A 139617-nucleotide genomic window follows, 5' to 3' on the forward strand; every position below is an offset into this window, starting at 1 on the left:
CCTGGTGGTACAGGGGTTAAGTCTCAGCGTTATCAAGCTATCATAGCCACTGAAGTACAGTTCAATCCCCGGCCAGGGAGCTACCCACACGGCGTGGCAGACCTCTCCTGCCTCCCCTCTGCTCCCCTCAGCAGTGCATTTCAGTAGATCCGCCTGATCCGCCTGCTCGGCTCCCCACCATCTCTGGTGAGTCCTCTCAACCCCATACCTCTGGCCTACACCCCAGTTCTTGTATGCATAATAAATAAAATCAATTTTTTAAAGATTTATTTATTTATTTATACAAGCACTGGGTACAGTCAGAAGCGCAGGTTGGGAGAGTGAGAGAATTCACCAAAGCCAGAGCAGAGAGCAGAGCAGGCAGAGTGACAAAATACACTGCTGAGGGGAGCAGCGGGTGGCAGGAGAGGTCTGCGCGCCATGTGGGACCCTTGCCCAGCAGCCGGGGATCAAACCGGCGCTGCAGAGCTTCACAGCCCAGTGCTCAACCGCTGCGCCACCGGGGAGGCCCTCTTTCTTTTCTTTTCTTTTCTTTTTTTTTTTTTTTTAAGAATTAGATGAACCAGTCCCGAGTAAATCTGGCACCCGAGAAGGCTGAATGAGGAGAAAGAAGGGAGATCTGCCATCAAAACCATGGCCTCAGGCCCAGCCCCAGAAACCTTCTGTCCTAGAAATGTTGATCAACTTATAACCTATGTGAAGTGTGCTGAGGGCCACCATGGGCTCCTCCTGCCACCAAAAATAATACCTCATGAGGTTGCCACAGACGGCTGACCCTGACTCATAGGTCAGACAGACCATTATTCTCTGGGGTGAGCCAGAGAGGTTAAGGCAGGACCTCTAAGAAAGCCACTGCTTAACTGCACATGTTCCTGAGGATACTAGAAGAACCCTGGGTGTCTAAAGAATCAATCAGTTTTGATTTCTACCATTAGATCTTAAGCTAACCAATTATCAGCTTAGGATTGATTTAAGGGGAAGGAGGCACAGGATGAGTTTATAGCGCCTAGAAGAGGCAACTCTTAGGCGTCTGTGAAGGGGTGATATACACACCAACATACCTTCTCATTTAATCCTCACAACATACAAGTAAGGTAGATCATTTTATAACAAACTATTTTTATAACAATAGTTACTATTTACTGAGTCCTTATTCTATGCTCAGGTTACTTGAATCATCTCATCTGGTCCTTCACATCACAGTAAGTGTAAAGACAAGAAAGCCAAGACTTAGGACTTGCCCAAGGCCACACAGCTAATACATTGCAGACCTGAGATTTCAGTCAGGCCTGTATGCTTCCCAAACGACACATTTCCCACTCCTTGTCACTTAAATAGGTGAGGATTGCAGGAGGCTAGACTATATAACCTGTGGGGGCAACAGAGAAATACTTCAAACACTTCTCACCTTTTGCCTTCCAGAGACTCAGCTGTATAAGGTCTCAGGTGAACCAAGAATCCACCCCTCACCACCCCTTACCAGCTCATATCCTAGGGAACTCACACAGAGCCAGAAGTCATTTGACACTGAACTTTATTTGCTCTGACCACCTGATATGCTGTCCACCCTGCTGGACAGCAGAGACAATGCCTTCTGCAAAAGGCCAGAAACACCCAAAGCAAACACTGTGGCTAGGCCTCAAGTGCAACAGCCTGGTGGTGGTGGGGGGGGGGGTGTTCCATGGCCTCAGAAACCTGCCCCTTCTGCTGTCCTCTCCTCTCAGCCCTGACTCCTCCAACAGCTGTCAAAGCTGCATGCTAGAGATCAACAAATGCCTTTGGCATCCAGAGTCTTGAATACAAGGAAACAAAAGCCATCCACTTGTACATGAGAACCTAATTCTCTTACTGGCCGTGACCAAAAATCAGGCGGGGGGTGAGAGTGGTGATCCAGAGGTGGAAATCAACTTGGGAATTTCCAGTAAACATCAGGTAAAGGCGGGCAAGCCGATTCTGCTGGGGAAGTCCTGCAAGGTGTGTCTGGGGGTGCCCCAGAAACATCCCCTAGAAACCGGAATGCTGCACAACATTGCTGAGCAATTAAGGACTTGATCCTCAGAGACTGCCTGTCACTCCATGGGCTTCCTCCTTAATGCAGACCCCACTAGCTCCCCCCACTAGTTCTTACCCCACAGGCCGCGTGCGCAAAGCTAGTCAGGTGAAAAGGCTCCCCACCCACGAGCACAACCCTCTCCTTTCACTCTCGTTTTCTCTAAGGCGGCCCCAGGGAGGGCTCAAGAGTGGACGACACCAGACAGGAGAAAGCACTCTGGGGGAGCCAGGGTCCTCTGCTATCCCAGCCCCAGCCACCTGGGGGCCCCTGGCTCCAGAGAATCGGGCCCACGCCAGGCAGGTCTGGGGCGGCTGCTTCACCAGCACCTGAGGGCGGCGAGCGCCCGCGAGGCTCAGGTTTCAGCGGCCGGCAGCTCCCCGTCTAAAGGCTCCTCTGTTCCTTGGAATTGTACAGAATGTCTCTTGTGGCTTTTCCCCTCCCTCCTTTTTTCCTGTTGACTCTCCCCATCCGGGCTCTGAATCACCAGACTCCACAGGAAAGCAGCAGATGTTGACTTTACTTCTTTCAAGCCAACATCGGCTGCCTCCTGTGGAGCTGGGCGCAGGCAGGAGGTGAGAGACAGAGACAGAGAGGAAGGCAATCCTCAGCTGGTCCCCATGGTGAGGGAGGATGTGCATGGCGTCTGGAAGGCCTCAGGGACCTTGGTCCTGGTTTCTGGAGCTAGGGGACAGGGTGCCCAGGCCGGCTGGGGTACCAGGACCCCGAGGAGGGACCTGCAGGGTGGGGGTACTCCTCCTGTTGGTGCCCGCCCTTCTTGTCTGAGGTAAGGCCTCACTCCAGCCAGCAGCATCCTCCAGACTCAAAGACTGCAGGTCTGGGGAGACAGTCCAGAGGCTTCTTCTGGTTCCATCTGAGCCCCCAAACCTCCATTCTTGTGCAAGTTGTTTGGAGAAGTTGCCAGGGAAGACTTTCCAGCTCTTTATTCTACATTCATTGCTCCAAATTCTCTTCTCTTTTTTCTTCCTCGGGGATTTTTTTACGGGCAAAGAAGCCAAGCTGGAAAGGAAGAGATAAGGTCATCACCACAGCCCGGTGCGAGGACCTTGCCAACAGCCCTCAGATGAATCTGAAGTCTTCGCCTTTGTTCTGCTTCCAAAAAGGAGATTCACATTTATTTTATTTGGCTTAATTTAATTCAACCCACATGTGTGGAGCAGAGTGAAGGAGAGCTGGCATAACACCGCAGCCTGCAGCTGCCCAGTGCAAACCCTGGTCCCCCTGCTGGGATGAAGGAATCCTCAATTCCAGGGCACCGTGTCCGTACACCCCACTGAAGCCGCGCTTACCCTCCAAAGGCAGAAGACAAGGAAAGCGAGCAGGAGCAGCCCTCCCAGGACGCTGCCAATGAGGACCCACAGCGAGATGAGGACGGGGCGGGTCTGAATCACCTCCAGCAGGCTCTGTTGGGAAGAGAATCCGTGTTCACTTACCCCCCCAACCCAGCCAGCTTCACCCCACATCATAGCGAAGTCAGCCTCAAAATAGCAGCATAGGCCCTCCCCTGGTGGCGCAGGCGGTTGAGCGCCGCGCTGTGAAGCTGTCCGCAGCCTCTGCAGCACTGGTTCAATTCCGGCCGGCCGGCAAGAATCCCACATGGCGCAGCAGACCTCTCCTGTCTCGCCCGCTGCTCCCCTCAGCAGTGTATTTCAGTCAGTCTGCCTGTTCTGTTCCCCACTCTGTCTCTGGTGAATCCTCTCTCCATCCCATGCATCTGGCCTGTACCCCAGTTCTTGTATAAATAAATAAATAAATCATTAAAAAAATAGCAGCACAAAAGGAAAGAAACTGAGGCAGAAATGGAGGCAGGAGGACCCCAGCATCCTGAGCCATCACTGGAGAATCACCAATTGCTGCTGAAAGAAGTCGCTGTCCTGCAAAAGCCCACAGGCTCCCGTCCCCACGGCCACCATCACTGTTCACAGCTCCCAAACGCCAGCCCCACCTCACTCCGACGAGAGGCTTCAGTCAACCGTAGGACGCTGCCCTCCTCGGTCCCCAGTTCGAAGGTGCTGACCACTGTCAGAGACTTGAATTTGGCCTGTGGGACAAGTAGTTGGGAAGGTATTTAAATGAGCCATCACCAAGTGGTGTGGCCCTCGGAACCCCAGTAAGACAGAAGAAGCTCAGAGGCACAACTTCCATGACCCTCAAGTCCGAAGAGAGGTTAGGACCAGTGGGGGCAGAGGGGAAGGGCAGTGGGTGGGAAGCCTCAGCCTTGTACACACTGTTTGCATGGCTTGAAACTCATCGCAGGCCTTTTTTCTTAGGCTAACCCCTCTGGGTCAAAGTTTAGATGTCATCCCCTCTGGGAAGAGGGAAGCATTTCCTCCTACCTCCACCATCCTGGTCAGGTTATAATATTGTGTTTACTCCTCTCTTGCCCTAAACTATAAAATCCTTAAGGTCAAGGCCTGTGTGTCTGTCCTTAGTGCCCCGGGCCTAGCACAGCGCCACATCCATAGTGGCTTCTCAACAAATCTTTGTTGAGGGCCTCCCTGCTGGCACAGGGGTTAAAGTCTCAGTGCTATCAAGCTCTCACCAGCCATTGGGACAGGGCACGAGTTCGATTCCCAACCAGGGAGCTGACCCACAGGGCGCAGCAGACCTCTCCTGTCTCCCCGCTGCTCCCCTCAGCAGTGTATTTCAGTAGATCTGCCTGTTCTGCTCCCCATTCTGTCTCTGGTGTATCCTCTCTCTCTCTCTCTCTCTCTCTCTCTCTCTCTCTCTCTCTCTCTCTCATACACACACACACACACACACACACACACATCAGAACTACACAGCAGTTCTTGCCTGCATAAAATAAATAAATAAATAAATAAATCTTTATTGAAGGAATAAAGAAATGAAGGACATGGAAGATAGAACCAGACTTCGAGAAGGGTGGTTTGTTGGAGTTAACGTCCCTAAAACATATGCCTACATATACCAGGGATCTTGTTTCGCTCAAAGCACATGGTATAAGGGAAGGACAGTATGACCCCCAGTACTGAGCTACTGTTCTACAGGCGCCATTTACTTAGGCGCTCACGCTGACTCCTGACTGCCATCTCAGCAAATTCAGTTTTATCTCCCTCATTTTAGAGAACATCCTTCTTAACTATACATTCTTTTTTAAAAAAAAATTTTATTTATTTTTGTGTAGAAGAACTGGGGTGTAGGCCGACAGGGTGGGGATCAAATTCACCTGTAGAGGTGACAGTGCTGAGACTTAACCCCTAAGCCCCCAGGGAGGCCCTCACTTCTACTACTGTCTAATACAGCTAGGTGATTCTCTGACTCTGCCCACGCTCTTTCTTGAATGTGTACTTTACCTACAATAAAGCTTCTTTTCTAACTCACACAGACACACGCACATAATAATACATCTCCTGTATGTAATATCAGCTATTTTTTTATATAATATCAACCATTCATTTAACAAAAATGTATGAAGTCACTACGACGAGTTAGGCATGGCATTACCAGGGGAGTAAATGCTGGAAAATTCTCCTCGGTGGCTACCTAGTACAGGGCATTTTATGTGGTAGACATTTGATAGGTCATAAATTGATTGAATTAATTGATTATTGATATTGCACTAAGGGTTGAAAAATGGAGGGAAATACAAGGATAATAACTAGCTTTTAATGAATCTATTTCATTGTTCACTTATTCTTCACAACTCCATGAAGAGATATTATCTTCCCTGTATCAGAGATGAGGAGAAAGAAGCTTAAAGAGTCGAAATAACTTGCTCAGGGTCTGAAACCAGTGAGACGCGAAGTTGGAAAGTGAACCCGGAACCATCGGCCTCTAAAACCCGCGGCGAAGGCCCAGAGAGAAGCAGGAGAGAAGAGTAGAAAAGGAAACGTTTACCCTCCGGAAAAATTCATTGTGAACCAGCCTCAGCAGTCCCACGGAGACCTCGGTCCCCTTGGCCAGCCGCCCGAGGGGGCACCGCACCACCTGACACCGAGTGTTGCTCCCATTCTGCCAGCAGAGAGCCGGGTTGGCACCTTGGACTGCGAAGGGCCCCTCCTCCCGCCTCCTGCTCCCCTCTGCATTTCCCACCCGGACCTTCCCCCTTGGTCTCCTACCAGCCGGCTAGTGTGCTGGAGCTCCTCGGGGTGCACAGCGGGCCCTGGGGGCTCGGTCAGGTTCTGCACCATGCAGCTGGCCTAGAGGAGGAGCCAACTTGAGGGGCCTCCTGATGGCGAGACCAGCTTCTCCGGCTGAGCAGGAATCAGGACCCCGATGTTCTTCCCCAGGGAATCCCTCTCTTTTTTTCTCAGAGAAGCCGGGTGTGTGAAAGAAGGGTCCCCGGGGTGGAGGAGGAGAGCAGTGACCCAGCCGATGGAGGCGGGCGGGGGAGAGGGCAGAGGAGAGGGGAGGTGGGTCCGCCTTTACTGAGCACACCCATGAGGTGGGGGTCCCCCCAGCCCAGCTGCACTCACATTGCTGCCGATGACCTGGGACAGCGACAGGAAGTAACTGCCCCCGTGGGCCACAGCTGGAAGGAGAGCGGAGATGATGAGGCCGCTAACCCCGTAGCAGCCAAGGTTCTGGACCTGCGGGAGGGTTGGGAGTGGGCAGAGGAGGGGCACAGACGTCTCTCCTCATCGGTCCCCCTTGATCCTAAATCCCAATGAAACCTGAGAGACTCTTCCCACCCTTTGCCCAGGACTCCTCCCCCCTCCCTCTGCTCATGCTGAGCCCCCTCCACCCCCACCAAGCCCCACCGCCCCCCTCCCAGTGTCTCACCCTGAGAGTGGTTTTGAATTCAGGGCCAGGACCCGCGGGGAGGCCCCCATACGGGTGCACCTCATAGCGGTGCAGCGTGGACTCACTGGCGGACGCCGAGCCCGGAAGCAGGTGGTCACAGGCGGACACGAGGGCGGGGAGGCAGGGCCAGCACAGGGGTGAAGAGAGGGGGACACACCATGGAGAAGGAAATGGGGTACCACACGGACTTGGCACAAGCGTATGTCACACCCCATAACCCTCCCCTCGGCGCCAGCCCCGAGGACCCAAGAGCTGAAGCCCCTGAAGGGGCTTAGAGAGAGGGTTAGCGTGAGGGCGTGTGAGCAAAATGGTGGCGCAGTCCCCAAGGATTTGGGGGAACACAAGAAGACATAGAGGGAGGGGAGGAAACATGACTGTATAAGTCTGGGATTAGAATGGGGTTCCAGGGGGAGCCGAGCCGTACCTAGAGAACAGGAGCTGGGGCTCATACTGGACGTAGGCTGAGGTCTGCACGGCGTTGTCGTGAAGGGTCCCGTTCCTCTCCAGGCTATTGCTGTGGGGCAGGGGAGAGCCTCACATCCCAGCCCCCTCTCAGACACCCCGCTCTGGAGTAGACAAGTCAGAGCTGTTTCCACCCCCCACACCCCAATCCCAAGACCCAACAGGAGGCACCACAGGAAGTGAGGTTGTTCTCACCTGGCGGCCGTGAGCCGCACGAGCACCTGGCTCAGGAGGGCGGAACAGCTGAACTCAAACTCCAGCAGGAAGGTCACCTGGAGCAGGGGGCGCGGCGTGTCAGGGCTTCCCAGAGCAGCTAGGAGGAGCAGGACTCCTGGGGCCTCCTTCCCTGAACCCCCTCTGTGCTCCTTTCTCTCCTGGGCCCCAACTCACCTTGGCTCCAGTCTGGAAGACAGGATGCCCCACCCTGCAGAGCCGGGCGTGAGGGGAAGGGGCTGTGCACTCCGCCTTCACCGGGCTGTCCCTCTGAAAGCAGAGGGTGGGGCGCAGCCAAACGCTGAGCCTTTCTCTAGAGCCCCTCACAGCGCAGGCAACACCCCAATCTCCTTCCTCCTTCCCCCCCTCAAAGCCCCTTCTCCCAAGGGCACCTGAGGCGTGAAACTGGCCAAGTGGAGGTTTCTGGAGAAGCTGAGGCTCAGGCTGGTGTTGTAGGCGTTCTCCTTCCTGTTCTCGAGAGTCGCTGACACCAGCACCTTCTGCCGCCCACCTCGAACCACAAACGGGGTCTTCCTAGGTGTGTCGATAAGGGACAGCCCAGCAGTTGAAGGGGAACCCGAGTCTCCCTCCTGTTTTCCTGGGTAAACACCCTCCCCCATCTCCCTTCAAGCCCCTTCCGATGTGTCTCTGGTGACCCCCGTTTGGCGAGCTCCTGTCTGTCCCACCTGGAGCCTCTGACGTCCATGTTAGCGCGCAGCACTAGGTCTGTGACGCACTCGTTGTCCGGGCCGCAGTCCTTGGAGAAGTGCACCTGCGGGAGAGAGAAGGGGCCGAGGGCTGACCGGAGGGGAAGGAGAGGAATGAATGGCACTGGGGGAGGTGGGAAGGAGAATGGGCCCCCAGATTGCACCGTGACTTCCTGCCCCCCTTCTCTCAGGTTCACTGGGGAGGGCAGTGTGGGGGCCAGAGCGGGGCTTGGCCGCTGACCAGCTTGCGAATGGAGGTGGGGGAGCCTGCGTCCAGCACAGGCCCTGGCTTCGTGGTGTTGTCCAAGGCAAAGGTCACAGTCAAGGCCACGGGCCGGAGGTAATCTGATGTGTCCTGAGGAAACGAGTCGAGAGTCATGGGAAGCCCGGGTGGGGGACAGCCCAGGCCCCCAGCAGAATGTATCATTGCGGTGATCGTTTATCAAGCACTTGCTGGGGGCCAGGCCAGGCTCATCAATCCCACTAACGCATGTATTATCATCATCATCATCATCGTCGTCGTCACCATCATCCTTCCTTTGCAGGTAATGAAGCTGAGGTTCGGGATGCGCCGCCAGTGACGGCAAATGGTGGAGCTGGGGTCAGCCCCGCTCCAGAGTGAACTTGCTGGCTCCCCCGTCTTCAGCAGAAACCCCCGACCCAGGCCTCCCAGAGCAGCTCCTGCCCTCGCTTACCAGCACATGGAAGAGCAGCCGCTCACAGCTCACGTTCCCCACACTGAGCCCCAGCCTCCGGGGCGACAGCCTCTGGCCGGAGCCGTCGAACGCCGCCCGCGCCCCGGCCGTCCACTCGTCCAGGGAAGCCGTGAACCGTGCATCTGAGGAGGCGGGAGAGTGAGTGGACTGGGGTCCGAGGCCGCAGCAGGGTGGCCAGCCGCCCGGTCAGCCTGGCACTCACAGAATCGGCGGTCCCAGCGGCCAGGAGTGCGCGAGGTCACTCGGAAGCAAAGGGCCGCAGAAAGGCAGGCGGCCTCTTGGCCGCGACGCCTGCAGTCCCTCTGAACCACACTGATGGCCGGCGGGGTCACAGTCAGTGAAGGGACTATGTGGACAATGGGCCGGGAGCTGGGGACAGGGTGGGAAAGACATTCTAGCAGTGGGGCGTGTGCCATGGAGGAAGGCGTCATGCCCACCCCGGCCTCCCTGGGGTCAAAGGGAAGAAAGAGGGGTGAGGAGCACGCGGGCCACCCACCGCTGAACCGCCAGCCAGAAGCAAGAGAAAGACTGAGGTTTAAGGAGCCCCTGCCCTGCGCCAGGTGCCGTGTTAAGCTCTGTGCATGGATCGTCGCATTCAGTCCTCACAGCGAGCTGCTGGAAGACGAGACTAAGGTAGGGCCTATTGCTAGGCCCCTTTCATAATTAGGAGATGAACACAGAGGAAGTCGACGGAGATGTCCACATCTGGGTCTCACACTGCAGAGTCCCGGCTTAACAGCTGCGCTGCGCTGCCCACTGCTTCAAGAGCCAGGACCCCTCACCTGGCTCACCTGAGCAGGACGGCTGCGCCCTGGGCACCCACAGCCACATCCACCAGCTCGTCCCCGTCCAGATCTAGCCGGCCATCCACGCTCCGGCCGAAGTAGCTGAGGGCCTGCGGCATGGAGACCGCAGCAATCCGCTGACAGGAAGACGGGAGACTGAGCAGGGACTCCCACGCCTGCTTTGCCAGGCCTCCGCCTGGCTCTCTCTAGTTCTCCCATCAAGAGTGGGAAGGAGGGCCTCCCTGGTGGCGCAGGGCTTAAAGCCTCAGCTATCTGCAGCCACTGAGGCCTCGGTTCAATCCCTGGCCAGGGAGCTACCCACATGGCGCAGCAGACCTCTCCTGTCTCCCCGCTGCTCCCCTCAGCAGTGGATTTCAGTAGATCTGCCTGTTTTGCTCCCCGCTCTGTCTCTGGGGAATCCTCTCACCTCCACCTCTGGCCTTGAATGCATAAATAAATAAAAATAAATCTTTTTTTAAAAAAGAGTGGGAAGGAATAAGAGAAATTTGCTGTGTCTGGGGGCCCTAGTACAGCCTCAGCAGCTACCCCACACCACCACCTTTGTGACTACTGATAAAAAAGCACCTGCTCAGTTTGGGCTTCAAGCCCAGGGGCCATGGATAAGTAAAAAACACCCCTCTCTTGCCCTTCCCTCTGCGATGCCCCTGGGCATCTGGGCACCTCTCACCTGGGCAGCCCGGGGTCTGACTCCACTCTGGGCCCCATGGTAGAGGTACAGCGCTCCCCGGTGCCCATCCTCCAGCGGCGCCCCCACAGCCACATCAGCAAAACCATCTTGGTTCAGGTCAGGAAGGGCACCCATGGCGAAGCCAAACCGAGCATCCTGGGGGGGCTCTGGCTGCAGTGTTCTCTGGAGTGTCAGCAAGGATTGCTGGTGCAGTGAGGAGAGACAAAAGATGCTGATATGCATCTACCTTCCCTGCCACCCCTTCCAAACAAGTTCTTGGGGTTCCCGCACGTCTTACCTGGCCCACTACATACACATAAACACGTCCTGTCTCCTTGTTCTGGGGTCCCAGGAACATGGGGGCAGCCACAAGCAAGACGTCAGTGGTTCCGTCCGCATCCGTATCCAGCGGGCAGAGCTCACTGCCAAAGTAGGAGCCAATCTGGACAGTGAAGGCCCAGGAGAAAGCGGGTGGTGAGTGGACAAGTGGGGAGCACCAACAACCTGCAGGCCGGTCCTCACACTCCTGACGGACTGTGTCAGCCAAGATGCAGCATGGATTTTCCGGACCCTTCTCTTGTCCCTCCACTCTCTTCCCCCACAGCCTGGAGGCCCCTACCTGCCCTACCAAGAGTCTAATGCCCTACCTGCTCCCCCTGGAGGCTCTGGGCAACCCTCACAGACCCGTCTTTCTTAAGCTGGAAGGCGATGACTTTCCCGCGATGCCTAAAACGAGGCGCCCCTGAGAGAAAGAGGCGGCGTCCACCCCGCAAAAGCATGGAAGAAACAGAGTAACCTAGAAATGGGTGGGAATCAGGAATCAAGGTGGAGGGCCGCAGAGGCACAAGAGGAGCCCCAGGGCTACTAGCAGATCAGAAATGGCCTGAGTTAAGAGGGTGGAGCGTACAGCCTGCGCTGGGCCCCCACCCACTCCTCTGCAGCTCTCTCCACTCACCCAAGTAGGCTGCGTGATTCTGCAAGGCAGGGGGGAACTCGTCTTCCAGAGCCGCCCGCGGGGGGAAAAGGCGGTGACCTTCCTCGAGCCACAACACGGAGCCCCCCCAGTCATAGGCCCCCACCATCCCGAAGAGAATCCCATCCTGTAGGGCAGAGCCAGACAGGGTCACTGGAAAGACAGGGAGGAACAGGAGCACGACAGGAGCGAGAGGGTCACGGAGGGCTAGCTGGGTCAGCCGGAAAGGCCTGGAAAGGTTTGCATGGACACTGGTTAAAGGAGGAATCTAGAAGAGCCTTAGGGTTAAAGTTTTCTCAGTCAGAGGTTAGAAGGAGTCAGAGGTTGAAAGGGGTCATGGAGGGGCCAGAGTCTGTCCTACCTTTAACCGATGAGTCGAGAAACCAATCTGAGACATTTCCAGTCCAAAGGAGCTTTCATTTTCTTCATGGGACCCTCAAGCCAAGGAAAAATGGAGACAATATCAGGGAAGAGAGTTTCCCCTTTGACTTACTGAACTCACTCCAGAACCCTCCTCCACTTCTGGAATACCCCTCCCCGTCCTCTTATTTCTCCAGGGTAATCATTACCCTCGAGGCCAAAAATCCGGTCTCCTAGTGCGTCCACAATGTCCGTCAGAGCAGCTTCGTCTGTGACGTTGAAGAAGAACCTCTCATCTGGATCACTAGCAATGGCTCGAATTTCCCGCAGGAAAGAGCTGGGGTCTCGCTGGCGCCGGAGGTAGTGACCGAGGACCTAGAGTGAGGACACCCAGGAGGGGCGTGTGGCGGCCTGGGGTGAGGTGCCGCTCAGCCAGCCAAAGCGAGGGAAGGGACACAGGGCTGGCCCCCGGGCTGTAGTCAGCACTCTCATTTCCTCAAGTTCCCAGCCCACAGTCTCCACCCCTCCCCGCCCTCCCAGGCCCAGAGTAGGTCCTCACTGCAATCCCATAGCGTGTCACTCTTCCCGCCTCACAGGCCTCGAGCGCTGCTGGAAGCTCCTCTCCATCATGGGATTCTCCGTCCGTGACAACCACCAGCAGCCTGGCGGCCTCTGGCCGGCCTCCTCGGGACTGACTAAACCCTTCTGTGCTGAGAAGAGAGAAAGGAGTGAGGTGTGATCAGCAGTTCACCAAGACCAGGCACTTTGTCTCTCAGCGGGTCTCCTCCATAGCATCTGGCGTGGAGGTTGCCACACATGCCACACATGTTTGAATGCCACACCCTTGATGGACACAAGCACAAAACCCACCCATTCACAGGTTCATTCCGCAAATATTGCTTTGGGGAGGGCGGATATTAAAGAGGATGTGGAATAAAGGAGACCGGTCAGGTGAAAGGAATATGCCCAGGGATGAGTTCAGAATCACGATTGGAGAGTTAGCTAGCACATGACTGCTGGGGAGTGTGAGGGCCCAGAGCCCCGAGGGCATGGAGGGGTGGAACGTCCTGTCTGCAGAGACAAACAAAGCAGGGACGCGCCTGGTGGAAATGTGTGCGAGGGAGAGCAATAATGGCCAACTCGGCCCTCCCGCACCTGCCAGCAGTGTGCAGAGACAAGCCACAGAGACTCCTGGGAACACACACACCGCACTTAAATCCTCCCCGGTCTTTCCAGGCCTCCTTACTCTGCCTCCCACGTGCCCCTGCGCGATGCCTCACCAGGCCTCCAGGATTGCTTGGGCAGTCTTCGTTTCTCTTCCCTCCTGTCGACTCAGGTTCCTTGCTGCTCTCACCACTTCTTCCTTGGTTCGAAAGTCTCCCAGGGACCACTCGTGGACAGGGCTCTCCCCATACTGCAGCAGCCCCACCTGAGAATAAGGTGTGCACACAGTCCACATGGAACATGGGGGCCCGGGGGCCTGTCAGGGCGGGGTGATGAGCATCTGGACACCACCAGAGTCACTCCCTGTATCTACCTCCTCTCTGTCTCCGCCCCACCCCGAGCATCCACGGGCCCGCTCTCACCTGTATCTGCTCCGGGTCAATAAACAGTCTCCCTACCAGTCTTCGCAGGAAGGTCTGGACTTCAGACCAGGGGTAGATGCTGTTGGAACCGTCCAAGACGATGACAACGTCCATGTATGTGGGGCAGCCTAGAAGGAGGGGCGTGGTGACGGGGCACAGAGGGGTAGAAGGACACTAGGTATGGGGGCGACAAGGGGAGAGGTCACACTAGGGCACCTTTTCCAGGCAAGGACGGTAAGGCCCTGGGGAAATGTAGAAATGGGCTGCAGAGGAGATGGGCCCGCATACAATTTTCTAAAAAGACAAAGAAGGAATGAAGCCCAGGAGGAAACAAAGCCCGACTCTGTGCTGTGGCCAGCAAAGGAGGGTCTGTCCGATGGCGGGGCGCCAAGCAGCCCCTGAGAACACACTGAAGGCTGAAGATGCCCGAGGAGGGAAGGATATAAGAAGAGTCATCTGGGCAGAGACATTTCAAACAAAAGGAGATGGAGGCCAAAAGGCAGGCAACGCAGAAAGCATGGGTAGAAGTGAGAGTTGAGGTTTAGAAGTTGGATCGAGCAGGTCGTGGTGTCCTGATGCCTGGGTAGAGTCTGACTCTACTCCGTCAGGAAACACGGACCTTTCGCAGGCACACTGGGTGGCATCAGCTGTGAAGGCCCCTGCCAGGCATCATACCCTGTGGCCTCCTCTTTTTCCCCACCCTGCACCCCGCTCTGGGAATGAGCCCTCGGGCCCCTCTTTGGCTCACGTTGTGCCGTAGGTGCCAGGCTTCCCTGGGGCCGGAATGAAGCATCTACACGGGTACATATTCCAGAGCTGAAGACAGAAGAGCCGCAGGCACGGGACCAGAGCGGGGCACAGGCCTGGGGAGGAGAGAGTCACCCCGAGCCTGGGAGGGCCCCTGCAGCATGCACCCCTCCTCCAGGAGCACGGGACTGCTCCCTGAGGTGCTTCCCTTTTCTTCCTAGGGTTTCACGCTTGGCCCCTCCACGCAGACGGTCCCCCTTGCTCTTTTCTGGGCCACAATTCTTCAGAGACCCCACTACCCCCTTTCTTGAACTCACCATGAACCCCCCATCACCACCTGTCTCTAGGAGAGACATCCCCAAGTGCATATTCACAGCAGGGCGAGAAGAATTTCCCAGGGGATGATCACCTGGTTGGAGGGAAGTAAAAGAGAATGAGATTATGGGGTAACTGTGGGGTGCCTGAGTGTAGGCTGATTTGGGAAGAGGATGAAGAGAGATTGGGATCATGTAGGGATGGGGGTAGTGGGTTATAGGGGTGAAGACGGTGGGGTGCGAGGGGGTCAAAGCTACTAGTCTAGAAAGGTCAGGAGTTGGGTGTGGCGGAGTACGGCATCTTCTTACCCAAGTGGCCCTTGGCACATGGGGCACTCTGCGAGCCCCCGACAGGGCAGCGATAGACATCCCCCCTCCGGTCACCCGAAGGCCCATCCCACGGGGCGCCCACCAGCATCCTGGGAGAAGGATGTGAATATAAGCATAGCATGAACGTGCCCCTCGAGGTGGGCCAGAAGGAAAGCACATGGGAATGGCAAGTCTAGCGCCCAGACACTTGCCAACCCCCAGATGGCTTTAGATTCCTCTCTGCCCTGCCTCCCCCTTCGGAAGTCAAGCACAGCCCTCCCGGGGCCCTCTGGCGTCTTCCTCACCATCGCTGCCCACCCTCGACATGCTGTAAGACGCTGTATCCGAATTCAGCCTCGGGTGGCCCTGGGAATAGGCGTGGGTGATGCACGTCCAGGTTAAAGGGGGAGCTGAGACCTGGGGGCAGGAGCGTAAGGTTAACAGGAAGCAGAAGGGCTAAGGGGTGTCCAGAAAGGCACCCCCAGAGAGAAACCAACAAAGTTTGACCTCAATCTGTCTCCCTGGGCCTTGCTCGTGCGCTCCCCCGGCCTCAGTCAACGTCCTACAGCAGAGCGCCGAGCAGCATGACCTCTTCCCTGGGTCGGGGCCTGATGTCTAGCTGGTGGCGCTTTGCCACGCTGGTGCATAACTGTCTTTCCATTTCCACCCTGAAATCTCATTTACAGACGCATCTGGAAGGGTCAAGTTCCTCTTTCCTACATCATTCCTCCTACACATCCTTGTCCCCGAGCTGTAAGGGTCCAAAGAGGGAGCGGGCCTTCCTGAAGGCCCAGAGCAGCTATTCCTTCCAAATTCCCCCCACCAAGAGCAAGGCAGGGAACGAAAGGAGGCTCGCGGGCTCTGCGTGCTGGGGTCTCTCCTTCTCTCTTCTTGACTCTCAGCGTCATGGTTACACGCTCACTCTCTGTCCAGTGTCAAGGGCTCTGCTTGGCTCCAGCCCTGGAAACCTCAGTGGTAATTAACTGGGTGGAGCCACTTGCCTGCCCACACACAGGGCTTGAAATCCACCCGTACCAAGGGTCTCGTTGCCCCAAGTTTCTCACAACCCGCTTCCGTTCTAAGTCATCCACCGCCCCAAGTGTGCCCTGCCTACCTGCATGTCTTCCTCAAGCCTCCGCCCACCCTAAAGACAACCCCCCACCAACACATCCAGGCTGATTCTTCCCTTGCAATCCCATCCTTTTACAAGCAGAGTTGATATTTTAGGAAACAAAGATTACAGGGCACTGAAGTAGAAAAATTCCAGGCCTCTGTCCCTCCCATAGTTTTCTCCCCAACTGTGTCTTTTTTCCTTTCAGGCAACCCCCTTCAGGTGAACCGCCCCCCCCCACACACCCCACCGCAGCTACTACCCATGACTATAACTCTTTCTTAAGTCATGCTCGTTTTCAGAAAGGTGTTTTGTATGTGAGGCTGTTTGCATCCCGGGAACCGGCAGGGCTGTGTGAGCAAGAGCTGTAGCTCGGAGCTCATTGGTTAGATAAACCCAGACTTCTGGCCACACAGTTAGGCAGTTACAGCTCAGGCCAGGGGAACACCAAGGGTAGGGCGCAGTAGGGAGCAGGATAATGGGAGTCAGAGGAGCCATGTGGAAGCTCACATTGTTTCTTTTTGGCCACCTCACTCCTCCAGGGCTCAGGACAAAGGCTTTAGATCATTGGCCACAAATCTCACACAAGGCTCCGCCAGCCTCAATATGGAAGCAGTCGAATGCGGGCATTAAGAACACAAGCATTCAAACACGCACTTCCACACACGCGGCGTGAAATGTAGACTCTCACCGTAACTTCTCAAGAACCTTTAACCCTAAAAGTCCAATGTCCGGCCTCCCTGGTGGCGCAAGGGGTTAAGCACCGAGCTATGAAGCTGTCCACAGCCTCTGCAGCACGAGTTCGATCCCCGGCCGGCCAGGGAGCAGCAAACCTCTCCTGACTCTTCCACTGCTCCCCTCAGCTGTGTATTTCGGTCAGTCTGCCTGTTCTGCTCCCCGCTCTGTCTCTGGTGAATCCTCTCACCACCCACCCCCGCACCTCTGGCCTGTACCCCAGCTCTTGTATGCATAAATAACTAAATGTTTAAAAAAAAAAGTCCCAATGTCAAACAGGTTAGAGCGCGCCCATTCCCACCAGAAACAAGAAGCTAACCTCCCTCACCTGTCAGGAAAAGCAGGGGCAAGAACAGGTGAGGGATGAGGGGGTGCTCCATGCCCGGTGGTTCTGCCCGTGTGAGAAGTCCTCCAAGCCTCTGTCCCTCTCCTTTTCTGTTTTCTTTACTTTCCCTCCCATCCTGCCCCCTCCCACTGGCAGCTAAAAATAAAGTTGGAAGGAATGGGAGGAGTGATGATGGGGAACTGTGGGGAGCCCCAGACCAAGGCAAGGACGCTGAGCAAACTCACTCTTTCTCTGCCTTGATGCTGCCCCCTGGAGGCGTCATCTACACCCAGCTCGTGACCCTTTCTGCTGTCTTTGTCCTGCATGTGGCCAGTCAGGCCCTCCCCGCCTTGGAACAAGAAGGGAGACATAGGAGAAAGACTCCTTGTACTTCCATAGCCTGTCTTTTTTTTTTTTTTTTACCGATTTATTTATTTATGCACACAAGAGCTGGGGTACAGGCCAGAGATGCGGGAGGGGATTCATCAGTGACAGAGCAGGGAACAGAACAGGCTGACTGAATTACACTGCTGAGGGGAGCAGCGGGTGAGGCAGGAGAGGTCTGCTGCGCCACGTCGGTTGCTCCCTGGCTGGGGATCGAACTCGTGCTGCAGAGGCTGTGGATTGCTTCATAGTGCGGTGCTTAACCCCTTGCGCCACCAGGGAGGTCCTCCCTCCATAGCCTTTTCTAGCTCAACCTGGGGCCTGGGAAGAGTTGCTAAGAGAAATATCTCCTCACCTACCCAGGGGAGCCCTGACATGTAAAGACAGCCCACACGCGAAGTCTGACCTGGCCCGCTCCATGTAGTTCTGTTTGTGATTTTCGCCTATGCTTCCTTGTGGCCTTACAGTGTTTGGAGGGACTATGAACTATAAACTGGTATGGGATAGGTTTTGTACAGCCAGGATAGTTACTTTCACATTAGAACCTGTCTCCTTAACAAAGCTATAAGCTTCTGAAATTGGGCACACAGGGCTTCCTGGCTTTCTGTGACTCCTGCACACTACAGGTACTCAATAGGGGAGTCTAGGTGATGATGCCAGTGGCTAATCCCATGGAAAACCCAAACCACAAGCGGAGAAGAGGCCTCAGATGACCAGAACACACAGGACCAGACAAAACATCAGTGAGCAAACTGATCTTTAATTTGCTGACCCGGAGGTTTCTCTACATTTTGGGCATGTGCCACAGCTATTTACACAGAATCATTGTACAATATTTACAGCAAGATGCTAGACACAGCATCACTCTGGATAGGCAAAGAGGGGGTAAGAAGAGACTAGGGAACGGAGTCCTGAAATCGAAGTGTAAGCAGAAATCTGCAGGGATGAGTGGAGGGAGGTTAGGGGCCAAGTCAGGAGGGAGGGGTTGGTGAGGTAGACACGAGGAGGGAAGAGGAAGCATCAAACCGCCTTTGGTGCATGAGGGAAGAGTCCACTGGACACAAAGTCTTTAAAATTATGATATGGAGTTTGAAGGGGGTCATGTTTGCCACACGTCACCTTTGTGAGGAAAAGAAGGCGTTTAGAGGCTACAGCTCACAGCTTCTATCTCCCTTACTAAAAAGTAATTCTGCTGATTAAATTCCTCAGACAGAGAACGAAGTAGGGGGAGAGATGCAGAAACAGAATCTTAAATAGATGTAGGAGAGACGATGAAAAAGAGTTAGTGAGACACAGACAATGTAATGAAGGAAGAAGAGGACAAAAGCTCTGGCAGATCTGAACATTAGAATCAACTTCACAAGTCACCTTTCCTCACCTCATCCACCCGTAACCCTTCATCTCTGGACTGTAACTTTGACCAAGGAGTAGAAGCAGAATGAGGGTGATATGATGGGGATGATCTAAGAGTCCATCTCACCAATTCAGGTTCCCTCCTTATCCTGTGCCAGAATATCAGGGCTTGAGTCGTAGCCAAGGGCAGATTAAAGTGAGAATAGACAGGATAGAGGACACGAGGCCGCAGAGCCCCACGATCCCAGGACCACAGCGCCAGAGGCCTAGTTTGTCCAGTGGAATACAGAGATCGCAGGCATTTCTGACCACATCCAGGAGAAGAGGGGGGTGGCTTCGAAGGACCCGAGCCAGGAGCAGGAGTCGGAGTCGAAGCTTCAGAGCCAGCTGAGGCAGGCCTCCTCCTGGAGTTCCTGGGCCCCCAGGCTCCCCATTTTCAATTCCTGGGATTCCTCCTCCAGAACCCTTCAGTCGCCTGCTACAAGCTGAAGACTCTTGCTCCATCAGTAGGCGAATCTCGTAAGCGTCACGGCTCAAATTCATAATGAGGGAGAACAGGTAGTACCTGGGATAGACAGGGTAGAAGGGTCAGCCAGAGCTCGTATTCCCTGCAGCTTAGCCAACAGAATGCTTAAACCTTTCTCCCCATGGCACAAAGGGATCATACAGATCATAACACCAGAAGTGAACGCTATTTTACCCACAATTAGAAATGTCCTCCATCCCTCTATAACTAATGTGTTTATGTACACCTTAGGGTCCCGGCTTAAAATTCATGAGCATCATGAAGTCTTCCAAGATCAACCTCAAGTTTCACTTTTACATTTGGCAACTCACTGGCATACACACATTGAAACTTGATCTATAATGGCCTCCCTGGTGGCACAAGGGGTTAAGTACCGCACTATGAAACAATCTGCAGCCTCTGCAGCACGAGTTCGATCCCCAGCCAGCCAGGGAGAAATCACATGGCACAGCAGACCTCTCCTGTCTCCCCCGCTGCTCCCCTCAGCAGTGTATTTCAGTCAGTCTGCCTGTTCTGTTCCCCACAATGTCTCTGGTGAATCCTCTCACCCTCCACATCTCTGGCCTGTACCCCAGCTCCTGTATGCATAAATAAATAAATCTTTTTTAAAAATAAAAGTAATTTGATCTATAATAATTTAATTTTTGGGGAAAGAACAAGTTTCAGTTGTTTCAGAGACTCAGACATATTACTGATCATCTAAATCCAATCCTTGGGCCTTCCCGGTGGCGCAGCGGTTGAGCGCTGGGTTGCGAAGCTGCCGGCGACCTCTGCGGCGCCGGTTCGATCCCCAGCTGCTCCCCGGCCACCGGAGGAGGGTCCCACATGGCGCGCAGACCTCTCCTGCCGCCCGCTGCTCCCCTCAGCCGTGTACTTCGGTCCTTCTGCCTGCTCTGCTCCCCGCTCTGGCTCTGGTGAATTCTCTCACCCTCCCGCGCTTCTGACTGTACCCAGTGCATGTATAAACAAACAAACAAATAAATAAATAAATAAATAAAAAGATTTATTTTAAAAAAAAATAAATAAATAAATCCAATCCTTAACAAAAAACGAGGCAGAGAGGTATTAAGCATGTTAGCTTATAAATTCCTTAAGAACAGCCTATGGGGCCTCCCCGGTGGCGCAGCGGTTGAGCGCTGGGTTGCGAAGCTGCCCGCAGCCTCTGCGGCGCCGGTTCGATCCCCGGCTGCTCCCCGGCCAACAGAGGAGGGTCCCACATGGCGCGCAGACCTCTCCTGCCGCCTGCTGCTCCCCTTAGCAGTGTACCTCGGTCCTTCTGCCTGCTCTGCTCCCCGCTCTGGCTCTGGTGAATTCTCTCACTCTCCTGTGCTTCTGACTGTACCCAGTGCTTGTATAAATAAATAAATAAATCTTAAAAAAAAAAAAAAAAGAACAGCCTATGGTTCTGATTTTTAATGTTCTCTGACAACTGTGGTCTGTAGTGAATATACTTGTCTTACCTCCAGAACATGTCCTGAACCCAACCACATCTCTCTGACACTCCACCACCATCGTCTGTGCCACCATCACCTCTTGCCTAAACTACTGCCTTAGTCCTTCAACTGACATCTCCATGGTCACCCTTGCCCCCAACCCCACCGATCTAATCTCAAAAAGTAGCTGTCATAAACATTAACTCCTTCCTATCACATTTAGAATAAAATTTGGGTAACTCAGGCAGGTTTACAGAACCCAGCACCTGGTGCTGCCTCTATGACTCCATCTCACACCTTCTTCCTCCCAATCACTGTGCTCCAATCACATTAGCTTCTTTCTATATCTTTTTTTTTTAATGATTTATTTATTTATACAAGCACTGGGTACAGTCAGAAGCGCGGGAGGGTGAGAGAATTCACCAGAGCCAGAGCGGGGAGCAGAACAGGCAGAAGGACCGAAGGACACTGCTGAGGGGAGCAGCAGGCGGCAGGAGAGGTCTGCTCACCATGTGGGACCCTCGCTCAGTGGCCGGGGATCGAACCGGCGCTGCAGAGGCTGCGGGCAGCTTCTCAGCCCAGCACTCAACCACTGCACCACCAGGGGAGGCCCTCTTTCCATATCTTGATCCCATCAAGTTTATTCTTGCTTAGGGACTTTAAACCACCTCGTCCCTCTACCTAGAATATTCCCCCTTCCAAAATCTTCACATGGTTGGCTCTTTCTTGCTCTTTGGAACTGAGCTTACATGTCACCTGTTCAAGAGAGTCCTTCTCTAACTCCCCATTCTGAGTAGCAAGCCAATTACTTTGTATCGCATGATCTTTTAATTTCCTGCTCAGCACTAACTACTACCTGATATTTCTCATACATACTTTCTTCATGTCTGTCTCTTCCTATTACAATGTAAGCTCCATAACAGCAGGGACCTTGCTGGTTTTTCTCACTGTATCCCTGCATCTAGCCCAGTGCCTACACCATAGTAAGAGCTCGATTAATTTGTTGAATGAAATGCATGAACATAGGAGATAAACTCTTCCAGGAAGCTGCTTTTCTCTAGACCTGCGTGGCTCACCCATCATATATATAAGCTATTATGTACTATAAATCACTGAGAAAGAAGAAAAGAATGGATGCTAATATAAAAGCACAAAGACAATCACAGGGAAACAAAAAGTAGTACAGATGATATGTACACAGATAATTTCATTCCCAAATCATATTTCTCTCCACCTTCATTACCAGGCAGTGCCTCAGTTCAAGCCAATACCATCTCTTGGCCATATCAGGCCACTCCTCTTCTCTTGCCCCACACAATCCATCCTCCACACTGCAGCAGCAGAGACCTTCTTTAGACACACTTTGAGGGCCTCCCCGGTGGCGCAGCGGTTGAGCGCTGGGTTGCGAGGCTGCCCGCGGCCCCTGCGGCGCCGGTTCGATCCCCAGCTGCTCCCCGGCCACCGGAGGAGGGTCCCACATGGCGCGCAGACCTCTCCTGCCGCCCGCTGCTCCCCTCAGCAGTGTACTTCGGTCCTTCTGCCTGCTCTGCTCCCCACTCTGGCTCTGGTGAATTCTCTCACCCTCCCGCGCTTCTGACTGTACCCAGTGCATGTATAAACAAAACAAACAAACAAGCAGACAAATAAATAAATGGAACATGCCTCTATTAAAAAAAAAAATTAAAAAAAAAAAATAAAAAAAATAAATAAATAAATAGACACACTTTGAATAGTCACATCCCTGCTCAGAATCCACTGTGCTTAGGGTAAAATTTAACCAAACTAAACAAAAACCAAACTAAACAATAAACCTTACCATTGCTTAAAATGTCTGGTAGCTCTCCAGTGTGAAGTTATTTATTAATTTTTTTAAAAAAGATTTTTTTTATTATTTATTTATACAAGCACTGGGTACAGTCAGAAGCGCAGGAGGGTGAGAGAATTCACCAGAGCCAGAGCGGGGAACAGAGCAGGCAGACCGACCAAGTACACTGCTGAGGGGAGCAGCGGGCGTGGCAAGAGAGGTCTGCGCACCATGTGGGACCCTCGCTGGTGGCCGGGGATTGAACTGGCGCTGCAGAGGCTGCAGAGGCTGCAGAGGCTGCGGGCAGCTTCGCAGCCCAGCACTCAACAGCTGCGCCGCCAGGGGAGGCCCTACAGTGTGAATTTATTGCCCATACTCAATACTGCTCATCACACTGGGTTTCTTTTTCTCTATTTCCTAAAGTCTTTCAAGAGAGAAAGGCCTTAGAACATACTATTTTCTGGTTGGAAATGTCTTCTTTTCTTTAGACTTCAAGTCTGAATGAAATCATTGCTTTTTCAAAGAGTTCTTCTCTTGCCTTTCAATCTAAATTAACTTCCCTTGTTATATATCTCATAATATTCTGTATGTCGTTTTCCACCAGTAGTTGGTTTGGTGGTTATTTACTATATGGCTTCACCATTACACTAGAACCTTCGTGAGAGCAAAAACCATATGTGTTTGATGTTTTGCTTGAATTCCTAAACCACAAAAGCTCCTACTTAGTATTTCTAGAGTGAATGAATCAGCAGGAAGTCAAAGGCATAACATGTAGTATAGACAGAAGCAGAATTAAAGCAATGTATTATTTTATCTTGCCCAATCTTCATCATTCATCACAGGGGAGCATCTGTCTTCCATCTGCTCCCATTCATTATTCTCTGATAGTTAAGATCTAAATGAAAATTGAAAGCTAAGGCATTGGTTAAGAGGTATATATATATATTTTTTTTAAATATATTTTTAAAAAATATATATATATTTTCTTTTTTTTTAATTCTTTTTTTTTTGGTTAAGATTTATTTATTTATACAAGCGCTGGGATACAAGCCAGAGGTGCAGGAGGGTGAGAGAATTCACCACAGACAGAACAGGGAGCAGAACAGGCAGATCTACTGAAACACACTGCTGAGAGGAGCAGCGGGCAAGACAGGAGAGGTCTGCCGCGCCATGTGGGAATCTCCCTGGCCGGCCGGGAATTGAACCCGTGCTGCAGAGGCTGTGGACAGCTTCACAGCGCTGCGCTCAACCCGCTACGCCACCAGGGAGGCCCAAGATGTATATATTTTAGGAAGAACTTGAGAGTTCCTTCTCTCAAAAAAGGCAAGCTATGCAATATGGAGAAAAAGGTCTTATAGGATAAAAAGATATCAAACCTGAATGAACGCTGAGCCCACTTCTCCTGATCCACACGAGGCGCTAATCCAGACTTCCCAGCCCACAGAACATTGTCACAGGCGAAGTACAAGGCTCGGTTGAGGTGACTAACAGTGATGCAGAATCTCAGGACAACGTCTGACAGGTGCACCGCTCGCTTGGCTGACTCAAGGGCATCTGCTGAATTACCCAGGCGCAGAACTGGTGGAATTGGCAAGGAAAAGTAAGGATTTGGAAGTAGAGCGGCAAACAGAGAACAAATCACACAGAGAGAAGGCAAGAGGGTAAAAGTCCAGCAAGTGACAGAAACAACAGCAAAACTTAAAAAAAATTAAAGAGCAGAAACCCTTCTTTCAACTTCAAATTTTAATTAGTGTCACAGTTCAGTTTCCCTCAATTTGCCCCATACTCTTCAATCCCTCAGGGCTCTCCTACCCTGTTCTCATATCCCAACTGGGAGGCACCGAGGGGTAAACGTGAAGGCAGGGAAGGAGGGTAAAGAAGGGAGCAGAGGGGCCTCCCTGGTGGCACAAGGGATTAAGCACAGCACTATGAAGCAAACCGCAGCCTCTGCAGCAGAGTTTGATCCCCCTGCCAGCCAAGGAGCAACCCACATGGTGAGGCAGACCTCTCCTCACTGGCTGCTGCTCCCCTCAGCAGTGTACTTCAGTCAGTCTGCCTGTTCTGTTCCCTGCTCTGTCTGGTGAATCCTCTCACACCCGCATCTCTGGCCTGTACCCCAGCTCTTAGTAAGAAAGGCACGGCTACTTACGCTTTCTCCCTAGGCTCAGATGACCCTCCAGTTGACGAATCTGCTTCTGCAACTCAGGACTGGCCCCGTGTTTCTGCAGCGCGTGGCCAAGAAGGCAGCAGGCATACTGCGCGGCCCTGGAGGAGAGAGCAGGCAGGTAAGACGCAGACCTCCCCGGGCTCCCCAAAAATGTCCTCCAGCACGGCCTTTCCCCTTCCCCAGCTGAGATCATCTCCTGGCCTCCTCGCCAAGCCCATATCTCACCGTTTCTCCTCCCGGCCAGAGGAAGGGAAAAGCTTAGGGATGGAAGAGAGCGCAAAGGTAGCCGGGGGCACTGCTCGGAGCTGAGAAAACGGGAGGTTTGGCAACGAGGGGGCCTGAAAGGGACCGGGAAGCGGCGCGGGGGCCGTCGCGCGCGTGAGGCAGGAGGGCGGGGGCCGCGGGCGGCGGGCTACTCTCCGGACCGGGAGGCGGGCGGTCCCGGGGCCTGCGCGGGGGCGGGGCGGGGCGTCCCGGGGGCGCGGGCGGGCGCGGAAACTCGGCGTCCCGGAGCCTGGGCCGCTCCCGCGGCGGGCGGACGCGCGTTTGTTTCCCCACCGCCCCGCGAGGGAAGTGCCGGCCTCGCGCGGACGCGGCCTCCCCGCCGGCCCGCGCGTGCCTCAGCGCCCCCATCTTCCCCGCGGGCGCGAACGCGCATCTCCTCAGGGCCGCCCGGGTCGCGCCCCGAGGGCCGTGCGGGCCCCCGTAGCCCGGGCTGACCCGCGCTCGCCCCGGAGCGCCGTGACCGCGCCCGCGAGGGTCCCCCGCCGCCCGCGCCCGCGCCCGCCGCCCGCGCCCGCCGGGCCGCACCTGCACAGCCGCTCGCGGGCCTGGCTCTGCGCGCTGAAGCGGACCCAGGAGTCCATGACAGCGGCGGGCCCGGCTCCGCAGCGCCGCCCCGCCCCTGGGCACGCCTCCCGGGCCGCCTGACGGGGCCGCGCGAGGGACAAACGTCATCGGAACAGAAAGCGAGCGGCGCGGCCACTTGAACGGGGCTCCAGGGCGAAGGCGCCGTCTCTGGGCGGGCACTGCGGGGCGTCCCCGCCGGGGCGCTGCCCTCCCCGCGGGCCTCCCGGGCCTCAGCGCGCCGCCGCGGGCCTTCTCCTTTAAATCCCTGCCGGGGGCGGGGCCTGCTGCGGGACGGGGGCGGGGCCTGCTGCGGACGGGGCGGGGCCTGCTGCGGGGCGGGGGCGGGGCCTGCTGCGGGGCGGGGGCGGGGCGGAAGGCTGCAGTGTCCCGCCACCCGCGCGGACCGTGCCCCCGGGTGCATCCCGGGATCCCCCCAGCACACGCACACGCACACGCACACGCACACCCCAGCACGCCCGCACGCTCGGGCGCGTGCAGGACTCGGGGCTAGAGTTAGATGGACGCAGAAGCCAGCAGCGGACCCGTTCCCTGAACGACCCTGACCGTAGGACAGGTGCCCTCCAGAATACTGATGGAGAGTCTGCAGAGACAGAGCCTTAGTGGACGAAGTGCGCAGTAACCAGCTCCAGATTCCACATAGGAGGGCGACGAATCAGGGGTCGAAGCTGGCCTCTTCATCCCCCACCGCCCCTTCCTGCTCCAGGGCAACATGTCTGCTGCCAACAGCACCCCTTGGGGATCAGCAGCGGGGGAGGAGGCCTGGGCGGGTTCAGGAGTAGAGGTGGAGGGCTCAGAGCTGCCCACCTTTTCAACTGCAGCCAAGGTCCGAGTAGGAGTGACCATTGTACTGTTTGTTTCTTCGGCCGCAGGGAACCTGGCCGTGCTGTGGTCAGTAACGAGGCCGCAACCCACCCAGCTCCGCCCCTCTCCAGTCCGGCGACTCTTTGCCCATTTAGCAGCTGCCGATTTACTGGTCACTTTTGTGGTTATGCCCCTAGATGCCACCTGGAATGTCACCGTTCAATGGCTGGCCGGGGACATCGCATGTCGGACACTCATGTTCCTGAAACTAATGGCCATGTACGCCGCAGCTTTCCTGCCTGTGGTCATTGGGCTCGACCGCCAGGCGGCAGTACTGCACCCGCTTGGACCCCGCTCAACTGGAAGGAAACTTCTGGGGGCAGCCTGGGGACTTAGTTTCCTGCTTGCCTTGCCCCAGGTGAGTGGTTTGTTGGAACTCAAGGCTAGACAAGAATTTGGGTACATAGCATGGTCCTTTGAAATTTAGGTGTGCTTGGCAGTGGTCAGCCACTAATCCTCACCGGTTACCTGTGCTCTCACTTTTGCAAGATAAGATCATGGCATTTTAATTTGTTTGCTAAGAGTCTATCTCTTAAAAGCAGTACCCAGTACCTTCGGCTTTGCTTTACACTTGGTTTCCACTTCATTGCATCTCCCCTCGCACCTGCTTCAAGGGATTGTTGCAGAGTAACTCTGGGGCAGGAAGGAAACCTATGTGGGGGGCTATTAATAGGACAGCTAAGTCAAGGCCTTTGGATAACTCTTTATGGTACATTCATTCATAGACTCAAAAAATAATATGCATCATTCCCAGACAAATTCAAATGCTAAAGATAGAGCAACAAAGTCATACCTTCAAGGAATTTAGACTAGGGTAGGAGGCAATCTAGTACAAAATTACGAATCGGTGTGTGGTCAAGTTATGTTCAAGGTAAGCAGAAGGAGCTAAAGAGCAACAGGGAGTCCAGGGAAAGGCTCCCTGAGATGTTAAAATTTGATTCTTGCCAGACAGATGTTAGGTAAGTTAAAGTAGAAGGAATGCTGGGGAAGGAGATTGAGAATCTCAGTCTCAAAGTGGTTGCAGCTAAAGTTGAGGGCTAGAAAACGGTGAATAATGAGCCTGGAGGGGGGCAGGAAGGGCTTGATTACAAATATCATTTGTACTTTTTCCTGAAGGCAGTGAACAGACATGAAAGTAAAAGGCAGAGTGACATCATCAGATCTGTATTCTTTATTCTGATTGTGGTGGAATGGGGGTAAGAACTGGAGAAAGCATCTGAACTTAATATCAATTAATCAAGATTCAATAATGAAACTAACTAGAAATCTAGAAAAGGGCAAAATGTAAAGCAGTCCCTTAAAAATAAAACCACTACTGCCCTCTGGGGGAGTTGAGTGTATCTTGGGGACAAGGATTAACATCACATCTGGTAGGAGCCGTGATTTCAATGTCTGGAATGACAGTGCATTATAGAGACAGATTTAAGATAGGATACTAGATCTAAAAAGGTAGTCTGACTATAGTTCTAGGACTATATATAGTCTTCCAACAATATGTTGGAAACAAGATTTCTGCCACCCCAGGCTTTTAAAATCCTGGGGTATTGCAATGCAAAAGCAATTAGTTGGGTTTATATAAAGCAAATTTTAGATATGGACTGGGAGTCAGAAGCCTGTTTTTCTTGCATCGAATGCTTGTTTTGTTTTTTTTAAGTCTAGGTTCTACCAATAACTATATGGTTGGGTGAAATCACGTGAAACCCATGGGCCACAAGATGGTGAAACAGATTAAATTCATCACGAAAACTGATAATCTGGTAGTAATTGCAATCTCCATTTGCTTCAAGGGCAAACTGGTGATGATTCTATGATTCCTGTGCAAAAGGTGACATTTTGGTTCCAAATGAGAGTCCTCTTGCATAGGGTCTGCATTGTCCATAGACTATTTAAAATATTAACATTAATAGGGCCTCCCCTGGTGGCGCAGGCGGTTAAGCGCAGCACTGCGAAGCTGTCTGTAGCCTCTGCAGCACAGGTTCAATCCCGGACAACCGTGGAGATCCCCACATGGAACGGCAGACCTCCTCTGTCTTGCCTGCTGCTCCCCTCAGCGGTGTATTTCAGCCAGTCTGCCTGTTCAGGTCCCTGCTCTGTCTCTGGTAAATCCTCTCACCCTCCTGAAATCTGGCCTGAACTTGTATGCATGAATAAATCTTTAAATATATATATTAAGGTTAATAAAAGGTTCTTTTGTTTAAGCATGGTGTTAGTGCTATGAGGGAGTTTGAACTATTTTTGTAGGCTTAATTTTCCAAGTATCAGAAATAGTTGAAAGGAAGGTTTCTTGAGTCAAAAGTGGTAAATTGTATACAAGGCAAAGAAAAAAAAACAAAACAAAATAGGGTAAGAAGAGGCAGAAGAAAGATTCTGAACTAAAACTATAATTCCAGGAGCCATGCCTTTTTTTAACACTCCTCACAATGTTTCAGTGCCTCCCCCAAAACCCCAGACATAGATGAACTCAAGAAAGGGAGAAAGACCACTCCCCAACCATTTTAGAGTAGGCTGGTCAGAACCCCAAGCAGCTCATGAAATAATATGTCTATGGCCAATGCTATTCATCTTTCCTATGTCCCTCATGCCTGCTGAAATCATTTTCCAAATACCTTATATCTAGGAATCTGATACCTACTGAGCTTGCCTTTTATCAAATAGTGATTTAATATATACTACCTTGTCCCAAATACCCTGAAGTTCTCAGCAGAAAAATACTGTACTAATGCAAACCCAAATCCAAAAGGGGAGGGGGCAGTTAGCAGCATTTGGAAAATGGAAAATTTTATTTAGCTTAAATGGTGAACATTGTTTCACCATTATACTGTCTACGACTATTATAGTCACTTCACAGAATGGCTGCAAAATGGCCTGAAATTTTAGCAACATCCACTTTATACTTTTTTCCACAGTATTAATCAGAAACATTAGGAAAATCATTTCAGCTAAAAATGTTGGTAAGGTGATAGATATTCCTTTATAAAGTACAAGGTCAGAATAGAATTTGAGAAGGCAGGATTAAGTTTCAGGATTTAACAAACTAATCAGCTCCATCACCTAAGGGGAAAACAGGGGTTTTCAAGTTACATTTCCAACCTTTTAAAAATGAACCACAGATGAACCACTACTCAGCACTGCATTGCGCTGCATAGATTTAAGGATGAAATGAGCAGAGACCATGTGACTGATGGGTAGTTTATGGAGGGAAGAAGAGGGGAACCGGTCCTAATAATCCTCAACTCCACTCCAGCTGTTCCTGTTTCATACTGTCCACCGAGATGGGCCAGTCCCTTTCACTCAGTGTGTCACCAAAGGCAGCTTCAAGGCTCACTGGCAAGAGACCACCTATAACCTTTTCACCTTCTGCTGCCTCTTTCTGCTCCCACTGACTGCCATGACCATCTGCTATAGCCGCATTGTCCTCAGTGTATCCAGTCCCGGGACAAGGAAAGGGAACCATGGTGAGACTTCAATCCCCAAGCCCTATACATGCCCTAAACCATTGCCTGTAGTCCCGTTTATTTCTCTGATAGCTATCAGTCAAACCAAAAGCAAGAGCCTAACCATAGCTCTAATACCCGATGCTGCACGTAATTCTGAATGTCTTCAGGTCTAACCAGCCTCTGAACTCTTGGATGCCATCAAGTTTTAAAGTAGACTTAGCAGCTTCCTATGACATAGCACCTCAATCAAAACCTTGTCTCCAGCTTATCCATCATAATCCCTGGGGGAAGGGAGGCTACGGTTCCAGCATCAGTTTACAGCATCACCTCCTGTTTGCAGTATTCTCATCCACACAGGGGGCAGCTCCATCCCACTCTCTGTCCATCCATCAATCACCGTATTTTAAGTCAGAAAATGAGTGGTTCTGAATAAGTATATTTTCTAAATTTTCAGCCCATGCCGGTGAGTTTGCCCTACGCCGCTCCTTAGACAACCGCCCCCGTGTTCGTCTGCGGGCCCTGCGACTGGCCCTGCTTGTTTTGCTGACCTTCGTCCTCTGCTGGACACCCTATTACCTGCTGGGTCTGTGGTACTGGTTTTCTCCCACCATGTTAACTGAAGTTCCTCCCAGCCTCAGCCACATCCTTTTCCTCTTTGGCCTTCTCAATGCTCCTCTGGATCCTCTCCTCTATGGGGTCTTCACTCTGGGCTGCCAAAGAGGGCACCATGAACTGAGCATAGACTCCTCCAGGGAAGGAGGCTCTGGAAGAATGACCCAACAGGAGATTCAAGACCTTAGACAGCTGGAAGTACAAGGAAATGTGCCAGCAGGAGAAACAACAGAGACATCCCTATAACATCCATTTGCTCTGGACAGAGTATAAAAGAACAGAGCAATTCTTTAAAACCATGAACTATCTCACTTCTATCCCCACTCTCTTAGCTTCCAAGAAAAAGAAATACCAGACAGTATCTCTACTTCATCCCTACCTTAGACTTGAGACTCTATATAATATAGAAACTTCATAGGGGAAAGTATTTTCACAGTGACCCATATTGCCTTGCTATAAATAGTGCTTCTGAGCTAGCAGTGTTAGAAAAGGTAATTTTAAATGTAGAAAACAAAAATGGGACAAAATTTATTCATAATTCCAAAGATACACTCAGCAAGTAGGGTAAGAGATTAAATATAAACACAAGAGTTCCACCCCAGCCCTTTCTCCAAGGCAGCATGGGCAACTGGAATCTCTGGAGAGAACACCTGGACAAGTGAGAACCAGTCAGCGACGTCTCCGGTCTGGACTCCTGCTGCGCCTTCGGCCACCTCTAGGGAAAAGGTGGGAGGAAAGGTTTGTTAGAGGGATGAAATACAATGTTCTTATCATTCCACTCACATTCTTTCACTAAAATAGTGTTTGCCCTCTCCACTTTACCTCCTCTTGCCCTTGGGTGGACCCCGAACAAAACACCAATCCACACTGATGGGCTGTCCCATCAAATCTTGGCCATTGAGTCCCTCCATAGCAGCCTGGGCCTCTTTGTATGTTTCATACTCAACTAGAGTATATCCCTGGGGCAAATGAAAAGACAGATATCAAAACCTTCCTGTTCCACCAAGCATCAATGATCTTCTTCCTCAAATGTAAATCTCAAACACAAAAACCTATAAACTTTAAAGAATGAATGTACATCACATATCCCTACTGTACATTTTGTGTCTCTGTCTGTCTTTGTTATGTCTAACAAATTCAACTTCCACTATCATTTTATTTCAGTTGTGTGCTTACACAGAGCAAACATGAGAGCACTACGAACGCTGTCTAAAGGGCTGTGGGTGAAGAAAAACAACAGTGTCACTTAGGATACCTTCAAGTATCCCGTGCGCCTGTCCAAGTTGAGGTGGATGTTTTTTATTTCCCCGTACTCTGCAAATTTGTCATGGATGTCTTCTTCGGTTGCTTCCTCATGGACTCCAGTGACAAAGAGAATCCAGCCTTCAACAGCTATTGGGGAAGGGAGGAAGTTGTTTGAACACATGAGAGAAAAATTCCAAGATCACAAGAGTGGAGGGAGTGTAGACTACAGAGAAAGCTTAAGTTATCTCTGATCTCATCCCTACTAAGTTTTATATTATTGGCCCCTAATTCTCTACAAAGATCACTATGGGATTCATTTTACTTACAGCGTTGTGGTCCAGGTTCATCACCATCCTGCTCCACGCTGTCATAATCTTCACGCATCCGCGCTCGGGAACCCTCTTCTAGAAGAGAGACACAAGCGATCACCAGAAATCCCTTCTCCCAATATCCCTCAAGAGTCTGAATGGGGACTCCAAAACGCTTAGCGCTGGCCAATCTAAACCACTCTACCTTGTTTTCCCTACAAATACTCACCAGAGCCAAAGCCGCGACCCTTCCGTTTCTTCGCTTTTTCTTTCAGCTTATGGATGCTCTCTAGAGCCCCAAAAGTGAAAAAAAAGTTAATAACATAGTTATTTTTTTAAGATGTATTTATTTATACAAGAACTGGGGTACAGGCCAGAGGCACGGGAGGGTGAGAGAATGCACCAGAGGCAGAGTGGGGAGCAACAGGTAAATTGACTGAGATACACTGCTGAGGGGAGCGGCGGCGGAGGAGAGGTCTGCCGCGCCATGTGGATATCTCCCTGGCCGGCCGGGAATCGAACCCGTGCTGCAGAGGCTGCGGACAGCTTCACTCGCCGCGCCACCGGGGCGGCCCAATAGTAGTTATTTTTTAAGTCTCTTTCCCAAAACACTGGAGAGCGGACCCCACCGCCTCCAGCCTCGTCCCGCCCCATTCGTCCCAAAGGGGGCGGAGTCTCTTATTCATCAGGGACGCGCTACCCCGTGGGCACGGTCCTCCCTGCCGCGCGAAGGGGGGACATGCTTTCCCATCACGCCCTTCTCTCGCACCTTCCCCGCTTCCCGCAGCCGCCTCCACTGCCCTCACCGTCCCCATCCTCGTCCATGGCGAAATCCTCGCCCCCGGCCTCATGAAGATCCAGCACGTCCGCCATCTTGCCTCCGCTCAAACTCGGCCGTACCGCTCGGCTCTAGGTACCTCGGGAAACTGTCGCGGAGGGGAAGGGTCGCGGGTTAAGCTGACCAATCAAAAGCTAGCGTCAGGCCACGCCCTCGGCGCGGTGAAAACACGCAATGGGGCGGGCCTGGTCCGCGAAGGTGCCGGAAATGGCCTCGGAGCCATCTTGGTCCGCTGGCGAGCCGAGTGTTCCCGCGCGGTGACGAGCTGGCGGGCGTAGGCGGGGCCCGTGGCTCCCCCTTAGCGGGCGGCTGACGAGAAACTACTGACACAAGCTCAGCCTCCCTTATTAATCAGAAGGTCGCTGTCTGTTTCTTTTCACCCCCAAACTAGGAGTTGGAAGTTGAAGATTTTTTTTTTTCTCTCACAACCTCCAGTCTTGTACCCTATTTGGAGAAGCAGCGGGATCTGCCATCTACACGCTAAAAAAACAAAGTTTATTCAGCAGCGCTGACTCAAAGAATTTGCCTCTGGAACTTACTGCATCACCAAATACCTCTCTTAGGGAAACTAACAGACTTGATTGTCGGTAAAATACAATTGATAAGACATATAGGAACTTTTTTTGGAATGTGAAAGGGGGAAAAAGCGACTTAAGCTAATTCAGAACTTAAGCTTTGAGGATGGTTGCAAATATTTCACGTTTAAAAACCTGAGTTAAGGCAAAATTCATTGCCCCCGAATTCTGGGATCCCAAGTAGACCGTCAACAATAGTGGACTGTGGGTTCATTGGTTTATTAATTTTTTAATCAAACAGTTAAGAATGTTTTATGTGCGTCCAGTCTTAGGGACGTGCTGGCAATACAAGAAAAAATAATTGCTTTATTAACAGTCACTTTATAGTTATTTTATGAAAGTGATATTGCTGTCACAGAGCTTCGGTAGTACAAAAGAAGTTTCTAAAGGGACTGGAATAAGGAGAGGTGATGTGAAAGAGGGCTCCCTTTGAATGGGCCCTTAAGGCTCTGTAGCTTTCCAGCAAAGTGGTTATATTGAGACTAGGAGACACTAATCCATTTTCCACAATGGATAATGTGATTTTTTTTAAAAATTCATTTTTGTCCTAACCCTACTAAAAAGGCTTCCTTAACTTATTTTTGCACTTAGAATAAAATTTAGACTCACTGTCTGTCTGCCTATGTCTCCAGCTTCTTCCACCACCATTGTTTCTTCTCACTTAGGAGCTCTCCCTACACTTTCCCTCAACATATCATATGCTCTTTCCCATCAGGATTTTTGCAACTTTCTATTCCTGATGCTCTTACTTCTTCACATACCCAGTTCAACCACATCTTTTAGGTCTCCCTAAAAGTCACCTCAAGGGAACTTCTGTACTCTAAAATCCTTCCTTGTTTATTTCTTTCACAGATCTTAAATTCAGAACTTTAATGACCTTTACTTTCTAACTTGTTTATTATCTGCTTTTCCCATTAGGATGTAATCCTAATGGCAGAGACACTTATTTACAACTATATCCCCAAAGTTCAGACCAGTGCCTGGTTTATAGTAACATTTGCAAAATACTTATTGAATGAGTATTAGAACTGCAAGAAATTCTGTATGCCTGACTATATAACTAGGAAATAAAACTAGAAGTATAGATTAGGGTTAAATTTTATGTCATGCTAAGGATTTTGGAATTTATCTGATAGGCAAGAAATTTCTCTGCTCAGAGTATTTGTGATTTTTAACATTTGCAAATAACCCCATGCTACTTTTTGATTAGTATTTTTCCTTAGGTAGAACGAGTTTTAAAATTAATTTACACTAAATATCATGGCCATAAATAGAAGTCTGTATTTTTCTACCATTCAGATAAAACCATAACCTAGTAAAAATAAAAAATGCTTGCCCATCTGCCACCTAAAATCATCTCAGATAATAACAAGGGTTCATATACAAAACTTTGGGAGATGCTGCTAAGGTAAGATTAGCTAAGTGATGGTTTCAGCAAGGGATTGTTATGTCATAAATATTTTTGAAAGAAATCTGACTGGAGAATATTAAGAGTGAAGACAGACTAGTGAGGATGCTACTGCAGTGTTTCAGTTTTGAGACCATAAAGAACTGAATCACAGCAGTAGATATGGACAAAACAATTAGGAAGTTTTATAGGAGCTAAACTCCACAGTAAATGATTGATTAGATGACATTAGGGAATAGTTGATAGATCTGAGTTTTTGGTTAGATGATTGGGTCGTAAATAATTCTAACAACAGGATTTGGGAGTCAAACAGGAGCACCTATGGATGAAAGGGTTTTATTTTGGACATGTGAGCAAAGAGCTTGTGTCATATTTGGGTGGTGATGTCCAATATGTGGCAATATAGACGAAAAATTCAAAACAGATTGGGGTGAAAAAACAGATTTGAGAATTGTGTGTCTGGGAAGAGTTTGATCCACCATAGTGCGTGGGATTGCCGGGAGAAATGGATAGAGCTTAAGGAGAAAGGGCAAAGGACAAAATCCAGGCTCCTCAAATGCCCAGGGAAAAGAAGGCAGAATGCCTTACTCCAGCAGTACAATCTTATTTCTGTCATCCAAAAAATTCTAATAAAAGTTCTTTTCCAGAATATATGTACAAGAAAGGATCATTTTCAAGCTCCTCTGATACACTGGCCTCAAGAAAGAGTCAATCTTGCTTTCCAGACAAAAGTCTATTTTTAATTGTATAAAATTTACAATATAAAATACATAGAAAGTACTAAAAAGATGTGTAAAATCTTTAGCACCAAAAGTGGACAGATCAGGAAACAATTTTTCTCAAGTTCTTTGGGATCTTACTTGTTGGTATTTGAGAAAACATAATAAATCCAGAAGGTGCAAGGAAAAGTTCTTCCCACAACTCACACCCCTTAACATGTCCCAGAGAAAGGAATACAGGAAAAATGAGGATTTGTGACTTCCGAATTATAAACATCAATAAAAACTGAATAGACACACACACACCTACTATTTAACGGAGGAGCCTCTACTTCAACTCTACGTGTGCTTCGGAATATAGAGTGGGGGCTTGGAGAATTCATGAAAGCCCTTACAAGCATTAACACAATTGTTATTAGATTCCTTACCTCTCACATGTGCTGGTCACCAAGATCATTTCAAAATCAAGAATGCTGAGTTTCATCTTGTCCCTATCTGATCCAAAAGCAAATTGTGGCCTGTTTCCTAACCTAGTTCTAGAAGCAAAGTATATAAGTAAACAAAGTCTCCTAGCAGGAGCATTAAACTTCCCAAAATCAGTTTAGAAAGTGCACTGAGCACTATATACTATAAAGGAGATTTCAGAAAAAAGGGGGAAAATAAATTTTTTGTAGAAACCTACAAAACATTCTCCCAAGGAGGAATGCTTTAGCTATATTTCACATGATTTCCTCCTATTTCACCCAGGAGAGAGGCTGGGGAAGACAACTGTATTAAAAACATAAATAGCTGATCATTGGTTTTCTTTCCTCTCCTGCAGTTTTCCCAGATTGCAATTAGGAAGTGGCAGATGCCAAAGTCTCATCTAATTTTCCTGATCAACTCATCCTCTTAATAATCAATGTGAAGGAAGAGGAAAAACAGAGAAAACAAATGGACTCTAAGGTATGTACATCTAAGGTAGTAAACAGCAGCAGCTTCTTGGGAGTGAGAGAAACTTGGCTCTCACCAAATAGGAACAGATCTTGTTTACAAAGAGTAAAATGATGGGAGGGGTGAAGGTGAAAAATATGTTCCACCTTCCACCAACCTCTGCAGGCAGGCGGGTCTAAATACAGGGCTTACCACGCTGCTTTAGCAGGGGAGGAGGCGTGAAAAGGGAATATTGAAAGATAAGCAACTTCAACCCTGACCCCTTCTGTGGTGTAGGGTACAGCTGGTATCTATGCCCCAGAAGCAACTTAGGTGATAAACCCCCAGGAATTTGGTTTACAGTGCTTCCCTGTTCCTGGGCAGTTTCTCAGCAATGATTTTTTAAAACAAGAAACTGGATCTCCACTTCCAAATAATAAAGTAAGGGAATCTTAAAATGAAGTACCACTTGGAGGCAAAGAAGGAGAAAGTAGTGGTGGGCAGGGCGTGGTGTAGGTGAGGACATACTTAGATACTGGAGGAACAACCGTGTACTGAGCAGGCCCAGATCAAGAAAATCCAAAGCCAAAGGCTTATTTTTACCCTGTTTGAGCTGAGAAAGCAGGAGTAAGAGTGGGGCATTCTCACATTGTCCCCATTCAAGCATCCTATTATTTTTAAAGAAGAACCATGAACCCTTAGTCAGTCGTTTTGTGCTACTGAAATGCCTATACAGAGTTACTGGGAGTATAAGAGCCAACAAAACCCCAAAGATAATCTGCTCTCCTGGTACAGTGCAGTGGAGATGTTTCAAATAAAGCTATGTTCAAAAACTAGAAGTAAGAAACGGGATCTCTTAACAAATAGGAATCCAGGTATAGAATTTATACATATATATGGTTTTTTAAAGTATAAAATTGAGAAAGTATGTACAGAAATCATACTAAGTCTTAGAAAGGATGTATAAAAAAGGATTTGGAGAGGAGCGGGAGTGTGTGGTGTGTGCTTAGCAGTTGGATGGATGCATATTGCCCAACTGCCCAGCAGCCAGCACGAGAATATCTTTCTTCTCCTTATGGAAGCGCAGCTCCTTGCCTGCCAGCCGGGCTTCGTCTAGCTCCTGCTCAGTCGAGGCCAGCTCTCGAGACAGTGCCCCTGGCACGCTCTGCTCCCGGCTCACCCAGTCCAGTGCCATTTGGTGGCGAATATCATCGTCCAAGGCGCGGTGGGAGTAATGGGCCAGCACTTCCTAGAGTGGAAGGGCAACGCGTCAGTCACTGATGAGGTAAGGTTCATACCACACTGACCCGGCTGGGACCAGGAACTTTTGGCTTTGGAGTCCTAACTCAAGTCAGCCCTGAGGTCCCTGTTTTCCCTGATTATCAGGGAAAACTTACTCGTGTATCAGGCAAAAGAATCACAGTTATGATTTAAAGAGGAGTGAAAAGGGCACTTTCCGGTGAAAAGGGTTTTCAACATTCACAACCTGATAACCATCTCCTGCTTATTTGTAACATAGCAGCTACCACCAGACTCCCCTCGCCCATAGGATCTCTTACCTGCCGAGAGCACTGTCTTTCCCTCATGGCCTTAAGGCTGCCATTCCAGTGCAGCAGTTGAAAAACTGTCATTAGCTCCTGGAAGAAGATTGGACATGCCAGGACAGTGATTTTGTACGGGGAGGCTACATCAGATTACAGGGGAACAAGCCTTGTACAAAATATGTTTGTGGAAGCATCTCATATACCAATTCTGACATGCCATTCAGGGAAGAAAGGAATTTATAGTTTGAAAAATATTCTGACAACCTTCTTCCTTCCTTTCCAATGCAGTGCCAATGAGTTAGGGATTTATAGGAGGCATATGTAGGTATCAGCAGGCTGACCCATGGCACAAGGAGCTGCGGACAGAGGTGGAATAGTACCTGGAACTCCAACATTGACTTGCCCTTATTGGATTCCAGCATGAATCGGAAGGCACCAATCCCAGTATTTGGGTTATCAGCTTCCTCCCTGTTTCCCTAGTAACAGAGAGAAGGAAAAGACAAATAGATTTTCAATAAGGATTATCACTTCAGAAAGCACTATCCAGTAGAAATATAACACAAGCCATGTGTTTAATTTTAAATTTTCTAGTTGCCACATTAAACTAAAAATAAATAGTAAAATTAATTAATAGCATATTTTAACCTAATATATTCAAAATATTCTTTCAGCTGTAATTAGTATGAAAAGTAATAATGAACAACTTTGCATTCTTTTTCTTACACTAAGTTGTTGAAAGCTGGTATCTCTTTCACACTTATGGCACATTTCATTTCACACTAACCACATTTCAAGTGCTCAACAGCTGTGTATGGCTGTTCTGCTGGTCAGCAGAGACCTGTGAACTCCAAGATCATCAGGCATTTTAACTTGGAGCATAGAGAAAGGTGAATCTGATTTTCCGTGTCTTACACAGGGGGAGCACTGAGTCATAGAAGAGTCCTGGTTTGGCTACAACAGAAGAGCGAATTCAGTATGCAGAACTGGGTTAGCATAGAGGACAACCAGGCAAATGTATTTTAAAGGCAGAATATGGGAGCCATAAGCATGGCAAATTCTGGGTAGCAGTTTGGTTTCCGATACATTTGCCAATTTTGTCTTCTATTAGTCACACAACCTTGCAGGGGTAGAACTAAAATACACTGTCCTACCTGATACACTGCCCCATCTACAAGCCCAAGGTGTGCGAAAATCATACAGAGGAGAAGTTAAGAGCATGGAAGGGAGCGCCTGTTAGTTTTGTGAGGCTTCACCTCAGTTCCTCAATTTCATCTGTAAAATGGGAATAATCATACATCTACTTTATAGCATTATTTTGAGAATTAAATAAATAGTTTAGCAATTAGAAAGGCATAAATGTAGTCTAAAATTTTCAATCATATAAATTGTGGGTGCATTATTATACTGAATCTGGTATCCAGCTACACAATTCAAATCCACTCTGGTACTGGCTTCAGTCTGGTGCTATTTGGTGGTTATTTAACATTATTGGGGATAGTTCCAGATCCTGGGGCCAGATGAGACTTCTAGTTTATTCTGACCTTTATCTCAAGATGATCTATGGAAATAAGGCCAGAAGGCCACTAGGAACAGAGGGACTCGAATTTCTTCTCCTCCTCCTCCCCCCAGCCTCTTAAAATAAGAACTTTATTCTGTTCTTTTTGAGAAAGGGATAGAGGTCAGAAACACATAAAGTTATGTCTAAATTCAGGTTCACATGGGCACTTTCATGGGGCTATACTGTGTGTGTATCACCTCATATAAAGTCAAGAAATTAGTAAGTATACCATTAGTGCTAGCTTACTATTACTTGTTTTCACTGTGCTAGAATTAACAAGAAATCAGAACTACTCAAGATCAAGGCCTCCCTGGTGGCCTAAGGGTTAAAGTCTCAGCACTATCACTGCTATGGACTGAGTTCAGTCCCGGGCCAGAGAGCTGACCCACATGGTGCAGCAGAGTCTTGTCTGCTGCTCCCCTTAGCAGTGTGCTCGAGAAAATCTGCCTGTTCCCACTCTGTCTCTGGTGAATCGTCTCACCCCCACCCCAACCCCACACCTCTGGCCTACACCCCAGTTCTTCTACACAAAAAAAAAAGAAAAAAAAACTGCTCAAGATCAATCCATATTGTTTTGTGGCTCATGAGAACAACTATGACACACAAAATTAATCTTTGTGGTGAAGCAAAGATGGCAAAATTTGGATTTAGAAGTGAAAAGCGAGAGGGGGTAAGGAGGGAAGGAGTCTTCACTATTAGGATTTAGGGCTCTGAAGCAAGCAATCTTTTCATTTTGTCTATAGTTATTCAATATCACACCTTATTCTGCACCTGCAAATGTTTCCATGATATGACACATAGAAAATAATGATCATATCTATACCGGCAATTCGGTATACAGAGGCGGCTTCTGGCAGCCGGCATACTATGGGGCAAAGGAATACATCTGCCCCAAACCTTGCTCAGTCCCGAGGCTGAAGGCATCAGTATGCAGCATGTCTGTAACCTGCTGGAGTACACCAGGGGGGCATGACCCATCATTTGGGAGTCCCACTCATATGACACAGCCACACCTAACAGAAACAAGCTCCATTTATTCAATAAACTTTTAATCACAGAGTACTTTATAAGTGGTAGGAACGTTTGACTATAATTAGAAAGGAATTAGAGTTCATTTAATTCAACCTACTTATTTAACAAATGAGGAAACTCAGACCCACAGAAACTAGGTGATTTGTCAAAAGACATAGCATAATATGTCAGATTCAGAACTTTTAAAGAGCAAATGCAAAGAATGTAGACATCACTCTTTACCAATGGCTATGACCAAAATGAGTTATTCTGGAAAGTGGATATTACACTGGGAATTTAAAGAGGAATACATTAAATTCACAATTTTCTAGGTTAAAGAGGAACAGTGGCATGAGAATAATAGTTTGTTTCTTCAACATTTAACCCCTGGTGGCGCAGGGGTTAAGTCGCAGCGCTATCAAGCTATTTACCAGCCACTGGAGCATGAGTTCGATCCCTGGCCAGGGAGCTGACCCACATGGCACAGCAGACCTCTCCTGTCTCCCCACTGCTCTCATCAGCAGTGGATTTCAGTAGACCCACCTGTTCTGCTCCCTACTCTGCCTCTGGTAAATCCTGGCGTATACCCCAGTTCTTCTATGCATAAATAAATAAAAATAAATCTTAAAAAAAAAATTTTGGAGTAGACACTGCCAGTGACCTACTCAACATCTGTCCTCTTCTTTCTAGTATATAGAATCCTTATCTTGTTCTAGTGATCATCCCATGTGCTCAGGGAAGAGTGATTTTATCCCAACTCCAGTTGGTAAATCCTAATCTTTGATTTTAAGGTTGGAATTCTGGGCACTAGGAGGTTGAAGCAAGGTCTGCTGGAGGGCGTCTGAGAAGACTCCTTACTCTCGAAAAGATGGTCCCTGCCTGTCTCTGGGTGTACTTACATCTGTATTTAATGTCTGGAATTCTGTGGTCATCTGGTACCCTAAGGGGAGCATATCAGGACAAAGCCAGTATCTAGAGGCTACTGAGTCTGGAGAGAATTTGGGCCAGTAGATGATGACATCGTTGATCCGCAGTCAAACAGCCCTGAAATCTGTTCTACTTCTGGGCTTCCTGACACGTGAGATAGTAAATTTCCTTCCTTTACTTATTCCCTGAAGTTAATTTGAAGTGAGATTCTCTACTACTTGCATCCAAAGGGATCTAAACAGATGGCATGTGCTAAGCGCTTGAATATACTTTTATCTAGTAATTCTGTGTGATAGATATAATTGTATCCTACTTTACAGACAAGAAAATGAGACTTAGATTAAGTAATTTGCTCAGTTACATAGCCAGTAGAACCATATTTTCAAAACAATGAAATCAGAGCCCATGTCCATAACCACTGCTTTCTATAATCCAATGAATGTTTCATTTTATAATATGTTAGGTGACTTAGGAGTGACAAGTGTACTTTCTTAGTTTTAATTGATTTTCACAAATATGAAATTGCTTTTATTCCTCGAAGATACTGTTGGCTGAGACTAAGAATAATAGGAGTAAAACAGATGGGTCCTAGGTAGTAGAAAGTAGTCAATTTATGGTTTAAGGTGTTCAACACTAATGCACAAAAGTGGTAACTGAAGCAGTTTAGTATTTGTAATTACATGATAACTAAATGCAAAGTTATCAGAAAAAGAAAATTGTTCTGACTTTATCACCCTAACAATGAATTTGTGGCGAGGGAGGAAGAAAGCAGTGTTAAGGTCTAAGATGTACCTCTGAGCTAGAAAAGCCCATAAATTGGCTTGGGTTCTAGTCTTGGCTCTACTTACTAGCTATCTCACTTTAGATAAAACTTCCAGTTTAGCTTCCTCATCTGTAAAAATCGGGATAACAACAGTACTTAACCTCATAAACTTGTGAGGTTGTGAGGATGAAATTAAATACATATAAATCCCTAAAACAATCCCTGGCACAGGGTAATCATGCAGTTAGGGTTAGCTGTGGTCGTCATCATCGTCATAATCATCATTTGAAAGAACATATGTTCTTTTTAGAGAGTAAATAAGAAGGCTGCAAAAGTCAGCAGATAATCACTGAATATGAGAAACAGTCCCCCCTTTCTAGAAAGGAAAAAGGCAAGACATTGTATTATAAAAGTGTTCTTTATTCATAAGATGAAGTCAATGGGGCAGGAGACAAGTGACAATACAAACAATTACAAAAAAAAAAGAAGAAGATGAAGGAAGGAGGGACAGAGTCTTAAGCCAAATTTGAAAACTGCAAAATTCAAGCTCACTTTTTATTTTGGACTATCTCTAAAGTTGGATAAATCTTGAATTAAAGAGAGACAATGAGAGAGACAAAATATCAACAAACATATAACACACATACGTAATTAGAGACTGAGACAGAGCATGTAACACAAAAGAATGACAGGGAGTAAACAGAACAGAGATATAGTCTGGAAAGAACACAAGAATGTGCTCTGTCTCCAGTAAGTTACAAGACTGCCCAGCCAGCCAGCTCCCCCATCCCCCTCTCCTTCCTTCCAACTCCAACTTACATTGAAAGATGCCAGGGCCTCAGAGACACTCTTCTCAATGAACTCATCAGTGATTCTTCGGGAAGGATGTTCATTAAACACAGAGTTCATTAGTGCAATCTTTGCAGCGCTCCGCCGGGCTTCAGCTTTTGTGGGGCAAAACTAGTCAGGGGAGAGAGAGAGAGAATGTGTGTGTATGTTTGAGTACAGGAAGGAACAGTGGGAGGGAAACACTTGGGATAGAAAACACTTGGACACTCTTTGGATACATCAGTTTGTTCAACACGCTCTCCAAAATTTTTATTGTAAAATAGTTGAGGCATTTGGAAACCTAATTTTGATCCAACATCCTGAAGTCATTAAGGAACTGGAAATGGCTGTACTTCATACCAGCTTGAATGCAGAATGGGGAAGGCTGCTGAAGTCAGCATATAATCAGTGGATGTGGAAAATACCCCTGTTTAAACTGTCAACAGAATTAATTACTCAAAGCCAGATTCCGGCCAGCCTGTAAAGATTTATATCTTGTTTTCTTGTTCTGTAGACAGACAAGGTTTTTTTCATCCCTCTTGAAAATGTAAGATTAAAACAAAGCTGTGTCTAAAATGCTTCTGCAGAGGGGGCCTATCGTCTCTATCAGAAGCATCCTTCTGAGATTCTTGGACTTCACTTTTAGTTATGACAAGGCAATCTCTCCAATAATGTAGTGAGTCAAGGAGCTGACCCTGAACAGTCCAAGGTCTGAAGAAGGAATTTATAGTCTCTTCCCCACACCCACCCCCCAGTGGAATGCAAGGGAAAAAGGAAAACTGACATAAGGAAAGTAAGAAAAAAATTAAAAATTAATTCATGTTTTGTTTTTACATTGTACCCAACATAGGTAACAGAACAAGCCTGATTTTCATAAGTCTTAAGTCACCCCACTTCAGAGCCCTAGGCACCCCGGTATTCCTTTATAAACCATCTTCACTGGCTGGCTCCGAGGCCCCTGCGCCTTTATAGTTAGGATTAGGATTAGAGGAAGGAAAGTGATGTTGCAGTTTATAGGAGTAAACCAAGAAGTATCTGCTACCTAGCCTTCCTTAATATCAATAATTCTCAGTTTCCTTTGCTGACAGGGCTGAGTAAGCATGTGGAGCTTGGTACACTGACTCAGTCTTGCTTCTTCAATTTTTCCGTTTCTACCTTGCTCTCTATTTTTTAGCCTGCTGCCCACTCTACTGTAGATGCTATGTCTGAAAAGTCATCTATGAAGAAAAGTACCAGGAGAATTTCATCTGCCAAAGTGGATATAAAAAATACAAGCTATTTTACTGAATAGATAAAACAGATAATTTCACTGAAACATTCTGTTTAAGGAAATAACAGAATGATCTAGTTATGAATATCATCAAACAATCATCAAATCCTTAGTAAACAATATAATGAAACAGGAGAAGGAAAGAAAGATCTTATTCTCTAGAAAAGAAAACATAAACATTAGTCATCCCGGGCATACATATTTACTTCTTTGAAATGACTGGAGTTCTCAGGGAAAAAAAATACAGTCATCTGTTTTGAAGTGAAGCTTCTTCCTTAGGGTTATTTCTGTTTGAGTCAAGAGCAGAGCTGCAGTGGCTCATTAATGTGGTACGTTTATTAGGTGCCTGCTCTGTGCTGGGCACTGAGTTGGGGGTAGGGATTTAAAACTGAACAAGACGCAGCAGACCTCTCCTGTCTCCCGGCTGCTCCCCTCAGCAGTGGATTTCAGTAGATCCACTTGTTCTGCTCCCCACTCTGTCTTTGGTGAATCCTCTCACCATGCCCCCTGCACCTCTGGCCTACACCTCAGCTCTTGTATGTATAAATAAATAAATAAATCTTAAAAAAAATAAAACTGAGTGAGAAATTTTTTTTAAAAAAACTGAACAAGGACCTCCCCGGTGGCACAGCGGTTGAGCGCTGGGTTGCGAAGCTGCCCGCAGCCTCTGCAGCGCCAGTTCGATCCCCGGCTGCTCCCTGGCCACCGGAGGAGGGTCCCACATGGCGTGCAGACCTCTCCTGCCGCCCGCTGCTCCCCTCAGCAGTGTCCTTCGGTCCTTCTGCCTGCTCAGCTCCCCGCTCTGGCTCTGGTGAATTCTCTCACCCTCCCGCGCTTCTGACTGTACCCAGTGCTTGTATAAATAAATAAATAAATAAATCTTAAAAAAAAAAAAAAACTGAACAAGAAAGAAGACAGACACCATCTCATCTCTGCCTCCGTGGAGCACCTAGGAGAATGAAAATCAATGACCATGTGTTGTGGTGAGAGAAGTGATTAGGGAAGTTCAAGGTGCTACAGAAGCATTTAAGTGGAGGTTGTGACTTTAAGGGTTATACAAACCATCTATATGTAAAACAAAATGACAGTGTCTATTCTCTAAATTCCTATTTAAAGTCTAAGTTGACATTTCAGAAGGCAGAAGGCTGCCTTCCTATTTGCAATGTAAAATATCCACCTTTGATGATACTATTCACACTAGTCAAATTTCTCATCACTCTATAATAGCAACCACTCTTTTCATCATCATTTATTATGACAGGAATTTCATATAAATGTAGAATGCTAATACTAAAAAAGACTTTGGAGATAATTTAACCTATCACCTTCATATTATAGGAGAAACTGAGGCCCAGAGAAGTTTTCTGAATTGCCCTTCAGGCAGGCAGTGAAATGAGGATTTGAATCTTCTAACTCTTAGATCTGAGTATGATTTCTACCAGTCATAGCACCTCCCCTTTGATCTCTCAGAAAATCTAAACATTGCTTTCTTCAGTAACTGCTGAGGAAAAAGAACTGAGATGAGGAATATTACCTCTGTAACCTCCACATGAGATGGTAGAAAGTTGGAAAGCCAGATCAGAGTGTGGATTAGGAGCTGGTAGTCTGATGTGCTAGGTACAGACATATTCATAACTGCTCAAATTCAAAATGGGTGTGTTTTTGCAGGCTGAAAGAAAAGTATGCTATGTTTGTGTGTGTATGTGTGTGTGTGGGGGGGAGGCAGGGTCTATTGCGCCTCAGATGCTTATCAGAATGATTTTCCTAGAATAGGGTTAGGTCCTCAAATACGTGATTTCAGAGAGAGACTAAACGGGCAAAATGACGGAGAAAGTCTTTATTACCACACTATAAAGTATTTCTCTTTGCTCCTGCCGACTCACAATGCTTACCTGGAAGCTCCCAAAGCAACTTCCCCCCGGCAGGGTGACATAGCAGACGTAGGGAGGGCTGTTGGAGGGAACCATTTCATAAACTACTAGGGCCCCATTCTTCAAGTCAGCCCCACGGGACTGTTTCATCTGCCAGAATTCCTGAAGTGCCTCCACCACATTCACTACAAAGAGAGAAGTAGTTCAGTTTAGCAGTGAGAACATCTCCACGTTGTGCTGCATTCAATATATATCTGTACTGAAGATACAGCACCTGCACCCACATTAGGAGTCCACCGTCCTCGGCGCCTGTCACCATTTGAAAGTGTTTAAATGAATGAACCTAGAGTGTGATTAAGGCCACTGGCCTAGGAAGACCATAGTGTGGTCCCCCCACCTCTCTGGTTCATATTTTGATTAGTTCTAGACACCAAAGGAGAATACCTTAAATACCAGAGGCCAAGTTTCCAACGCCAGCAGCCCATTATCACTGCCTGATGTAGTGAAGGTAGAGAGTCCATGACTCGTCAGCTTGGCTCGGCTATAACCACCACAGGAAAATAAGCTCTGACGTTTACTGAGCGCTCACTGGATGTCGGGCATTCTCTAAACTCTTTACCCACTTAATCACAACAAGCCTATGAGAAGTACTTGTAAAAAATCCCCATTTTACAGGTGAGAGAAATGAGGTACGTATGGGTTAAACACCTTGCCCAAGGATGTAACAGATAGAAAGCAGCAGAGCAAGAATTCAAACCCAGGCAGTCAATGCTCTTAACTATGATGCAATATTGCTATTCAAGGCAATATGGCCCTAATCACCATTCTCAAGCCTGTGCTTCTGGTGTGCAAACCTATAGCCAAATTCCCTTTTCATCCTACAATACTATGTGTAAAATACAAGAAAAAAAGGGACAGCGGGGAGTGCACATCTCTCTTCCGAGGCTTTTCCGAGGCATAAATGATTTTGGAGGAATATATATTGAGAGATACTCCTCCACACATCTCTTATATTTCTTTCTATCTTGCTGGATTCCTCAAGATTTCAAGGCCCTGACTGCTCTTTACTTGAGCCATTTCTCAGGGTTGTGTTTGCAGCAAGAAACCTGAGAGATGACGTGATGTCTGGGACAAAGACTGAGCTTGTTATTGCTTGCTGTAAAATGGAAGTTTCCCAAGATCAGTTTCTCTCCTGCAGTGCAGCCAGTGGCCTGCGTCCTCCACTTCAGGCTTGGGAGGCCCTGGGAACCCATGCAAACAAGCACGCTACGTGCTGTGCTGTGAGTAATACAGTCCTTTGTCTCTGACCCAGAAGTCTCTTGACTTCTGCCAGCATCCATGAATCAGGAACCAACTAATTTATTAGTTAAAAGGTAAAACCAAACTCCAGAGCCAATATTGTACTCCAGAACAATTTTCCTTAATCCCAATGTTGGGCTCATACATTCCACAAATATATATCAAGTACCTACTCTGTAGGGTACTGGTGGGTGCCAGGCTACAGCAGTGGGCAAAATCATGTTCCCTTTCCTTGTGTAGCTTACAGTCTCCTGAAGGGGAAAGGTAATTTAACCAAATAATCTCATACTAATAAAAAATTGCAACTGTGTAAGTATTATAAAGGAGTAGTACATGGTGGGAAATGTAGGAGCATCTGAACTAGTTAAGATGGTCAAAGAAAACTATCCTGACAAGCGATGTTTAAGCTGAAATAAGTAGGAATTCATTGGGCAAAAAGATGAGAGGAGACTGCTCTGCGCACAAGGAGGGTGTGTGCCAGGGCCCTACCGCTGCGGGAACTTGCAAATAGACTAGTGTGACTAGAAAAGACGGGGGGAAAGCGTAACGTGGGGTGACTGGAACCAGAGGTCAGACCAAGCCCGTCTTACAGGCCATGGTAGAGTATTTATTGTCCTTACTCCATGAACAATGAGAAACCACTGAAGGGTTTTAAACAGAAGGAGAAATAAGATCAGTTTACCTTTAGAAAGAATAACTCTGGGGCCTCCCCTGGTGGTGCAGCTCTGGGCTGCGAGGCAACCCGCAGCCTCTGCAGCTACAGAGCTACGATCCCCGGCCACCAGCGAGGGTCCCACATGGCGCAACAGACCTCTCCTGCTGCGCCTGCTGCTCCCCTCAGCAGTGTATTTCGTCAGTCTGCCTGTTCTGTTCCCCGCTCTGGCTCTGGTGAATTCTCTCACCCTCCCGCGCTTCTGACTGTACCCAGTGCTTGTACAAATAAATAAATAAATCTTTAAAAAAAAATAATTCTGACTCTAGAGTTGCAAGCATTTCAAATGTATTTAGCTAAAGACATTTAACTCATAATAATAAATTATCACACACATTCTCCTGTGCCTTCCAACATGACTACAACAAGGACTCATGCATCCTTCTATGTCGTGTTAGTTCAGGTCGGCCAAGGAGAAGCCCCTGAGATGGGACAAATAAGCAAAGCGTCACTGAGGACAAAGTAGGAGAAGGGAGAGTGTGTTGGAGATCTGACACTGGTGGAAGGAGAGGGGGAAGGAAGGAGGTTTGGACAGGAGAGCCTGCAGTTCTCCAGCCAGAGGAAGCCCACATCTCCCTCGGATGGTTCCTCAGTTAGTAGCTCTGCTATGCCCAGTCACTGGCTAGGAGCAGCCTGAAGGATGTGTGGCCTCAGTGCCTACATGGACCAAAGGGGAGAGCTGCCAGTTATGCTCCCTGCAGCAGGAGGTAGCACATTTTCATGGCTGCCACACACATGTTAACAAAAAACTGAGCATTTAATTGGTGCAGAGCTCAAGTGTAGGCATTGAAATGCAGAGGTAAATAACACACATTGCCTACACAGCAAGGTGTTCAAAACCAAGTGGCCAGCACTAACAGTTTCTCACCTGCCTGTAACTGAAGCATGCAGTCCTTGTACCAGGCAGAGTCTGAGAAGCAGTGTAAGTTCTTATCTAGTCCCCTATATTTAACTGACTTTTTAGAACATCATTTCTCCATTAAAAGACAGCAGAAGAAGAAACTCTCTCTTTCCCACCCTTAATTTTGGCAGGGGCTTTTCAAAGGTCACTGCTGCCTAGAAAGCTTAGCCATCTTTGTTCTTTCCACTGAGGTTTTCTCAACCCAATTTCCCTCTTTGAGACAATTTGGCACAATGGGCTGGGTGACAGCTCTCCTGGCATGCAAACAACAGGGAGAATATTGAAATAAAGGGAAGGGGAGGAGCCCACTAGAATGGGGAAGGTCCTATTGAAGCACGTAAGTCCATTCTTGAGCCAGTTAAATTCCTCTTGGCACAGAGTGCAGGGCTACTTTTCAATGATGACTCAAAGCCGAAGGAAATAGGGAGTCTTATTTCAGAAATGTGGGTATGAAATGGGAAAATGGACAGTGTGGTCGGGAAAACAGCAATGAGCTGTGATCTGCATTTGAAAATTCTCATACACTGATTCAGTTTTAGAGCCAAAAGGGATTTTTAAGAGCCAAAAGGGAGTTCAGAGATCATCTAGTTCAGCTCAGGTGAAGAGTTGGGGCTTGAAGGTAGAGATCCTGATGCCAATGTTTTTTCCAATTTGGAAATCTTAACCCAGGTTCAAGGTCCAGTTCATGGTTGAGTGTAAAACCTAGGGAAATTGTATGTGCACTTGATTATTCATATGTGTAACCATGGATATAATGGTTTACACCAGCATGGTTAAAGAACAGTGAGGTGGGAAGTAGCAATGACTGAGACCTACACATCCGACAGTGGGGATTGCCATTTGAAAGTCGCTGACAGAATACTGGGTTAAAAGGGACAACAAAGACTAAGATAATGAGGAACATTCAAGCACTTATACCACGATGTCGAATAACTACAAAAAAAGAATGTTTTTATTTTTGCCCTTGGAGATAAAATATTAGATAAATATCTAAGTGGGATGACAGTAATAACATTAAAACAAAACATGAAACTAGAGTAAATGTTTTATATCATAAGAGTAAATATAATTTTGTGGAGGGAGCATGGATAAATAGATAATAAATATATACTGAAACTGGGAGGGGAGGAGGCGCTCCCTGACCATACAGGATGGCTAGAACAGGCTGGCTTCACTTAATTTACATTATTATGGAAGAAGGGAAGCTGATTAAAAATTTTTCATCTGGGGCCTCCCCGGTGGCGCAGCGGTTGAGCGCTGGGTTGCGAAGCTGCCCGCGGCCTCTGCGGCGCCGGTTCGATCCCCGGCTGCTCCCCGGCCACCGGAGGAGGGTCCCACATGGCGCGCAGACCTCTCCTGCCGCCCGCTGCTCCCCTCAGCAGTGTCCTTCGGTCCTTCTGCCTGCTCTGCTCCCCGCTCTGGCTCTGGTGAATTCTCTCACCCTCCCGCGCTTCTGACTGTACCCAGTGCATGTATAAACAAACAAACAAACAAACCAGCAAACAAATAAATAAAAGCATGCCTCTATTAAAAAAAAAAATTTTTTTCATCTGACATTTCCTATTTCAATTTGTAGAAAATACCCCTGAATAACCCAGAGTGCACAGACTCCTGGAAAAGAGGCATTGCAAAGGGATAGTGGCTTTGGGAGAGGCCTAGAATAGGCTAATTAATGGCCCCTGCCAAGATATCATGTCCTCTTCCCTGGAACCTGTGAATGTTACCTTATATGGTAAAAACTGCAGAAGTGATTAAGACAAAGATCTTGAGATGGAGAGGTTAGCCCGGTGGGCCCTAACTGCATTCACAAGCGTCCTCAGGGATGCAGAGGGAGATGCGGTGAAACACAGAAGAGGAGGCCCTGTGACCAGGACAGGCTGGTGTGATGCAGTCGGGCCAGGATGCTGGCCCACCTGGAAGAGGCAAGCCAAGTGGAGGGAGCACACACCTGTCAACGCCTGCTCTGGCCACTGATACTGACTTTGAACTCTGGCCTCCAGAACAAAGAAAGAATAAATTTCTATTGTCTTAAGCCACCAAGTTTGTGATAACTGTTAGAGCAGTCACAGGAAATGAATACCGGGGTCTAATCCAACATTCCTAAAAAATGAAGATACTGCAGCCAATCCTTTTAACTCCATAGCCACGGGCAAAGACGCTGTCTGTTATTCTGAGGGAAAGGAACAACTAAGCAGAAAATACTGCACAAGATTCATTTGCTCAATCTAGCAGAGTAACCAGGCAAATTTTCTAATCATGTGACAGTATTGTGATACAAAGGGAAAAAAATCATCAAAAAAAAAAAAAAGAAGAAAAAATAGGTTTGAAGAGGGCAAAGCAGAAGCTGCAGAGCAAGGAAAATGACTTCGTCATTCCATCCATCATGGCAATTTAAAGGCTGCTAAGGTCCAACATTAGAAAAAGGGGTTTATATGCCAGGGGGGAGCGGGGCAAAGGAGATGGTGCCGCTAACAATACCTATCCTGGGCATTTCAAAGCATAACAATAGTAACCACTTGAGTCCTATGTTCTATGTGCTTTACATTCATTAACTCATTTAATTCACATAAAACCATCAGGATAGGTATTATAATACCTGTTTTACAAAAAAGTGAACAAGTTGGGGCCTCCCTGGTGGTGCAAGGGGTTCAGATGCAATCTATGAAGCAATCCGCAGCCTCTGCAGCACAGGTTTGATCCCCAGCCAGGGAGCTACCCACATGGCACAGCAGACCTCTCCTGTCTCACCTGCTGCTCCCCTCAGCTGTGTATTTCTGTCAATCTGCCTGTTCTGTTCCCCACTCTGTCTCTGGTGAATCCTCTCACACACACACCACACCTCTGGCCTGTACCCCAGTTCTTATATGCATAAATAAATATTTAAAAAAAAGTGAACAGGGCCTCCCTGGTGGCAGAGCAGTTGAGCGCTGGGTTGCAAAGCTGCCCACAGCCTCTGCAGTGCTGGTTTGATCCCTGGCTGCCAGGCGAGGGTCCCACATGGTGCGCAGACCTCTCCTGCTGCCCGCTGCTCCCCTCAGCAGCGTACTTCGTCAGTCTGCCTGCTCTGCTCTCCGCTCTAGATCTGGTGAATTCTCTCACCCTCCTGCGCTTCTGACTGTACCCAGTGATTGCATAAATAAATAAATAAATCTTAAAAAAAAAAAAAAAGTTAACATGCTAAGGTACAGGCCACAGTGGCAGAGCCAGCCTCCAAAGCCAACCCTCTTCCTATTTCACTGTCCTGCCGTATTGCACCATGAATCCTCATACATGCTCTGAAAAGTGGGCTGTGAGCTCCATGAAGGCAGGGACTGTGTATCTGTCTTGTTCACCACTGACTGCATCTGGTGATCAGTAAGTATCTGATAAATGAAGGAATGAAACAGGTGAAGCCTAGAAAGATTAAGCAATTTATCCAAGATCATAGAGCCAGGATTTGATAGGACCAAGTTCTCTGATTGCAAATCCTATGTGCTATGAACTGATTAAGATCCTACAGGCTACTGAGTTCTATGTGTCTCTCGGGGAGGGGAGGGAGAAGAAATGGGACAAACAGGTGAAATATGTTATTTTGTATAAATGTTTAAATTCTACAGGAATGAAGGTAAATCTAAGGACTATGACTGGAAAAGATGAATCCGGAATAGTCAGGAAGGATGTGAACTCAAGATGATTCAGTAAAACGCTGCTGAATCTGGGAATGGTCCCGGCAAAGACCACAGTAAATTATATTCAGGGGAATAGAGCCAGCCCCCAAGTACTATGCCATCAGTCACAAGGATGTGTGGGTACATGCCAATGGCAGCTTTGCCTATTAATCGAAGCAGAATAAGTGATTCCATGTGGCGAAGGACTTCTGAGCCAAATCAGCAGAGACTCTGCTTGCCTGAAGCTGAACTACCTGCCAAACTTTCCCAAAGCACTGGCTGAACACCCAGACTGGAAATGAGAAACTCAAGAATAAAAAGGACTGTGGTGGGAGGTAGGGAGGTTGGAGGAGAAAATCACTGCAGAATCTGAAGCCTTTCTAAATTTGTCAGTACAATACCCTTGCTCCTACGTCCTTCTTACAGAAATGATAAAGTTTTTATAGGATGCTCAGTTTAGAAGGCAACCCAGAGACTCTCCAGGTAGCACAGACAAGAAAAAGGATTCATTCTGCTACGCTTTTAATAAATGCCTGTAAGTTTCTCAGGTGTAGGGTTCAGATTTAGGATGATCACTCCTGGCTACTCCTACAGCTTACGGCAAAGACCTTCCCTTGGTCTCAGCATAAAGAAACCTGTGGCATTGGGACAACAGACGGTGGCATTTCCATCATGTACTTTGCTAAGTCTAGGAATTGAGCTAGAAAAACAACTATATTTCTTCATGATCTGAACCATATGCATTTGTATTTCTAACACCTAGCAGTGTACCTGTCCCATGGTAGGGGTTCAAAGTGTTGAAGAACAGGGCCTCCCTGGCGGCACAAAGGGTTAAGATGAAACCTATGAGGCTGTCCGCAGCCACTGCAGCACCAATTCCATCCCAGACCAGGGAGCAACCCACATGGTGCAGCAGACCTCTCCTGACTCGCCCGCTGCTCCCCTGAGCAGTGTACTTCGATCAGTCTGCCTGTTCTGTGCCCTACTCTGTCTCTGGTAAATCCTCTCAACCCCCCCCCCACATCTCTGGCTTGTGCCCCAGTTCTTGCATGCATAAATAAATAAATCTTAAAAAAAAACAACAACAAAGTATTGAAGAACAAAGGGAAACTGGTGGTAAACGTATCACTGGGCACATATAGCAAAGGGATATCAAAAAATCTGTACTCATAGGAATCTTTGGGTTAACACCATAGTATTAAACGGTGGAGACTATGTATGAAGTATGTTTTCCCCAAGGAAATATGAGCCAAAAAGTTTGAGGTTAACACTCATCGTTTTCAAGTACATATGATGTGTCAGGCGCAGTGTCTCATAACCTTTAAGGAAACTGAAGCTCAGCCAGGTTGAGTCCCTGCCCCAGATACATCAATGGCAAGTGACAGAGATTTACTATGGAATTTAATCCAGATTCTAACGCCAAAGCTGGTGTGTAGTCTTCACTACATTTTTATCAGGAAGGGGAAAAAAAATCATTACTGTGTATAGAGAAAGCTCTACCAATTTCTATTACTGTTAAACCAGAAAGACACTGTAACCTCCAAATCAAGCAGCTCCTGACCAAGCAGAGAGAACTGGTGTCTCAGAAATTCTGGATCGTGAGTGGGATGTGGGGACGCACATCTGAGGAGGCGTGAACCTGTTCCTCCTCACGTACAGTGCCGTGAACCAGTGTTCCTCAAGTTAACTAATTTAAAAAGGAAATTCTGCACCTAAACTCTGTACCCCACACGCCTTGCTATATATTATATATTCCTTCTTACACTAAAAACCTGGAGCTCAAGCTCAGTGCGCTGGCCCAACAAAACAACAAAGAAAGTCCTCACCTCCCCCTTCTCAGAAACCCTAGAAATGGGGCATTTTTAAGATAAGGATTTCAAATGGAAGTTGGGCTTCTGCCTGGCTGGTGTCCACATAATTTAACACTGAGAGCCCAGCCTGGGATTTATCCTCAGTTCCTGGCAAGGGCCAGGAAAACAGAGCCCGCCAGCCTGAGAGGCCTGCGCTGCGAGGCTCCCCACTGGAAAGGACCCCAGAGTGAGGGGCTCAGCCTCGGGGAGCCGGTGCGGGCTCAGTGGCAGGGGCCCAGGTTTAGAGGCCCAAGAACTCCCAGTGACTGGTGGAGGCGCCCCCACCCCCCGGCGCAGCTGAGGCTGCACTGAACACCTCCAGCTTTAAATTAAGAAAATAACTGAGGCGCCCACGTCCAGGGGCCAGTGCTCTGGGGCCCGGGGTGCCACCGAGGAAAGGCTGCTGGGAGGGGGGGAGAGGAGTCGGGGATCCGCGAGGACGGGGGGCGCCACACAATGGGGCCGCGCCCCCGACAGCCGCGCGGCGCCGGGCGGGGGCTGCGGATGGGGCCCCCGCCCGGGAGGGGGCCGGGCCGGGCCGGGCCGGGCCGGAGCGCGCCGGGCTCCGCGGGGGGCTCGCGGGGGCAGCTCCCCAAAAGGAAATGCAGCGGGCGCGGGCGGCGCAGGCCGGGCCCGGCGCGCACTCACCTCGGCCGTAGCCCTGCGTGTGCTTGGCGAAGCTCCGCACCACCGCCTCCACCGCCTCCCGCAGCACCGCGGGGCTGCCGGCCGCGCCGGGGGGCAGCGCCAGCCCGGGGGCCCCCGACAGCAGCAGGGGCGGCGGCGGCGCGGGGGGCGGGGGGGCCGGCGGGGGCGCCCCCGGGGGTGTGGCGGGGGCCGCCGCGGCTCCGGTCACCCCGGGCCGCAGCGCCCGCAGCGTGCCCCTCCCGCCGGCGCCCACGCCCGGCTGCAGCCGCTGCGCCCGCACCGTCTCCATGCCCGCCGCCCCGGAGCCGCGCCCCGCGCCCGCCCCCCGCGAGCCCGCGGCCCCGCGCCCCGCCCGCCGCCCGGGACTGAGGGCGGCGCCGGCCCGGCCGCCGGCGGGGGCGGGGCGCCGGGCTGCCAATCACCGGGGGGCGGGAGCTGGCCCGCTCCGGCGCCGCCATTGGCCGGCCGCGGGGAGGGGCGGGTCCGGGCCGCCAATGGCGCGGGGAGAGCGCGGCCGGCGGCCCGCGGAGCAGCCCGGGCTCCCGGCCCCGCGGGCGCTGCGGAGCCGGCCCGGCCCCCGGGAGGCGGCTGCGGGCGCGTCTGGGGGGACTGGCAGACAGTGAGGGAATTCGTGGAGACCGTTCGTTCCACCGCCTCTTGTTCTAGCTGTCGATGAGGAAACCGGCTCAGTGATGCGAGTGTCCGAGGCTGTTGGCGGCGGGCGAAGGCCCCCGGGGAGGGACATTTCAGGAGCATGGACTCAGCGGGTGTGCAACACCGTGCAGCGTGCAACACCGTGCAGCGTGCAACACCGTGCAGCGTGCAACACCGTGCAGTGTGCCTGTTTAATAATCACAGCCACTCTAGGTTTTATTGTAATATATAAGGACCAGATAGATCGCCCAAAAGAAATAGCTGGGGGGTGGGGGGTCAGACATATTTTGGTCTTTCATTTTACCTCATTATTGAGTAATTTTCTGATTTCACCTACTCTAAATTGGGGGAGGGAGTAAGAGTGGAGGGCTGCATCCTCTCCCTCCCGTTAGAGGAAGGGTTAGAATATAAGCAGAAAATCAGGAAACTTCGAGTTTGAGGGGCCAGATTAAGATAGGTACCCTTGTTCATGGATCAGTTAGGTTGGGTTCCTCTGGTTACTCTTACACGCACACACACACACACACACACACACACACACACACTTGTCAGTTGACCCCTATACCATTTTTACCTAGGTGAAGTTATGTACTGACTTTTTCCTCTCTCCCTCTCCTTCCCTCCCCCAATCTTTTTTAAAGATTTATTTATTTATACAAGCACTGGGTACAGTCAGAGGTGCGGGAAGGTGAGAGAATTCACCAGAGCAGGGAACAGAACAGGCAGACTGACGAAATACACTGCTGAGGGGAGCGGCGGGCGCAGCAGGAGAGGTCTGCACGCCATGTGGGACCTGCGCCCCGTGGCCACCGGGGATCGAACCAGCGCTGCAGAGGCTGCGGGCAGCTTCGCAACCCAACGCTCCACTGCTGCGCCACCGGGGAGGCCCTCCTCCCCCAATCTTTCTGTCCAACCTACAGTGGCTCAGAAATCAAAGGTGATGAAATAGCCAAAAATGGAAGAAAATGAAATTCACCTGAGGAGATGAAAGTTAGAACCCCCCCCCAAGGAAAAGCTGTGAGTGGTCACAAAATAGGAAGCTTGAAGGAGGGACAGTTAATCTGCTGGGTTATATCTGTGGGTGATGGAGGGAATCTGTGTAGGAATCTTAAAGAATTGAGGATGAAAGTAGGGGAGCCTAGGGGATATGAAGCCTGTCAAATACCTTATAAAATCTTCAGGACACTTGCTTTTTCAGTCTCCTGGGAAGAAGGTGGCTGGTACCCCTAAGTATCCCCTAGATCATTATAGCTGTAGTTAGCATGACCCCCTCCCCATTCCTCATTTCCCCACCCTCCCAGGCAGAAGTGAAAAAAAAAACAGAGATTTCTGAACACATTTATTTGATGTCAAGTGGAGAGAGGAGTGATTTAGGGTCAATCCCCACTTCTACCTGTGGGGGTGTTCATAAGCTCAGACAGACAGAATAGCAGCTTTAGAGCCCATGACCCACCCACTGGGAAAATGAGACAACCTGGTGTATTGAGGGAACAGGGTGGGAATAAGAAGCAGGACGTTGAGAAGTAAAGCTGAGAGCAGGAAGGGTAGCAGCAGAACTGAGGCTGGGGTTTGCTGCAAGAAACCCCCATGAAGAGTGAAGATATCCTGAAAAGTGGTGAGGGCTGGAAGCAGGGTGTGAACACGGAGCCAGGCCTGGAGAGAAAAGCAGGACCTGCAGAACTGCGTGGAATACTCATGAAAAGGGTAGAGTGTGCAAAATCATGACAGGGCTGTGTCGCAGGGCATACATGGAAAGCAAGGAGTTTGGTCTGCAGGACTGAGATTGGAGACTACCCATAAGTAGGGCTCCCCACTGCTTCTGAACAAATGCAAGTGATTTTGGAACCCGTTGGGGCCCTAGCACAAGTGGCCCTGTGTGTGCCCTGCCTGTGGGCACACAGGGAGTTCCCGTGTGCAAGTGAAGTGACCAGGGCATGCCTGCGTGGACCTCCGTGCCCAGTGAGTACTTACCCTTCCCTGCGAATGAGAGGACTGTGCTTGTGGACACGTTTCCCCACGTGTGCGCAGCGTGCCCAGGAGCACATGCAAGAGACCGCGGTGTCCGTGGTGTGTGTGTGTGAACTGCTTCTCCCACCTGATCCCCTCTCCTTGGCTCCTCTCGCGCCTCTCAGCGCCCTGGCTCCCCCGGCCCCCCTAGACTCTGGAAGCCCCCCAGCAGGCGGATCTGCTCAGTCTGCATGGAGTGGCGCCTCACCAACTTGCGCTTGGTCCTGGGGGAGCCCGGGGCCCCCGCCTGCGGAGGGGCGGGCAGCGAGGGCGCCCGACCTCCGGCCTGGGGGCGAATGTCGGGGATCGGGGGGTGGGGGCTGACGTTGAGCGGCGGCAGGAAACCAGGCCGCGTCTGCGAGATGTGGTCCAGGAGCAGCGTCCCCGAGCCCCTGCGCTCCAGCAGCCCCGGACTCCGCCTCCGCCCGCTCAGCGGAGACACGGCCCCGGGCAGGCTCTCCTGGGACTGGCGCGGCGAGGACACCGAGCCGGCGGGGGGCAGGGTCAGCGGGGAGGCGCTGTAGCGGCGGCGCTCCAGGGCCAGGCGGCTGCACTCCGGCGAGTCGGGGCAGAGGTTGCCGGGGCCATCGAGCTCCACCGGCTCCATGCGGCTCAGTTTCTGCCTCAGCCCCGAGGGCGGGCCCGGCTCCTGCGCCTCGGGCGCGGTGTTCCGGCGCGAGAGAGGACCCCCGCCCGCCACTCTCTCCGCCCACGGGGGTGGGTCCTCCGGGCCCTCGGTGCTGTGACGGCGGGAGAGGCGCGGTCTGCCGGCCAGGGTCAGCCCGTTGAGCTCGGCGGTCAGGCGCTCCATCCCCAGCCGCCCCTCCGCGGGCGGGAGCGGCTGGGGGGGCGCCACGAGGCCCCAGGGTTCGGAGTTGAGCCGCTTGAGTGGTTTCGGAGGGTGGCGCGGGGGCTTGGGGAGCGGCTCAGAAGGGGAAGGGTCATCGGGGGGCTTAGGAAGAGGGAATTCAAACACGTCCCTCTTCTCCTCCTCCTCCTGGGCGCGAGGGGACAGCAACCCCTTCCCGCCGCCCCCCGCAGTCTGCAGCTGGATTTCCGAAGGCGACGTGCAGACCCCCGGGCTAGGGGGCGCGGGAGCGGGGTCCTCCACCCCCGGGGACGGCGGGGAGTTGAGATACTGCCGGGTCTTCTTGGTGCCCGAGGGCGAGGTGTCGGTGGTGATGATGATGACCTCCGTGCCCTTGGCCTTGCAGGCGTCCAGCAGGGTGGCGAGGGTCTCGCGGTCCCCGCGGTCCAGGGCGTGCACCAGTGCCGAGGCGCCCGCGTGATCGCGAACCGAGGGGTCCGCGCCGTGGGCCAGGAGCAGCGAGGCCACGGCGGCGCCCCCACCCCCGGCGCAAGCGTGCATGAGTGCGGTGCGCCCCAGGCGGTCTGCGATGTTGGGGTCTGCGCCTTGCTCCAGGAGGTAGCGGACCATGCGCGCCTTGTTCTGGGGGTCGTCGTAGCGGGCCCGGCAGGCTGCCATTAGTGCAGTCTCCCCCTGGGCATCCCCCTCATTCACGTAGGCACCCCCCTCCAGAAGCAGACGGGCCAAGCGCAGCTTACCCTGCCCCACGGCCCGGAGGAGAGCGTGGCCCTCTGTGTGCAGCATAGCTGCGGCTGGGGCGAGGGCGCCGACGAAGCCGGGACCGAGACCTGCCGAGGATGGCTAAGGGCGTGGGGTTGGTGGCTGGCGGAGACCTGGGGGCTCAGTGGCGAAGCCAATCCCTGCGAGAAAAGGAGAGATCTTATTGACAGATTCGGGTGGCGACGCTGAGCCACGGATGGAAGGACCCGGCGAGGGGCAGGGGCGGGCTCCACTCCACGGCGCGCAGCCCTTCCTCTCACTCATGCCTGAGAGCCGCCCCCTCCCCCAGCGCATGCCTGAGGAGGTGGGAAGGGTGCACCCGCATTGAAGGATGAGCGCGCGTGCAAATGCGTACGTGCACGCGCAGGGATATCCGCACCCCCACCCTCACCCCACGGCTTATCAGACCTTTCCAGCACCCCCCTTTTCTTATCCGCACTTGGAATCCCCCTTTCTAGGATGCTGAACGCCACCCAACCACACACATGCACCCACACAGTCACTCACATCCCCATTCCTAACCTCTTTTAGGTTGCCACAGCCCCATAAATTGAGTGGGGGGAGGGAAGCAGCTTGCGTTTGGGACCTAAAACGGGTGAGGGGAGAATGGGGGGTTTCTTTTGCCCCACTCTATTCCCCATCACTCCTTGCTCCTTCCCCTCCCAGGCTGTAAAATCGAATAGATACCTGAATGTTCGCAGAATCTCCACCGGGCCAGGGCTGAGGCCGGGGCCACCGAGCAGTCGGGGTGGCGGAGCCGGGTTTCCGGGGGCCCACATGGCGGATGGGGGGGGGCGCACCAGGATTCCCTTGGTGTCAGTATCTGCGCCCGGGCACCGGATCCTGGTCCCTCCTCCCGGTGCGCCCCGGGCACAGCGCCGGCTCGGGAGGAGAGAAGCTAGGAGGTGGGGGGGGGGGGGGGGCGGAGCTCTGCCTTGCTATTTATAGCCTAGTCTCTGCGGGTGGGGGCGTCAGGCACCAAACCGTTACCCCACCCATGCACACAAACCCTCAAAACCTAGAGGCTCCAATCCTGACTTCCCTTGCTAAGCGGATCTCCCCTGAGCCCCAACAAACCTAAGGGTTCCTGAGGAGCCTCCTGCGAGACCCAGACTGGGACCATCCCAGTTCTTGGTGGAGCGCCGGCAGATGCCCATTCTTCGAGCTGGGTGCTCTAAGGCGCGCCTGTGCGCCAGACCTGACCTGCCACAGAGGGCACATGGCACACTGCAGAGGGGTGGAGAGAAATGATTGGGTTCCTCACCCGGAGTCCATACTGTGCAGAGAGAGGCGAGAAATCTGGCTGCCTTCTCATAGTTTAAATGTCAGGAAGAGCTGCAGTCAGACACAGCGTGCATCCTCACTCCACCTGCCCCCACGGGGCCCACAGCTTGAGCAACCCGGACCTCAGCCCCTTGCACAGACCTCTTAGATAAGTATAGGGAGGGTGGATACCTGGGGTCATTTTTATATACAGCAGGGGGGCACTCCCAGATACCTTCTCTCCAAATTCTTGGGGGGTATAGGGAGGTAGAAAAGGGGACAGAGAGACAATAGCAAACATTACACATCCTTGCTCAGTGCACCTCTTTACTCTCAATATTGTTTAGACTCATTATTTTTCCATCTTGCTGGAAGGTGTCTGATCGCCCCTATGTCTTCTTTCTCCCTGTCTGTTGCAATTGGTCTCTCTCACTGTCTGTCTCTGCTTATCCTTGCCACCTGCCCTGTCTCCATGGTTACCATAGCTTCCATGTGCATATTTTAGGAATGAGTTTGTGTCCAGCTGGAAGGCATCAGAGGAAGTGGGGGGATGAGGAAAAAATCCCAAGGTTTTGGACAACTCACCTGGAATTCTGAGATAATTCAGAGACTGGAGGCCACCAGACACAAAATATAAAAAATAATGTTCCTGGAGAAGGGGGAGAGAGATTTTCAGGGAAGATACCTATTTTTACCAGTGACCATTTATTTACTGGACACCTACTATATTAGGTACTCTTTATACATTATCACCAATGACACTACATGTACATTACATATATACACATTATACACTTTGCATACACTATCCCCAATGACACTGTAAAACAGGAATTATTATCTTCCTTGTTGCAGATAAGGACACGGAGACTTAGTAAGGTTAAGCAAGTGCTCCAAAGCCTCCCAGTTCTGTTTCTGCCCTGCCCTGAGGCCTGGGCACTGCAGCTCCACCTGGGGGGGGGGGTTTTCACTCCCAGGATGTCCTCTTGGATATCTGGGACATTCTTTTTTTTAAAAAAAAAAAAAAAAGGTTAATTTATTTATGCACACAAGAGCTGGGGTACAGCCCAGATGTGCAGGAGGGTGAGAGGATTCACCAGAGACAGAGTGGGGAACAGAACAGGCAGACTGACTGAAACACACTGCTAAGGGAAGAAGTGGGCAAGACAGAGAGGTCGGCTGCGCCATGTGGGTAGCTCCCTGGCCGGCCGGGGATCAAACTCGTGCTGCAGAGGCTGCGGACCTCTTCATAGTGCGGTGCTTAACTCCTTGCGCCACTAGAGAGGCCCTGGACATTCTTCTTAACTGACTCCTAGATTTTATCTCAGTTCTTCCCGGATATTTCTGTTCTCTGTGAAAGCAGGCCTTCTCTTCCCTTCCCCCTTAGCCCAGGGCCACGGGGAGCCCGAAATCCCCGGGCTCCTGGCCTGCCTCCCAACTCTGGTTCTGATTCCTAATCCTCCCATCTTTCATACACACGGTAGCAAAGGGGGGGGGGGATAGAAAAGAAACATCCTTTGGTTGCTGGAGGGAAGCAGGGGACACTGCAGGAGGGCCTGGGGGTGATGGGAGAGAGAGCCAACTGTGCATGCCAGTCCCCAGAAGTCCGACCCCTAAAGAGCCGCTGGAAGGGGTATATTTCTTTGTGGGAGCTCCCTCAACAGAGCCCCTGGGTGAAATTAAGCCTCCTTCTGTGAACTCTCGCCAGCCAGGGGTTCCTCTATCTGAGACTCGAAAATAACCGAGCCCGGGTTCATCCTGCAACCCCATCCATCCCTCGGTGCCGGACTTCTGCAGCCCGGGTTCCGGTGGGCGCGCTCGCTCCCTCCCGCTCCCGTCCCCAGCTTCGAGGGGGCGGACCCCTCTTCGGCTTCCCCTAGATTGGCCCGGGGAACCCACCAATCGGGAGCTCCGGGAGGCGGACCCAGAACGCCACCATCTTGAGGAAGACAAGCGAATTTCCAGGTGGCTGCGGCGTGGGCTCTGCTGGGGCAGCAGGTAAGGCTTGATCGGGGGCGCGGGCCCAGCTGCGTCCCGCACTCCCCAGACCAGGCCCCCGGGGCCAACTGCGAGGTCGGCCGACCGCGCCTCCCGGCAGCCGGTTGGGTCAGCCCCGGTCCGCCCCTCCAGCCCCCCTGGCTTCCCAGCGCCGCGCCGAGGTGAGCGGGACTTTCTGGAACCGGCTTTCTGGAACCGGGTCGAGATATTAAAGCCGAAAGTAAGACTCACTCGTGTACCTCTGACTACTGCTGTGGCATCCACTTCTTCCGAATCTGTTAGTATGATTCCCCTAAGAGCCGGACAAACTTCTGTTACCTGTCAGGAGTCAGGGGAAATGAATACTCCTCCCTACCTGTGGCTCTCTGGCCTCCCTTCCTTGCCGAGTTGTTTCCCAGCCTGAGCGATAGCATTTTCTGCATCCTCTCTTGGACCACCGATCGCTCACTCCTCACTGTTTCTATTCTTAGAATATAAGACTGTGTAGGGCACTAGATTCTAGTACTTAATACATAGTGCCCACTGAAAGTTAATTGAATGGAATTGATTGGGGAGGCACAATTTAAACCAATGTAATTAGGGGACAATGAATAAAATACAATCCAGTATATAATTAAGATCTCTTAAATTAGCAGTTCATCATATAATTGCCGCCACGGTCCAGAGAAGGGTGGAAGCCAGGACTGGGATGGTGAGGAGAGGAAGCTTTAAGAATCACAAGGTCTCAAGTTTGGAAGCGCCCTTAGAAATTATGCATTCATCCAACATATTTATTGATCACCTACTATAAGCCAGACACGATCCTAGTAAAAGGGAGTCAGCGAATCCTCTACTCCAGATGTCCATCCTTCCTCTGATAAACCAGATTTAGTATCTTACATTTAAACATCTTTTGTAAGAGAATTCTTTACTTTGCAGATCATTCCATTTTTTGTTATATATTCTGCAGTCAATAGCCGGAAAATATTCTAAAGAAGAAATGCATTCTATACTTCCATTGCAAAAGAGGGAAGGCTGTTCTGGTGGTAGCATTCTTAAAAACAAAGCCATCTCTTTTGTTCTCTGAGTATAGAAGTAATATACATTTATTCTAGAATATTTGGAAACACATAAATGTACACATTAAAGTAGCCATTATTTCATGGTCACAATTTAGTGATAACCATTACTATTATTTTTAGTTTACTATGTATCCTGTCAGTTTTTTTCTTCGCGTATACACATATACACACATATGTGTGCATATATTTTTAATAATCTACATGGAGAGGGTCATACAGTATATACAATGTTTTATCATCTCTCTCCACTTTACATTATATTGTGGATTTTTTTGCCTTTAAATATCACTTGAAGAAGTTTACTCTTATTCCAGACGTCTCAGCCCTTATGTGAGATATGTGGAACCAGACACTCTGTGGAGGCCACTAAGCTTTCCCATTTGTGCCTAGGCCCAAATATGTCCAGTGCCTAAGGACAAAGGCACTAGCTTGCTTTGTTAAGAGAGCCTTGGAGAAAACTGGGGAAGACACCTGATCCACAGGCCCCAGGAAGCCACCAGCTGGGTAGATTTCTTCAGGTGCAACCGAAGATCCTCAGCTCAAGACCCAGACTTTCGCCATAACCCCTGTCGAGGACAGAGATGAGGCCAGGCTGAAGTTCCTCACAAGCCAGGTGACAGGGCTGGTGCCTTACTGGCCGGCCAGACCCATAATGGATAGTGGCCACCGAGGCCCTAGCGCTGCTGGCCCCAGGACAAGGCAAGATGCCCAGGTTAGGGCTGCCAGCACCAGTGCCTATCTGCCGAGGTCCAGTCCTAATCCGAGCAGGCTTTTGAACACCAATGTGATTGTAGGTGCTCCAAGACAGAAATCAAGAGTGGCAGAAACTTGAAGAAGTTTACTCTTATTCCATCACTGAGGTGGGCCCCAGCGATGCCTTCCCTGGCACGGTGGGTGTCGGAGACTCTAAAAGCCTGCAGCAATTCCCAGGTGGTGGGCCAGCATCTCAGGGGTTTCCGCTTGGAGATCGCAGGGGCAGCCCCGCCCCACCTGCTGCCCCTAAAGAGACTGGGGTCCAGGATGCAAGATGGGGCAGGCGGAATCCTCCACTACCAGGAAGGTGTCAAAGTGGTGGCCTCAGGAAAAAGACACATGTGACTTAGGAAGCAGAAATGACTCACTGCAGGTTCCTGAACTGAGTGGGTAGAGATGGATGGCTTATATTTTCTCAGTTTATTGCCTGGATTAAATAAAAATCTTGTGTTCCTTTCACCCCTGGTCCTTGAGGGTCACCTGGAATTCTGAATGCAATAGGGACCTTAAATAGTTAGAATGTATTAACATTGGATCATTTGTTGTAACATGGGGATGTGTGGAAGTGGAGTTAGGTTCATCTAACCTCCAAGCTGATGGTCTTTTCCCGATTCCTTGCTGCTTTGTAACAATTCCCACCACTACTGCTGGAACTGTATCAAATGGAAAGATACCTGAGCCAGCTCATTCTTGCCCATGAGACATCTTCTGTATTCTGCCATTTTTCTACCTTTCTTTCCTGCTATCCATTATTAATCTCACCTATTACTGTATATTTTTAAGTTTTAAATTAATATTTTCCCTTATTACAACAGCAGTGTAGAAAAGATACACATAACCAGATAACAACTTTTTTATTCTTTCATAAGTGTGTATGACCAAATAAATAGATTACTTTATACATATATTTAAATCTTTTCACCATTAATGTTTTGTGGAATGCCTATATCTCTTAGAGTATCTGCTGGATATTGGTTGAAGAATAAATAACCAAAATGAAATGAACTGCAAAGTGAAATAGGGAGGCCTCTTACTAAAGGTGTTTAAATAGAAGCTGAACAGCAATTTACTAAATCTGGTTTATTGAAGGACATTTCCAGAGTAGAAGATTCACTGTGATTCCCATTTTCTGTCATTGTGCCTGGCATATATGTAGTGGGTGCGCAATAAATATTTGCTGAATGAATGAATGAATGAATGAATACATGATTTCTAAAGACTTTTCCAAACTTGAGACCTTGTGATTCATCAAACCTTCCCTCACATTCCAGTCCTCCTAGCCTCCTCCCTTCCCTGAATTGTGGGAGCAATTATATGATAAATGACTGACTTTAGAGATCTTAATTATATTGTCTGTTATTGTTCCCTAACCAGCATGTTAGTATTACCCTTAATGTCATGTGAAGAAAATGGCGCTTTATCTCTGACCCTCCTCCCTGAACCTGTATAACCCCAGTCTAATCCGGAGAAAAATATCAGACAGATTCCAGCAGAGAAGCATCCTACCATGCACCTGGCTAGGATTCTTCTGAACTCCAAGGTCATCAAAACCAAGGTCTGAGAAACTGAAGCTGAATTGCTGCTCATTTTTTTTTTTCACGAATAGATTTTTTTCCCCCACAGAAAAGCAGCCATCATTTTGGTAATGTTTGATGACCAAAATGGATATATAAGTAAAATATACATTGAAGACAAAAATTGTCTATTGTCATAATTATCTAAACTAAAAGTTCAGTGGATGCTGGTAAGGGAAAACGAGGAACTTGCTTTACTTTTCATGGGGATTTAAGTGTTTGATTTAAAAAAAGGCTTCATGACCTAAGGTGTATATTTAGGATGATAAAGCATATTATGCAATCCCAACTAAAAATCCTAGAAATTTCAATTCATTACAAAAAGTGTTTTTTGAATTAATGATTCAGGAAACAAGCTCAGGTCACCAACTATGAAGGTAAAGGAAACCTTTACAGGCTGGGGAGTGGATCAGACCCCACCCCCACCCCCACCCCCACCATGATGGAGTGTACAAGTGTGGGGGGCAGCTACATCTGCAACATCTCTCTAGTCTTTTTATAAAAGCTTTGTTTTTGTCTTGATCAGGTTTTTCTCACTGGAACGCTGAATACCCAGGCCCCCCCCACCATGGCCAACAGGGGTGGGGGCCGGGGGCGTGGCCGGGGCCAGCTGACCTTCAACATGGAGGCTGTGGGCATTGGGAAGGGGGATGCTCTGCCCCCACCCACCCTGCAGCCTTCTCCTCTCTTCCCTGTGAGTATTTACCCTGTGGGCCCAAGAGCCTGGTACTCCTGGGGCTCTTCGTGACCCCAGACTCCCCGGGGCCATCATAACACCACCCTGACCTTGCCTTTCCCTGTCTCTATGCTCTGGTCACCTGGGAAGTCTTCCAAGCCAGGAAGTATCCACCCTTACTTCTCATGCACCTGGCTCCCCAACTTTCAAAATGCTGTGTTCCTCCCAGTGGGGGCATTGGATTAAATTGGGGGGAGTGGCACTCCCAGATTGGTCCTCCACCATTTTCTCCCTGAACTGACCACTGTCCCTGCCTCCTTAGCCCCTGGAGTTCCGCCCAGTGCCTCTGCCCTCTGGAGAAGAGGGGGAATATGTCCTGGCACTGAAGCAGGAGCTGCGAGGGGCCATGAGGCAGCTCCCCTACTTCATCCGGCCAGCTGTCCCCAAGAGAGGTCAGTGACGTGCTCGCATCATGCCTCCCCTGAGTGGCGCCCTGGGTGCAGGCCCATGGGCTAGCTGGAAGCCAGAGGGGGCACAGGAAGCTCACAGGCTCACTGGGAGGTCATAATAATAATCACAGCAGCCTTCGTTTGCATTGCATCACATAATAGTCTTGGTCAGTAGAAGATCAAGACATGGGGGATAGATTAAAATTTTTAACTGTGAATTACAGGCACCGGCCGATCAGAAACAGGGCTGATGCTGGGCCCCTGAGAAGCCCCTCCAAGTAAAGCACTATCCCTTTGGTCAGTAGGTCAAGGGAAGTCAGGGAGACCAGGAGGCATGGAGAAGGGGGTACTCTGAGAAGGCATGGGGAGTAGATATTTACCTCCTGGCATGGGATGCAGTTTTTCAGTTCATTGCCAACTGGTGTTTTCCTCCTGAAGCTCAGCGAGGTGACAGACTTCCAGAGTTAGTCCCCTTCCCCGTGAGCAAAGGCAAGAGTGAAATCCGGGTTCCTTGCTCTCAAGGACGCTCTCCACTGCTCTCTCTCAGTATCACCGTGGCATTGGGCTAAGGGAGCTTTAAAAACATTTGAATTTGGCGTAGTAAAGGGATAGTTTAGAAGAGTATTGAAAGTCTTCCCTGCAGCAAACCCCCTGGGCTCTGGGTTTGGGGTGAGGGAGCATAAGTCCTATGTACAGAGAGGGCTGCACCCTTAGGAACAACCTCCTTGTAGGGCTCTCAAAGGATAAAATTTGACCCTCGACTTCTGACCCCCAGATGTGGAGCGTTACTCAGACAAATACCAGATGTCAGGGCCGATTGACAACGCCATTGACTGGAACCCTGGTAGGTGATGGCTGCCCTTCATTGACTGCCCTTCCCGCAGATGGTCTAGATGCTTCAAGTCACAGCCACCACCCCATGCACCCTTCTCTTACCCCCTCCGCCCCCCATCTTCTGCTCCACCTTACCTTTGTTCAATACCTTTACGAGCCTTAGATGTTCGCTAAAACACTTCGGAGACTACCTGAAAAGCAGGAGCCCCTACTGCCCTGAGGCATCTAAGCCACAGATTTGTTTTAAGCAACTTTGATGCAGCCTTTTCCCTTCTCACCCTCACTCAGCCTTACTCATACCCCCCTTTAAAACTGTCCTTCGGACCTCCCTGGTGGCGCAGCGGTTGAGCGCTGGGTTGCGAAGCTCCCTGCGGCCTCTGCGGCGCCAGTTCGATCCCCGGCTGCTCCCCGCCCACCGGAGGAGGGTCCCACATGGCGCGCAGACCTCTCCTGCCGCCCGCTGCTCCCCCCAGCAGTGTACTTCGGTCCTTCTGCCTGTTCTGCTCCCCGCTCTGGCTCTGGTGAATTCTCTCACCCTCCCACGCTTCTGACTGTACCCAGTGCATGTATAAACAAATAAATAAATAAATAAAATACGTGCCTCTTTAAAAAAAAAACAAAAACAAAAAAAAACTGCCTGGGCCTCCTGGTGGCAGAGGGGTTAAGTCTCAGTGCTATCAAGCTATTGGCAGCCATTGCAACATGAGTTCCATCCCCTGTGAGGGAGCTACCCACAGGCCTCAGCAGACCTCTCCTGTCTCGCCCGCTGCTCCCCTCTGGATCTGCCTGAAATCACACCATACCTCTGGCCTGCACCTCAGCTCTTGTATGCATGCATGAATAAAAATAAAATGAATAAATAAAAACAGCCCTTCCGGAGAGACCCCGAGTGATGTCATTGACTTACATTTCCACTCTGCCCAGACTGGCGCCGTCTGCCGCGGGAGCTGAAGATCCGAGTGCGGAAGTTACAGAAGGAGCGTGAGTGTATTTGGGAAAAAAAGAGGGAGAAGAGAAATTTCCTTCATCAGTGGGAGGGTCAGGGTCAGGCAGGGGCCACCCCAGTCCTGACCAGTCCACCAGTGCTTGCTGGATGCCTTGGCGGCCACAAGGGGGCGGCAGAGTACACGGCCTGCGCCAGAGGGCGGGCGGGTGGGGCTTCGGGCCTCCCTCCCTGTTCACCTTTTGATCCCATCCCCAGGAACCACCATTCTGCTCCCGAAGAGGCCCCCTAAGACGACAGGAGAGAAAGAAGAAACCATCCAGAAACTAGAGGTGAGGACGGGGCTGTCACCTGCCCCCCAGCTCCATTACCTCCCCTGTCTCTCACGTGCCTCAGTTTCCCTGCTCTGTTTGCTGACCACCCCCTTCATCCTCATGGCAGAGCCTGGAGAAGAAGGAGGAAGAAGTGACCTCAGAGGAAGACGAGGGGAGAGAGGAAGAGGAAGAGGAAGACAAGGAAGAGGACGAGGAGGAGTATGATGAGGAAGAGCATGAGGAGGTGGGGGTCCCCCTCCCTGGGCCCCGGGCCCAGCCCCGCCCCCGTGCTCTCTGTGCCAGGGCTGCAGCCCCCAAAGGGTAGGGCCTCCCCTCTGTCTCATCTGCCCTGGCTCTTCTCAAGAGCCAACTGCAGCCTGGAATCGTGCAATTGGGAGGAAAGGGCCTGGGACACAGGACGGAAGGAAAATGCCAGAACCGAGCCTGACTGTTATTTATGTACTTTCTGTTTCAGGAAACCGATTATATCATGTCATATTTTGATAACGGAGAGGACTTCGGAGGTGACAGTGATGACAACATGGATGAGGCTATATACTAAAGCAGGACCCTGAGCAGCACCCAGGAGTTCGCTGTCTTTCTGGATTTAAGACGCAGCATGACTGTGCCTACCCGGGGCTAGTGGACCAGCGAGTGGTGCCCAGAGTTGGGGAACCTGCCTGGCCCCCGGAGTGGGCTGCGGAGACGGATGACCAATGGATGACTGTGCTCTTTCTGCCCCCCCACCCCCCCGCCCCCACCCCTGTCCCCTTGGTCACCTCTGATATCTTGAGAAAAGGGCAAAGGACCGACGTCTAATTACGTGAGCGGGAGAGAGGAAGGTGAGAAGGAGCTGGAGTGTCAGACCTGAACCAGCGGCACACAGCCCCCTCCCCACGCTCACAGCTCTCTGCGAGATAATTGGGGTGAGCACAGTGAGGAGGAGTAAAACCAGTTTTATTTTTTTAATAAAATGTTTTTATCTGTCTCTCTGTCCAGGGTAAGGCCTGGCGGGAGAGGGCTGGAGCGTGAAGGGGACAGCCTGCGGGCCAGTCCCTGCTCCTCCATCAGAGTCCAACGTGTGGACGGGGTCTGTGGCCCTCCCCTTCCTCTACGGGGCGATGCCCACATCCCCAGTCTAGCCCTGCCAGGGAGCATTGGGGAGCTCATCTGGCGGCTGCACAGAGTGAATAGTGAGAACAGCCCACACCCTGAGACCAGCTGGCTCTGAGCCTCTGGTCCTCAGCCATGGGACACCATTATCTTAGCTCACAGCCCTGCCTTTCCCACACTTGACCTTGATCTTGTTTACAAGGAATGATTGCAGCTATTTTGTGGGGAGACTCTAAAAGCCAGGTGCTAGGGTAGAGAGGAGGTACTGACTCCTTCAGGCACCCACCCACTTCCAGGCCTTGGACTCCCCACTTTGAAAGGCAAGTCTTTGCAGAGTCCCCTCAATGTCCTGTTTTGCACGTCCAGAGCTGCTGTGTGTCTGAGTTGCAGTTTCTCTTTTGTAGAATTTAATTAGCCTTTCTTACTCCCTTCTGGGGGGGTAGGGGACCTGGTGGTGGGTGCTGCTTTATCGGAGATAAGGGGAGGAGGGAGTGACTTAGGGACACTCACAGCTCCGGGAGATGCTCGCCCACACAGGCTGCCTGGGTGAGGTCACTTCCCTGGGCTCTGATTGGCATCTGAAGAAGCCCCAAATGAGCTGATTGGTTCCAGCCACTTGACATGCAGCAGACACGGGGCAGCCTCGTGTCCAGGACGGGCTGAATCACAGGCAGGCAGATAGCAGGAGTGCTGACATGGCGACCCCGCCAAACATTTGAAAACCGAAGAGATGAGAGGCAGGAGAACCTTCGGCAAATTCCCCAACCATATCCAGGCAGCCCTCTGGGCTTCTTCAGCACCAGGTGACAGAGACCAGCAATATAGTGCCAGGCACTTCTGACCCTTTTGTAAAGAATGAATAGGGGCCATGACGCCATTGAGGGAAATCACCTTCAAAGCTGGCTACTGGTAGTCACTGTGAAGGTAAAGTAGCCAAGAGAACAGAAAAGGAAACAGAAATAGAAACGGAATATTCCAGAGTTATTGAGCAATTCACAGTGACTGATGTGTTTCCTTCTCTGAGGCCGAGGCCCCATCCCTGGGGTTCCCCACAGTCACGCTGTAGCCTGTGATTGAGCTAGGAAGAAATCAGCAAGAAATAAAAGTAAAAGGCACGAAACACTCTGCTTTTGCCTTTCTTCCCGTGGACACACATACCAGTCCCCACCTGCGCAGCTGTATCTGTCTATGCTGGGGGCACAGCAAACTCCCTAAATCCCACATAATGCCACCAAATTTAAAAGTGGGAATAAAGAAGATTCTAGACAAAAGACAACAGCGGAGGACCGGAGCTCCCCTGCCCCTACCTCTGTACGGACACATCCTTTTCCCATGAAATGGGAGAAAGAAGGACAAAGGTTAGAGTGACCACAGGGTTCAGGTATCCTGAGCTCAAAGGCAGAGTGTCAGAAAAATCAGCCCATTCGTGAACTCTTTCCTGTCTGGCTTCCTGCCCCTCCTGGCAGGTGACCTTGTTTTGCAAAGCCAGAGACAGGGGACTCATCTGGATGTTGCCTTTGACCTCTCCCCCACTTTCCAGAGGTTCTGACAGACATTCTGAGGCTGAGACCGCAGGCCCAGTACACAGAGCTGGGGTCCCACTGGGTGGGTGGGGGGGGGGCACTGCCTGAGAGGTGAGAGGTTACGGCCTTGTTTGCAAGCATTCAGAGAGGACCCATGCATGCTGGCCCAGCCCGGTGCTGCTAGTAGGTGCCTCTGGCCTGCTCCTGTGAGCAGATGGCTCTTCCGCCCACAGCTTGACTCAAACGGCCCAGGCCCATGGCTACCCTACCCCGCCCCCCCCCCCCCCCCCCCCGGGGCAATAATCACTTCCTTTCCTGCTCTGTTCCTCTGTTCCATCCCTAGTCACCAGGTCCTGCCTGGGCAGGGAGCTCCAGGGAGGGGCCTGCAGACTTAAGCATAAGGACTCAGGTGGTCTGAAGGACTGAAAGCACCACACAGTTTAAGGCAGTGGGAGAGGCGGTCAAAGTGGATGGGAGGGGCAGGTGCAGGCGGACAGGGCACCCATAGTTTGGTGAGGAGCCGACCATTGTTTTCCTCCATTCACTTGCATTACTATGCGCAGTGGGAAGGCAGGAAGGAGGCTTGGCTCGCAGGCTCAAGCTAGTTAAACTCCAAGCCAGGGACTTCTGCCCTCTCCCTGGGCTGGGCACGGCACCGGCTCCACCACGCCCCAGCTCTGCCCTTGAGAAGGGCCCAGGCGGTGTCCAAGCCGCCATCCTCGCTTGTGACGCAAGTTGGGGAGGCGTCCACGGGAACCTGTCTCCCTCCTGTTCATCCACCCACAAGAGTCCACACGGTCTAGAAGCAAAGGTCAGGAAGTGTTCAATTTTTGCTGAACTTGCTCTGTCCATTGAATTTACCCGCCTTATTTTTGGCCTGGGCAAGCTGAAGATGCCTCTGGCGTCCAGACCGTCCAAGAACTTGCCTCAGCCTGAGCAGCAGGACGATCAGCAATTCCATCAACAAGCAAGGAAAGAGATCACCCTGCAGCAGAGGTCAAGGTCACAGCCAGGACTCAGGACTCAGACCAAGACACCACCAAGACATTTCTGGCAGAGGAAGGGCAGGAGGATGGCAAGTCCTCGCACCCCCTCCCACAGACATCAGGTGGAGCCAGAGGAGAGCACTGAGCTGGACAGGAATAGCTCCATTAGTAATTGGGCCAGGCCAGCGGTGACCCCTTCTCCACTAACCTTCCCCCTACTGAGGCTCACCTTTGCTCCAAAGTCATTGGAGACCTGACAGTTGGAAATAAGTTCTAGTGTGTTGGTGTAGCCCCAGAAAGGCCTGGGCCTGAGCCCCAACACACATTCTCACTCTTTTGAATCCTGGAGGGAAGGGAGGGTCTCCTGCAACCCTGATGGGAATCAGTGGGAAGGAAATGGCCCAACACACAGGGCCTGCGGGCTGGTGCTATGCCCAGGAGACCCACAGCTTTGAGGGAAGGAATCCAGGCCGTGATTCTGCAGACCCAGCCCGGCCAGTTCGGGGAGGGACTGTGTCCCCATGACCTCTGAACTCAAGACTTTTCCATTCTGGAGCCTTCCCTAGAGCACCAGGACCCTCAGCTGTGAGCTGGGCTTCCTAAACCTTGGAGCCTGGCCTCTCCTGGGATCCTCCCTGTCCCACGGTCCCATTCGCCTTGGTGTACAATGGACAAAGGGAGGAAATATCTGATCCTGCCCCCAGGATCCTGCTCCTGCTGCATGTAGGAACTGCCACAGAGGTGATGGGTCTAGATAGTGGGGGATCAGTTAGATTTGCCTTAGACTTCCCCAGGCGGGGCGGGGCGGGGCGGGGGCACTCACCTAAGTCAGGGACACAGACCTGGGAGTTTCCTTCCTCAGAGAGGTGCTCCCCCGCCTCCCTGTTGGACAGGGAGAGGACCCTGGCACTCACCCTGCTCATGCTCTGTTGTGGCCAGAGACACAGCCGTTCTGCAGAGCCCTGGTCTGAGAAGGTCAAGGTAACGCCACGCTCCGCTCTGTGAGGAAGGAGGAAGTGTGCCATGCAGGCTCAGTGGGAGAAAGGGCAAATGCCAGCAGCCCTTTTCGAGCCTGTTGCTTCCTGGCCCCATGCCTCTCTCCTGGCCCTGCACACCCATCCTGCCTCACCATACTTGGCCCCTCACCCCTCCCCTACTTGGCCTGGCTCCTGTTTTGAGTGTTGTGTTCACCCCGCACCACCTCTGCCACCTATCCTCTAACTCTCCCCCGTCCAGAGACACCAAGGATGTCTACGAACGTCCCGCCAGCTGGACCCGGCCCGGTCAGGAGGGGCCTAGGGCCAGAAAGAGAGCCTCTCTCTCAGACTCATTACTTTTCAGATTCTTTTCTCTTGTTGACTCTCTGCAAGCCGCCTTTTGCCTCAAGTCACAGCATGGTGCTGCTCACAAGGGCGATAACTAGCCAGAGGCACAGGGCACACACACGGACCCATTTTCCAGAGTCCATTTTGCTTTTAAGATTTGGTGGGGAGCAGCCTCCCTGGTGGCACAGGGGTTAAAGACAGCACTACCAAGCCATCGCCAGCCACTGAGGCAGGAGTTCCATCCCCAGCCAGGGAGCTACCCACATGGCGCAGCAGACCTCTCCTGTCTCCCCGCTGCTCCTCTCAGCAGTGTATTTCAGTGGATCTGCCTGTTCTGCTCCCCACTCTGTCTCTGGTGAATCCTCTCACCCACCAGCCTACACCCTAGTTCTTATATGCATAAATAAATAAATCCTTTAAAAAAATTTTGGTGGGGGTGTCTCCCCGGTGGCGCAGCGGTTGGGTGCTGGGTTGCGAGGCTGCCCGCAGCCTCTGCAGCGCTTGTTCGATCCCCGGCCACTGGGCGAGGGCCCCACATGGCGCGCAGACCTCTCCTGCCGCCCGCTGCTCCCCTCAGCAGTGTACTTCGTCACTCTTCCTGTTCTGCTCTCCGCTCTGGCTCTGGTGAATTCTCTCACCCTCCCGTGCCTCTGACTGTACCCAGTGCATGTATAAATAAATAAATAAATCTTTAAAAAAATTTTTTTTTGGGTGGGGGAATAAAAAATATTTTTATACTAAACTGCACAAAACTATTCTTTGTAAATCAAAAAGTGCACCTTTTAAACCTAGGATCAGACACTGGAGGATGGGATTGTGCCTGCGATGGGCTTTGCCCTGCTCTGGAGGCCTCAAGGGAAATGGTTCACTTTCCCTCACCTCAGGGTGCCTCAGAGGAGCTATGTGAGAAGCTATAGTTAGAGCAGAGGTGACAGCCTCAGACAAACTTAGCAGCAGGAGTCAGGCAGGTGTGAATAAGTGGAGCAGGTGAATGTCATGAGGCAGGGAATGGTGAGAACTGGCAGGTAGGAGCCTTCAGCCAGCAGGGTCCCTTCGACCTCAGGGGCTGATGGCAGGAGGGCTAAGGGCTCAGTGTACACAATAGGATCCCTTTTTAAAGAGAAGCCAGAGCAGCACATTTTAGCAAAATCTGGTTTTTAGGTGTTTACAACCAACTCTTATTTTTAGGAAGAAATGGCACAGGTTTCTCAATGTCTGATTCCACCTGTGGTTGGTTCCGCTAGCTTAGGGTTCCCTCAGCCTCAGTTTACCAACCACCAGCAGTTCAGGACACCAAACGGGAAACAGGAATCAGAGTAACCTTCCCTCTGTAATTCCTTCTCACCTCTGGCTTCCACTCAATGTTGGGGCACCTGTGTCGGGGCCTCTCTTCTCCACCCACAAAGCTGGGTGGGCAGTGTTAAAAGAGGTGCTAAGAAATAGGAAATTATGGGGAGACAGAAAGTAGCAGTCCTTAGATATAGAAGGGCATCCAGTTTAAAGGAAAGGTCAAGGAAGGTTGGAGCACCAAATCTGAAATTTTGGTAATATTTCCTAACCTGCTTTCCTATCCTCCGGACTGCCCTCATAGTCAAAAGAATCTTCTGGATTTGCCAACAATCCAGCCCTCCCCTACCCTCTCCACTTCCCAGGTGCCCTGGAAACAGCAGATCTTATCTTGATGAATTTTGCCATGATTTCCAGCCTCTCTGATCTCTCCCAACACTTCTATTTCCAAAGTTATATGAGGCCTAGATCTGGGCTCCCAAGGTCTCAAATTCTGTTCCCAACAGTTGTTGGCAGTGAGGTGTATGAAGTGACAGTTTGTTCTCCTGCAGGACAACTGGGGAGGTGGAACTGAAGAGAAGCCTCTGACATCTCTCTGAGGTGAGAGCAAGAAGCCATTGGTTACTGCCCAGCCACCCCCTCCTTGATCTACAGGGATATGGAGCTAAACACATCTTGGGGTCTGGAGCAGAAGCAAAGTCTCCTTAGAGTTAGGAGATGGGACAAGCATGAAAGGCCAGGAATAGAGAGAAATGGGAGAGCAGAAGCCAAAGGATTAGCCGTGAGTCTGGATAGATGAAAGACAGAGTCAGGCTTTAGGTGAGGTGCAGGGAGATGGGTCTCTGACCAAAAGCCATGCCAGGTCCTCATGCCCTCAGCCCTGCCTCCTTCTCAGCAACTGAAATCCTCCCTCCATCTATCTGTCCAAGAGGTTAAAAATATCCAAGCCCAGCATCCAGCCAGACACTTCCAAGAACCTGCTTGCTGACTACTTGATTGCCTTGCAAAGGTTGTCAGCAGCTCCCCCACCAGCAAGGAGGAGAATGGCTTCTTAACATCCCGGGACTCAAGGCTCAAACCTGTCCCCAGGGCCTCCCTGGTGGCACAAAGGATTAAGACACAGCACTATGAGGCTATCTGCAGCCACTGCAGCACGAGTTCCATCCCCAGCCAGGGAGCTGACCCACAGACCTCTCCTGTCTCCCCACTGCTCCCCTCAGCAGTGTATTCCAGCCAATTCACCTGTTCTGTTCCCCACTCTGGTGAATCCTCTCACCTCCACACCTCTGGCCTGTACCCCGGTTCTTGTATGCATAAATAAATAAATCTTTAAAAAAAAAAAACAAAACAACCTGTCCCCATGCTCTCTATCCCCTGTCCTCCTCGTACTGCTGTCCCTCACTGCCTCGAGAAGACCTGCCAACTGCTAGTTGGAAACATCCTGGCCTGCAGAGTCTGCTCATTCTTTTCTCCTTACACAGCAGGCCCAGGAGAGCACAGGGCAGGGTCAAGCCAAGGCAAAGTTCAGAACAGACAGGAATAGACTGAATAGGCTAATCTGGGCTCGTCAGTGGGCTCACCTCCCATGACTTTCGTGCCACTTGGCCTCGTCTACCTTAGTGGGAAAGCTCAAAGGGTGGTGATCCTTTGGAACAAGGGGTCAGTAGTTCTTTGTGGTCCCACATTGTACCGTCAATATTGACTGTACAATTCATCCTTCATCCTTCAAACTGCCCCCCCACTACCCTGCCCAGAGTTGAAAACTGAAAAGAAAGTTCAATTAATTTCCAGAAGGTGACTCAGAGGCCCGTGAAGCACACTGGGGTTTGAGAGAGAAAATTCTAGTGTTCCCAGAGGTAGCCCACGAGATGATGGGGGCCTGCAGAGGCCCCTCTGGCCTGGAGATGGGAACCCCAGTGTGAGCTACCCTTCACCACCACAACTAATTCCAGGCTGAGTCAGTTCCCACACACTGCTCTCTCCTCAGATTGCTTGGTTCCCTCAACTCAGGAAGGGAATAAGGATGACTTTATTAGTGGTAGGTCAGAGAGAAAGAACAATTTCAGGCACGTGCCTGGGAGTGGACTAAATCAAGGTGGCACTGGTGGTGATGCCTGCTGTTTTCTTTTTTTCTCTGAGATAGTAAGTCACTCACTTGCCATAGTTATAACATTGCACAAACATTTTTTAATCCTCACAACAATCTTGTGGGGCAGCTACTTTATCATCTTCAATTTTACACATAAATGAGCTACAGGATGGCCTCCCCCGTGGCGCAGCAGGTTGAGCGCAGCGCTGGGAAGCTGTCCGCAGCCTCTGCAGCAGCGGGTTTGATTGCCGGCCGGCCAGGGAGATTCCCACATGGCATGGAAGTCCTCTCCTGCCTCGCCCGCTGCTCCCCGCAGCAGTGCATTTCAGTCTGTCTGTCTGTTCTGCTCCCGGCTCTGTCTCTGGTAAGTCCTCTCCCCCTCCCATGCCTCTGGCCTGTACCCCAGCTCTTATATAAAAACAAATAAATCTTTTTTAAAAAATGAGCTACAGGACAGAGAGGTTAAACAAGCTGCCCAAGATCACACAGCTTATTAAGGAGTGGAAGTAGGATTTGCATTTGGATAGTTTGGTCCTGGATTCCTGTACTTAAGGACCATGTCATATATTCTATTTGTCCGTAAGACTGTAGGGAGGCTGATTCAGGAAACTTTTCTAGACCATGGACTCACTTACTGGGCCAGAAAGTACAGCTCTGGACCTGTGGTCATCTCTGAGAGGAGATTTTTCAACTTCAAATGTGGCAGTTGCTTCCTTCCTTCCTCAGATTTTGCTCACTATTCAGTGTGGCAGCTGCTAGTCACATGGAGCTAAATTAATTAAACAAAAACAAAAATTCAGCTCATAGGTCACAGTGGCCACATTTCTGCGTGGCTCATGGCTGCCCTATTAGCGCAAATAAAGAACATTTCCATCTTCATAGAAAGTTCACTGGACGGTGCTGAGCTAGGGGTGCTAGGAGGGGACCCTGCAACCATCGTCTCCCCTTGAACAAACCTTGAGTGAGAGTTGCTGTCCTCTCCTTGCTGGCTCCCACGGCTGGGCCCGACTGACTGCTAATGGCTATCGGGTCAGGACAAAAGCTTCTGCTTTCTTGGTCCTGATCTACTGAGGTCAGGTTCTTGGAACAGGGACTATACTATGGCCATTAGAAGGCCAGGAAAGTATGTTCTTTACCTAGAGGTAGCCCAAGGAGAGGATGCTGAAATGGAGACTGTAGGCTCTTGAAAGAACTGGGCAAAAGTCGCTCCTTCCCCTCTTCATACCCTTTGGCTCCTAAGTGGCTTTTTTTTTTTTTTTTTTTAAGATTTATTTATTTGTGCATACAAGAGCTGGAGTGCAGGCCAGAGATGCGGGTGGTGAGAGGATCCACCAGAGACAGAGTGGGGAGCAGAACAGGCAGATGGACTGGAATCCACTGCTGAGGGGAGCAGTGGGGAGACAGGAGAGGTCTGCCACACCATGTGGGTAGCTCCCTGGCCGGGGATCAAACTCACACTGCAGTGGCTACTGATAGCTTCATAGTGCTGTGTCTTAACTCCTTACATCACCAGGGAGGCCCCCTAAGTGACTGTTTTTAGTGTTTAGTCAGATCCTCTCTCCACAATTTGCCTACCAAAGCCTCAACCCAAGTGCAGAGGAATCGCGGTATCCAAGGACGCTGTGGAAATACTTCGTGTTAATTGCACGTTTTAGCTCTTTTCTCTCTTTAAATAGTTTCTTGCTTTCTCAGATCGTCCCATAGCAGACTGGACTTAGTGAACCAATGATACTAAGAATGGGGTCTCCTCTGATGGCTGTGCATGTAGGGTAGGGCTCTTTAAAATAAAAAGGCCTCCAAAAAGACCAAGAGAAAGGAAGACTCCAAAGAGTCACCCACTTAAGTAGAGAAATAGCTGGGCCAGCACCCTGGGGAGGAACTCATGTCTATAAGCAACAAATGTCTTGAAGTGAAATAAAAGCTGTGTGCTTCAGCAGCAAAGGGCAGTGTCCAGGAACCTTTGTCCTCTAAGGAAGGGGCTCATTTCCTCTGAGGGAACCATGGCAGCTGCTTCCTTCCTTCCTCAGATTTTGCTCACTATTCAGTGTGGCAGCTGCTAGTCACATGGAGCTAAATTAATTAAACAAAAACAAAAATTCAGCTCATAGGTCACAGTGGCCACATTTCTGCGTGGCTCATGGCTGCCCTATTAGCGCAAATAAAGAACATTTCCATCTTCATAGAAAGTTCACTGGACGGTGCTGGGCTAGGGGTGCTAGGAGGGGACCCTGCAACCATCGTCTCTCCTTGAACAAACCTTGAGTGAGAGTTGCTGTCCTCTCCTCACTGGCTCCCATGGCTGGGCCCCACTGACTGCTCACTCCATGCCTTGGGCCGGCCTGTGTCCTCGCCCCGCCCCTGCAGTCCCTGGAAAACAAGCTACAGAAAAAACTTTTCCATCAACTTTAACCTACTTTCCTGGCCGCAGGTTCACAAAAGGGAGGAGCCACTGCAATCTTGAACAGGTGAGAAAAGGAGGCAGCCGAAGCAAGAGCACAGGTGAGAGTCGTCATGGCAACAGAACCAGAGGCCAGCACCTTGGTAAAGAAAAATAGAGAAAAAGCCAGCAGAGAGCAAAAGAACCGCTGAAAATGAGAGATAAACACGGACGGAGGTTGAAACACGGACACAGTCTGTTCAATCTCACTTTCTGTTCAGTTCACGTTGGCCTTCTGAACTCCCATTAGTCTGAGGTTTGGAATTAGTGTGTGGACGTCCACAGAAGCGCTGAACCCCAAATAAGGAGCGGGACTAGATCTGCCTGCGATGGTTTAGATTAGCCAGAATTAACCTCTGCCATCTTGGGGTTTCTAATCCTAATCATTTATTTAGGCATAATAACATCCATTCCAATTAGGGGTGGTGGTGGTACTACTCTGCAAGTTAAGAGTAGGAAGTGCCCAAGAAGACCCTATGGGAGGAGGGTCTTCCCTCATCCCAGCAAGCACCTTACTGAGTTATATTGCACAAGTAGGACCTGCAGAGATAAAGCGGTAGCTGCCTCAAAGAATTTAATACTTGTAACTCTAAATCCTTAAATCCTGAATAATTTGCCATTTCATGTCTCATTCATACAAACCAGGTTTTATAATGGGAAAAACTTTATGACGAGAGCAAATTAAATCGGAACCTTAACTCTTCCCTTCCAAATTCCCTCACAAACCTAACCTTATTTCCCTTTACTACAAATTCATTTTAAAAAGGAAAAATACATGCCAAAATTTGAGGAATTTAGTGAACTGTAGATGTTGAAAATTAGCAAAGACAGGGCCTCCCTGGTGACACAGGGGGTTGTCTCAGGGCTTTCAAGCTAAGGGCAGCCACTGTGGCCTGAGTTCGATCCCCGGGATAGGGAGCTACCCACATGGCTCCACGGACCTCTCCTGTCTCGCCTGCCCCCTCAGCAGTGTATTTCGGTGGATCTGCTGTTCTGCTCCCCACTGTCTCTGGGGAATCCTCTCACTCCCCGCACCCCTGGCCTACACCCCAGTTCTTATATGCATAAAAATAAATCTTAATAATTAGCTTAGACCACAAAAACCCACTATAGTTCTTCACTGAATGTGACAAAGACTAAATGTAGCTCAAATTCCTTCCCTCTTCACCCCTTCAACCCCTATTCTGACCATACTCGTTAGCGTAAGTAGGGAGCGTTTTCTCCACAGGATTTTCAAGAACTGGAATTGTGAAGTAGGGAGAGAGCTCTTTAGGCATTCCCTTTTCAGTAAGGCCTCCAACACCATTTCACAGACAAGAAGTTTTTGACATTAAAAAAAACTTTATTTTAATTTTATTTTTTTTTTTTACAAAGAATGTCCCCACCTGGGGTGAAAATATATCTTGTTAAGTACAAAATATAGTTTTTATCATACAAAAAGATACACAATTAAAAAAAAATAAAACCACCTTCAGTCCACATAGAAAGGCTAGAGCTCAGAGCTCTGACACAGGACAGTGAACAAAGTGCTTAAGGCTGAGGGTGACGACCAAGCACCAGCGTCTGCAGAGAGAGGGGGCTCGGCCTGTCTCTCAACAGGGCAGGGCGAGCCCTAGGGGCTTCTGGAAAGCCATGCCCTCTAGTTGCTTGTGGCGGTATCTGGAGGCTCCTCACAAAAGCGGGCGTCTTGTCTGGAGTTCCTCCTTGAGCTGAGAAGTCACAGGGGAAAGGCTGATAGCAGCACACTTCTCATCCGATTCGAGTGTCAGAATGAGAACTCTGCACATGAGGACAGTCTCAAAAGTACTGAGTAACACTATTTTTGTTATTGTGCTTACTCCTAGAGACATAGTAGACAAGTTTCAGCTTACATTTGAGACAGAAAACGAGAATTTGACAAGAACTAAAGTGCTAAGAACACCACCTTAGAGTCAATTCCAAGGAGTCACATGAAAACAATATATCTTCCCACACAAAAATGTCTGCAACAGGAGAACACAGTGCAAAAGGCTCTAAATACGACTTAAGACCTTTTGTGGGGCACAGTGACTGTTGCTTTAAGCCAGATTAAAGGACACTCTAAGCAAAGACAACCTAAAGTTCTTCCCTTGAATTCACAGAGAAAGCTCTCTTCAAAGTCAAATCATCCCTGGAGAGTTTTTCTGTTCTTTTTTTCTGTAAGTGTTCAAAGGGTAACACTGATTTTTAAAAACCTTTTATAGGAGTTTTGGCAATGGTTTTTTTCCCTTCTCATTCTCCCAGCTTGTTACATTATTCTGCTCCATATGTTACTGAGGTTTCAAAACCTGATGTTACAACAGCCTATGTATGATCCCTTCAGAAAACCCTTAGGGAAATGACAGGCCCTTTCTACCCTTTACTCAAAACTATTGAAAACTCCTTAGTTTTCAAAGAGATTGGAGAAAAATGGGATGGGCCCGAGTTTTTCTACTGTTTTTAAACCCATCCAGCAACATCCTTGTATCACAACATCCTGCTGGCCAAGGATAAGTGCGCACCCCTCAAGGCCCAGGAGGCTGCCTGCTGAACGCCTCCTACCCTGGGGGTCAGCAGGGGGGTGGACCTGTACCCCACTGGAGAGACTGCCAAGTCTCTGAAAAAAAGAGTCCAGGAAGAGTGGCAGAAAGAAACAAGTAGATCTAGTTGCTGCTTTTCTTCCATGGGCTCACTGCACATTGTTGTTGAGGATGCTGGGGTCCACCTGGAAAGGAAAAATAAAAATTTTTAGTTGGGTAAGAATTAACCCAGTTTAGCAATCCCACCAAGTCAACTTCCAACAGAAGGGTTGACAGGGAGAGAAGATGACAATTCTCACCTCAGTGTAAGTAGGTGGTGGCATGAACTTGAACTCAGGAGCATACATAAAAATTGGGCTGTCTTGAGAGCCCTCTGTGTCATCTAGCAGGGGAGTGGTGGGGCTCTCCAGTCGGTGATCTTCAGGAATGATATCCATGTAGCAAGGGGGAGCTAGAGAGAGGGGGCACAGCGTAAACAGCTTGGCCAAAAGATAACCGACTACAATTTTACAAATCCAAATAAATCAGAGGCAAAGCAACGACGTTAGCAATGGCTCACCTTCTGGGGTATCAGGGATGTTTAGATCCACCCAGCTCATCTCAGAGCTGGTTCTGCTGGCCATGCTGGACGTCCGGCTGCTCAGGCCTGACCTGCTGCCAATCACCAGAGGCAGGTCAAGGATGATTTTCTTGGAGCCGGGAACACTGACATAGATCTGGGGAAAAAATGGCAGTTTGTTAGCCTAATGATTTGGAAAAAACACCCACTGTTGGGACAGATGAACAATTTCTCTCGAAGCCAATCCCACCCACTCACCAGTAAGGAGTATTCAACGCGAAGGATGTTGCAGCCCAGGATGGAAGGCCTAATCTTCTGCACTCGGAGGCTCTTGCCACGCCACGACGCACAGGTTCCTGAGATAATATGATTGCCTCTGACTGACGATAACTTTTGTGTGAACACCTTGGTTTGGCCATTGGCAAGGTAAGTGTGGCGGGCGACGATAGCAGCTTTGGGAACCACGATGCGGGAACATGTGTTCTCAAAGTCAGCATGGATGGAAATCTCATCACCTAGCAATGACAAAAATGAAAACTTATTAAACTGATAGTTCAGTTGTCGATCTTGTTCCTTTGACCCTGGCCCCTGCCCTCAACCCCAAAACCTGCAGGCCATTCTGTCTGTCTTTTAAGCACCAGTTTCTTTACCTTCACAGAATCCTTTTCTGTCAATTCTGGCAGAGACAGACACTCGCCCATCAGGAATAAACATGCAGGAAACTTTCTTCTCCTTTTTAGCAGACACAGGTGCCTATGGAAAATGAGGGGCAGATGTTTTAAGAATTTCTATATATCATTTCTAGAGTAGGCAACATTCCCTCCCATTTTGATAACTGAGGACTTGATTCCCAGAGGTGCTTCAAAATAATGCCTAAGACACTTATCACCCAAGACCCGGGAAAACAGGATCTTAAAATGAACCTCACCATTAAATCAGGAGTAGTGATATCCACTAGATCCATCACTTCGAAGATTTTCTTTGTCTCTTGAGTTGGCTGGCTGGGGCGATCAAGAAAAGCCTTCACCCAGTAGTCTACACACCCATATTTTCCTTTGAAGGATGTTCCCAGTGGCCTGTGGCAAGAAAAAAAAAACGACTTAAAAATGCCCTCCAGGAACAGCAAGCCATCCAATTTTTAGAAACAGAAAAGCTCAAAGGCACAGGCAGCAGACACCTACCCCTCAGGAAGCTCAAAGCCAAACTTGTACTCATAGGTGTTTCCAGGTCTCATGATCACCATCTCATTCTCACCTGAAGGGGGGCAAAGTGAGCAGCCATTAGGTTTCTAGTAACACTTAAAATGCATCTACGAGATAAAGAATTCTTGGGTAACATGCAAGCGCAATGCAGTGGAATCCCCTCGCTTATATTCCCCAACGAGAGATTCTGATGCACTTGCAAGAGCCCTGTAATGTTCCAAGGCTCAACCAGAGCAAGTAAGCTACTATCATTTCCAGCAGGAAACAAAGAATAAACCCCTTAAACATAATACAGGGGTGGGGAAAAAACTCCTTGAAGAGCTAAAGCAACATCCCTTAGGGTCACCTTCAGAACACAGCACCCTAAGAAATGGCACAAATCACCCTGGGCGGGTGGGGCTTGCCAGTTAAAATTGGAAAGGGAAGTGACACTCAATTCTGGCCACTCCACCTGAGCCTCTCAGCCAGCGCAGAGGAGTCCCTGCATCCCTCCCGACCGAGTCAGCCTGCACCCCAGGAGCCTGCAACAAGTGGGTCCCTCACCTGTCGGCTCGTCTTCCAGCAGGAGCGTGTCCTCGTAGCGCAGGTAGTCCAGGCTCTGCTTGCACTGCTGCGAGCCCTGCATCCACAGCACCTTGGCCACCCCGCAGGCCAGGATCCGCACGGCCTTGACCCGGGTGACCTCGCACACCTCCACCCGCACCCGGCCGGCCACCTTCTCCCCGCTGCCGTACACCTTGTCGGGGTCGTTGAAGACCACCTCGAAGGCCTTGATCTTCTTGAACATCACCATGTCGGGGCTGGGCGGGCTGTCGAGGGCGAAACGAGGGGGGGAGATTCCCAATCCAAGAACCAAAGGCAAGAAAACAGGACCTCACTCTCGACTACACGTCTCGAAAAGGTTTTGGCTTTTAGGCTGCCGGCGACGGCAGGGGCTGCAGGAGAAAAGCGAGAGCGAGCGCGGCTTGCGCTCTTCGCGGCGGGGCCGGGGCTGGGCGCGAGCTGCCGCGCCGGGCCGGAAACGGCCCTTTATAGTCGCGGGCGCCGGCGGCCACGCGAGCCCCGGGCTGGAGGCGCGTGCTGCCCTCGTGCACAGGCCTCCCATTGGCTGCCCGGCGCTTGTTTACCAGGCGCTCGACCAATCGGCGCGCGCCCGGCGGCGCGTGGACACGGTGTGCGCCTGGCGGGGGGGGGGAGGGTTGCGCGGCGCGGCCGGGCGGGAGGAGGGGGCGTGAGGGGGCGGGGGGGCGTGGGGGGGCGTAAGGGGGCGGGGGGGCGCGGCGGGACGGCTTCGGGCGAGAAGGGCTTCATTGACCCCCAAATCCCCCCTCCCGGGCGCCCCGTAAGCGCCCCCTCCCCTCCCCCCAAGCGAGAGGACGAGGTGCTTTGAGGAAATTCCACGCTCGGCCGGGGCCGGGGCGTCCCTCAGAGGCGCGGTTCCCCGCTCCCGGCGGAGTGGAAACCGGGGCGCAGGGAGGCTCTCGGGCTGCGCTGCTCTTCAGGAAAACCCCCTTTGTCCCTCTCCTACCCCCTGAGTAAGGAGTAAGGAGCCCAAACCCGGAGTCAGGAAGCCGAACCCTGCTGTGTGTGAGGGGAAGGGAGCGCGCCGGGCGCGCGGTCCCCCCGTGCCTCCTTGGAAAGCGGGGTGGGGGTCCCGCAGCCCACCTTTCGCCCCTCGGGGCGCGGGCCGTGTGCCTCTGCTGTTCCGCACCCCCCTGTCCCCGCGATCCTGTTCTCTCTGTTCTCTGGAACAGAAGCTGTGAGGGCGTGTTCACATCCTGCTGCTTATCCCCTCATCTCTGCGGCTTCTGTGTGCAAAGTTGGGGAACACTTTGTTTATGTTCCCCGCGTTACCGCATTACCTCTTTAGAAACCTGTGTCCTTCGGGTTCTGATTATTTCTCACCCACTCCCTGCTTCTCCAGGAAAAGTTGGGGGGAGGGGTGGTTTTCACTTTCTCCCCGGTTACTTAGGCTGTTCCTGTCTGCAGCGGGCTAAATCAAAGGTGCCCCCCTCAACCTGCCGCCCACCCGCCCCTTCACTTTCCAATTAGTTACACGCAGGAAAGCGCTCTTGATTCTCACTGAGCCATCCGTGGAGAGATGGCTGTGTCCCTGCTTGGAGGAAGACGTTCCCTGCCTTTTAAAAGTTTAGGAATAAGTAAAATTGAGGCCGCAGAAGGGTCGCTTGAACACTAAGCTCAAGCTAAAGGAGACCTTGACACCTCACCCTGTGTCAGCATTTGGCTTCCAGATGGGTTTTCCCCTAGCTGGCCCTGAGGTGCCCTAACAGCTGACTCCTGGGCTTATTCGTCAGGAACGCAGTAAGAAAATATTCAATGCAGAAATACCTGGGTTCGTACCTCTTTTCTTTGATTCCTGAACCCCTTCAGTGTGTGTGTTGGGAATTAGATCATTACCTCATTTCTTGTGCTGGTAAAAGGAATACAATGTCCCCACAATCAAGACAGGGAAGTAAATAAGGAAGAAAATTCTGAAATCTTACCCTTTCGGCTACAAGGCTACAACAACAAAAAGGCAGGCTATTATTCATGACTGTTCAGGATCTTTCTTCCTCATATACCTTAACTGGGTTGACACCCTAAGGCTAGCAAGTTTTAACTCAATCCCAATATTAAGCAAGCTCGTGATGCAGGCATGAAGGCTGTATGAGAAAACATATGCGCACATACACATGGCACCAGCACCCAGGAACAAAAAGCAGAACACGCCGATCCTTAAGGTCTGTGGGTTTGAGGTGACACCCTGTTCTAGAAAGTTAACCAACAAGCACTGAGTTGTTTTCAGCCAGTCAACAACATTGATGGAATTATTGGAGTCTGGGAAAGTGGGACTCAACTAAAATGGTTTTTAAACTTCAAAATTGTGGCTTCTAGAAGAGCACTTAGTTGGATAGATATAAAAGTGTACATAAATGTGAGGTATCAAAATGTTTACAAAGAAAAACACAAATCAATAAATTTTTTAACGGGGACAGTAAGAGGGAAGTGGTAATAGATCAGAGAAAGGGACATGCGGTATTTATTAGGCACATCTACGAAGTATTACATTTTTCAGTTTTAAAAAATCTTAAGGTAATTCGTGCTTGCTGTAAATTCCTCTCCTGGGCTCCAGATTCTACTTTCCTGTTTTGCAAAATTCGGTGGAGACCACTTGTTTGCTCTGTGTTATGTCTGGGATCCCTTAAATGCCAAAAGACGAGTTCATTTTGGCAGCAGAGCTGCCTGCCAGGCCTGCTGCCAAGGCCTGTTCTGAAAGGAAACCCTCCAAGTCAGAGTTGTTTACGACCTTTCACCTTATAACCTGGTCTTCAGATAAAAATTGCCTGCCCCCCACATTCTTCTTTCTCAATTCCTAGGTGAAAGAAGAAAAAATCTCGTAAACAACTGGCAGAAATACAGGGTGCAAACACTTCTCCTCAGGGATGCCAGGGGGAAAAGGGCGGGCCCAGGAGGAACTGCAAAGTAGGGTTAAGTCCAGGAGTTTTGCAAGTTAGATCATCTTTACCTGCTCCTTCCTACCCTGTTCACTCCCTGTGCCAATAAGACACATGATTTCCTATTGGTATCCAAATTGTCATTTGGTTTATTGGAGGTGATTGAGCAAAGCCAAAGCTTTCTGCAGGAAAAGCACCCTGAGTACTCTGAGGTCAGTCAGACAGGGAGCTGTTACGTTTCTCTTTAACCTCTGGCCTGACAAAGAACTGTGAAGACTCTTAGCTCCTAATGCAAAACAAACTCCTTCTTTGTCCTTTGAATCACTGTCACCTCCACTCAATAAACCTCCCTTTTATCTTTATTCATCTTGGTTTCCCCTTTTCTCCCAGGGAATGTTCATTCAGAGGCAAATAAAAGTTGAAAGGGAAAGTGGAATTTAAGTCTGTTCAATTATGTATATGCCTCCAAGTCATAGGTTAATAAAACCATGTTACTAGTGGTATAGCCTCTTAGAGTTCAATGACTTTTAGGGTAATTATAGAGCATCTATAATGAACCAAGTCCTTTACATAATTACTTCAGTGATATTTTGTTTATAAATTCACCAGTCATCTTGCTCCAGAAAGGATTTAAGGTTGGATTATTTTGATGAATTTTCACAATACCCCTGAGGCTAAGGGTTAAGTCAGATTCAGGGGGTTAAGTGACTGGCCCGAGGTCACAGATTTTGTAAACAGAACCCAGGTCTGTCTGATCTAGAATCTGCACACTTGCCCTTCTGTTGTCCTGCCTCTCTGTGCTTTCACACATTGTTATCTTGTCCAATCTTTACTGTAAAGGATTCAGGGCAAGACTCATAAAATGTTAGAGGGAAGGGGACTCTTAACAGTCTTAAAAAAAAAAAAATCTGGTTTCCTTAGTTTAGTCAAGTGACTTGCCCTAGGACATGCAGCTGGTGGAGCCGCTCTCCAAACCCATATTCTTCATACTTAGAGTTCCTGTCTCTAGAAGGCTTTGTAAGGCTTCTTTTCTGTTTGTTTGTTTCCTTAGTGTAGCTCTAGTTATTTAAAACACTTTACCTGGAAGTCCACATTTCATGTATATTGGGGTCTCTTTTTCTTTTTCTTTTTTTGCTGTCACACATGACTTTCTTTGTGAAGTCCTGGGCACAGCCCAGACACATACAGAACACAGGGGAGCACAGGGTGTCATGGAGTACAAGGGGAGGTGGCAGAACATCTCCAGCCTAGTCCAGTCCCCACCCCAACCCTGCCCCAGGTACTGTCAGGGGGTCTGAGACGAAATGCAGGCACCCTCCAGCACACCCCAGGCCTGAGAGAGGCCAGTCTGACATCTCAGCAGCTGGGGGAGGGCCCTGCAGCAATCTTTTTCTATGTTGAGGAAATAATGGCGCTGTAGGAGTTATCCCACTTCAGAGAGAGATGGGGAGAGGAAGTGAATTAGTATGTTCAGAACTATTGCAGACTCATGTAAGATATCTTCAAGTTTTTTAGTATATTTTTAAAAATCTTAATTCCATTCACATGCACTCACCCCATCTGTTTTCTTCCCTTCATTGTCAAGTTTCTCAGGAGCATAACATACCAGTTCTCTCTGTTGACTGAACTTGTCCCCAGTGACCACTGAGATGGCTGTCTTCAAAGTTTCCAGAGCAAACCAGAGTGGTTTTGCAGGCCTTTTCACCTTGACTTCTATATGTCACTCTATCAATAATGTTGATTGAATTTTGAGGAGTAGGGAAAGTGAGACTATTAAAGTAATTTTTTAACTCAAAGTTGTGGCTTTTAAAAAAAGATTTATTTTATTTATGCATACAAGTATTGGGGTGTAGATCAGAGATGCAGGAACTCACCAGAGACAGAGTGGGGAGCAGAACAGGTGGATCTACTGAAATCTGCTGCTGAGGGGTGCAGCAGGGAGACAGGAGGGGTCTGCTGCGCCATGTGGGTAGCTCCCTGGCAGGGATCAAACTCATGCTGCAGTGGCTGCAGATAGAGGATATCGTCTTAACCCCTTGAGCCACCAAGGAGGCCCAGGTTTTAACCCTTTAAATGAAGGCATTTAAAACCTGCATAAATTGGCCTCTGCCAAACCTGCAGTCTCATTTCCCACAGCCTTCCTCAGCCACGCCTCCGTCCTCGGCCTTCCCCTAATAGATCCTCCTATGCCTTTGTGCTTTGCTCATGCTTTTCTCCACCTTCCCTTTTTGAAATCCTCCTCACTCTTGAGTAGACAGCCAAGTGACTTTTCCTCTCTCACTTCTTCTTCATTCCCAAGCCTCCATCTTTCACCCTGCAACCAGAAAGGATTTCATTCTCTTTTGAATACTCCTTTGTACATTGCTTATATTTCTCATATAGAACTTAGTGTAAATTTCCTTTTTATGCCTCCATAATGAATTCATAGAGCATATGGCAATGTCCTTTTTCCATCTGCATTCTTTAGACTATTGACAAAGGATAGTTCATAAAGTACATCTTTTATTAAATACAAATTGATTGACAGATTAGGGTATGTCTCCACAATCTTAGAATATTCAGAGCCTAGTATTGTTACTTATCAGTGTGAGAATTGAAAAGGCAGCCTCAGCTCTTTGTGCTATACCATGACTTTCATAACCAGTCCCCTCCTCAAAGACCGTGGCCCAATGGTGTATCAAAGCCAGGGGGATAAGGCAGTGAGAAGCGATGATTTGTTTTTCTTTGAGAGGAAAATTGGACTGTGTTGATGTTTATAAGCACGAGGGAGATGGGACATTGCGTTCTTAGGCCAACTTCCCCTTTTCCGAGAATTTTTTTTCTTACCCAATTCACTAATGCGGTTGGCTCAGCCCTGCCACCCAGTGGGTAGATTCATGTACTGTCAATAAACCTAGTCCAAGATTTGTCTCTAACACACAGTCTCTCTGAGACCTGGAACTTGACCCAGAATGGTAAAGATGATTCTTCATAAGAAGAAGGAGCTGAGGACGACAGTTGGTGTTCATGACTAAGAGGCAGAAACTATATCTTAAACGTTTTCTTGTTTTTATCCAGGCTGACAAGTAACAATTCTTTCTTTGCTAAAGCATATTACATTAAAATTATTTGTTATAACAAACAGGCTGTCGATTTAGTTGTGGGAGATACAGAGCCGTGACCACTATAAAGAGAAAATAAAAATATAGCAGCACACTTTCTGTTTCAGATGCTGTGATTTCAGAAGAGGGCCTTTTAGCTCTTGGTGTGGGTGAGGTGGGGAGGGAGGGCAGGATGAAATGCCCAATTAATTTTTTCAAAATCATACTTAACCAGTTTCTTCAAGGTAGGAGTAGAGGAATAGTGTTGCATCCAAAAGTGGCTACACAAAACCCTTGACATTAAAAATGTTGAATCAACAGCAGAGAGTTGATTTCTTGATTTCTCTTTCCTTTCTGATTTCTCTTTCATTTTCTGAAAACTCACCACTGTTCTCACACAAATTTTATCTCAGGAAACATATGTGACATTTCTTCCTTTTAACTGTTGGAAGGATGATGAATAATTTGATTTGGGAGTAGGCAGAAAAACCAAGAATGTTTTATCTTCTTAACATTATCTTCTAATGTTCTGTTCTCTTTCCTTCCTTAGCGGTGCTGCAGTTTTCTGGCACTGACTTTGAGAACTGTAATTACTGAGCCATGGGAATTATGGCTGTTTCCTTGAGAAGAAATTTGGAAAGGAAACTTGCCACGAAATACACAAGGTGGGGTGAAGTGGCTGGAGATGTTGAGTAGATCTGAGAAGTGGATGAGGTGGCCACAAGTTGAAGAAGCTCAGGACCCACCAAGATGGAAATGCCCTCCCTTTTTAAAATCAAAATAATATAACAATGTAGTTAAAAGTCACATTATATTTAATGCTTGTACAAAAAACAGCAGTCAGCAGGTCATCGTACGGAGACATTCAGTAGAGTCTCTTCCGATTATCTCATCTTTTTCATCTGGTATTTACTTTATACTTCTGAATGATTTCTTGGTGTTTCTTTTTTATTTATTAATTTAGAAATAGTAAACATATCTACTGTGGGTTTTTTTTTTTTATTATTATACCAATTGGAATTTTAACTCTTACTTCACACTGTCGTTACCTTCTTTTTCCTCTTACCTCATCCTCCCAATAGAGTTATATCACACTTTTGGTTTAATTAACAGTCTATATTTACATTATTGTCACTGCATAATAATATCCACCGTGGAGCCAAATATTATCTTTTGATTGTTTCATGTTCTCAGACAACCCTTTGTCGTGAAGTCATAAATTATTAAAACTATTTAATTTACTATGTACCTATCTTCAACTTATTTCTGAAATGCCAGCTCTGTCAAATGTTTACTAACCTTCTCTCTCAAATGATCAACATAACTGATGACCTAAGAATTTTCTTTTTCCTGGAGATTGGCCCCACTCCTATTAATTCTTTCTAGTCCCCATCGCCACCTGCTGGCTGTTGGTGGCGTGGAAAGGCAGAATAACTTCTTTCCTCTGCCTCTTTCTTGTCCTTTCTATGATTTCCTAGAAGGAGGAAAGTCTGTTCTAATCTTTGTTTTCATGCTAAAGTCATTCTAAGCCTTATCAGATCCACCAGAGGAAGAGGGAAAGGTGACTACCTTTTTTTAACTACGCCTTTGTTGAGGAATACCTGATGTATCATAAACAGCACACACTTTAAGTGTAAAATTTCATGGATTTTGACATACATTTACCCATGAAATCACTGCCACAGTCAAGACATAACAAACATGTCTATACTCCCAGCGTTTCCTCAGGCCCCTTGGTAAACCATGCTGCCTCCCTCTGCCATCCCCAGGCAGTTACTGACCTCTCCTCAGTCACTGCAAACTCCCCTCAGTTTGCAGTTTCTATCGTTTCATGTAAGTGGAAGCAAGCAGTATGTACTCTTTTTTTTTTTGTTTCTTAATTTTGCTTCTTTCACTCACATTGTGTTGGTTCATCAAGTTGTGTATAACAATAGTTTGTTTCATTTCATTGCTGTGGTATCCTAGTGCATGGATTTGCTGCTATTGGTGCATTCATTCACCTGCTGATGGATATTTGAGTTATTTAAAATTTCCAGCCTTGGATTTGTTATTAAAAAAAAACTGTTATGGGGCCTCCCCTGGTGGCACAGTGGTTGAGCACTGGGTTGCGAGGCTGCCAGCAGCCTCTGCAGAGCCAATTCATCCCCGGCCACCGGTGAAGGTCCCACCAAAAAAAAAAAAAAAAAAAAAAAAAACTGTTATGAACATCGGTACACAAGTCTCTGTGCAGACACATGTTGGCATTTCTTTTGGGTCAATACCTAGGAATGACTAGATTGTATGATGAGTATTTGTTTAACATAAAAAAGGATTGACAAACCATTCTACAAAGCAACTTACATGTTACATTCCTAGCAGCATGTGAGAGCGCCACATGTGTCTTGCCAAAACATGATATGCTTAGTCTTTTTAATTTTAGCCATTCTAGTGGGTGTAGTATTTTCTTATTGTGGTTTTAATTTGATTTGTACTTCCTTAATGACTAATGATGTTGAACATCTTTTCATGTGCTTATTTTGAGCTATCCTTTTTTTTTTTTTTTTAAAGATTTATTTATTTATGCAGACAAGAGCTGGCATACAGGCCAGAGGTGCGGGGGGGGGCGGTGAGAGGACTCACCAGAGACAGAGCGGGGAACAGAACAGGCAGACTGACGAAATACACTGCTGAGGGGAGCAGTGGGTGAGTCAGGAGAGGTCTGCTGCGCCATGTGGGTTGCTCCCTGGCTGGCTGGAATCAAACTCACAGAAGCAGTGAGTTGTGTGTGCAGTGGCTGTGCATAGCTTCATAGGCTGTGTCTTAACCCTTGTGCCACCAGGGAGGCCCCATGAGCTATCTATTTTTAAATACTCCACTGGTAGTAGGGATAACCACAAGTCTGGGCAAAGGAAGCAGTGTTAATGACAGTGCCATGAAAGAACCTCATGCACCAGTTGACTATGAAATTCTTTTTTTTTTTTACACTTTTTTTTTTATAGAGGCATGTTTTATTTATTTATTTGTTTGTTTGTTTATACAAGCCCTGGGTACAGTCAGAAGCGCGGGAGGGTGAGAGAATTCACCAGAGCCAGAGCAGGGAGCAGAGCAGGCAGAAGGACCGAAGTACACTGCTGAGGGGAGCAGCGGGCGGCAGGAGAGGTCTGCGCGCCATGCGGGACCCTCCTCCGGTGGCCGGGGAGCAGCCGGGGATCGAACTGGCGCCGCAGAGGCCACGGGCAGCTTCGCAACCCAGCCCTCAACCGCTGTGCCACCAGGGAGGCCCTGACTATGAAATTCTTAACTGATTTGAAATTACCTCCACCTGAGGGATAAAGTTACTCTTTTGAGTTTGAAGAAGGAGATTAGGGTAGTTGATGGTTAGATTGGGGTAGGCCCCAGAGAGTGCGGGACTACACTGAATATAAAAGCTGCCTCTAACCTTGTCCTGCTGACCCCACAGGACCCTCACATGGGCTCGTTTCCAACTCTGGCCTCACTCAAGGCCCAGGGAGGCAGTGGTCAAGGGTGTGAGTGTGCAAGGATCACCTCACCTCCATTGGCCAGGCCAGTGAGAGGCAGGCATTCCAGTTCTGAATTCTTTCTGACTTGTGTCCTTTCTCTCTTGCACACATGTGTGTGCGCGCGTGCACACACACACACACAGAGTAAATTCTACCTGCAGGCCATGTTACTGTGCTTCTGTGAGTGCCCTTGTGTTAGGGGGAAAAGGATGTCCCAAAGCAAATTCCATATAGGCTTTGTGGACTCCACCCCCACCCCAGGTCAAAGCCAAAGACACTGGGAACTCCAAATTCCATCACCACCAAAGGGAAGGTGGCTGGGACCTGAGGGTGGGGTTAAGCAGCCAGGTGGATACAAAAGGCAGACACGTGGGCTTTGGGGGCTCTCCATTTCGGGCTCTCGGCCAGCTTGCAGCGTCCGGTCAGCTCTGAGAGTGACTTTGGGTTTCCAGGTCGTCGGATCGGGTAGGACGCATGAAAGACTTTATTTCCCTATCTTCTCCCTGAGTTGTACCTTTTCCTTATTTTCTTTTTCTCTTGTAAATAAACCTTTTATTAACCCTTTTGTGTGTGTCTGTAGTAGAGTATTCATAAGTCTCTTTAAAGCGCGCGGGTGAGGACCCACAGCCAGGAACCCGTTTAATATCGGGGCTGCTCTATAACAGCTTGGCGCCCAACGTGATTTGCAATTTCACCCGTGGTTGACCAGCCCAAAGTAATTTTTCTTGCGTTGGTCACCATAAAAGCGCATTAGGTCTGCAGGACTCGCAGTGAAACTCTTTGTTTCACGTCTTGAAAAGTTTTTTTTCCGCGCATACGGCCGTTGTGGGTGTGGTTTTGACCCAAACGCGGCCTCAACCATGAACTTCAGCAGTTTAATCCCTAACTTGAGTTCTTTCAGTTTTTTTCTGGCCTTGAATTTAAGTAGCCTTTTTCCATTAAATATTACCACCAGTTTGATAAGTGTAAATAATTGGATTAGACCTAGCTTATGGCACGTGATTTTAATTCTTGTACCAAAGCTCTTCCCTCTGACCGCCCCAGCCTGCCTTTAGACAGACACTCTGTGCCTGGCAAGGCTTCCAACCTATTGAGCCAAGGGATCTGTCAGTCCCCTCCCTTCCTGAACAGCTGAGCAGCTCCACCCAGCTTTCTGAAGTCATAGGTAGGGGTCTGGGTTAGAAGGCACACTCCAACATAATTTCTGGCCTTCTCCCAGGACAACTTTTACGTCTTTTCAGTCGCTGGAAAACTCTGTGACCCAAAGTTGTTTGGGTTACAGAGGACTTGATGTGCCTGTCTTCTTGTCACCACCACTCTCCTATTGTCTCCAGACTGCCTCTGGCTCGCCCTGGAGGCAGCGGTGGCTGATGACATTTTGGAAGGGCCTGCAGAGCTTGGTCTCAACTGCCCTGGCTGCCTTGACCTTCCCTCTGCTAAAGACTCACACTCCCACAGATGACTGGGTGAGGGAAGTGGTAGGGACCCAGAAAATCATCTCTGCTCCTCATGCTGTGCTCCACACCAGGCCTTGTGCCCTCACTCTGTGTGGGTGCTGTTGTGACTATAGTTTGCATGTTAAAGGGTCTTTATAGTAAATGTTTGGTTGGTCTAAACATAAAAAAAAAAACATAAAAAAAGTCAACTCCTCTACGGTTTTATTCAGAGCTGCACTTTTAGTTTTGAGCACCCTGGACTGAAACAGCTTCTCTCCTCAGTCTTCTCTTCTGCAAACTAGATTCTTTCCATTTTGGACTCTCCCCAGCTCTCTTTTTTGGACTTCCTGCTACAGAAGAAGAAAGCAGCTTTTGTGGTTGCAGCCATTGCCACAGCTCCCCTTCCCTGTCCAGCTCCACAGCCAAAACCCTTAGTGGCTGTTTCCTTGACAACATAATATAATGGTTAAGAGTCAGGCTCTGGGGGTGGCATGGGAGGCATTGTTGAGCTAGCTGAGCTGAGTAGGTACCACAAGCCAAGCTCACCTCCCCAGCAGAAAAATTTATGGACAAGAAGTTATCTTTGAATTTCAAGGGTGGGCCTCCCTGGTGGTGCAAGGGGTTAAGTCTCAGCACTATCAAGCTATCACCAGCCACTGCAGCATGAGTTCAATCCCTGGCCAGGGAGCTGACCCACATGGCACAGTAGACCTCTTCTGTCTCCCTGCTGTTCCCATCAGCAGTAGATTTCAGTGGATCTACCTGTTCTCACTCTCTGCACCTCTGGCCAACACCCAGCTCTTGAATGCATAAATAAAAAAATTTTTTTTTAAAAATCCAAGGGTTTTAGACATGGCCAAGGGATATGCTGGTGACTTGACTTCTTTGCGGATCTTATGATCATGAATGCATGGTTGGCAGGGGAAGTGGGCAATAAAACAGTATTGCAAGAGTGAGACAGAGGAAGTGCTGTTAGGTGAGCAGCCTTGGAATGAGAATAAACGGTTAAGTCTTCACCAGAGAAATCACTTACACCATGTCCCCACTCCACAGCATTTTTCTGAGATGAAAAGTTAGTTGTGCATCGTTTCCAATTGAATATATTTATTAAATAAACGTTTGTAATACTAATAAAAAAATTTAAGACTCTGGACCCAAACTGACTGGTTTCAGTTTCTGGCTCTCGCCTTTATTAGCTGTGTGATTGTTCTTTCTGCATGTAGTTTCCTCCTGAAAATAAAGTGAAGGCTATCACCTTCCTTAGGGAGTTGTGATGATCAAATGAAGTAATATTTTAAGAGTATTTAGAACAGTGCCTGGAAGGTTTTAAGCACCCAACAAATGGTGGCTAGTAATTGAACTTAAACTCCTCGGCCACACTTTCAAGATACTCATAATCTGGTCTCTATCCATCTAGTCCATTACTTGTCTACTTTATTTGAGTTTTGTTGGTTACCTCAATGAATCATGAATCTATACATAATTACAGAGGGTTTCCATTACCTGGAGCGTCCTTAACAATTAAAATCTGGGCCTCCCTGGTGGTGCAAGGGGTTAAGCACAGTACTGTGATGCCATCCTGATCCCAGGCCTCTGCAGCACAGTTTGAGTTCTACCTCCCCCTCCCTCCCCACCCCCCTCCCCACACAGCCAGGGAGCAACCCTCATGGCTCAGCAGACCTCACCTGTCTTGCCTGCCACTCCCCCAGCAGTGTGTTTCAGTAGATCCACCTGCTCTGCTCCTCATTCTGTCTCTGGGGAATACACACACACACACACACACACACACACACACACACACACACACACACCCCATTCCCCAGTTCCTGTATGCATAAATAAATCTTTAAAAAAAAAACCCAAAAAACAATTCAAATCCTACCCAGTCTTCAAAGATCATTTCAAATCCCATCTCCTTTGTTATCTCTTATTGCTTATTATTCCTTCGTTGTCATCACCCATCTCCCCATCTGAAATCACAGAGCCATACAATTTAGTGAATAATTACACACTCACCCCTCCTTCATGTGAATCAACTTTGTGTCCTTAATAGTCTGTAAACTTCCTGAGAGCAGAAAAATGATCTGATACTTCTGAGCTCTTTTCCAGTGGAGGGAGCACACTGCCTTACTTCCTACCAAGCATCTGCAAAAAGCTTACACATAGGCAGCAGGAGAGGTTGTGAAGAATTCATGGCTTTAATAACAGATTAGTTAGAGGTGGGGAAGATAGCTTCTTTCCTATCTGTCATTCTCTACCGTCAGAGACTCCCTTCAGCTGGGCTCCAGACAGCTAAGGCCCGCTTCTTTTCTGACCCAAGAAAGCAGAACACATTACCCACATATATCCGTGAAAGACTCTTGTTTCCTGCAACATTACCTCCTCCCTCACAAGAGAAAATATTATTAGACTTTGAGTTTCGTGTGGGTGGTGATCACAACTTCCTCTGTAAGTTCCTCCCTCTTGCTAAGTCTCAACCCTGAAGTTTTCTAGTGATTGTGAGGACCCTTATAGCCCCCAAGCTTGTAGGGGTGATCTCAGGAGTAGGTGGATTGAAACAAGTCACTTACTGTACAGGAGACTGAGAAATCGTGGGCCAGCTTCCGCAGAGGTCTGGAATGCAGAAGAAGCCTTGCCCAGAATCACATTCTCCACCTCTCCACCCTGGCCTAGAGCCTCATCTGTCTCTGGGTCAAGGGTGCTATTTCCTGCACCTCCCAGTCTCCTGTTTGCTTCAGTGACTCTCCTTGCTTCCCCTGCCAACCTGCACTCCCAGATCACTCCCCAGCGGTCACGTTAATGTTGGCCTGGTTGGTTACTGAGCGCAAAGCCAGAGAACAAAAGACCCAGAGAGCAGCGGGGCCAGGAGGGCAGGTGCAGCAAGGGGAGCCCCGCCGTCTGAGGGGAAGAGATGCAGCTTTTCTAAGTCTGGCAGGAAGGCTCTGGCATCCTCCAGAGCTGCCTGAGCTGTCGCAGTAAAGTTGGGGTCACCAGAGACCAAGACATCAAAGACGCAGGAGTGGAAGTAAGCGTCCTCCACCGGCAGCCCCTCCTTGCACAGCTGCCGCGCGCTTTCCACGGCCAAGGCGCCCCGGCGACTGCGCTCTGAGCGAGAGAGTTGCTGACTTGGGGGACACCCCCCAACACAGAGCTGCAGATCCTGCTCCGCCGAGAAGGCCCTGGCCACATCCTCGGCTACCTTGATGGAGAAGGAGAGCTGCCCAGCCGTCTGCCGGATGACGATGGTCGTGCCGATGTAGGCGGCTCGGATCTCCACGCGGGTCCCGGGGCTGGCGCTTCGGATGGACAAACTCGAGCCCCCGGGGCGGTCGCCTCCGTTCATAGAACCGTCCTCAAAAGCTGCAGGAAGATTGTCCACCTCGGCCTGGTAGACCTTCTGGTCAATGCATTCCTGCATGTTCTTAAATATAATGGTCAGCTGTGAGGGGAGAGGGAAAGCAGTTCATTTGGGGCGCATGCACCTCCCCGCTCCCCCACCGCGTCCGGGGTCAGATCCAGCAGAGGCCAAGGTCGATCCCCCCTCGCGCCAGGGCTGCGTCAACCCTGCACCCCCTCTGCACCCCCTCGGCTCAATGCCCCACCTCCCTTTTGGTCTCCACCTCCGCAGGAGTGGGGCGCAGGGAGGGTGTCCCCCTGGAGCGCCTCCACCCCGGGCTGCTTGGGCCCTCGGTGCTCGCGCTGGCCTGAGATCCTGGTCAAGGGCAAGCGGTTGGCAGGAGCAGGCGTCTGAGCGCATGGAGCGACTCAGGACCAGCGGGCGGCTGAGGGCGGGGAGCAGGAGTGTGGGGTGGGGGGCCACGCGCGAATCCCGGGGAGCAGTGGGGGCCCCACACCTTACGGGTGGTGGTGGCGTTGGCCCCCAAGGCCACGGGGGAGCTGGTGGCCTGCACGAAGAGAAAGTCATTGTCCAGCAGGGGCCAGGCCCCCTGCACGCGGCACGTGTGGAAGTGGTGGTGGAAGGTGCGCACGTGGGGGTCCCCGAAGGAGGCGCAGTGCAAGAAGCCGGGGGCGCGGCCGTGCAGCCGGGAGAACTGGGCTTCGTAGTCGCAGGGGTCTGCGGCGGGGGGCCCCGAGGCGCTGGCCCGGCCGGCGCCGGGCAGGCCCGGCCCGCGGGGCAGCGGAGGGGCCGTGGGGCCCTGGCGCGAGCAGTTGTGCTGGATCATCAGGTCCTCGATGCCGTGCACGGCCGAGTGGAAGGCGAGGTCCCCGCGGCAGGTGCGGGCGGTGCGCCGCGTGCAGAGCGCGTAGGAGCGCAGGGCCCGGCACACGCCGCCCGCGCCCCCCGGCGCCCCCCGGCCTCCCGCGCCGCGCAGCGCGCCCGGGGAGCCCCCGCCTCGCAGGCCCAGGGTGGACGACACGTACTCCGCGTTGCAGCGGAGGATCTTGCACTGGGAATGAGCTGCGAACCGAGAGGAGACGGTTGTGAGGCGCCCCCAGACCCCGCGGCCCGAGCGCGCACCCGACGCCCCCAGGCTGCCCCAGGGAACCCAGCCGCCCCGAAACCCCTCCCGCCCCCGTACCAGCCCCCCAGTCCTGCCGCCATTCAGTTTTGCCGAAAATGTGTGAGCCGGCCTGGTCTTCTCCTGGTCTGTCCAGGGCTTCCCCGCGCCCTTCCCCAGGGGTGGCGAATCACACACTTGGCTGCGGGGTGGGGGTGGGGAGCTCCCGGGACCCCTCAGTTCCCTTCTCTCATTCACACGTGCCCATGCGCACCCCCCTAGCGAGCAGCCCCCCTCTGCATTTCCCAAACCCTTCCCTTACCATGTCCACAGAGAAGCAGCAGGAGAGTGAGAGCACTTAGAGTTGGGGGGCTGCCATGGGGGGACCGGGGACTAGGGGGCTGGCCTGGATCCCCCATATCTATCCAGTCAGGTCCCCCCAGGCTCCGGTTCTTCCCAGCTGATGCCCCTCCTACCTAGTGAATTTTGACCAGACGTCCTGTAAGGGACTGAAAAAAGAAATTGGGCTGGGCATGGGGAGAGACAAGAGGTGAAGGTTGTCCAGGAGCTTGTGAAGAGAATCAGAGATCAAGAAAAGGAAGAGCAGCCTGGAGTTTGGGGAAAATGGGGCTCCCCAAATTGTAAGTGTGGCTGTTAAACCTCTGTGCCCTGCTCCCCCAGCCACTTTAGCCCTTATGCAATGTTTGGTGCAGGGGGTGGAAGGAGAGTGGACTCCAGTGCCAGAGTCCACTGCGTTGCCCCATCAGGAGCTGCGCGACAGTAGAAACATCAGAAATAAATAAATAAATAAATAAATAAATAAATAAATAAATAAAGGAGGAATCATGTACCTGAATCAGACCCCAATTCTCCCAGTGAACTCCCCAGCAGAATTAGGGCCTGAAAATCCTCAAAGCGTGTCTCTTATTTGCCCCTCCCTGCCAGGAAGGGACACCCCCCTCCCTGGGTCATCCTGTTCAGCTAGAATTTTCTGCAAGAAAGAATAAGGAGGGAATGTCCCTCTCTAGAATACCAGTATTCAAATGAAAAGGCAGCCAATCTCTTTGATTTCCTTTACAGAGCTGCCATGATAGTCTCTGTCTCATGAGGCAGTGGGGTACAAACCAAGCATGCAAATCAATACTTGTTTGCTCTGAGTCAACAATTCAAACCTGCCTGAAGAGCCACTCTTTCCATTAATCTTCCAGAACTGAGCGTTCATGGCAAATTCAGTTCTGTCTGTTGATGAGGACTGGGGGGGGGGGGGGGGGAGGCTGCCGCCCTCCTGCCCAACTTCCCTCTCTTGGGGCTGGGGTGATGGGGCAGAGCCATGCAAGAGGGAGCACAGAATGGTGTGACTAGAGGTGTGGGGAGAAATCATTTTCAACAAGGGGTAGCCCCCACTCTTGGAAACCCAATGCGCAGGGCGCTGCTAAATAAGGCAGGTAGAAAGGTAACTAAGGCTCATGGAAAGCTAACTTTGGTCTTGGTGAGCAAACCACAGAATAAGGATCTGGGAAACTCCTCCTAAAACTTCACCAGAAGTCTTGAGGTAGCAAGGCAAGGAGAGAGCAAAGACTGCCAGAGGCCAGACAGAGGATTAAACTTCCAATGGCCAGAGGCCAGACAACAGTAAGATAGGAGGAGAAATGGACACCGGGATGCCTTGGTATGGAGGAGCCCTAACTTTTGGAGCAGACATCTAAGTAGGTGTAAGTTTATGAAAGTCTAACTTTAATCCAACAGCTTATTAAAGGAATTGCAATTTCATTTGACTTACTGTTTCCAGAGGTCAGAGATTACTCTGATATCCAATTCTCCAGCCATGACTGCCTACTCTGTCTGTCGGTTGGCTCCAGCCAGGGGATCCCCCGTCTCTTTCTCCATGTCTCCCCCACGTCCCCAGACCTGCTGCAATCTCACTGAGGTCAGGGAGCCAGAGAAGAGTGGGGGGAAGGGGGAGTACATGGCTGGCCAGAGTACTGGACAGCTGAGCGGGGGGAGGGAGGTGGCTACTGAGTTGACTGTTTTAAAAATAGCTAAGTCCAAAATTCCAGGAAGGCCGGTGGGGGTAGGATATAGGAATGGGGGGAGTGGGAAGGGTAGGAGAATTAGAAAGAATATGGGGTTCAGGGTGCAAAGAAGGGGAGGGAAGCAGAAATACTACAGACAAGTCAGATATTCAATTCCAGTTTCTATGACTCCAGTTACTGCCTACTCCAGGCAGCCCTCCAGCATTCTCAAAAACCAGCTCCTGGCCTTTAAAAGTTAGAGTGGGCAAATGTAGATCTTTTGTTCTCCTCATCCCTTCTATACCGAATATTGCATTTTTGTCTACAGAACAGAGCTAGGGGGTAGCAAACTTTAAATAAGGTTCTTAGCAGAGGTAGTTCATAGCTCCTCCCCCATCTTCCCAGAGTATTTCAGATGGGCTAAAAAAGTCAGCTGTCCAGAGAAGAAATCTGAGCTCTGAGTTGAGAATGAGGGTGGTTTCAGTCTCCCAGTTCAGATCCTTGCAGCTGTCTAGCTCCCTACCTCGCCTCCATTTTCGTTCCCTGAGTTTATACAGCCATTTCTCTTCCCTCTCTCTCACCAACACTCAAGGCTGTATTAGCTCCTGAGTTGCTAGGTGAGACTAGGAGGTGAAGGAGGAACGGGGATAGAATTTTTTTTAAGGTGTCAAGTTCACAGGGGAAAGGGATTTAATGTTAAGAAAGGGGTCGGGGGAGGAAGGGCAAAAGTAGTATAAGCAGCAGCTGTGAGAAATAAAATCAACCTGCACACACACTTCAGTTTGAATCTCATCAGTCTCTAGTCTACAGGTAACTACTCATTTATAGGATTACAGGAAACACTGAAAGATACCTTAGAGGTAAAAATCCAGAGGGTGGGAAGACTCTACAGGGGGCTCTCATGGATTTAAAGATCCAAATCAAAGGGAATCTTAATTAATTTCAGGGGTGGGGAAGGGGGGGCCTCCCTGGTGGTGCAAAGGGTTAAGACACAGAACTACGAAGCTATTGGCAGCCACTGCAGCAAGAGTTGGATCCCCACCCAGGGAGCTGACCCACATGGTGCAGCAGACCTCTCCTGCTCCCCTCAGCAGTGTACTTCAGTCAGTCTGCCTGTTCTGCTCCCCACTCTGTCTCTGGGGAATCCTCTCACCGCCCCCCCCACCTCTGGCCTGTACCCTAGGTCTTGTACGCATAAATAGATAAACCTTAAAAAACTAATTTCAGGGGCAGGTATCAGCACTTCTAACATTGGCCTTGTCGCTGGTGTGCCCGGTCATTCAAGTGTTTCTTCTGCTCCCCCTGGTGGAATGAAAGGCGCTTCCACCTTTCAGCAAAGTATTTTTTGTTTGTAGAATCTTTTCTACGGAATTTTCTGTTTCTTTAAAAGAATTTTAATTGTGATAAAACACACATAACACAAAATTTACTATCTTAACCATTTTAAAGCGCAGTTCATTTTTGTTAAGTTCATTCACACTGTTGTGCAACCATCTCCAGAGCTCTTCATCCTGCAAAACTGAGTCTCTCTATACAAACTGTATGTGACGTAACATAAATCAAATTTTGTTTTGAGATAATCATAGTGTAACGTGCAGATACAGAAACAAACTATTGATACAAACACAAGTAGGATGAATCTCCAGAGAATTATGCTGAACAACAGTCAATCCCCAAAGTTTACATAGGTACAATTCTGTTCATGTAACATTTTAACATGCCAAAATGATGGAAGAGAAGAGCAGGTGAGTGGCTGCTAAAGTGGGGAGGAGATGAGGGAGAAGTGTGTGTGGGCGACACCGGGACCCCTGTGATGGGCACCCCGTGTCCTGTCTCCTGACTGTATCCATGCCATAGAGAGCTGTCACATTGCACCCACAGTGCACCTGTCACTGCTGGAGGCGAGCGAGTCAAGGCTCGGTGGGACGTCCCTGTACTATAACTTCGTGTGAAGCTTGTGTCCTCGGGAGGGGGCGTCTTGCGAGGGCATCTGGGCTGTCCTTGGACAGAGACGCAGCGCCCTGGGCATCCGAAGGCGGTGAGGATCTTCTCGAGGCTGTGGGCCCCTTTCCTGGTTGCTTCCTGGCCTTCAAGGCCTTCGCTTTGGCTTCGCGAGAGGCGGGGGCTTCCTTCTTTCCTTTGGGGGTCATCTTCCTGAAAAGGGGGGCACCTGTTGCTAGCGCCCGTGAGAGGGGAAGCCTGGGCACTGCTCTCCCCTGGTGGTGGGCCGGGTGAGTCACCGTAGGGGGTTTTGCCTGGAGTAGACTTTTATTTTTTTTTAACTGAGAAGTTTTCTATTTTGCTAGGCTGCCTTTCTTTTATTCTGATCTTCGGAGGGTAGGGGAGCTGCACTCCGTGCTATTCCAAGTCGCTGCTCCTTCAGTCTCAAGTCTTGGCTGGATGAAGCAAAGAGCGGGCTGAGGCCCCTGTCGGGTCCGCCTCTCCGCCTTGCAGAGTCCGCCGCGTCTGGGACACATGCGGCCGCAGGGTTTAGTTGTATTAACGCGAGAAATAGGTGGACATACATCTACTAATTCTTCCCTGATCCATTCTCTTTATCGCCTGCGCGTTTGGTGGTCCATTAGATGGTGCGCTCTTACGTGGGTTCTTGTATCTTCAAGCCCTCCTCTGGCACATGATCTGCGTTTGAATAAAGAAAACAGAACGTGGAGTGAAGTGAGTGAGTCGCCTCCTCCCGGGTTCACCTCCAGGTGTGTGGTTCACCTCCAGGTGTGTGGTTCACCTCCAGGTGTGTGGGGTCACCTCCAGGTGTGTGGTGCCAGGAGGAGGAGGCGGCTTCAACCCAGCGGCCCCTGGCACTTTGATGCCCATAAACGTGGCAAGTCCCGCGCCCCTGACCCCTCCCCTCCCCGCACCCCTGACCCTTCCCCTCCCCGCACCCCTGATCCCTCCGGTCCCCGCCACTCAGACTCGCCTACGGTCTCGTGTATTACCAAAAACTACCAGCAGGGGGCGGAATGATCCGTGAAAAAGACCAAACAATTGGGGTCAAAATAAGGGGATTGCAATTGTATGGGGAATATAAAAATAAAATTTATTTTTTTTTTAAAAAAAGACCAAACAGGAGGAGGCCGATTTCTCCAGTGACGCGTATTCCATTACCTTGTCCCCATCCCGGGACCCATCCCAAGATGCTGCTCCAAAGGTTAGAATTTTTTTTCAGGCTTGGGACACAGGTGGCTCTTCAGTGGGGCTAGAGCTGGGGCCAAAGGAAGTGGGATCCTCACTGGCGACGTGTAACAACAGGATTAATTTGATTTTGTGAAAATAAATGTCTAGCATTTACTTTCCCTAACTTCTGGCTTTTATACCCAAAGAAAGGTGGATTTTGGACTATGGGTGACTAATACTTTTCTTAAACGACATTTTAACATGGACAACTTAAAGGCAAGACAAAGCAACCACAAACCCCCCACGAATACCCCAGATCCTGCTACCCATTTTTTTCTGCGAGGCTCTGTGATATATACACTATTCATGACCCAACTTTTAATCCTCTTTTCATTTACTATCAGAAATATTTTCTGATGTTAGTGTGAGAAGGGCTGCTTTAAAATTTTTATTTTGAGCAATTTGTGCAGGGAGTGAATGTCATTGTGGACATCTGAACAAAGCAGGCGGGAGGGAAGGCTTTTGATGGTTTCATTTTCATTTTTTCTCAACTGCTTATTTAAAAAAAATTCCAAACCTAAAGAAAAGCTGAAAGAATAAAATATTGAATATTTTATTACCCTACACCTAGATTCATTGTTAATATTTTTGCCATTTTTCTTTTCTTTTTCTCCATATAAAGTTAATTGGCATACTTTGGTGGGCATGGTCTTAAAAGTTCCTTCAGTCTAGGACTGCACCCCGACTTTCTCCTGACTCCCTCTTTTCTTTCTTTATATATTTTTTAAAAAATTAAAGCTCCAAAACCTTGTCCTCTTAATCTCCTACCAGCGACTTAAGCACAGATGCTGGAGACTGCGAGGCACGAGCGGCCCTGAGTCACTTTGGTTGACTGTGACGGTCGTTTTAGGCAACATTTTGGTCGAAATTCAGACGAGATGGAAAAAAGGCTGCAATAGGACTAGGATCTCTTAATGTTACTCATATGACGTCCTTTCTATGAAGGAAAAGATCCTGGTCAATTTGAGGAAAGCCCCAGGAGGAACCTTTACTTTTCTACGGGTCACAGCTCAGGGATTCAGACAACTGCTTGCAGCTGAGGGCTTTCCTGCTCAGTCGCTTTCTCGGTCTTTTCTCCCGGCTTTTGTTTCTGAGGAGAGCCCAGACGGTAAGAACTTCAAAACCCAGGAGTTGAAATGGTTGCACAGAAAAAAAAGGGGGGCAGGAGGGGCGGGGACAAGCAAAGAACACAAGGTCTGAGAGTATCATATATTCTGTGTGGCAGCGAAGCAGCAGGTTCCCTGGTGGTCTAGTGGTTAGGATTCGGCGCTCTCACCGCCGCGGCCCGGGTTCGATTCCCGGTCAGGGAATGCACGTTTTTTTTCTTCTCAACTATGCTTTAAAGTCTTTTCAATCATTGACCTGGTTTCTGCTAGTCAGTTTCCCCTTCCTGCCCAAACCCCAAACGCTGCAGAAAATGTAGACCATTACTATTTAAAAAATATTTGTACTTCTACTATTTCAGTGATAACAGTTAACCTCTAATTTTTGAAACAGGAAATGGAATTTTGTGCAAACTATTCTATCGATATCACTTCACTTAAAAAAACAATGTATTTCTAACACTTTCCAGTAAAAATAACATTCTTCAGCAATACATTTTCTTCCAATTTAATTAATTTTTGAAATGGATACTTGATTTAAGATTCAAATTAGGCTTTTAGGCAAAAAGGCCTAACTGAATTTTCACTTTTGTCATCTACTTTCCCTCTGATAAGGCAAACGATATTTAGTGTCATAATTATAATGTCATAATAGTTTATGGAATAGCTATATTGCTTGCATACATATGTACATATTTAAATATGATCCCACCTTTGCACAAATAATAGCAATCTATAAACATTTTTCTGCACTCTGCCTGCCTTTTTTCATTTTAATGTATTTTAGAAATAGTTATAATTTATATATTTTATATAAAATATATTTTAGAAATAGTTCCAGATTAGATGCTAAGAGCATCTAATGTATTCTTTCTTACAGAATACAGTAATCCATTGTATTTGGTATTCCACAGGTAATTGAACTATTGACAGACAAGTGTAATCTTTTGCTCTTATAATAATGCTGCCATAAATTACTTTGCACGTCATTTTGCACATATGTGGAATAAGTGCCCAGGAATTGAAATGCTGCCTCAAAGGTGTGTGCATTTGTGTATAGTTATTGTCAATAAGTATTTTGTAGCAGTCACACCAAGCTATGCTCCCGTCAGCAACATACAAAGCAAGTATAATCTAAAGAATTCATGTGTGTGTTCCTCAAAATGGACTTAATCAATCGTATTTCTGGACTTTTAATTTTCCTTCTAAAATTCTGGTTTTACAAAAAACAGTGTGATGAACATCTGTATAGAGATATGTGTCTGTGTATCTCCCCAAATATTTCCTTAGGCTCAATCCATAGAAGTGGAATTACTAGCTGATGCTATATACAAAATGGGTTTAAAAATTAAATGGAAGAACTGAAACAATCAAAGAGCTAGTTGTGGATAAAAAGCTGGTAGTGAATAATTATCTTAATATTGGGTTGGAAGAAGAGTTATCCAAGATAAAAGCAAAGACAGAAATTATAAAAGATAAAAATGATGGATTAGCTTACATAAAAATAGAAAACTTCTGCCCATCTAATAACCCTACAAATAATACCACAAGACAAATGACAAACTGGTGTAAATCAGTAATATAAGTACCCACTAGAAAGACAGACAAAACGTATGACTTAAGTCTTAAAATTAATACAAACAATTTTATGGCAACGAAAAATGATCCACTGCAATAGTAATAGAATAAATGCAAATTAAAATGAGACTCGTTTTTATCCTGCACTTTCGTGAAGATAAAGAGAAAGAAAATATGCAGTTGACTGATATTATTTGCTAACAGTGACAATTAGTGCTATCTCTCCACACAACAATTTGGCAATAAGTATCCAAAGATTAAAAGTGTGCATTTGAAAAAAAGTGTGCATATGTTTTCAAATGCAACTTTATCTTTATGCATTTGCCCTAAGGAAACACTCTCAAGCCGGCAGCAGTGTGTGTAGAAATAAGTCCAGCAATTTCTCTGTCCTTTGGATTTCAGAGGCCCCTTCAAATGCCAAGAGGAAAAAACTAGAATTGACTTTCCTCAAACCGTGAAACAAGAAACTACCACAGAATTTCCAAAATAATTATAAAGAAATCCTAGAGCGTTTCTTTTTCTCCTGGCTGTTGGGCTTCGTGCTGGAAATTTCTCTTAAGACAAACGTAAAATGGGAAACAAAGATTGTGGGAACAAAGCTTACCCGATCCGTCCTCATAGGCGGGCGGCGCGGAAACCAGCCGCGGTCCGCGTTGGTGGTATAGTGGTGAGCATAGCTGCCTTCCAAGCAGTTGACCCGGGTTCGATTCCCGGCCAACGCAGCGCTTCTTTTCTACTTTCCCAAAAGCCAAAAAAAGTCATTTTTTTCTCCCTAGTTTTTAAATTCTTTTTGCCCACACGCGTGACTTGAGGCACTCGAGTGTTTCCCGAGCGCGCGCGAACAAGACAAAGGAAAGGGGCCTCACGCCCTCCACAGCTCACCAGCTCCGCTCCTCTGTCGCTCCCGCCATTCCGGGGCAGGAGCCCCAGGCCGGGACTCCGCTGGGGCGTCAACGGGAAGCTCCTCGGGGCCGGCGGTTCGGTTCTTTCGAGAAGCGGGACGAGGAGAGGCGCCTGGCTCGCGGCTCCCGGGCGGCGGCCGCCTCTCTCCGCGCTCTCGTGAGGAGCCGGCGCGTCGCGGGCGCCGCCAAGCCCGATTCAAGGGCGCAGATCCCGGCCCCGAAGCCGCGGGTCGCGGCGCGGACGCGTTTGCGGTTTTCCCCGAGCCCGGCCGCCCGCGGGGGCTCCCTTCACAGGCCGCCGCGGGCCGCCGCAGTGCGCCGCCGGGCGGGTGGCGCGCCGTGATCGTATAGTGGTTAGTACTCTGCGTTGTGGCCGCAGCAACCTCGGTTCGAATCCGAGTCACGGCAGGTCGTCGCACCTCGCCGCGCGGCTCCGCTTTTTGCCCCCTCGGAGGTGGAGGGGGTCGGCGGCCCCGCCGTCCCCGGCCGCGCGCAAAGCCCAGCGACAAGCCGGGTGAATTATTGTCTCCCCGCGGCTCGCCGGCCCCGGGGCCCCCACCCCGGCCGTGAGGCGGGGCGACCCGGGACCCTCACCCCGGCCGTGAGGCGGGGCGCGCGGCGCGGGCCTGAGGCGAGGAAGGCGGGCTCCGCGGCCCCCCCAGCGCGTCCGCCCGAGGCCCGCCCGCCTCGACGTCTCGGCGTAACGGACGCGCCCCCCTCCTCAGGCGCGCCCCGTTTCAGTTGAAAAACGAGCGCCCGGATGGCGGGGCCCGTCCTCCCCGCGGCGCGCCCCTCAGCCCCACCCGCACCCACCGCCCTGGCCGTCGAGGTCGGGAGCCCAGGGCTTCTACCCCGAGCCAGGTACTGCGGCCCCCGCGCCCCGGCAGCAGAAGCCGGGGACCCCGGCCGCCCCCCGGCCGCGCGGCTCTTTCCTTCGCGCTCTTCCGCCGCCGCCGCGGGGGTCGGGGTCGCGGATGCGGCTTCCGCAGGGCCCCGGGCAGACGAGCTTGCGGGATCACGGGGGTCAGGACTCGCGCTTCCGCCCTCCGGGGCGTCCTCCCGGCCCCGCAGCCCCGTCTTTCTCTCCGAGCGGCGGCTCCCGGGCGCGGGGTGGCCGCGAGGGCGCCCGCAGCCCCCCGCCGAGGCCTCGGTGCCGCTGCGGCTGGCCGCGCCCGCGTGTGCGGAAGGTTAGAGAGAAGCGAGGCGTCTGCTCCTGGGCGCCCGGCTAGCTCAGTCGGTAGAGCATGAGACTCTTAATCTCAGGGTCGTGGGTTCGAGCCCCACGTTGGGCGACTTGTTTTCCTTCTTCTGTTTTCCCTCGTTCCCGCGAGTCGGCAACGCCCAGAAGCGGCCTCGGAGCCGCTGCTGCGGCCGCTCTCGTTTTCGGCCCCGGTCAAGTGGCCCAGGAATCGCCTCCCCTTGTCCCAAACTCAGCAAAAAAGGGGAATCCGGACCCCACCGCGCGCCTCTAGAGACGCCTGAGGACGAGGCTGCGTGGGAGCCTGCGGGCGGGGCTCCCTGCTGGGGCTCCCGGCCTCGGGGGCCGACGGCCGCCCCCAGACGCTGGGAAATTGACCCCCCGGGGAGACCCCGGCACGGACGCCCGAGGGCCCTGGACACGCCGGGGAGCGCGAGGGGGCGCGCGAGAGGGCGTGGGGGGCAGGGAGAGGGCAGGGCCCGGCGCTGCTGTGTCTCCAGGTCCTTGGGCTGCGCGGGGCTGTGCGTTAAGGTGATTTGCAAGGTGGGGGGGAAGCCACGCTTGGCCCGCGTGGATAGACTTCCCCCCAAAAAGCGGCCTTTCTTTATCAAGTCCTCTTACTCTTCGTTTTGTCATCTATGGAAAGGTGAAGTGTAATAAAAATGTCAGCGACAGACGACGAGTTTATTGATAATCAAAGTGAGGATCTGAACCTGGGAGGCAAACTGACAGATCTCACTCGGTGAGCACTTTTCCAACAGTCACAAATTTGAGTTCAGTTTCTATTGATAGGAACTGTGAGTCATTGATAGAAAAAAAATGTGATTATTGGGGGGGGGGCATTGGGGAGTTTCTGGTTCTCAGTTATATTGATCTGGTGGAACCTGTGGACCATGACGCTGCAGCCGGCCCAGGTTCTTAGGGGACAGGCTGTGATTGGGGTCAAGGGCTGCTCTGGGCTTCCGCTGTCAAGTTGGCAAGTTGGAGTGACAGCCGGTGAATACAGCCTGGTTTGTCTGAGGTTTTTAATGTGTACTTATGTAGGGGCAGTAAGGGATGGAGCAGCATCTCTGTGAGACGAGCAGACGGGTGAAGGAGAGTTCTGGAGCCCTCGGTGGCTTTTGCAGGCCTTTATTGTCATTTTAGCAGGTACTCAGCAAGCAGGGGCGCTGGTAGCTGGGAGGCTGGCAGGCCTCCCAGCCCCCAGCAAGTCTTCACTCTTCCTGGGCTCTCCAGCCTTCTCTCGTGGCCTCTGCTTCTCTGCTGGTTCTCTTCCTGCTTCCATTCTGCGCCACCCTTATAGGCCTGGTCTCAGCCCAGGTGTACCCACCTACATATGCCCACACCCTACTCCAGGTGCCCACCATCAGGCATGCATTCAGGACCGCAGGGACCCATCATCAAACCTAATGGTGGGCAGGAGAGCAGAAAAGCCTGATAGTTATTTATCATACAACTTATAAAGTGGGAAGTTACTTTGTAATAAAAATAATAGATGCAGGGGCCTCCCTGGTGGCACAAGGGGCTCAGTCTAGCACTGTGAAGCTATCTGCAGCCTCTGCAGCATCAGTTCCATCCTGGGCCAGGGAGCTACCCACATGGCTCAGAGACCTTTCCTGTCTCCCTGCTGCTCCCCTCAGCAGTCTGTCTCCTCACTTTGTCCTCTTCCCCCCTCCCCCCACCTCTGGCCTACACCCTAGCTCTTGCGTGCATAAATAAATCAATCTTAAAAAAAAAATAGATTCATACTTGTGGATTTTATTGAAAAATAAAATTGTTTCATTTTATTAATAAAATAATTTATTATGAACAATCAGGTTAGTATTTGTTTGGTCTTTGGGAACTGGGTGCTTGAGTAGAGGAGATGAGGTGGAGGAGGCTGCATGGACCTTTCTATAATCCCTCATATTCTCTCTTTCTCTCTCCCGCCCCCCCTCAGGAAAAGATCCAAGAACTACAGGCAAGTCTTGCTCCACCTTCTACCTTCACACAACTGTTCTCAGTTCTCTGTGACCTGGTCACCTGAAGAGCATTTTAGAACTTCAGGAATGTCTCTATGTCACCACCTACTACGGACTGAACATTTATAGCCCCCTAAAATCCATATGGTGAAGCCCTAACCCCCAATATAATGGTACTAGGATGTGGTGCCTTGGGGAGCTTGGAGGTCATGAGGGTGAAGAACCCACAATAACATTCATGTCTTTATAAAAACAGAAGAGACACCAGCCTCATCCGTGCCATGTGCCAATAAACTCCCAAGGCAGCCTTCTGCAAGGGGCATCAAAATATGATTTTACTCTAGGTAAATCTCGAAAGTGCAAGCTTATCTATTTTATTCAAGTTTCTTCAGCTATGTGTTTTCCTCAGCTCATCAGACACAGTTTTATCGAAAGTAGCACTTTTTCAGGGCCTGGGAACCGCTCTCTCCCCTCCCCAATCAGGCCTAGTAAGCTCTCTCCACTGGTGCTAGAGGATCACCAAGAACTGAATCCACCAGCACCCTGCTCGTGGACTTCCCAACCACCAAAACGGTAAGAAGTAAGTGTCTGTTGTTTAAATCACCCAGTCTGTGGTATCTTCCCACAGCAGCCTGAGAGCTAGGACATCAACCCAAATATCTGAAAGCTTCAAAATAAGACTTTAGGCTACGTAGATCTATGTATTCATGGCCTATTTCAATTTTCTTTAAATTTTCTTTAGCTCTCTGTCCCCCTCAGCTCACCAGACAAGGTTTTATAGCAAGCATCATATACCAGCACAGGCCAAACAACTCCACAAGAGCAACAGAATAACCACCATCATTAAGTTCCCCAAGTAAATTTTCCCAAAAGACAATCTCTCCTCTGGTTTCACTGGGAAAATAAAGGAGTCATTATCTAGAGTCTCTTAAAAGTCTCTCCTTTCCAATTTTTACTTTGTTCAGGAGGAGCCATGCAAGTGCATCCTGGGAGGTGAGTTCTGGGTCCTTTAGCAACGGAAGAAACCTGAGCTGTCACAGGAGCATCAGAAACAGCACCTCTGCAGTCGGGTGAATCCAAACTCAAGGCTCTTTTAGGAACCAGCACCCGGGAATTCTCAGAGGTCAGGAGAAAAGTAGACCACCAGCCCCTCGCCTGCAAGATTCAGAGGAATGTGTTCAAGCAAAAGTGATGAGTTGTGCTTCTGTTACATGTCAGAACGGTGCTGCCAAGAAAAGAATGTGGGAAAATGGCAAGGTGCAACTTCTTTGGAGGGCAATTAGTCAGGAATTAGGAAGTGAAGAAATGCACGAATAATTCTATCAGGCAATTCCACCTCAGGAATCTATTTTAAGGAAAGCCTTGCACAAATGAAAAGGATGTTTGTACAGGGTTGTCTTCTGAAGAATTATTATTTTTACATTTGAAAAGGACAGGCCTATTAGGAAAAGGAGAAAGAAAAAGCGAGGCACCTGCATCGTCACAGCAGGGCAGGAGAGCTGAAGAATCAAACAGTAAACATTAGAACCAATGTCATGTCCATCAGCTGAGGGACGCTGACATGTGCTCTGTGAAGGATCTTAAAAGGATGAGGAAAACAATGCACATGGTGGCGAGAGGCCACCGGAAGGCAGTGCTCCAACACTGGATGAGCCTCTCTCCTTCAGATTCAGATTAACCCATGAGGGAAGCACAAATGTTTGTCTCTTTTTATAGATGTGGAAAGGGAGGCACAGAAAGTTCAGTAACTTCTTCAAAGTCACGTCGTGGAAGAACCAAAACCTCCACCAGGCACCCGAGGCTTCACACAAACGAAGACCGAGGTTTCCTTGCTTCTCAGTCTCGTGATGTCGAGGTCTCCAGGCGCGTGCAAAACCTCAGGCGCCACAAGTGAAGGGATTTGCGCGGGGCTTGGGGATGAGTTCCAAAGCCCCCCGAAGCCAGACACCGCCCAACAAGCGCGGGTTCTATTGGGAAAACAAACAAACAAACACACAAACACACAAAAAGCTTTGCGGAAAAATGTCTTCTTTCGGGCACTTTCATGGAACCTGGGTTTCCTGGCAGCGCGTCCTGGAGTGTGACCCGCAGCAGACGGTCGGGAGGGCCCTGAGGACGCGGCGCTAACAACAGCGCGCGCGAGGACGGGCGCCAAAACGCAACGTCCCTGGGTGGGCTCGAACCACCAACCTTTCGGTTAACAGCCGAACGCGCTAACCGATTGCGCCACAGAGACACGAAAGACGAGCCTCGTCAATCCGTTTCCTGGTCGCACAACTCGCTTTTCAACCGCCGGCCGCGGCCCCCCCCCAGTCTCGCTCTGCGGCTTCGGGCGCGCGGGGGGCGCTGGGCGGGGGGGCGCTGGGCCGGGGGGCGCTGGGCCGGGGGGCGCGCACGGGCGGGAGGGGCGCCGCCCCGCGTCTGGGGCTCCGCTGGCGGGGCCTGGGCTTGGCGCGCGCGCCAGGCGGCCCCCGTCGCAGGGCCGAGCCCCTCGGGGGTGCCCAGTGCGCGGCAGGAAGTGCACCCCGCCGCAGGGGCCCGGGGACCCGAGAACCCCGCCGGAGCTTCGAGCTTATCCTCCTCCCAAGGGTCCGGGAAAGCTGGAAAATTCCAGGCGCTGGACCGCGGAGGTGGACGCGGGGGGCGGGACGGCCTTCTTGGGACGGACTGAGAAAGACCCTCGCCCTGGGCGTCTTTCCATCGAAATCTGGGGGCGCCTCTGGGCGCAAACGAACGCTGGGCGCGGCCCCTCGGAGCGCAGCAGCAAGAGCCCGCGGAGCTGGGTCCTGACAGCCCGGGCAGCCGCGGGCGCGAGCAGGTACCCCGACCTCCCTGCGGCCGCCGCTGCTCGCCCGTCACGCGCAGCTGGCCTCTGGCCTGGGCGCGGGATTTTTGCTTTTGGGGCTGCCGTGGGGAGAGGAGCCCGGCGTCGCCCCGCCAGCTCAGTTTGCAGCGAGCGCCGCGTCCCCGCCCAGGCCCGCGGCGTGGGGGTCCGGCTTCCTTGGGGGGGCGGGGGGGCTGCGGCCTCCCCGCGGCGGCCACGAGGCGCGCGTGGCCCTCCCCTGGGAACTGCACCCAGCAGCGACCGTTCACTGTTTGGGGAGAAAAGAATAATGTCCGTTGTTCTCTGACACCGACGCACCCACGATTTCCTATTTTCCATGACCCCAAAACTAGGGTTTTCTTGTGCCGAGGGACGGGGACTGGGTTGTGTTAAGCTCAGTGGCCCAGGCCCGGCGCGACCTCATTCCCTCTGCTGCGGAACCGTCGCCAAGGTTCACCCCGGAGCTGAAAGTACAAGACAAATTTCCTTTGTCACTTACATGGTCTGTTCTAGACCTCGGGCGCCCTTATTCCGAGGAGGACGCGTTCCCCCACGGGAGAAGCTCGACACCCTGCGCTCAAAGAGAAGCGCGCGGTGAGACGAGGCCCCCGGCGAGGGCCGCCCAAGCACGTGGGGCAACGAGGGGGGAAATCCAGAGAGAGAAGAGCCAAGCCTTTGGGTGGAGGAAGAGAAAACGGGGGGCCGGGGGGCCTGGAGAGATGTATCTCCAGGACCGATTTATTCACTGACCCGCAGTAATGAGTGTCTTGCTGAGCCTCTCCCCCCAGCCTTTGTTTTTCTGGGCAGTTCTTAGTCTTCCACCCACCCGAGTCTGGGAATTCTAGCATTTTCTACTAGATCTACCAGTCTACACCAAGTCCCCTGTCGTAGGTCTAGTGCTGGCCTCTTTCAGGTGATTTTTTGCTAACCCCTTCTTTTGTGGTCTGTAGGCGAGTCTGTAGGGGAGGCATAACCTTGTCTCTCCTCCTGAAGGTCTCCAGCTGGGCCTGAGAATTAGACTGACATGAGAGAATAGTGGGAGAAAAACACAGGATTTTTTACATGTACATGGAATTCCAGTAGGAAAATGAAAACCCAAAGACACGAGTAGGCCCATGTGTTCATACACTAGGTTGAACAATGGGAAGCAACTGTGGAAAAGTAAAATATATGGAAAGACAGGTGTTATTTATCAGGATCTTTCTGTCAAGTTTCTCTCAGCCTGGACTTCCCATCCCTGATGATAAGAACATTTCTTTCCTCCTGGGACACAAAGGACATCTTTTACATGGGAGTTTCATCTCCTGCTTTCTGAAAGAAAAGTAGAGGTCAGAGCCTTTGCACCTGCTGTTTTCCAAGTGCCTTTAGCTCAAAACAATCTTATGCCAAAGGAACATATTTTGAGGTGGCATATCCTGCCCCTCCTGTAGTCCCAGCATTGGAATATGCCCAGAGACCAGGACACCCCACCCCATCTCCTTCTGTGCTGTGGGGTCACCATGCTGAGAGTGAACCCAGCACTCCCGGCTTATTCTTAGTTGTATTTGTTAATAAAGTAAAGACAAAATCCTTAGTCCTCGTCATCTGTAGATTTGGAAAGCACTGGTTAAACTATTTAGAAGTCAGTAATCCATGATTAAGCCTTCATTTTAAAGGCGCTGACAACAATTCAGGACTCCCGGCTATAGCTATGCCATAGTGAGGCCAACAGGTTCAACTTTATGCCTCAAACCACCATAAAACTGGATAAAACATGTGACATTGGACCGAGGCAGTGCCAGATCTGATGTCCTGAGGGGACTGGGGCAATGACCTGATGGCGGTCTCGCCAGCTGGAATCCCAGCGGAGCATGGTGCTCATACTGAACCACGCAGGCAGAGATCGGAAGCATCTGGAATCAGCAGAGCAGAGCACCAGAGAGGAGAAAACAGTTTAGAAGCCAGTTTTCAGAAGCCCAGGGTAGGGACACAGAGCCTTTGCATCGCGGGAGGGCAGCTTTTTGTTCTCACTGGAATAAACATTCACTTTACCGGCCTTTGCCTTCTCTGCCTGCAATGCTTCTGCTAAAACAACCGACTGCGGCCTTCCAGAGTGCCTCACCCGGGATCTGCACAGCATTGCCTCTGGCCAGGAGCTCACTGGGCAGTTGCCCTGGGCTCACGCTCACTCGTCTTACCCCCAAGTAGCCAGCCTGATGGAATCATTCTGAGGCCTCAGCTTTAGTGCCGGGTGGATGATGACACCACGAGGCTCTGTGTCATCTCAGAACGGCACATGCTCTAAACCCATGAGACAGGGATATATGCGCGCCCACGCGCACCCTCCACAACAGGCGAGCTGTGGAAAGAAACTGCCCAAGAACAAATGATGTGCACAATGGGCGGAACAGTCGCCGCCGGAGGGTAGCGGGGTGGCGGGGAGCAGCTCTGGGAGCTCGGGGGGCGCCCACGCCGTGGCAGCATCCCCTATAGAAGGCTGTGAGGCCTCAAAAGGAAACATGTTTTAAAGCAATTTACCCACATTGAAGCAAGTCAGTTTAAAATACAACGCTACAGAAAACACTGAAAAAAATTATAGAAAAAAAAACCGGAAAATAAGAAAACACATCTTCCGGTGGTGAAAAAGGGGAACTGCCACCAGTTACGTATAGTTTTTCCAAGTAGGCACGAAAACGAAGAGTCTCCTACTACTGTACAGATTTAGTCTGATTTTTCACCCATGAGACCAGGGGAGAGCGCGAACGCAGTCCCCCACTACCACAAATTATGCAGTCGAGTTTCCCACATTTGGGGAAATCGCAGGGGTCAGCACATCCGGAGTGCAATGGATAAGCCTCGCCCTGGGAAAACCACCTTCGTGATCATGGTATCTCCCCTGCCAGGTAAGTATGAGTTGCTGCGCCCCCGGCCCGCCTCGGCCTCACACGCCCCACACTGTACACGCACGGTCACTTTCCCGCCCGGGACACACGGCCTCCCCGGCGCGCCCACGCAGCTCCTAACGGCACGGCACGCAAACGCCTCTGGGCTCGCTCCCTCAGCACGGGAGATCGCGTCGCGTTTGGGGGGCACATGCCGAACCATCAGCCCTTGCGCCGCCTCATCTGCATAGGACTCGCCCCACCCGGGACGCGCCGACGTCGCCTCGGCTCCAGCCCCGCCGCCGGACGCTCCTCCCCCGCGACACGGCCCGGGCCCGCCCACCAGCGCGGGCGCCCGCGGGGGAAGTGACGCACCCTCCCCTCCGCCCCGCCCACCCCTTTTCCGGGCGGCGCATGTCTTCCGTGCGTAGAACAGAACGTTCGGGGGTTACAGAAGACGTCACTTCCGCCCGAGTCGGCTCTGTGTCTGCGAGGTCAGGCTAAGCGTCACGAACAGCGACGAAACCTGCTCTAGAAAGTTCAATTTCATTCCTCGAAAATTTCATGCATCTTGATTTTAATTTTTAGTGTGGGAATTTTTTCTATTCCCTTTGTATCCCTAGGTCTCATTCGCCTTCCTGAACTGCATGCCTGTTTTTCCTTGCTCGGTTTCTGAAAATATTCAGCATTAGCTTGTTTGTGCCATTGTCTGAATATCCAAGAATGTTTTTCTCGAAGTGTTCCTTTCTCTTTTTTGTGACAGTTCGTTTCACTTCCCACTCTCTCAAACTAGTCATACAAGTTTTCCCTTTTTAAGTTTCCTTCTGGTTAAAAAAATAAACTGCTTCCGGGGAGAAACTAGTCTTCAACCGTCAGGACATAGGAGGACAGTCTCGCGCGCACGCGCCGCCCGGAAAGGGGGGGTGGGCGGGGCGGAGGGGAGGGTGCGTCACTTCCCTCGCGGGCGCCCGCGCTGGTGGGCGGGCCCGGGCCGTGTCGCGGGGGAGGAGCGTCCGGCGGCGGGGCTGGAGCCGAGGCGACGTCGGCGCGTCCCGGGTGGGGCGAGTCCTATGCAGATGAGGCGGCGCAAGGGCTGATGGTTCGGCATGTGCCCCCCAAACGCGACGCGATCTCCCGTGCTGAGGGAGCGAGCCCAGAGGCGTTTGCGTGCCGTGCCGTTAGGAGCTGCGTGGGCGCGCCGGGGAGGCCGTGTGTCCCGGGCGGGAAAGTGACCGTGCGTGTACAGTGTGGGGCGTGTGAGGCCGAGGCGGGCCGGGGGCGCAGCAACCCATACTTACCTGGCAGGGGAGATACCATGATCACGAAGGTGGTTTTCCCAGGGCGAGGCTTATCCATTGCACTCCGGATGTGCTGACCCCTGCGATTTCCCCAAATGTGGGAAACTCGACTGCATAATTTGTGATAGTGGGGGACTGCGTTCGCGCTCTCCCCTGGTCTCATGGGTGATAAAAGCAGAATGTTACTGTTTTGCAAGTGCTTAAGTTTGTTCTGTTGTTGAGTCCTATTGTTAGTGCGTCTTGGGGTTTTTTTTCATTTTTTCTGTCGTTCATTACTTTTTTTTTACTTTGTCAGCAGCATAAGTGTCTGAGTCTGGGTCTTTTTCTGCCTCTTGCGGCACGACCTTGGCGCTGCAACCCGGATACCCACGTTGTCTTCGCGCGAATTGCGAGCACCCCAAGGCCGCCGAGCCCGGAGCCAAGTCTCCTGGTGGTTTTTGTTGGGATGCAACTTACGCCAGGGATCCGTGGCCGGTTCCTCGGGCGTCCTGTGGGAGGCGGCGCTGTAGGCAGTTCTACCAATCCCTCTGCCCTTAGAAAAGTTAAAAGTCTCATTTCTTTTAAAATCGCCCCTGGGCCTCCTCGGTTTGGCAGCGTGTTGAGCGCTGCGCTGTGAAGCTGTCCGGAGCCTCTGCAGCGCGGGTTCGATTCCCGGCCGGCCAGGGAGAAACCCACATGGCGCGGCGGACCTCTCCTGTCTCGCCCGCTGCTCCCCTCAGCAATGTCTTCGGTCTGTCTGCCTGTTCTGCTCCCCACTCTGTCTCTGGTGAAGTCTCTCACCCTCCCGCACCTCCTACCTGTACCCCAGTTTTTGTATAGATAAATAAAATCTTTAAAAATAAAATAAAATAGACCCTGATTTGGCGTCTCGCTGCTACATCTTGTGTCCACTCCCGGCCACAACGCGCACTGCCCTTCCCTCCCCCAAGCAGCCTCCCCGTGTGGGGGGGTGGGGGCTCCAGCTTGGCCTTCCCTCATCACCCTCATAGGCAGAACAGCTTCCTCAGCCTCGAATTTGCACCAGCCGTGCATCGGCGGCCTGGCAAGGACAAAGCGTCCTTAATATCCCGTGCGTGGGCCGCAGGGGCTGCAACATCCGCTCTTACGTGGGCCACGGTCCTGGTGCTCCTGCCCCATCAGTAAATGCCAGGATACGGACCTACAGTTCAGAAGGAAACCCCAGGTCTAGCGCGGTGCTCATTTCGCCAACTCCTTTCCCAGGAACGTCTCCCAACCGCGTTCCTGAGCCGCCAGCTCCTGCCTGGCACACGGAGCCTGCGAGGAGGGGACCGTCGCGCGCCCTCGTGGCAGCTCGGGGAAGGGCGCGCGGCTCGGGCGTTGCTGGGCTGTGAGGTTTGGTCCGTGACGGGGGAAGGGTTGCTGCGCAGGGGCCTCCATAGGAAGGGGATTGAAACGCGCAGGACGCCCACGGAACGCTGAGGATGATGGAGAACAAGAATAGAAAGACTGGAAAGGAGATGCCCCAAGACCACAAACTGACTCACAAGGAGGTGGGGGTCGAGGGGAACAACATGGCCATTAACCCAGCTGTGGAGGTTGTGACCCTCAGGCGCCAGGGCCTCATCACAAGGCAGGAGACCCAAGCAGGATCAGATGCTACAGGGGGTGGAGCACAGACCTGAGGGTAAAGATATGGAGATTGGGCCCACCCTGGAATCTCTGGTCCCTCCTGGTTTTGCCTAGTTATGCAACATCAGCAACAAGCAGACACTCCATGGAGGAGCAACCCCTCCCAAAGGGAAGGGGACTGTAGCAGTGCAGTCTCTGCACAGGCCCCGGGGCAGCACTCCCACTGCCCACCTGTGACTCTGCAGGTGCCTCTTTTCACCAACTCTCTCCCCCCACAGGACAGCCGCCTCCTGCCTGCCGGTGACCTGTACCTGTGGGGACTTCTCTTCATTGACCTCCCTCAGCGGAGGCCGCTCTCCTCCAGGCCACCCGCCTGCAACCATGCAGGCCTGTCTCAGCAAAACCTGTCCGTTTCCCTTTCCCTAATAAACCTGTTCTTTAAATATGACGAACGTCTCTGTCTCATGGAGAAACGCGCCTGGGAAACGCCGCGTGCCGCTGAAATGGGTGCTCTGGTAACACCTTTCCCAGAGTGAACCCAAGGACCCCGCAACGCCACAAAACACCATCAAGGACATTGACAGTCGATGTCATACGTCCTTTGGGCTGATCTTCAGGATGAAGATTCCTGCACTCCCAGGTTTCCTTGCTCAAATATAAAATACCTGAACCAAGACCAAAGCCAATTCTCGGGGCCTCACCGATGAGAAATTTGGGGTTTTCCAGTGTTTAAGGGAGGTCCTTGGTCTCAGGGCTGTCAGCACTGAGCATGTTTGGGATCCCCGACCCAGGAATTTCTGACTAAGAGTTGCAGCCTAACACAGTGAGTAGGAACTGCGTGGATTTGTTCCCAGGCCCATCCCACAAGGCGGGGTCATGACAGAGACATTGGGTTGGGTCTGTGCTTGGGAACACACTGCTTGGAGGCCTGCCCGTCCAGTCCTGGAGCCACCTTCTGCGTGACCTTGGGCCAGCTCCTTCAGTTTGCCAGGCTTCAATTTTGCAAAGTGTCATATGAAGATAATGTTGAAGCCTCAGAGAGTTGTCACATGGATTCAATGCGATGATCTAATATGTTCAAAATAATCTGTGGTTTATATTAAGTATGTGCCAGCCTGAAACAATCCAAGATCAGTTTTCCCTCCTTCATTATGAAATACAGCATAAAGAAAAGTGTGTAAACTCCCAATTCAGGTTTTTATAGCATTTGACCGAAGTTTTTGGTGTGCGCGTGACAGAAGAAGGGTCCCTTTCTATTTTGGGAAGAGCGGGCCGCTTGGGGAGGGGTGACCCACGTGAACCAGTGAGGGAGGGAGGGACACCGCCTGGCCAGCGAGATCAGCCAAACCCACCCTGGGGATCAGTGGGGTGACAGATGTCACCGCCAGAATGTCCTCACACGGAGAAGGCTATTTGGGAGGCAGGTGGAATATAAGGATATTAGGACAGTTTTATGGCTGCTACAAGATTCCGCTGATGTTTAGAAATACAGACTGAAATATCTTGTCAACTCGTCTTACTATTTGTGTTTCTCTTTTATTAGGGACGGTACAAACGTCATGGTTCTGAGGCTATCCTTTGATGCCAGGGCACTTTGGATTCAAATTCCTGCTTATGAAGACCACCCCCTTCTTGGTCTCAGATTTCTTAGCAATAAAATGAGGGTGATGATGTGACATAGGCCTATTGTGAGGATTAAAAAAGTAAAAACGTGAAACTTGTAGACTACGCCTGACACCTGGCATTTTGCACACGATCTCTCTGTGTTAGCTCTTACATGTTGGGTGCAACACTGCACAAAGACTGGATGTGATTAAAAACTGATTTTAGGTTACATCAGTGATATTTTCAGTGGCTGCAGATCCTCCTAGGCAGAGTGAAACAATCCTCACTGACCAGCACTAACTTCCTGCCTTGGGAGTTTATGAGCTTTTCTGTTTAACTCATTAAAAGTGAATAATGATCCAATTCCTTGCTTCAAAACTGCCCCAATAACAAATGTACAGCTTTACAGTGTACAATTCTACACATGACACAAACCTAGCATCTTTAAAGTGTGAGGCATAAACATACCTAGAATTTTAAATTCAAAATACAAACGATGAACTTTAAGAATGTCGGAGGCACAGCAGTGGATTTCGTCAGTCTGCCTGTTCTGCTCCCGGCTCTGTCTCTGGTGAATCCTCTCACCCTCCCATGCGTCTGACCTGTACCCCGATTCTTGTATGTATGAATAAATAAATCTTTAAAAAAAAAAAAAGAATGTCGGAGGTAGAAAGAAATTATTTTACACATATCCAGAACCTATGGGAAGGGTCTCCTCCTGGCCCAGCCCACATTTCTCCCCAGAGAAAACACCTGCAACTCCTGTAACTAATTTCCCTGCTTATCTCTGACTGCCACATGAGAGTGATGTTCCTGGGTTTTCTGGCGTCCCACCCCAGGCCCTGCAGAGCACATCGACCTACGAATGGAAAATGAATTTGTTTCCCCACCCGCCGGTCATCTCCCGGGCCGTCAGGACCTGGCTTGGCGTCTGTCGGTCTTCGCTCCCTCCCTTGCCTGTTTTCTTGGCGGTGCCCAGACTCTTCCCCTTCACGCCTCCAAAGAGAGCCCCCCCTCCCCCAACACAGCAGAGATTTTCAGTCCGTGTGAAGCTGAAGTTTCCCTAGCTAAGAGATCTGGCTCCCGACGTCTTAACCAGCTGGGATGCGCCTTTCCAAGGCTTGATCAACAGTTTTGGGGTTTGTGGTTTTTGCCCAGCAGGAGAGAAAGTGTTTCCCAGGGTCAAGGCCTGAGGCCCTGAGGCGTCTCCTCCTGGAGCAGACTTGGGCAGGGCACAGGGGAGCCTGCGGGTTGGGGGCTCGGCCTTTGAGGTGGCTCCGCCTTTGGGGTGGCCCCTTATCTCACCTTGTGGGGGGGTGGCGAACACCCACTGGGGTTGGGGGGCTCAGGAACCCCAGGAATCCCAGCCGGGACTCCTCTTGTGGGTCTGCTAATCCTAAGCGGCCTGTTGGGCCACCATTTTGTTACCTGCAGTTCTGCGCTCCTACACAAGGTCAGAAATGCCTGGTCAGTCAGTCAGAGCCAAACCTTACAAGGGCCTTTCAAATCAACCAAGAGCTTCAAGCTGGATCACCCCGGGAACGCCCTGGGGGCTGAGGACGGATCCAGGACAAGGGACCCCAGAGGCTGATCAGTGGAAAGCCTTGTTGATGAGGTTGAAACCATGGCTGGGGATCTAGAGCTCGTTCTCAATTACAATTCCGAGTCATCCATCGAGCAGATGGGAAGTGCCTGGAGGGCAGGCTCAACCCCCGGCCCCACAGGTGACAGCACGTTTTCTGGCCTGACCCCTCCCTTTTCTCTTTGTCCTCCTTCCTCTCACAACTGATGATTATGATGATTCTAGCCATACACAGGCCAAGATCTTGCTCTTCAGCGGCGTCCTGCATTCCGGAGCCTGCTCCGCGACTCCACTGTCTTTGTCAGTGCGGTGTGGCCCCCGCAAACTCTCTGGCCGCGTGGGACGGAAGGGGCGCCCCTGGAGTTAGGATCGCAGTGCGGGGAGCTCGGGCCCAGGTGCCCCCAGTGAGGCTGCAGGCGCTAAAGAGTCGGAATAAAATCGGAATAAAACCCAGCCTCGGGTTTCTCGCGGGCCCAAGCTGCAGGGCGACGTCAACGCACTCGGGGATCCCCGTGGCCCCACCAGTAGCCCCAGCCCCGCCCGTCGGGCCGGGACCCGGTGGAAGGAGAGCTGAGCGTTGGGGCGGGGGACCCCCCCACTGGGGCACACCTTCCTCTCCACACCAGGGGCCTCGGAGCCAGAAACCACGTCCCCCGTGGGGAGTAAAATGTCCCCCAGGCTGGTTAAACATAAAGGTCCCACCGAGATTTGAACTCGGATCGCTGGATTCAGAGTCCAGAGTGCTAACCATTACACCATGGAACCTCCGCGGGGCAGGACTTCCTTTTTCGCGGGAGCTGTGTGAATAGTGCCCAGTCAACCCCGCACCCTTAATTCCCACCCACAATCCCAGGTGCTTCTTCCCCCGGCAGGACCCACCTGCGGCCGCTCCCGTGGGGCAGGCTCCTGTCGCTGACTTGAGCATGTCCCCGCCCGTCAGACAATGGCGTCAAATCCAGGCTGGGCTTAGGCCCAGGGAAGAGTCCTTTAAACTTCCACCAGAAACCACAGATCGTGCCTCAGTTTACCAAAATTTCCACCCGAGGTGAAATTTCAGCAACTAATAGTATGTGTCTGTGCTTTCACGCTTTCCCCATCACCAGAGAGCATACATGGTCCCCAGGGCAGGACCTGGGCTTCGTGGACCCCTTAGGTACAAACCACTGCTTCTGTGCCAGCTGGAAACCACCCTGGCTGGGAACCCCAGCATTAACTTTGGAAATGTATTCATTTATTGTGTTTTAAAATCCCTGCCTAACTTCCAGGGGTCTATTCTGAGGACTGCTATACCTCGTGACCATGGTCATCTCTGCGTACCTGTGTGTATTACATTCTAAAAATAATTGTTAGATGCTGTGTAAAAAAGTAATTGAGAGTCATTTAGTCATGCCTGTTCTCCTGTCAGGTCACCAGTGCAGGTATTTGAGTCAGCCAGGCAAACAGCCGAGCTGGCTTTCCCCCCTGTTGCTCTAGTTAGTGTTCATCATGGCTTCCAGATCCTTCGGCAGTGTGTTGTCTTGCTGTCTGCTTAGCAGGAGCCTAGCAGTGCTGCCGGGTTTTCTTCCAGCACCTGCTCCATTCTCAGCTTTTAATAGAAATATACCCACTTCGTAGATGGGGCCCTGGATGTCACTTGGTTTGTCTTCTTAGGGGTAGATTTGACTACATTTGCTTGTTTCTCAGTCCAGAGACATGGTGGAAAGGAGAGGGTTCCGTTCTCCTGTTCTAGCCTGTCTTAGGCAGGCACTGTGTACCAAGCCGGAAGCCACATATGCCTTGGGCCTGGTGTTTCTGTGACCCCCCCTCTGTGGTAGGGCAACTCTGCCTCTTTAAGATGGGAAGACTAGGGCAAGAAAAGTCTTTTCCCTTCTATTCATTAGTGGACAGCGTTTGCTCCTACCCCTATCATAACACCAGCTGGCTAGATCTGGAGCCAAAGCTTGGCAGGGTTTCCTGCTCTGACATTGGTGGTAGGTGGCTTTTAGTTCACGAGAGAAGGGACTCGGTTGCAGGAGTAGCTGTTCATGATCTCATGCCCTTACCATTAAGGCAACTTTGAGAATCTCTTATCCTGCCCACTTTTTTTGGGTGCATGGACTCTTGGTGGAGACTTCACAGAAAGATCTAACAACTGTGTGAAAACCTGCTTTGCAATTGGGTCTCTTGGAGATTCTAAACTATCACCCACAGGAGGCCTTTAAGAAATGGATAAACATCAGTTGTTTTCTCCTTAACTTTTATAGATGCCATCTTTGTCTTCTGCCACAGTGACATGGCTCATGTATCTGTCCCTCCTTGGAGGGGTTTCTTCTGCTTTGGACTTCAATTTATCCAGTGGCCTTGCAACCTCAACTCTGATGGGCTCCAAACAGGTGTGATTTTGTAGATCGTTCAGCTTTATCTTGTTAACAACTTTCTATTAAAATTTTCTGTATTTTATACACATGTGGAATTACACTTCTATTTTATTAAATCTTATCTTTTCTTCTTTCTGTACAAGTTTCCCTTCGGTAAACCACATACATTCTTTTAGCTAACAACAACTAAAAAAAGATTATTTTTATTTATTTATGCATACAAGAACTGAGGTGCAGGGCAGAGGTGGGGGGGGTTGTGAGAGGATTCACCAGAGACAGAGTGGGGAGCAGAACAGGCAGATCTAGTAAAACCCACTGCTGAGGGGAGCAGCGGGCGAGTCAGGAGAGGTCTGTGGCGCCATGTGGGTAGCTCCCTGACTGGGGATCGAACTCGTGCTGCAGTGGCTGCAGAGAGCTTCATAGGTTGTCACCAGAGAAGCCCACTTTTAAACATTTTTAAATATAGGTTTATTAGGAAAAGGAGAAAGGATAAAAAGGAGACACCTGCGTAGTCACAGGCCGGCAGGGAGGAGAGCTGCAAACTGGCCTCTATTGAGGCCAGTGGATGGCGCTAACGAGCAGCAGCGGAGCATTTCACCCCCGGGCTCCACCCCGGGCTTGTGGACGTCCCGCAGAGCCGAGAGGAAATTTTCCAATAATCATTATGAGAAAACAGCCTGGACTTTGAAGACCTACGTTCTGTTAGGCAAGAAGAAAAGAACCTTACAGTTTCTAGAGAAGAACAATAACTCCACACCAAGGATCCAGTCTGAGGATGCGACTAAAGTGCTAGATAAAGTTAGAAAAATATCTGCGAAAATTACTGTTAAGTTATAATTTTGTCCACAGCGAGTGAAGCACATGGAAGGTGCATGACAGACACTCACCCGCAGTAAACACAGTGACAACCAAGAGCAAGGCGGCGACACCTCGGACACAGGAGACTCCAGACACCAGAGCCGGGCTCAGCAGGCGCGTCCTGTGCGCTGCGGGGACAGGACAGCGGGTGGAGGCGACCACAGCGGGACTGCGGGGGGACAGGGCCCTGTGGGGGCAGGCGCGGAACCCCAGGCAGGGCCTCTCCGGACCGCGGTTTTCGCAGCTGAGGGCGCTGGGGCGACCCGGCGACCTTGTCCTGGGGCGGCGGGAAGCACCGCGGCCTCCATGCATCAGGGGCTCGGCCCGGACGGCAGCCCGGTTTCCGTAGTGTAGTGGTTATCACGTTCGCCTCACACGCGAAAGGTCCCCGGTTCGAAACCGGGCGGAAACATTTCCTTTTCCCGGAGGGGACGATCCCGCCGGGGTCCCCCGCATTCCCATGGACACAATTCCCGCGCCCCCGGGACCCTCGGCAGCCGGCCTCCGGGCCGCGCCCACCACCCCGGCCCGAAGCCCCTATTCGTCTCGTCTGCGGCCGCGTCTTCTCTGCGCCCCCAGCTCGCCCGTCCCTGAGGAACAAGGTCTTTCCGCCCGGGCGCTCTGGGCGCGCCAGCCCCGCACAGGGTCGGGACAGGAGGGTGCGGGGGCGCAACAGCGGGGACCAGCCTCGTGGCGCGGGGGCTGCGGCCACAGACGGCCGAGGAGGAGGAGATTCGTGCTGCGCCCTGGACGCGGGCCCCGCGCCAAGCGGGCGGCCGTCAGGAGGCCCGAGGCCCCGAAGGACGCGCGCCCGGACCTCGCGGGTGACAGTGACGGCCGCTGCTTTCCACGGAAACGCGCCGGGGCGGGGCCCGCGCCACTCGCCTCCTCTCTGGGCGACGCCTCAGGGGCCCTGGTGTAGCGGCGGCGCCCCTGCTCTTTGGGGGTCTCCCTCCAAACGGGGCTCAGCGCCGCGCGGCTGGAGGCGGGGGCCGTGCGGTCTGCAGGGGCCTCTCCGGGACCCGACGGCGGGGCCCCTCGGGCCGGGGCGGCGCCCAGGGAGCTGTGCTCACCCGGTGGTGCAGGCAGCGCCCCGCGCCGTCGGAGCGCGCGAGGTCGCTGCTCCAGGCCCTGGCGCCTGCCGGCCCCTCCGCGCCTGCCGGCCCCTCCGCTCCTGCCTGCTCCTGCGCGTCCTGCGGGGACCTGGGGGACGGCCGGACAGAAGGCCGAGGAATGCTCGCCTGTGCCGGGAGGGCGAGGGCGGCGGCCGGGGTGCCCGCCACGCCAGAGGAGTGCTGGCAAGAGCCGCCAGGAAGGCCGCTTCCGCGCCGCCGTCGGGGCGCCGGGTCGGTGCCGCCCTGTGGCGAGGGGGCGGCCTCTTCTGGCCCCGGCCTCGACCTGGGCGAGGGGCTGGTGCCCGCGCGGCCGTTTCTGGGGCCCGCCGGAGTCCAAACGGCGGGACAAACGCCGGCCGCAAAAGGCACTCGGAAGGGCGGGAACGCGCCGGTGCTGCACAGGCCGGGGCGACAGGAGGGTCGTGGAGGGCTCTCCTCTCCGCCCCTCGCGAGCAGGGGGGCGGGCTGGAAGCAGCGCCGTCGCCTGCGCGTGTCAAAAGGGCGACAGGCGTCCCTGGGTGGGCTCGAACCACCAACCTTTCGGTTAACAGCCGAACGCGCTAACCGATTGCGCCACAGAGACCTGCGGGCAGCGCGCGTCGGGCGCCGGCTGAGAGGCGCGTCCCCCCAGGCTCCGCCGAGCCGCGGGGCTGCGGGCGCGCAGCTCGGACCCGGCCTCCCAGCGCGCGACAGCCGCCACCCCGCGGGGCCGCGAGCCAGTGCCGCCGGCGCCCGGTCCGCTCAGCGACGCCCAGGTCGCCCGACGGGCTCCGCACCCGCCTGGAGGCCGCGCCGCCGAGGCCGCCCAGGGGCGCGCGAGGGCGGCTGAACGGCCCGGGGGCTCCCCTGTCGCTCTTTCCTTTCGCTGCGGCCGCGCCCCACCTTCCGCGCCGCGGGCGCTCGGCTGCTGCGGCTCCGCGACCGCGAGAGACCCGGGCGGGCGGGGACGGGCTGGGGCTCGGGGGGGGGTGGAGGGGCAAGAGCAAAGTCCAGGGGGGCAGGAAGCGGCGGCGTCTGCTCCAGGCCGGGAGCCCCGGAGGCCCGCGCAGAGGCTCCTGCCGCAGACGGCGCGCCCGGGCTGTCGCCACGCGGGGCTGGAGAGCCGCAGCCGTCCGACCACGGGAGGGCGAGGCCCCGGCCCGCGCCGGCCCAGCGGGCAGCCCGGGCGCCGGGCGCGGACCAGGAGGCGCCGAGCGCGCGGGCTGCCGGCGCGGGCCGCGTGGCGCGCCGTGATCGTATAGTGGTTAGTACTCTGCGTTGTGGCCGCAGCAACCTCGGTTCGAATCCGAGTCACGGCACTCGGCCCCTCGGGGCGCGCCTCCTCCTTTTCCCGGCCCAGCCCCGGCCGCCGACCCTCCCTGGGCCTCGCCCCGCGCGCTCCGGCCCGGGGGCCCCGCACCCGCGCAGCAGCGCAGTCCGCGCCCTCGAGCACCGTTTTTTCCTGGGGGGCCAAAAACAACCCCTCGCTGCCGGCTCCTGCGTCGCCGCCGCCCGGCACGCGCTCGCGCTCGGCCTCCCGCAGCCTCGGGCGCGTGGGTCGCGGGCAGCGCTTTCCCCTCCCCGAGCAGCCCCCAGCCCCCCGCTCCCGGCCTCGGCCGCGGCAGACGCCCGTCCTCCTGCGCGGCCAGGGCGCCCGCACGGCTCGCAGCGGCTTGGCCCCCGTCGGTCCCGGGACGGCGCGCGGGCGCGTGCAGGGCCCCAGCTCCGAGGACAGCCGCGCGCGCGGCGCGTCCTCTCCCGGGCCGGGGCGCCGGGGCGTCTTCGCGCCTCGCGGGTTTCCGGCAGGCGGGCGGCCAAGCCCCCGCCGGCTCCCTGGTGGTCTAGTGGCTAGGATTCGGCGCTTTCACCGCCGCGGCCCGGGTTCGATTCCCGGTCAGGGAACTCCTTTTACCCCGCGCGCCCGCGGCCCCCGCGCCGCACTCCAGGCCGCAGAGGCGCCCCGGGGCCCAGCGGAGGCCGAGGCATCCCGCCGGCGGCGGCGTCTGTGCCTCCCGCGAACTCGCGGCAGCTCCGGAGACGCCACGGGTTTTTTAAACCCTGGCCCGGCCCAAGGGGCTCCTCTGTTTCCTCGAGGCCGACCAGAGCCCCTGCCCTCCCCGAGCGCCGCCGTCTAAGTCCCGGTTCCTGCTGGCGGGGAAGGCTCAGAAACGAGGTGCTCTGGCGCACCCCGGGCCACAGGCACCCGGACTAACTCGCCGCCGCCGCCTGGTCTTCAGGACGCGGCGAGGAAGCGCGCGCAGCGGGTGAGCCGGTCTCCAGGCCCGCAGGGGACGCGGAGGCCCCCGCCGGGGCGCTGCTCCCTGATGCGGGAGGACTGGCGCCCGCCCCTCGGGGACAGAGGCCGAAGGGAGCGCGGCCTTGGGGTCCGCCGCCCGCGCGAGGCAGCTCCGCGGGCCCCGGGCCTCGCCCCCAGCCAGCTGCTGCCCGCGCCGTCCAGCGGCCCGACGCGCCCACGCCACGGGCAAAAGCGGGGCGAGGCGCGAAGAGCCTGGCGGGAGCAAAAAGGGGCGCGCTCTGCATTGGCCGGGAATCGAACCCGGGTCTCCCGCGTGGGAGGCGAGAATTCTACCACTGAACCACCAATGCCTGTCAACGGCGCGCTGGGGAGGGGGAAGGGAAGGAGCTCCGGGTTGACGCCGCGGCGGGTCCAGGGCGTTCACCAGGGGGCTGCAGAGCTTTCCCCGGCTCTCCGCAGAGGGCTGTGACCGCGGTGGAGACGCCTTTCCAGTCTTTAGCGTTGAACGCGCGCGCGGTGCTGTGGCCTGACGTGAGTGACGGGCAGCCCGGCTGACGTGGCTGCGGCAGGTCCGCTCTGGCTTCTGAAGACTGCGGTGTATTTGGGAACCTTTGCGTCCGCGCGCCTCACACGGGCACCCCGCGCGCGGGGCGCCGCCCCAGGCCCCAGGGTCCGGCCGGGGCTCCTTCCCTTCCCCCTCCCCAGCGCGCCGTTGACAGGCATTGGTGGTTCAGTGGTAGAATTCTCGCCTCCCACGCGGGAGACCCGGGTTCGATTCCCGGCCAATGCAGAGCGCGCCCCTTTTTGCTCCCGCCAGGCTCTTCGCGCCTCGCCCCGCTTTTGCCCGTGGCGTGGGCGCGTCGGGCCGCTGGACGGCGCGGGCAGCAGCTGGCTGGGGGCGAGGCCCGGGGCCCGCGGAGCTGCCTCGCGCGGGCGGCGGACCCCAAGGCCGCGCTCCCTTCGGCCTCTGTCCCCGAGGGGCGGGCGCCAGTCCTCCCGCATCAGGGAGCAGCGCCCCGGCGGGGGCCTCCGCGTCCCCTGCGGGCCTGGAGACCGGCTCACCCGCTGCGCGCGCTTCCTCGCCGCGTCCTGAAGACCAGGCGGCGGCGGCGAGTTAGTCCGGGTGCCTGTGGCCCGGGGTGCGCCAGAGCACCTCGTTTCTGAGCCTTCCCCGCCAGCAGGAACCGGGACTTAGACGGCGGCGCTCGGGGAGGGCAGGGGCTCTGGTCGGCCTCGAGGAAACAGAGGAGCCCCTTGGGCCGGGCCAGGGTTTAAAAAACCCGTGGCGTCTCCGGAGCTGCCGCGAGTTCGCGGGAGGCACAGACGCCGCCGCCGGCGGGATGCCTCGGCCTCCGCTGGGCCCCGGGGCGCCTCTGCGGCCTGGAGTGCGGCGCGGGGGCCGCGGGCGCGCGGGGTAAAAGGAGTTCCCTGACCGGGAATCGAACCCGGGCCGCGGCGGTGAAAGCGCCGAATCCTAGCCACTAGACCACCAGGGAGCCGGCGGGGGCTTGGCCGCCCGCCTGCCGGAAACCCGCGAGGCGCGAAGACGCCCCGGCGCCCCGGCCCGGGAGAGGACGCGCCGCGCGCGCGGCTGTCCTCGGAGCTGGGGCCCTGCACGCGCCCGCGCGCCGTCCCGGGACCGACGGGGGCCAAGCCGCTGCGAGCCGTGCGGGCGCCCTGGCCGCGCAGGAGGACGGGCGTCTGCCGCGGCCGAGGCCGGGAGCGGGGGGCTGGGGGCTGCTCGGGGAGGGGAAAGCGCTGCCCGCGACCCACGCGCCCGAGGCTGCGGGAGGCCGAGCGCGAGCGCGTGCCGGGCGGCGGCGACGCAGGAGCCGGCAGCGAGGGGTTGTTTTTGGCCCCCCAGGAAAAAACGGTGCTCGAGGGCGCGGACTGCGCTGCTGCGCGGGTGCGGGGCCCCCGGGCCGGAGCGCGCGGGGCGAGGCCCAGGGAGGGTCGGCGGCCGGGGCTGGGCCGGGAAAAGGAGGAGGCGCGCCCCGAGGGGCCGAGTGCCGTGACTCGGATTCGAACCGAGGTTGCTGCGGCCACAACGCAGAGTACTAACCACTATACGATCACGGCGCGCCACGCGGCCCGCGCCGGCAGCCCGCGCGCTCGGCGCCTCCTGGTCCGCGCCCGGCGCCCGGGCTGCCCGCTGGGCCGGCGCGGGCCGGGGCCTCGCCCTCCCGTGGTCGGACGGCTGCGGCTCTCCAGCCCCGCGTGGCGACAGCCCGGGCGCGCCGTCTGCGGCAGGAGCCTCTGCGCGGGCCTCCGGGGCTCCCGGCCTGGAGCAGACGCCGCCGCTTCCTGCCCCCCTGGACTTTGCTCTTGCCCCTCCACCCCCCCCCGAGCCCCAGCCCGTCCCCGCCCGCCCGGGTCTCTCGCGGTCGCGGAGCCGCAGCAGCCGAGCGCCCGCGGCGCGGAAGGTGGGGCGCGGCCGCAGCGAAAGGAAAGAGCGACAGGGGAGCCCCCGGGCCGTTCAGCCGCCCTCGCGCGCCCCTGGGCGGCCTCGGCGGCGCGGCCTCCAGGCGGGTGCGGAGCCCGTCGGGCGACCTGGGCGTCGCTGAGCGGACCGGGCGCCGGCGGCACTGGCTCGCGGCCCCGCGGGGTGGCGGCTGTCGCGCGCTGGGAGGCCGGGTCCGAGCTGCGCGCCCGCAGCCCCGCGGCTCGGCGGAGCCTGGGGGGACGCGCCTCTCAGCCGGCGCCCGACGCGCGCTGCCCGCAGGTCTCTGTGGCGCAATCGGTTAGCGCGTTCGGCTGTTAACCGAAAGGTTGGTGGTTCGAGCCCACCCAGGGACGCCTGTCGCCCTTTTGACACGCGCAGGCGACGGCGCTGCTTCCAGCCCGCCCCCCTGCTCGCGAGGGGCGGAGAGGAGAGCCCTCCACGACCCTCCTGTCGCCCCGGCCTGTGCAGCACCGGCGCGTTCCCGCCCTTCCGAGTGCCTTTTGCGGCCGGCGTTTGTCCCGCCGTTTGGACTCCGGCGGGCCCCAGAAACGGCCGCGCGGGCACCAGCCCCTCGCCCAGGTCGAGGCCGGGGCCAGAAGAGGCCGCCCCCTCGCCACAGGGCGGCACCGACCCGGCGCCCCGACGGCGGCGCGGAAGCGGCCTTCCTGGCGGCTCTTGCCAGCACTCCTCTGGCGTGGCGGGCACCCCGGCCGCCGCCCTCGCCCTCCCGGCACAGGCGAGCATTCCTCGGCCTTCTGTCCGGCCGACCCCCAGGTCCCCGCAGGACGCGCAGGAGCAGGCAGGAGCGGAGGGGCCGGCAGGCGCCAGGGCCTGGAGCAGCGACCTCGCGCGCTCCGACGGCGCGGGGCGCTGCCTGCACCACCGGGTGAGCACAGCTCCCTGGGCGCCGCCCCGGCCCGAGGGGCCCCGCCGTCGGGTCCCGGAGAGGCCCCTGCAGACCGCACGGCCCCCGCCTCCAGCCGCGCGGCGCTGAGCCCCGTTTGGAGGGAGACCCCCAAAGAGCAGGGGCGCCGCCGCTACACCAGGGCCCCTGAGGCGTCGCCCAGAGAGGAGGCGAGTGGCGCGGGCCCCGCCCCGGCGCGTTTCCGTGGAAAGCAGCGGCCGTCACTGTCACCCGCGAGGTCCGGGCGCGCGTCCTTCGGGGCCTCGGGCCTCCTGACGGCCGCCCGCTTGGCGCGGGGCCCGCGTCCAGGGCGCAGCACGAATCTCCTCCTCCTCGGCCGTCTGTGGCCGCAGCCCCCGCGCCACGAGGCTGGTCCCCGCTGTTGCGCCCCCGCACCCTCCTGTCCCGACCCTGTGCGGGGCTGGCGCGCCCAGAGCGCCCGGGCGGAAAGACCTTGTTCCTCAGGGACGGGCGAGCTGGGGGCGCAGAGAAGACGCGGCCGCAGACGAGACGAATAGGGGCTTCGGGCCGGGGTGGTGGGCGCGGCCCGGAGGCCGGCTGCCGAGGGTCCCGGGGGCGCGGGAATTGTGTCCATGGGAATGCGGGGGACCCCGGCGGGATCGTCCCCTCCGGGAAAAGGAAATGTTTCCGCCCGGTTTCGAACCGGGGACCTTTCGCGTGTGAGGCGAACGTGATAACCACTACACTACGGAAACCGGGCTGCCGTCCGGGCCGAGCCCCTGATGCATGGAGGCCGCGGTGCTTCCCGCCGCCCCAGGACAAGGTCGCCGGGTCGCCCCAGCGCCCTCAGCTGCGAAAACCGCGGTCCGGAGAGGCCCTGCCTGGGGTTCCGCGCCTGCCCCCACAGGGCCCTGTCCCCCCGCAGTCCCGCTGTGGTCGCTCCGTATGGTTGTGTTCCATTGTCAGAGATGGTCAATATTTATGTGGCCTTATTTTGGGGTCTCAATTCTATCCCACTGACCCATGTGTCTATTTTACCGCAGTAATACGCTATTTCTGTTACTGGTGCTCAGAAATATGCTTTGAATTTGGGGAGCATAATGACTCCATTTTCTTTCTTTCTCCTCAAGATTGCTTCAGGTATTTGGGGGTTTTGGTGGTTGCATATAAATTTCACTACAATTCTATTTTCTTAAAAACATCACTGAATTTTGATAGACATTGCACTGAATCTGTATGTTGCTTTAGGTAAGATGATATTAATTCTTCCCACCCAGGAATACTATCATTTCATCTATTGCAGGAATATACCCTGTTTTTGCTTGTGTACACAAATCTATTAATTGTAATAAATTCCAAAGACTCAAGAGTATGAGGGAAATAGTCCTGAAAATTATTCTCCAAATGATATTTTTCTTTTTTAGCAATCTTACAAATTGGATATCATTCTTGGAACTACCCATTGGGACAGCAGAGATTGGTCAGGTTTACCCGAACTTTTCAGTAGGGTTGACTTTTTGATATCCTCTGAGTTTGAGTGTAATGTGGGTGTATATGTTTTATAATTTGATATCTGGTAATATTTTCTATAAAACAAACAACTACATCTCTCTCATGAAAAAACTGGTTTCCTATGAAGAAGGTATAATATGCCATCACCCAATAGAAATCAATTCTACTTCCTTAGAAAACAAAGGAGAAGAAATGATCCAATAATCATTCTGAGAAAATATCTCGCAATGTGAGAAAATCATTACCTTACTGAAAGGCTAGATGGATTGCAGGCCCAAAGAAGGAATAAAGAACCTATAAAATTTGCCATCCTGGAATGTCAGAATATCAGACATGAAGAAAAGACTCAAAGGGATTCTGAAGAAAAAGAAAGACTCCAAACAAAGGATTGAGACTCAGAATGTCATCAAAGGTGTAAAAAGAACATGAAGCTCGAGAAAAGCAAGGAAGCCTATTTTTTAAGCTAGAATTATATATATATATATATACACACACACTACCAAACATGTGAAGGCATTTTAGGAAAATTAACTTCCAGTAAAATTAGAGTGAAAAGCCAAGAAAGATGGTGGGATATGAAGATGCTTGGGTTGCCTCCTCCATATACTTACAACTGAGCTAGCACAATGAGGCCGTAGCCCTGAAAGGTGAACAGATGCGGAGTGCACACACACAGCAGTGGCAGGGTAGAAAGGGGTAGGAAACCTTTCAACAGAACTGTGTTGCCAGGACAGTACAACCTATGAGGGGGTGGGACTGCTCTTTGGGGTGCTTCTACAGCTTTCCATTCAGGAATACATACCCATATTACAAGCTTTGGAGACCAGACACTGCTCTGGATAAGGGGGTACACAGAGTTGGCTTCCAGGACAGAGGGTGCACTGCTAGAAAGCTTTGAGAGCAGGAATGCAGACAATGGTTGGTGGTATTGTTAGGGGGAAATGATGTCCTGAGCTAATCCCATGCAGGCTTTGTGGACCCCACCCCCACTCCAGACTAAAGCCATCAAGACATTGGGAAAGACAAATCCTGTCACCACCAAAGGGAGGGTGGCTGGGACCTGAGGGTGGAGTTGGGCAGCCAGGTTGGATATAAAAACCAAACATGTGGGCCTTGGGGTCGCTCGCGATCGCTCGCCTCCTGGCTTCACGGCTCCTGGCTCGAGGCCAGATCTCAGAGTGCCATTTGGGATTCCTGATCGGCGGATCGGGTAAGACTTATTTAAAACTTTGTCTCCCACTTTTCTCCCTGAGCTGTACATTTCCTCATTTCCCCTTCCCTTGTAAATAAACTGTAACAGGGTGGTCCCCAGGAAAGGGGGAGGTTCCCTGCCCCACCCAAGGGAGGGTGGAGCTGAGCAGAAAGAGGAGAAGCTGCAGAAGAGACTGAGGAAGGAAGCAGGGTGGAGCCAGAAGGAGACCTGGAGGAGGCGCGTGGAGCCTAGACACACGTGAAGAAACTGCGCTTGTCTTTTGGTCGTGGACTGGGTGACACAGATGTGGGTGAGACCCGTGGGGAGGTGACAATGGCAGCTTTTATCTTGATGTTGATTTTGCTCCTTTCCTTCTGGGCTTGTCTGGTTGTTTCTGGCCCTTTTCTGTGGGTCCCCACTGGAAGATGCTTTAGACTTGTGGCAGGCTTTGGGGCCTTGCTCTGGGCCAGTCCCATTTGGATGGACTTTTACCCACGAGGGGACGGGTAACTTTGGTTGCTTCATTTAGAAACTAGACTCTTTGCCTTACCTGTATTGTTTCCTAATTAAAGTTCCTTCCCATTAAAGTCTCCTATGTTTTGTATTGATGCGGCGGATGGCAGAACCCATTTAGAATAGGCAGGTTTGCGGGGCTTGGGCTGCCCCTCTCCCTGTCCTATAACAAAACCTTTTATGAACCTTTCGCGTGTGCCTGCAGTAGAGCATTGATAAGCCCTTTTAAGCGCGCAGGTGAGGACCCACAGTCAGGCACCCTGTTTTATATTGGGGTTGCTCTACAACAGTATGAGCCCAAAGACCTCAATATAGACTAACTATGACCCAAAGTGGCAGGGGAAACAGCTTAGATCACCTGTGTCTTGCGGGTCTGCTACTCCTAGGCAACCTATGCAGCCGCCGTTTTGTCACCTAAACAAGGTCAAAATGGCCCAGCCAGTTAGGTACAGGAGCCCAACCCTTCAGCCCTTCAAACAAGAGCACAAAGCTGGATCATGCTAGGAAGGCTATGCATCACGAGGTATGACCTGGAATGCCCGGGGTGCCGAGGACCGATGTATGACAAGGGACCGCAGAAGCTGATAGGTGGACCGCCTTTTTGATAAGATTAAAACCATGGCTGGGGATTAGGGTGTGTCATCGAGTAGATGAGAAGTGCCTGGAGGGCAGATTTACAATCCCTAATCTTCTATACCCTTCCCCTTTCTATAATCTCCTTCCCTTTAATCTCCTTTGCACCTCCCCCTTACAACCAATACCCTGTGTCAATAAAAGGGCCAGGATCTTGCTCTTCAGCAGCATCCTGCATTATGTAGCCCGCTCCACGACTCCCGTTTCTTTATCAGTGTGGTGTTGCCCGACACAACATGTCTCTTCAAGGAAGAGGCTATTTCTGGGCTTGAGGTTGGTGGAAGTGTGGGGGGCGGGGGGACTCAAAACCCCTGCCATGACCCTATGCAGGGCTAAAATGGGACAACAATTGAATATTTCCGACCAGGTTTGAGCTCCTGTTAACAACAGGAGCAAATGCTCCAAGATAAGATTTTGTACTGGAAAAGAAATGAGAATAATTTCTGGCCTGTGCCCCTGTCTCAACTATAATCCCTAACCAATGCTGCCTCCAAAGTTTAATGAAAAGCCAGCATTTGGCTTCCCCAGTGTGGAAAAAGAAGTCAAGATAAACTGGGATTGTAGCAAAAAGAAAATTTAGACAATCAGGACAGAAATCCTTCTTATAAAATAATTAATCATACACTGAGTATTGTACTCAGGTTATTTCCTGCATATTAAAAAAGAGAAAAAAAACTAGAGCAGAACAATGATGAACACCAGGACTACTAAAAAAAATAAATTCTCATAAGGAAAAAGTGACTTCATGACAATCTTCAAGACAATGTAAGAATTTGGGAAAATATTGATTTCTCAAAGTTTTCAAAACACAAAAATAAAGTGTAAAAATGCTTAAATTTTTGATCTGTGGAATCAACACAAGGGAACACAACTATTGAGCGTTGTGTTGAGGCTGCTGAGGTGGTGACCTTCAAAAGGAACAGGTAGCTCAAAACCGAGGCAACCAGAACGCAGGGGCCCCAGAGATTCCACGACACCCCCACCTTCTAATTCTGTTATTGCAACTCCAGACGGTTACCTGGCATGCTGGCTTTTCCCTCCAGCACTCTTATCAGAGCATGAGTTACTCACAGTGACTTCAGCTCCAAGTTTTGGCATCTGTACCTTTATGTATGGTTAAGGATTGTCAGAGTTGTGGAATGCTGACAAAGCTTCGCTCAAAGGTAAGTATGAATTATATCTGCATTGTTTAGACCGGTTTAAATCCATTTCCCCCTCAAACTATCCTGAGAGATAATTTACATACTTAAAAAATTATAATTATAATGTGTAATTATAATTACACAGTATAATTTTTTTTGTTTTTTTAGTAATTTACCAGGTAGTACAATCATTACCATAATCCATTCCCTTGTTTTTAACTTATTATCTGTTTGTGTTTCTTCTTTCCAGGTTCAGGTTCTACTTCTTCCCCCATAAGCTTCAGCATGGCAGCACCTCGTCCCACTTTCTCTGGTTCAAGGGCAGAAATGAGCATCCTGGAAGACAACAAGTACTTGCGCTCTGAGTTGGAGCAATGCAAACAGAACTTCCGGGATCTCACAGAGAGATTCCTCATGTCCAAAGCTACTGCTTACTCCCTGGCCAACCAGCTGCAGAAATACAGTAAGCCCTACTGGGTGCTGGTCACCAGATGACATGTGGTTGTCCATCTTCCCTCTGAGAAATGGAGGATGGAGGCTCAAAGGAGTCAAGTTGAGTGAAAATGTAGAGAGGAACAGAGATAAAAGTTTGGTGGAGGCTCTGTCTTTTCTCTCTCCAGAACATGTGTCAGAGTCTACAAACTATCATTGTTGGCTTAAATATCTCAGGATTCAATTCATACTTGCACTGAGCACCCATTCGCAAAACACTGTGGTAGCCACACTAGGGGAGACAAAAAGAATAGTTCACCCACCAGCCTAAAACCAGTGTTTCCAACTGAACCACAGGTA

General features: G+C 51.5%; 9 protein-coding genes across 12 annotated transcripts; 2 read left to right on the forward strand and 7 right to left on the reverse strand.

The window, feature by feature from the left end:
* Window positions 1-3004: 3004 nt before the first annotated feature.
* ITGA10 (integrin subunit alpha 10) lies at window positions 3005-16924 on the reverse strand (the record flags this gene model as incomplete). Of its 2 annotated transcripts, XM_084241960.1 has the most annotated exons (30): window positions 3005-3070; window positions 3361-3474; window positions 4017-4112; window positions 5933-6046; window positions 6154-6234; window positions 6511-6624; window positions 6818-6902; window positions 7263-7352; window positions 7496-7572; window positions 7691-7783; window positions 7906-8047; window positions 8200-8285; window positions 8462-8575; window positions 8916-9058; window positions 9139-9305; window positions 9728-9858; window positions 10410-10613; window positions 10708-10851; window positions 11057-11205; window positions 11365-11509; window positions 11744-11817; window positions 11952-12117; window positions 12302-12452; window positions 13023-13171; window positions 13329-13456; window positions 14077-14191; window positions 14393-14484; window positions 14699-14808; window positions 15004-15115; window positions 16873-16924. In XM_084241960.1, 30 exons carry the CDS (start codon window positions 16922-16924, stop codon window positions 3005-3007), a joined length of 3504 nt encoding a protein of 1167 aa, XP_084098086.1. The 2 variants fall into 2 exon arrangements, with proteins under 2 accessions (XP_084098086.1, XP_084098087.1); XM_084241961.1 differs by lacking the exons at window positions 14077-14191; window positions 14393-14484; window positions 14699-14808; window positions 15004-15115.
* A 1844-nt stretch (window positions 16925-18768) lies between these two features.
* Window positions 18769-25402, reverse strand: PEX11B (peroxisomal biogenesis factor 11 beta; the record flags this gene model as incomplete). Its single annotated transcript, XM_084243112.1, has 4 exons — window positions 18769-19171; window positions 23746-23947; window positions 24519-24634; window positions 25347-25402. The coding sequence occupies 4 exons, from the start codon at window positions 25400-25402 to the stop codon at window positions 18769-18771; spliced, it is 777 nt and encodes a 258-aa protein (XP_084099238.1).
* A 713-nt stretch (window positions 25403-26115) lies between these two features.
* LOC311176841 (gonadotropin-releasing hormone II receptor) lies at window positions 26116-30562 on the forward strand (the record flags this gene model as incomplete). The annotated part of the gene is made up of 3 exons (XM_084242480.1): window positions 26116-26625; window positions 29512-29722; window positions 30159-30562. The coding sequence occupies 3 exons, from the start codon at window positions 26116-26118 to the stop codon at window positions 30560-30562; spliced, it is 1125 nt and encodes a 374-aa protein (XP_084098606.1).
* Window positions 30563-30917: 355 nt separating this feature from the next.
* RBM8A (RNA binding motif protein 8A) lies at window positions 30918-32742 on the reverse strand (the record flags this gene model as incomplete). Of its 2 annotated transcripts, none has more annotated exons than XM_084241832.1 (6): window positions 30918-31031; window positions 31139-31275; window positions 31572-31708; window positions 31888-31962; window positions 32099-32158; window positions 32676-32742. In XM_084241832.1, 6 exons carry the CDS (start codon window positions 32740-32742, stop codon window positions 30986-30988), a joined length of 522 nt encoding a protein of 173 aa, XP_084097958.1. In that variant the 3' UTR covers window positions 30918-30985. The 2 variants fall into 2 exon arrangements, with proteins under 2 accessions (XP_084097958.1, XP_084097957.1); XM_084241831.1 differs by having other exon boundaries at window positions 31888-31965.
* Window positions 32743-37327: 4585 nt separating this feature from the next.
* LIX1L (limb and CNS expressed 1 like) lies at window positions 37328-55439 on the reverse strand (the record flags this gene model as incomplete). The annotated part of the gene is made up of 6 exons (XM_084242851.1): window positions 37328-37570; window positions 37881-37958; window positions 38246-38341; window positions 42944-43084; window positions 46115-46278; window positions 55151-55439. The coding sequence occupies 6 exons, from the start codon at window positions 55437-55439 to the stop codon at window positions 37328-37330; spliced, it is 1011 nt and encodes a 336-aa protein (XP_084098977.1).
* Window positions 55440-57932: 2493 nt separating this feature from the next.
* ANKRD34A (ankyrin repeat domain 34A) lies at window positions 57933-59423 on the reverse strand (the record flags this gene model as incomplete). The annotated part of the gene is made up of 1 exon (XM_084243269.1): window positions 57933-59423. One exon carries the CDS (start codon window positions 59421-59423, stop codon window positions 57933-57935), a length of 1491 nt encoding a protein of 496 aa, XP_084099395.1.
* A 7069-nt stretch (window positions 59424-66492) lies between these two features.
* Window positions 66493-69826, forward strand: POLR3GL (RNA polymerase III subunit GL; the record flags this gene model as incomplete). 2 transcript variants are annotated; one of them, XM_084244355.1, is made up of 7 exons in its annotated part: window positions 66493-66742; window positions 67047-67176; window positions 67949-68017; window positions 68932-68988; window positions 69209-69282; window positions 69392-69508; window positions 69740-69826. In XM_084244355.1, exons 1-7 carry the CDS (start codon window positions 66617-66619, stop codon window positions 69824-69826), a joined length of 660 nt encoding a protein of 219 aa, XP_084100481.1. In that variant the 5' UTR covers window positions 66493-66616. The 2 variants fall into 2 exon arrangements, with proteins under 2 accessions (XP_084100481.1, XP_084100482.1); XM_084244356.1 differs by lacking the exon at window positions 67949-68017.
* Window positions 69827-82710: 12884 nt separating this feature from the next.
* Window positions 82711-85115, reverse strand: TXNIP (thioredoxin interacting protein; the record flags this gene model as incomplete). The annotated part of the gene is made up of 8 exons (XM_084242111.1): window positions 82711-82746; window positions 82861-83012; window positions 83121-83277; window positions 83379-83635; window positions 83771-83873; window positions 84049-84196; window positions 84302-84374; window positions 84866-85115. 8 exons carry the CDS (start codon window positions 85113-85115, stop codon window positions 82711-82713), a joined length of 1176 nt encoding a protein of 391 aa, XP_084098237.1.
* A 13379-nt stretch (window positions 85116-98494) lies between these two features.
* HJV (hemojuvelin BMP co-receptor) lies at window positions 98495-100687 on the reverse strand. The gene is made up of 3 exons (XM_084241833.1): window positions 100576-100687; window positions 99648-100213; window positions 98495-99232 (listed from the first exon to the last, which is right to left on the reverse strand). The coding sequence occupies exons 1-3, from the start codon at window positions 100670-100672 to the stop codon at window positions 98609-98611; spliced, it is 1287 nt and encodes a 428-aa protein (XP_084097959.1). The 5' UTR covers window positions 100673-100687; the 3' UTR covers window positions 98495-98608.
* Between the last annotated feature and the right edge of the window lie 38930 nt (window positions 100688-139617).

The sequence above is a fragment of the Talpa europaea genome (genome assembly GCF_964194135.1).
Source record: "Talpa europaea genome assembly, chromosome: 9".
Classification (NCBI taxonomy): domain Eukaryota; kingdom Metazoa; phylum Chordata; class Mammalia; order Eulipotyphla; family Talpidae; genus Talpa; species Talpa europaea.

Coding starts and splice junctions, on each gene's coding strand:
- HJV (XM_084241833.1), bottom strand. CDS start 100,672: ATGGGGGATCCAGGCCAGCCCCCTAGTCCCCGGTCCCCCCATGGCAGC. Junction 100,214..100,575: donor GCTGCTTCTCTGTGGACATG/GTAAGGGAAGGG, acceptor CTCGGTTCGCAG/CTCATTCCCAGTGCAAGATC. Junction 99,233..99,647: donor ACGCCACCACCACCCGTAAG/GTGTGGGGCCCC, acceptor CTCCCCTCACAG/CTGACCATTATATTTAAGAA.